The 124,289-nt window shown below is 37.5% G+C and overlaps 3 protein-coding genes across 8 annotated transcripts; 1 reads left to right on the top strand and 2 right to left on the bottom strand.

Annotated features, from left to right (window-relative positions):
• Positions 1-3,722: 3,722 nt before the first annotated feature.
• On the bottom strand, positions 3,723-39,887 carry POLK (DNA polymerase kappa). 2 transcript variants are annotated; one of them, XM_062512945.1, is made up of 16 exons: positions 39,564-39,887; positions 29,991-30,118; positions 27,692-27,870; positions 25,127-25,246; positions 20,594-20,746; positions 20,058-20,189; positions 18,242-18,395; positions 15,629-15,835; positions 13,855-13,979; positions 13,506-13,672; positions 11,510-11,542; positions 9,712-9,808; positions 8,304-8,475; positions 6,504-7,466; positions 5,467-5,518; positions 3,723-5,319 (listed from the first exon to the last, which is right to left on the bottom strand). In XM_062512945.1, exons 3-16 carry the CDS (start codon positions 27,818-27,820, stop codon positions 5,235-5,237), a joined length of 2,589 nt encoding a protein of 862 aa, XP_062368929.1. In that variant the 5' UTR covers positions 27,821-27,870; positions 29,991-30,118; positions 39,564-39,887; the 3' UTR covers positions 3,723-5,234. The 2 variants fall into 2 exon arrangements, with proteins under 2 accessions (XP_062368929.1, XP_062368930.1); XM_062512946.1 differs by lacking the exons at positions 27,692-27,870; positions 29,991-30,118 and having other exon boundaries at positions 39,626-39,887.
• Positions 39,888-40,031: 144 nt separating this feature from the next.
• Positions 40,032-119,208, top strand: CERT1 (ceramide transporter 1). 5 transcript variants are annotated; one of them, XM_062513001.1, is made up of 18 exons: positions 40,032-40,255; positions 43,613-43,747; positions 65,080-65,196; positions 88,448-88,555; positions 89,370-89,508; positions 90,450-90,533; positions 95,911-96,068; positions 101,865-101,957; positions 104,603-104,689; positions 105,620-105,712; positions 106,292-106,372; positions 110,526-110,621; positions 111,293-111,425; positions 111,568-111,638; positions 112,940-113,068; positions 113,812-113,941; positions 115,161-115,297; positions 116,434-119,208. In XM_062513001.1, the coding sequence occupies exons 1-17, from the start codon at positions 40,160-40,162 to the stop codon at positions 115,286-115,288; spliced, it is 1,878 nt and encodes a 625-aa protein (XP_062368985.1). In that variant the 5' UTR covers positions 40,032-40,159; the 3' UTR covers positions 115,289-115,297; positions 116,434-119,208. The 5 variants fall into 5 exon arrangements, with proteins under 5 accessions (XP_062368985.1, XP_062368987.1, XP_062368986.1 ...); XM_062513003.1 differs by lacking the exon at positions 90,450-90,533; XM_062513002.1 differs by lacking the exon at positions 106,292-106,372.
• Positions 119,209-122,091: 2,883 nt separating this feature from the next.
• MED18 (mediator complex subunit 18) lies at positions 122,092-122,924 on the bottom strand. Its single transcript, XM_062513634.1, has 2 exons — positions 122,835-122,924; positions 122,092-122,664 (listed from the first exon to the last, which is right to left on the bottom strand). The coding sequence occupies exons 1-2, from the start codon at positions 122,905-122,907 to the stop codon at positions 122,111-122,113; spliced, it is 627 nt and encodes a 208-aa protein (XP_062369618.1). The 5' UTR covers positions 122,908-122,924; the 3' UTR covers positions 122,092-122,110.
• Between the last annotated feature and the right edge of the window lie 1,365 nt (positions 122,925-124,289).

Below are 124,289 nucleotides of genomic sequence, written 5' to 3'. Positions count from 1 at the left end.
GCAGCTTGAGAGGTTTCTTCTAAGAAAAACCAAGCGCTTAATACACTGCATTTCTGGACAGTGGCTAGACACTAAACAAGATCACCCTTGCCCCATCCTTCTCCCTTCCTCCCTCCCTCCCCACCAGGTCTTGCCTAGTGGCTGGCCTTATGTGCCAGGAGCAATCAGCACCCTCAAGTGCATACTTGAGACAAAAGGCAGTCTCGTTGCACCAGAAAACCTTTGAAATGCCATGCCATAAGCACACGTGTACAGACACACAGAGGTATCGCAGCTTGCATGGGACGCCTGGAGCCAGGTGGATGTATGACTACCTACTCGGCAGTCATGGAGCTCTCTGTGCAGGCTGAAGGCCATTTTGGGGAGTTATTCTCATCATTGTCAACCAGTGCTCACTGGACAGGAGAGGGCTACCATCCCTGCACTCCTGCATGATTCTCAAAGCCTCAGAGTGTGAGAGATTGAGGTGCTTCTGACGTAAATTTGTGGTAACTGTGCACATGTGGTAGCAGTATTGATCCAATCAAAAGACTCTTCAATTTCAGGTAGAAAATGTTTACATTTGCTTTTGTCAAAAATCCCATCAAAATCAAAACACACATCCCCAAAAGTTCAGGTTTTGTGAACTAACATACTGAGTTCCATCTTCCCTACTTTCTCAACTTATCTTGAAATCCACTATGACTCTGGTCTACTTAAGCCAGAACTGGTAATTCCTTTCACACAGGCAACCATGTTTTCCACAACAGGGCATAACTTTTTTTAAAGTGACTACCTTGAATTTTACTTTAAAAACAGCCTTCGATATTGCTATTTCAAAATAAATATAGGAAAAGTAGTTCCAAGAAAGCAGAACCACCAGTATTCAGCTTCACACAATTGTAGACACCTTTGAGTTCCTTCACTGTAATTTTTTCTTAAATTAAATTACAAAGTCATATTAATTTCCAAGATGACTAACACCAACCTGTCCATAAGAAAATTAATCTAAAAGCCTCAAGAGTTTGTGAATTTAACACACTTGGCTATAAAAACTATTTCATCAGATTCTGCTTGCCATAGATAGAGATTTCACAGTTCTTATCTCCTTTAAACATTTTTGGTATAGACAGGCTGTGATGTACAAAAACCTTTACAATTGATACACTTCAGTCTGATAAGACAATTTCACCAACTGTACTTCTTGTAGGTGAATGTTACTCAGCTGAAATTAAAAACAACACTGTGAAAGTATGCTCAGTAAGAACAAGCAACTTATTTAGCCATAACTGAATCATGGAGGTTTCACTTTTACTTGCTTCCTGTGAGTCAAATGTTCCAGCAATTTCTTAAAAGGAAGGATGTTTTCAATGTTAATGCTTCTTGTCAAAATGAGTGATAACAGACAGCTATGGAATGATTAGGTTTCCCTACAAAGCTGGCACCAAAAGAGGGACAGATTTGCAGTCTCATCAGTTACAGTAAAATAATTTTCAGTCATGAAACACAAGCTGCTAACTTCCAGTTCTAATTACTAACACAAAATACTATTTCACAGTGTATCCTTTGCTTAAATGTTAATTGTAGTAATTTTAGCACATTCTCTAACCACTTCCTACAATCTTGACCTTTTCAAATGGCCCCCATAGACTGCAGACAAAAACCTAGACTGACACAAAAACTTAGAGAGGTGGAAGATCCAAACCAAAGGGCAGAGCAAGGAAGTACAATAACATAATAATTCCTTACTTGCCTTCACAGAGCTCTCACTCTGACAGGAAATCTGAGCACTTTCTTTAATATGTAAGATAACAGTATTAACACATACAAAAATGAGTAGAACCAATATAAAAATAAAAGGTAAGGTAAAACCCAACCATGTTGAATGTGTAGACTGCCTAAATTCCTTTCTTCAAAACTGGCAGAGGGAACGACATCAAGATCACAGAATTATAGCTGTATCTTAAACAAGGAGATACACCGTATAAGAAGTCACACGTGCTGCTAACCTAGATCATTCACATGCTTCAGAACTATGGATATAGTAAGTGTGGAATGCCACACATACAGGAAATAATTTACAATTAAGTTAAAGACAGCTACAAATAAACTGTCAGACATTAATAAAACCAGTTTTTAATTTCAGATCAATTGAATAACAGTCAGTGAGGAAAACACAATGCAAAACCATTGCTTGTACAGTCTTCTGCACAAGAAACAAGAAGAAAAATTTTATCACAGAAATTGTTGACAATGGTTAATCATGAACTGAAAACCTTCTTCAGATAATAAATATGGTAATAAAAAACTATAAGAAGTGGGGTCAGGGGTGGGGAAAGGACTTGTTAGCCAGTAAACACACAGTTTTGTATTGGGTTTGCATGGCCAAACTTTGGTAGCAGGGGAGCTACAGGTGTGGCTTCTGGAAAAAGCTGCCGAAAGCTTCCCCCATGTCTAGCAAAGCCAATTCTAGCCAGCTCTAGATGCACCCACTGCTGGCCAAGGCTGAGTCAAGCAGGAATGGTGGCAAGGTCTCTCTGATAAGAGATTTGAGAAGAAAAAGAAGTTTTGCACAGCTGTAACTGTGACCACAGAAGAATAGAGTGAGAATATGTACAAGGAACAGCTGTGTACACACCAAGGTCAGTAGAAAAGCAGGGGCAGGGGGTGCTCCAGGCACTGGAGCTGGGATTCCCCTGCAGCCCATAGTGCAGACCATGGTGAGACAGCTGGGCCCCTGCAGACCATGGAGTTCAGTGGGAGTGCAGGGATTCACCTGCTGCCCATGGAGGAGACCCACACTGGAGCAGGGAGATGTCTGAGAGGAGGCTGTGACCTCTTGGGGACCCCACAGTGGAGCAGGGACCTGAAGACCCATGGAGAGGGGAGCCCACACTGGAGCAGGGACCTGTAGACCCCTGGAGAGTGGAGCCCATAAAGGAGCAGGTTTCCTGGTAGGACTTGTGACACTGTGGGGGACCCACACTGGAGCAGCCTGTCCTTGGAGGACTGCACCCCATGCAAGAGTGACCCACACTGAGCAGGTCACAGAGAGCTGTTGCCCATGAGATGGACTCATGTTGAAGTTGATGAGCTGTCTTCCGTGAGAGGGACCCCGTATGTTGGGGCAGGGGAAAGACTCTCTGTGAGCAGGAAAAACATGTCAGGAACTGACCATAACTCCCATTCCTTGTCTCTGTGTGGCCCTGGGGGAAGAGGCAGAGGGGGGGAAAGGAGAGAAGGATGAGGAAGAATATTTTCTAAGATCTTATTTACTTCTCATCCTGCTCTCATTCTTTTACTGATAAATTCATTTAATATCTCTAATTAGAGCCTGCTTAGCCCATGATGGTATTTGATGAGTGATTTTTCCTGGTCCTTATCTCAACCCATGAACCCTTCATTATACTTTCTCTCCCCTATCCAGCTACAGAGGCGAGTGAGAGAGCAGCTTTGGCAGCTGTCTGGCATACAGCCCAGGTATAGAATTGTACTAAATAATGTACAATCACACTATGAGTTTTATTTTCACATTAATACTGGCATATCCACAACCTTTTCATGACACTAGGATAACTCTATGACACTTCCTCTTTAAATAGATGGCAAGGCAACTTTTGAGGTTACTCAGAAGTTAAGCTAGTTATAACTAACTTATTTAAGTGCTTAAGAGTAGTTTATTTCTTGCTATGTAATGCTTATGAAAAAATAGACATTTTAAAGATGTACACACAATGACAAGGTAACACTTAGATTCTGCATTTTATTGAATCAGAGATACAAACTACAAAAGGCATGGGTCTTCACTTTCTAAACAGCAGCAGCAGTCTTATGTTTCCTCAGTTGCTTTTATGTCTTTCCTACCAAAAAGTTCCCATATCTGTCAACAGACAGCTCATGCTGAGTGCTTACTGACCCAGTTTAGAAAAAGCTGACTGAATCAATTTACAGCCTGAACTAGTCCAGCTGATTTGGTCCAAAGCATGTAAGGGAGCACCAACATGAATTGAAATGTGAGAGCTGGGGGTACAGCAGCATCTGACAAACAAACAGATAAGCAGGCAGAAATGGTGAAATCATTCCAGCAACTCTGGAAACAGGAAAGCATATTCTGAACTGAGCTTGGGCATCTAAGACATACCATGTATACATTCGTTTGTTTAAAAAGCAAGCAAATCCCAATACAGTTCAACCACAAAATAGATGCTTCTACAACAGCCACTTCTTTAAAAGACTTTGCAGCTAAAAAGCAATTTATATTTCATACAGGGCTTGGCACTGTCTGCATAGTTTCTAAGAAATATGCTGTTGTTATAAATTATTTGTCTGATAAATATTTAATTATAACAAAATATCTTTAAACAATTTGGTGTGAACAGAAAAAAATCTAAACAGAGCATTTTAAATACTTGCACTTAACTGCCTCTTTCCATATATGCACTCACAGAATACACTTTATTCAGAAATACAGAATTTTTTTAAGGACAAAGATAGCTAAACAATAAGAAGGTTCATTATATTCTCTTTGCACATTATTATTGCACCATGAAACCTTTATTTAGAGTAATTTTAGTGCTACTCACTGGTAGCAACTTCAAAGTGTAAAGAACTTTTCAGTCTCTTTAGAAAGGATAAAGATCAAACAGCATTTGTCTGGAGAAATCCTTCTCTTAACAGATTTTTAAACATATTTTTAAATAAGTGAAGCTGTTGTGTATCTCGCTACAAGTCCTTCAGATCTGGCTGATCAACTCCTACTGAAGTAATTTTCAGTAAGTAACAATGAAAGCTTGATAGTGCTCTAAGTTCTTGTTATCCTGTGTAACTGCAAGAGTAATACATTTTTGTGCTCAGTACAAAGACAGACGTTTGTCAGCTGAAATCAAACATGTCAACTCTTCTTTGTTATCACACAGTTAATCTCATAATTTTACTTTTATAATAAAATCAACAGAGAAGACAAGTTCAGGTATGAGAAGAGGGCCTTCAGCAAGTACAGGGGGGCATCCTAGCTAATGATTCCTGTGTTCTAGGGAGCTAAATCAAAGTGCTAGCAAATTTTGGTTATTGGAAACAAGTGTTAAAATAACCTTCATTTTACCTCTTCTTCCATCTCAGACATCACGTTCTTGTTATACAGATATATACTGGTTCCAAAATGACAGGCACCTGAATCCAGCCTACTCCCAATGCTAAATTACCTTGCAGTCATAAAACTCCATTAAATGCTTCATAGAGAACATGTTGGTACAAAGTCATTTAAAAAACATTTTGATCGTGTGCTTGGAATTGCTTGACTTGGCCTTTTTTGATACTGACTGTGAAGCTGTTGGTCCAGACCTAAGGTTAAACAAAGGGCAAAAAACCAAAACAGTAAGAGGTTAAAATGCACAATGCATAACAACCAAGTTTTACAATACTAAATATTTTTCTAGACTTCATTATTTTAAAACAAGTTGTGTACTCAAATGTCCAGAAAATACTTACCTTTTTGCTCCTTGTGATGGATTTGTGCATTGCTGTCCTTTGCTTAAACCTCCTTAAAAGTAATTAAAAACAACCAAAATGAATTACTTCAATAATGAAAGAATGATTCAGAAATTATATACATGGAAGAACTTTTTAAAAAATTTAATCTGTGTCAAGAAGCAAATATTATCTACAGCTTGAATATTGTAATTTATATTACCATTTTTAAAAGAGAAAATAAAAAAGCCTTTAGGTTATAGAATTTTAAGGGATTACTTTGAACCTTGCAACAGTTTTCGGAAATATTTCAGCATAATGTAATTGATTTTCAAGGTGGTAGCTGAAAATTACATTTTTAATTTTTTTATCCTATGGGGCAAAAAAGAAACTTCACCTAAAGTAAGTCCTCAGTTTCAGTTAAAGCCTGTTTGCACATGTAATAGCAGTATCACTTCAAAAATTTTCTTGTAAAATATTCTTATTGTGAGTCTTAATTGTATTCTGAAAATTCTAACATACTAGCATTTTAATTTCTTTTTATAAGGTTCCCAGTATAGATCAGGGACTACTTTAGGCACATACTTTACTACCTGCACATGCACTCTAATCTGGCTGATGATGAACTCTGTCAAAAAGAGAACCTACTTCAAAAAACATGAATGATACTGCTGTGGCATGTTACAGGTGCAGTTATGAGATATATTTTATTAGCTATAAAACAGACTTGGAAGTTTCTTCCTTTAAGCTCTATTTCTCATCTCCCTATTTTTGCCAGCACATGATAAAAAGGAGTCCTTCTGTTAACTGAATCTGAAATGGCAAATGGGAGGGCACTGACAAATTAACATCACATTCATAAATTAAGTTTGCCTTGAAAATCAAGTTTATATTTTTTAAATAAAAAATTTCACTCTGATATAGGCCTTACTTAAATGAGCTTGTTGAGAAAAAAATCAAAGTCCCAAAAAGTTCAAAGTATATACCATTGCCAAAGTATCTTAATTGCAAATGCAGACAATTTGAATAATCAAATATATACTAATGCATATACTTACCAGAGAAAACTCTGTTTGAGTTTTCCATATTATGTGTCTTAGTAGGAAAATCCTCTTTTTCTGTCAGCTCCTGGATAAGGCCTTTATTCAAGCAGACATCCACATGTCTGTTAAATGACACAAGATTGGTGGTTTTCTGTTCTGAATTACAGACTGGACAAACAAGAACACTGTCTTCTTTGGCTTCAAAGAAACAGGATGAACTAGTTCCTTCTGTATGTTCCGTCTTGCCAAAATCATCTTCACTGTCTTGTGATATTCTTTGGGGGAATAGGCAGTGTTTCATACACACCTTTCTAGCAATGTCACTGAGATTGTTAGGCTGTCGTTCTCTGGGATATTTATCAGTTATTATCTGACCAAATTTTTCTGTGTTGTTGTTAGTAGAGCTGTCAGATACACTTACAGACTGCTCTGCTCCTGCTAATTGATCTGTTTTATTTTTTTGACATTTATCAACATACTCATTTTTAAATTGTGGAAGAAAGTTAGGTGCATTTTCTCTTGAATTGTCATTTTTTGATATTTCCACAGTATCTTTAGCACACATCCCATTGAGGCACTCATCAATGTGTCTATTGAGTTCTTCCAAATTACTGCTGCTTTGCTTCTCAAAGCAAACAGGACAAGTGAAGATTTTACAAACATTAGAATTCTGTAAATCCGTGACTTTCTTTGTTTCTCCCGCAGAATTTTCTGATGATTTATCATCATGAAAGAGCTGTTTACCTCTGCTTTCATTTGGAGAAATATTCTCTCTGTTTAATTGTCTTGCTGCTCGCTTTTGATCAAAAAAACTCCCTCTATGAGGTGCTTGTGAATTTTTTGTGAAATACTCTTGGTTGGACTTCTCTGTCTGAAGCCTAAGAGAACCGATTTCTTTTCCTGATTTTAAGAAACTTGTAATGCTTTTTTGCTGGTATTTCTTTTCTTCTTCAGTTAGAAATCCTGATACTCGTACACCTAATGATGGAAAACAAACTTATAATAACAATTTTACAAAAGCTTGACACTAACTCCTAATTAACACCTTTTGAGGTATACATTCACTCAATAAAGGCACAACTTATCTCTAAAAAGATGGTCGACTACCTCCAAATGCATCACAATATCAAAACAATTTTATCAGACCCAAGCACGAGCCCAACCATATTATTTAGTAACCTGAATTTTAGTAACCTGATGTTTTAACTGATAGCATTATAACATGAAGCTATAAGTACAGTTACATAGAATTCAGTCTGAAACTTTTACATGAACTTTACCCATCAAAATATATGGGTATTTCTTCAGCACTTTCTAATATCTTAGACAAGTAAATTTTATATATCACTAAATATTTCAAGCAGAATATGCACCTGAAAGACACATCTTAGTGCCAAAACACAGAGTTTACTGTTGCCAGAAATGTTTGCATCTCCTGCAGAACGCTGCCCTTTCAGATCTGTAAAAGCATTTCTGTTGTTGTGGTGCAAAGCAGATTTAAAGACTCTTTTAAAGCATCAGAATTAAGGCTGCTATGAGTCAAGACAATATTGTCATGATGATTTGATTGTTGTTGCATAAAAAAGTACTACTTCAATTAATAAAACTTCCTAAGTCACCATTCAGCACCCATTAGCAAAACTTCCTAAGTTACTCCTTGAGCACAGATCTGTTTCACTTTGCAAAAACTACCAGGGTAATAGAAAAAGGGTGAATGCATTTATACCAGTTTTACTTTAAAGTATGGTGTATTATTTCAAAACACTATAAGCTTTCCTAACTCTGAAAAGGAAAAATGAATTTGAAATATCTTACCCATAAGTCTTATCCGTAGAGGGTGAGGAGCAACACTATCAATTTCAGTTCCTAACAAATCTTTAGCAACAGTAAATATTTCCTCCTCAGTAGCAACAGAAGACAGCACAGTTGAAGCTCTTGTTTTAACTTCGAAGTTCACATTCTTAAGCTTCAATGTAACAGTTTTACCCTGGGGGGGGGGGGAAATACAATTTAACAAAAAAGGTTAAAAATGTATCTCACATATGACACAGAAACAATTGTTATGCAGCATCTATGTAAGGGCCCTTAAGCCATTGTCAAGACTGTGAGCTTATCTGCGCACAGCAAGGGGCACTCCCAAGAATTTGTCTGCAAGATTCTGTACTTGCCCCTAAATGTCTGTCAAAGTCGAATTCTCTGAATTGGGTCATTTTACTGCAGTTCTCAGCAGACCATCTGCCACCAGTGCATGTTCAATTGAATTAATGTTTTGGCTACAGGCACAACTTCTATTTCATCTAAAAAAAAAAATTTCCTAATCTGGAAATTCTCAGTGCCAGATATCCTAACTATTTAAGAACACAAAACCCTGTTACAGATTCACAGAAAACTTACTTCCTCGTGCGTAGTGCTATCACAGGCACACACAGTATTTGTTTGGCACAGCAACACCCTGGCAGCACCTCCCAAACCATTTGTGTGATTTGTCAAGTCCATCCAAATGTAAACATCTAGCATTCTCTTTGTTCTGGTTCTTTTGTAAGCTTATCCCTTTGTCCTCCTTACCTGATCATCTCCCTTTCAGCCTGTAATCTTTTGAGACAATCTTTTATGGCTGAAGAAGATTAACAACAATTCTTTTAGGTCTAAAATGTTATTCCTTGCTTTACCATAAAACCATCAAAGAAAATATGAACTGTTCTTTCCAAGTAAAAAACAGGTATCTGGGGAAAAGGAATAAAGGGACTGTTTCTACTATTGATACCACTGAATGGTGTGAATAACGTGTCAGCAAGTTTAGAACATGTCAAGTTCTTAAACTACAAAACTGGCTGTTGACTGGATCCTGTATGTATATGGGAGAGAAACAGTGTTTTAAATACATTAGTATTACAGGATTGGCCAAAGCATGGCATATAGATGATCAGCTCTATTATTCCTTTAAAAACATTGCTTTTAGAATAAATTGTTTATATGCCAAATAAATTAATTTTTCACATTTCAAAACTTGATTTAATTTTTATCCCACATGCACTGCTAGATAGCCAGCCACACAACAACAAAATACTGCCTAAGTCATTCTAAACATCTGCAAATTAAAGAATGCAGACTTCTGAAGACAGATGGCATGGTATGATGCTGCTGAAAGCATTTATACTAAAGCTGCATGGAATTGTTGGAGTGCAAAGCATTGTTCTGCAAGTAACCTGAATAATATAAATACCTTAAGTCCCTCTTTCTGTAACTCTTGAGCCAGGTCTCTGCAGAGCTCTCGACACAAACTGTATTGGTCTTCTGCTGTATTTATCTCACTGAATGTTCTAAGACAAAAATATGATGAAAATTTTTCAGTGTGAATCCTACAGTATGTTCAGTGTCTGCAATATAAAAGTATTTTTTATACAGTTAAACAATACTATGACCAGAAGAATGATGTATAGGTTCAAATTCTTACTTCAAGGAAAAATGATTACTAATAGGAGTATTTTGCTTGCAAAAATTTGAAAGGCCCTTCAAAAATGAAATAATTTTTAATTTTTCATGCAGTGCTTGAAAATTATTCAGATTTAATGTCATTAATGCTTAAGTATTTGCAAGACAGAATACTAACAGTGAATTCACAGAGCCAGACAAGTTATTTGTATTTAATCTCTTTTGTATACATTGCATAACATCAGAAGAAAGCCAGGAGCTGGAAGTCAACATTAGAGCCAAGAATCAGATATAAATAATGCAGATGCTAAGAAAAAGATGCCAACTAGGATAATTATGTCTAGCCTCAGAGGAGGAAAAGCTATCTTTCTGCCAAAAATGTTGCCAACTGCCTTTGCTAGAGTGTCTTAGGAGGAAAATTACAGTGTTATCTTTTTGTTGTACATTTGCTTTTCAGTAATAACATCATAGGAAAAGCAACCTTCAGTTAGTCAAGGTTTTAAGAGAAATGGAAAGCAAAACTTAGAGACAGCACATGCTTTGGAAAGGTCTCACATAGAGATTGTTTCATGTCAACCTTTCTGTTTACAAATGTAAGGTAAATAAAATTATAATTTATTTTGCGTCTCTAAGTTCTAATCAGGTTTACCTTATTGTACTGAAAAGATATCCTCTGTTATGATTCACATTCTTGTAAGAATGTTTGCATGGTGCCAAACTAACCTAATGAGGATTTCACTGTTGGTCCCACACTGCTATCCAAGGAGTTACCTCATGCTATTCAGACAATACTGCAGTGATTGAGAAGTTGTAAAAGTTCAAGGCTTGGAAAGGACAGGATAGAGAGAATGCTACTTCAGGGTTGTCTCTTTCCACATGTAAACTAGTTTCATGATCACAGAAGCCTGTAGACATTTCTGGTATAAAACTGTCCCATTAGAGGAAAAAAAGGAAGAGAAAAAGCAACACAGAAAGGTACTGTAAGGATGCCCAAAATATCTGATTGCAAGCACAAGACTAAAGTCACTAATTTTTCAGCTGTGATGGTTCCAAAACTGTATTTGGCTTAAGCTGCTCACAGCTATTAAGTTACAAAATGACAGAACTAGCAACTTTTCTTATCATCTTTTCTAAGAAAACACACAACAGGGATAATTATTACAGAGCTTTAGAGATACTCCTAGCAGAACTAATTTAAAAAAAATTAACTAACTTCTTAAGGAACTTTATACTGGTAAAAACTTTAGTTAGGACATACATGTGACTGCAGGCTAGTACACTGATATTAAGCTTAAACATATAAAAAAACTGAAGCCTTATCTTATAACTTAAAAATTACTTTGATGCATTAAAGGCACTAGCAGAATTGGATAATAAGAGAGCACACAAACTGACAAAAATACCACCATGGAGTTCTGGAACCAAGGACAAAAATAATGAAAGCTTGAATCTTGTTTAGTGAGCTTGTTGTATATGTGGGTTTTTAAATAAATATGTAATTAAATTATACTACTAATAAAAGTATACATTACTTGGTATTTAGCGATTCCAATGGTTAATGCAATTTTTTCAATATTAAAGAAGCATACCTTTCAGTGCTCATACTTTTTCTTTCTCCATCCCTTGAAAGAGAAAAAAAGTCAACTATACTTTCTTGATGCATAAATATTATCTTTTCAATAAACTCAGAGTCAACCAATCATGCTCAAATAACTAACAGCTGTCTTTTCTATAAAGTCTGGATGTTATATTTTTCTACAAATCTTGTACATCAAGTTTAACTAAGTGCAAAAAGGATAATTAAAAAAAATACTTTACATTAAGTAAAGACATAGATCAGTCAGAGATGTCTTAATAAAAAAAAAAGTTTAGAAAACAAACCAAACAAAAAATTCCCTCAAAACTCACTTCTTATATCGGAGGGAGTTTGATTTAAAAAGAAAACAGAGAAAGCTGTGCTGTCTCAGCTATAACAGTGAAGCATGGCTATTAGAATCCCATACATACATGTATGTTTGAATAATTCCTTTATCTGAGGATCTGAAGAAATAGTTTGCTTTCAGTCTAAATGATTGTTCAGCTTAAAGGTGATGTGTTAAAGCTTTTTTTGTTTTCTTTCTTTTCAGTGTTAATTGAGTATCCTTTAGTAAGTCTTCTGCATATAAGGAGATCCCTCAGAGCAATTTCATTTTAGGTCATTCTTTTGTTTTTAAGAACTGGAAATAACAAATTTGATACTGTCAGATTTTCTTAAAAGAAGGTGGTCAGACACAATAACTGTAAGATGAACGAATTAATGAAGATCCAGGTGTTAATATATTAAGTGCATGCTTTCTCTATGCTAAAATTACTGAAATCAAGATGGAGCTGACAACAAAAATAATTCTTAGACATCAAAACCATTAAAACCCTGACCTTTGAAATGCTCCTTTTTTTTTTTCAAAATGTACTGGGAGATATCCCTGGCTGTAAAACACCAAACTAGGGTGAATAAAAAGAAAGACCACACAATTATTAAAAAGTCTGTTTATCCTAGTTGTCCAAAGTCTGTTTATATATTAACAGCAAAAATATTTTGAAAACTGTGTTTTATCAAGTCACCTTCACCACATCAGTCTTGCTGCATATTTTTTAAAATATTTTTTATACTCTGAATCAAAAAAAAACCACAAAAAATTTATGCTAGCACATTACTGTGCTTCAAACTGCTAATTACATATATTATTTTGTAGTCAAATGGGAAGATGGGAAGATTATAATCAGAGAAGTTACAGATATAATACAGAATATGTCTTTCAGAAGTGCATAAGACTCTGGAAGTTAATTAAGTTAATTAATAAGCCACTCAATAGTTAATTAAGGCTCTTAGTTACACAAACAGTAAAATGCTATGTTTCAAGTTTATATAAAGAACATGTTTGTCTCCAGGACAGGCTTAGAAATGACAAATACTGTTGAAAAGGTATATGCACTACTAAGACTGACTTCTCCCATGCTAAAAAGGACGCAAAAAGCCATTAAATACAGGGAACCATAATAAAGCATAGAGAACACATACATTAAGAAGGATATAATAATCTTCAGTTCTATTCCTCCGACTTCACATGTTGATAGTACAAACACATAATCCTGGTAAGAGACATAGAAACTTCCCCGACAATTTACCAACAGAGATCAAATACCTTTGTGACTTTCATTTGAATGCAATAATCATAAACACCAATGAATGTGTGTTCTTTTGAAGAAAAGAGTGTACAGCTCTGCTTAGGACATCTCAGTTATGTTAAGATATTTTGATAATTATAAGGTTATCCTATCTTGCATACACTTACGTATAACTTCCCTGACAAGACTTTCTGTATTTCATATTTAGACATGGCTGTATAAACCTTTGTTTTTTCATGTTTGACTACTGCATTTTAGACATAAATATAATAATAACAGGCACCAAACATTTTAAAAAATATATTAAACAAGAGTATTTCCATAATACTTGCCAATTAAATAATATATACAGTATGTAACATACACAAGGAAACATTCAGAAAAACGTTAGCACAGAAGGAAAAAAACCCCATGGCTTACTTTTCCAAATGTGTTGAGCCCAAACCAAGGGAAATATCCAAGAAATTACGCCAAGATACTTCTGAAAAAAGAAGAGAAAGCAGCGCCCTCTGGTGGAAAAGTTCTGAGCAAGTCACAATTCCAAGGGCTTTTAACATCTTCTCTGTTACTTTTCCAATACCTGGCACCTAGAAAAGAGAATGTAACATTTCAGTGGAAAATTTCCATTTGTAGATCCATTAATAAGAACAATTTGAATCAAACACAACATGGAAGATTACCTAGAAAACCCCGTATTTTCAGCAGAAATCTTGCTTCTAAAACATAAACATTACAATGACAGAACAGTAAATGCCACTGTGTCTCTTACCTTTCTGATAGGCAAATCTTTTAGGAAGTCTAACACTGCTAGTCTCTCAGGAGGAATTCTGTATTGGCCATTAGGTTTATTACGATCACTGCACATTTTTGCTAACATTGTATTTGGTGCTATTCCTTAAAAACAAACAAAAAACCCATGGTAATTTAAAAAAAAAGTAAGACAAAGTTTAATTTCAACTATCCAGTATTTAAAAGCCAAAGAGTAGCCTATATACTTGGCAAAGACTAAAATAAGGAAAAGAATAATGATTATTAATAACCAGATTTGATACATTTCTGCAAAAAAATTTAGTGACTATCATGAAATAACATAAATACAGGTAGTAGATACAATGTAACTTAAATAAAGTGTACTTCCTATTTTAAGATAGTCAGGGTAACACAACAAGCACTAGAAAGTCATGAGGGGTTAAATACCAAGTCCTTAAAAATAACATCAGTTACATGAGTCACCATTTTTATGATGGTGATTATGGCAAGAAAGAAAATGCTTACAGTGGTAGTTACAATGAACTTCCTGTAAGAAGGAGACTTTTATTCCTTGTATTTCTGCAAAAAGACTTTTTTGACAAAATTTAACGAATTTTATTTCTTTGTGGGCTACCACTGGAATGTAGTAATTTATAAGTATTTCACAGACATCAGAGGAATTAGGAGGGATGGCTCTTTTCTATCAAAGTAACCGTTCTTACAAGCTAACTCTGCAATTTGCTTAGCAAAAGAAGAATAACTTTGTCCTACAGGTCTAAATTTTCATTTGCTCACTGATACAACATATGATTTAAGATGGTAGAAATAACTCTATTTGTTATTGATTATCAGTATTTTTTCAGTTACCTTCTAATTATTTTTAATTTTTAGCTTTAAGATCCCTGCTTGCACTTTTAAAAGCTATGCCTGTTTTCTAGATGCTAACTTAAGAAGACAAAACTTCAGTAAACAAAGCTGTTATTCTGCTATCACTCATGAGATAACATACATGGGAGGGGGTTTCATCCTGCTTCTTCTTACTAGGCTGTTTCTTCACCTCTCTTTACATCCCATACCTTCCTGACCTTCTGCAGCTGCTTCATAAAGCTCACCAGGGCCTGATACCTCGATGAGTTGGTTCATAAAGCATTTGGGATGGCATCCAGAAAGATACATACACTAGTTTCAGTCAATCAAAATAGCTGAGACGTAAAGGTGGGCTATCTGAAGTCAAGCCATAGAAATGGACTGGAAATATTAAAAAGCTATTAAAGAGTTTATTAACTTCAGCATAAATTTACTTCTCTAAGACTAACATTTTAACAAATTTTGATATTGTTTTAAGCAAGGAACTGTGTGAAGTTAGAAATACGTAACAGCACAGATCTACTATTCAAACTAAAAGCAGTTTAGAAATCAGTGACAGATTTCACTATGACCCACAGCTTGACAAAAACAATTTACATGATACACTAGAATAACCACTCATGCTAAGATTAGATCAAGTGCACTAGCCATTCTTCCTCACTGCTTACTCTTATTTCAAGTAGAAAGAAGCAAAAAGATGATGTAACTGTCTCAATGATTTAAAAAAGAGTAAAAAAGGAAACAGCCATGACATCTCTTGAAATATTGGAAGTCACATTCTTTGTAGACCTTCAAAGACAGTATATATTTTTGTAGCAGAAGAAGGCTGTGACAAGGCTAAATTCTTAATTAATGCCCTCTGAGATGAAAGTAGAAGACAATATGGAAATACAAAGATTAATTATTATTCATATATGTCCAAATACCTGCACTAGCAGTCAGTTGAGTTTTCTGCTCAATCCTAAAGCGAATTTCCTTCACAGCTTCCTCTGCTGAAGTTCCAAAGACAACTGAGTTTTCCACTGACAGACATTGTCCAAGGTCATCATGCATCAGAAATGTGTTGTCTTCAAACAGTTCTGGTGAAGAAGAGACTTCACCTTTGTTAAATTTGGCAGACATATTCATACCATCTTTAAGTTAGACAGAAACACAAACAATTAATATATGCATATAGACTAATTTCCTTCTTCAACATTCATAAGCAGTTTTATTTCTTTCTATTTTTGTTTAGAATAAGCAATTGCATTGTTTTTGTTTAAAGACTGGGGAGATGTAAATGCTTCATTTTTGCTATGATCTGAGCTTGGCTGAGATTGGAGCAATTGGCCAGTAGACTGGACATAATTTCCAGAAGAGCAAAAGGTTTAATGGCCTGTTGTTGTAGGAAAATCGTCAAGATTTTATCTTTATTTTTGTTTTATATCAGATTGAAGGCTGTATGCTCTCTTCCACAGATTTTTTTTCAATATTCTCCAAATATTGGACTATCCAACAGTCCAATATATGGACTATCTAGTTCTAGAATGACCAGCCTGGTGAGCTTCTCATTTTCAACTGCAGTCATAGTAGAACAAGTAATGTCAGCAGCCCTTTGTCTGATTCTACAAACATTACTATTACAGCTTCACATTCTGAGCACTTGTTTGTGTTCCAGAGGAACAAAGGTATCAGGCAAGTGTGAAGAAGCACATGACTACATATCAGTGATACGGATTTTTTAAAGACTATGCCAGTTTGTTGCTTTTATTTTATTAATGCTTTTCTACAGTAGTGTACACTTGATTATCCTCTTAATGAATGTTAGAAATTTTGAATGCAGAGAGTATAAATATTCCAGTTTTTGCATAATTCAACCATTTGTATGACTACTTCTTTTCTGTTATTCCCAAATGGATATACAGTTGTGGATGTGGTTCCAACTCCATCTTCCACAGCCAAGTGAAATCCAGTAATATCTTGAATATTACTAAAATCCTGCAGTGCTCCTGCTACTTATTTCCAAAATTATCAAGTTGAATTGTAATGCAGACCTAAACCACACCACTTGTTTTAGAAAACCTAGCAGCACTTTTCAAACATTTTATTCACGTTAAAAGAAAGTAAATCATCCAAGTCCAAATTATCTGCAGTGTACATTTTATTCACAAGGGAGCAGTAAAGAAAGTTAGCCTGTACACTAACTAAACTGGAGGAATATATAGGAGGACTTCAGTAAGTTCAGTGGGTGCAGCTTATCTGAAGCTTGTAATCATGACTGGCAACTCCTGCTCCCAACCCCATGTAATATGGTCAGCGTGTCTTACGCCATTTCACAAGGCAAGCAGCCATCCTCTGCAGCCATCTTCACCCTGCTCCTTGCCTGCCTGCATTTCCCAACACCCGGCTAGCCCAGTGCTGTGGATGACCCTGTTGTAACATTGGGAACTTGCGGCCCCAGAGCAGAAACCGCCTGCGGCCCCACAGCACTGACTGCCTGCGGCCCCACAGCACTGACTGCCTGCGGCCCCACAGCACTGACTGCCTGCGGCCCCACAGCACTGACTGCCTGCGGCCCCACAGCACTGACTGCCTGCGGCCCCACAGCACTGACTGCCTGCAGCCCCACAGCACTGACTGCCTGCGCCCCACAGCACTGACTGCCTGCAGCCCCACAGCACTGACTGCCTGCAGCCCCACAGCAGAGACTGCCTGCAGCCCCACAGCACTGACTGCCTGCGCCCCACAGCACTGACTGCCTGCGGCCCCACAGCACTGACTGCCTGCGGCCCCACAGCACTGACTGCCTGCAGCCCCACAGCACTGACTGCCTGCGCCCCACAGCACTGACTGCCTGCGGCCCCACAGCACTGACTGCCTGCGGCCCCACAGCACTGACTGCCTGCAGCCCCACAGCACTGACTGCCTGCAGCCCCACAGCAGAGACTGCCTGCAGCCCCACAGCACTGACTGCCTGCGCCCCACAGCACTGACTGCCTGCAGCCCCACAGCACTGACCGCCTGCGGCCCACAGCACTGACTGCCTGCGGCCCCACAGCACTGACTGCCTGCGGCCCCACAGCACTGACTGCCTGCGGCCCCACAGCAGTGTCACTAAATCTGCGATGGGTCCTGAGGAGGAATTTGGACCAGTGGTCCGTGAGACCTGGGACATCCCAATGGCCAGGGGCACCTCTGCCTTCATCTGCTTCCTCTGAGGACTGGGTCAGTGACTCATGTTCTGTGATTTTTGAGTCTAGATTATGATTGTTATGTTGATACAGCAAACTGTGTGCTATCCACCCAAATCCAGGCTGTACTGAATTAAAAATTCTTTATATTGCTACTTATAGATTGCACTGCACTGGATTCTGCATGTAGAAGTTCTGTACCACTCGAATTATAAATTCTGTATTATTATAATAATGAAATCCTACTAAGGGAAATAAAGTTTAAATTAAAGTGCTATAATTCATCTTAGGCAAGGTTCTGCCTAAAATTCCTAAAAGAAACACTGTATCAGTGACAGGTGACCGTAGGAAAGCAAGTAATTTGCTTACCTATTCCTGTAGTGCTTTCTGTATTAAAAAAGAACCTTCTCCTATCTTCAGGCCAGTTCGGCCTCTCCTCCAAGTGTTCTGTTATGTTCAGGTAGGCTTCGTCTAGGCCCATGGGCAAAAAATTGGGATCATATTCAGCCAGTATTTCTCTAACCTTGATAAACACAGAGTGAAAGTTTAAAACCATGTTACTGTAAGAGCAGATCTTGACACAAATTACAACATGAACAAATGTACTCTGAAACTTCCAGAAGATCAAGAAATATTAAAGATACTGATTATTACAAATTATTTCTTGATATTGTAAAATTATAGCAGTGCTTCTCCAAGTAGTGCAATATTAATAGTAGATGGGAACTAAATAGATTTTGAGCAGTGAATTTAACAAAGGCCACTAAGATAAATGTATAAGAACTTCACAGCCACAAGGTTCACTGACACTACAGTAACCATATGAATAAAAGTCTGGGGACCTGGAAACTCAGCAAATCGAATAAACTGATGTCGTTTTCTGTGCTCAGTGTGTCAGATATCACATATACAAAGGTTAAAAAAAACAACAGCAAACAAAATCTTAAGTTTTAAATTACATTAAACTGAAGTTATAGAAAATATTTTAGAGCAGTGGTTAATGCCACAGGCAAAATCTTGTTGGGAAATCTTTAGTGATAAGCCCATCTTTCTAGAAAAAAATCATAATAAAATAAATCGTCAAAATAAAAGCTCTACCTTCACTCCTCCCTCTTTTTTTTTTTTTTAAACCTGGAGGAAAGTCTGACTGTATCATGTTTTTTTCCTACCAGTTTGAGTCAAGTTCTTAGGTATTACATTTGTCCACATGCACTTCATCTTTCTGAAACTGAATAAAGATAGGATTCACTACTGAACTTTAAAAGACAAAATGAAATAAATTTAAATATTTTCAATCCAAATCCCAAGAGAAAAACCTAACTAAAAATCCAGACCAAGCCAAATCTCTAATACTTTAATACATTACCCTATCAAACAACAAATGAAATACACAGTGTCGAATATGCAAAATGAGAGTGAAGATCCTGAAGTTCAAACCCATGCTGAAATATGGCATATTTATATATGCCTTTTTTTTTCAGAAGTGAAAAAATCAACTAAGATCTTACTTTGTATTTGTGAAGGGACTGAGGCTTCATAAAAATAAAGGCTTAACATAATTTTATTGAAGTCCTGAGACTTGTGTTGTATCATGCATTAGTTTGATTTAAAATGTACAGAAGACCTCTTTTCCCTTTTTTTTGAACAGGCTTTTAGGTATTATAACTATTTCCTCCAGAACAAAGTAAAACTACTTCCATTAAAGCAAAATATGATTTTTCCCTATTTCTTTTGCTCTATCAAATCCCTTCTTTTTTAAAAAAATTAACATGCATTTCTAAGTCAGTAGTGCTCTGTTTTTCTCTCCCGTAATTAGTATTCAAAAGTACGATTATGCATTGCATGAAATTACCATCTCCATGTTTCCTATGTACTTGCAACTTCCTAGAAATTAGATTATGTTCCACGATTTTGAACTATTAAGAAAAATGAAGCTCAAGAGATTTTCAAAACTTCTATCAGCATCACCACTAACTTCAACAGAATTTCCCGACTGGGTAAGCGCAATGCTTTTTCATCTCCTTGCCCAAAAGCACCAATATTTGGTAGACTTATGTTTAAAGATGCATTTCTGAAGAACTTAATATTTAAATTATCACTTTTCATACTATCGAGAACTGATGTTATTGACACAGTCTAAAAATAAATACACTAATTTTTGGTTAGAGACCACTTTCAGACTTACCTCTTTACTCACTTTGCCGTATTTTTCAAAGTTTAGCGGTACTATTGTTAGATGGGGACATAGCCTTTTAGCAATAAATCCAGGCATGGCTGCACGCACACCGAATCTCCTAGCATGGTAATTTGAGGTGGACTTAAGAGAGATTAAGTAAGTTCAGTGTTCAGTAATCAAACTTTTCTTTAAGTTTAGTACTACATAATAAATTTCTAATATAGCTCCATACGGAAAAGACTGACAAAGCTAAGAGTTTATATGCATTTTCATTCTCCCTCCTCCTGCCTTTCAACCTACTTATATGCTTTAAGTTTTCATTAATACACTTTTTACTGAAAAATCCAGCTTACATGGTCAAGTCTAAGAACTGCTGTTTCCTTTATTGTTTTTGGGTATTCCATATTTCATATAAAACAGTGCAATTATATTTATGCTATTATTTATATTTATGCTATTATTTATATTTATGCTATTATTTTATGGCTTATTAGGTTTAAGATTAATGCAATTGATTTCTGTATTAGTTTAACAATCAGCCTTACCAACATACTCATTGATCCCACTGCTATAGGTTTTTCCTTTAGCTCTGGATTGTCTCTCATTTCCACAGCTGCATAGAAGGCATCCATGTCAATGTGGACAATTGTACTGCTAAGGTTACGGTTCTGTTCCAGTTCCATCACAAGTTTGTCCACCTGAACAGAATAAACCAGTAATTTAAATACTACTAACCTGGCATCAGTATAGATGACCCTAAAACTCAGATGCATTTTGCATATAGTAACCTCACAAATCCAATTCTCACCAAACCAGTACCAACAAAAAATCCCCAACAAAGCTTTGGAGGGAACTTGCTCTCAGAGAGAATGCTGTTGCAGCAATTGGTACAAAAAAACACCCCCCCAAAAAACAAAAAACACAACTGTTGTGTTTTAGCCCCAGATGGGAACTAAGCTACTGCAGCCACTTACTCACTCCCTCATGCATAGTGGAAGAATCAGAAGAATAAAAGTGAGAAAACTCATGGGTTGAAATAGAGACAATTTATCACAGAAAGCAAAAGCTGTGCATGCAAGCATATCAAAATAAGGAATTCATTCACTGCTTCCCATGGGCAGGTGGTGTTCAGCCATCTCCAGGAAAAACAGCTGAATCATACATAGGAGTTACACGGGCAGACAAATGCCATAGCTGCAGAAGTCTGTTCTTTATTCATCTACACCCCACTTTGTAGGCTGAGCATGATGCATGTGGTCTGGAATATCCCTCTGGTCAGTTGGGGTCAGCTGTCTTGGCTGTGTCCCCTCCCAGCCCTTGTACACTCCCAGCCTCCTCACTGGTGGGGTGGTGAGAGGAGTTGAAAAGACCTTGGCTCTTGGTGCAAGTGTTGCTTGGCAATAGCTAAGCATCTCTTCATTATCAACACTGCTTTCAGCAGAAAATCAAAACACTGCCCCATGCCAGCTGCTGTGAAGAAAATTAACTGTATCCCAGCCAAAACCAGCAGAAAATCCCACCCACCAAACAATAAAACTCCACATAACATGACAAAAAAAAAATGTATCTGATTCAGACAGAAACTTTATAAGACCTTTGAGTATGAAGTTTCACTTAAAGTACTCACCTTTAGAAATACAAGTTGTTAAAAAAAAACAACAAAAAAAGCCTGAAAACGTGCAATTAAAGAATTTCCAACATTCCTAAATAAAGACCAGCAGCTCACAGGACACGTGCATCTATTTTGTCTTGCCAGAAATCAGGTCTCAAACACCCATGTTCAATTACCACAAAGTAAGCTACTATTAGTCCCTCAACAAAAGTCCTCAACTTTTGTTACAGGAGCCCATACCATATAAGGCTAGATTGCTAGGAAAACTGCAAGTTATTTACAGAATAGCATATGTACAAAGTGTGTTTCATTCCAAATATTAAAGACCTATGTCTACTAGTAGACTGTGAGCAGTACTGTTTCATCAGCTCCATCATGTTTTGAGGCAGAAGCTGAGCAGGTACCTTGCTCTATTAAGTACTTTGTACTTAATTTGCTTGTGTTTTTACTAAAAGTCATGCAGATCATGTGCTTGTTCCTGAAATATGGTTGACCTATGAATGAGGTATAAGCTGTGCTGTCACAAAAAAAGTAAGTGAAATATTTGACATGGGATTTTTAGTGCCAGCTGATTTATGATGACTATGTTGGCACCAGCATCATTCCAGAAGTAAGAGAAAATACAGGAAAAAACCCGAAAGAATGTGCTATCAAAATAAGATTACCTAACCACACTGATGACTATGGCAACCTCAATCTACACAACAAAAGGCTGCTACTGATTGTAAGAAGTCCTGAGAAAAGAGCCAGAAATTGAATTACGAAAAAGGAACCAAAGTTTCACTTCATTTGCAGGCACAAGGATAGGCACACTTGTGACATCAGGTACAGAACTGTCTCTGGACTGACTATAATGCATTTATGGTGCTGGAGAGGAATGTTTACATGCAATTTGCATGTTTCTTCTCTTTTTTATTTCCCTCAACAGAACTGCTTAATAAAAAAACATATCCACAAGAACCGTCTTTGAGCTGAAAACACTTGAACCAAGGCAAGTGAGTTTGGAATGTTCCATTTAAACTGCAGATTAATGATTTACAAGGTCTTTGTTTTTTTCCAAGTTGCTTTGAGGGATGAAATGCTAGACCAGAGCCTTAAACTAGGCTACTCAACACCAAAGAACACAGTATGTTCTCTGAGGCTGAGAAAACTAGTTCAGTCAAATTAAAAGCACAAGGGGAAGCCACTCAAAGAAACAAACAAAAAAAAGTGGGGTATTTACATTATTTCCATTGTATTACTAATTCAAAAGGACCCATGTCACACTTCAATTACCAAAAGCATCCTTATTTTAAATTCTAATTTACTGATAATTTTCAGGTTGCCTTCAAATTCAAATTATTTAATTAATACTATCAATTGCTGCTCTAGTAGTACAACTTCTGTACTTCAATTTATCATATTTATAACAAACTTCTGTTTTACTTTTTCTCCTTAAATATATTGGTAACATCATACTTACTGATCAGCTAACGTACACATGTAAAGAATGAAGCAAAATTACAATAAACTAGTAAGAAATACAAAATTATTCTTCAGCAAAAGCAACTATACAGGTAATATGCCAAAACAAAGCACATCCAGATCTACTCAGAGAATTCATGGCACCTACAAAACCTCTCCCTAAAATTTGTGGAGTAATTCCTTACATGCAAGCCAGACTGACAAGTTTTTAAAAGCTGCTTTCAATTTACCTTTGTAAAACAGAGGTACTTATATATATATATTTCTAAGCTAGATTTAAAAAAAAAACCACCAAACAACTAAGAAGTACGAATTGTAACTAGAAGTTAAATTTTCCTGATAGCAGCTTTTAGACAATTTGAAGAGTAACTTCTCCTTTTTTCTTATCCCACAGTAGAATATGGAAGTTTTCAATCAAGACAGAAAAGTCAATAAAAGCAAGACAGTGCTAACTATTTACAGAATAAACATCCAGGATAAACCAAACATGGACAAAAGAGACCAGCAAATATCAATACAGCAGTTTCCAAATCTGGTAGCAGCTGCATGCTTTTTAATGTATTACTAATTACTGTTGAATCTCAAGGCGTTGCATACATTCTAATGGAAAAAAACAATAATATTATGTTGCAGACTCTACATTTTATTTATATTACTGTTTCCACCTTGTAACTGGGATTTTGTCCAAAAGTCCAGTAAGTGGAGACATTTTTGTTTGGTTTTACCTAACAGGACTTAAATCAACTGCCATCTTAGGAAACCATACCTGAGCCTCTAACCACCCTACAAACAAGGCTTCATCTGCAGATGAGAACACAAAGTGTTCATAGAGGTAGATATACAGGTATCTTTCTAATTCCAGAATACTTCCCACTTAAAATTTCAGAACAGGTTCTCTTATCAGAAGGTAGTACTAAAAAGAAGAGTTAAAAACTCAATAAATAAGAACAATAAAGATGATAACAAGAACTGACAATATCCATAACTGAATGGAGCTGATTAAACACTACACAGTAATTATTAAGAAAACCAAACAAGACAATGATTTGTGAAGTGAAAGGTGGAGGCCTAGGGAGATATAGCTGGCAGGTAAGAAACAGGAAAAGGTCAAGCTATTTAAAATACCAGACAGAGAGAGAGAAGACTGGCTTCAAGTCCACAGATTTCAGCATTGAGGACGACAATATTGAATAATTTCCCTCTCAGTGAACAGTCTGCTATGTATACTGAATAAAATAGTAGTCCTGTCAAGGAAAACTAGCAAGCAATTATTCAAAGACTGAATCACAGCACAAAATAGAAAGGAAAGGAATTCAGCTCCTACAAACAATTTTAATTCTGTTGTGCCTAGTAATGTTTGGTGTGCAGCTTTTCTTTTAACATTTCATACACTGTAATAGTTTGGAGACTATTATCTACCATTAGTATTTGAAAAGAAAAGTTGTCTTTTTATCTGTCTAGTTCAGGAAACTTGCATTTCTTGTGACTGCTAGCCATGATTATTTTTCATTAATTAGCTCTAAAAAGGCATCAATTATACCTAGAATTATCCTTCTCATTCCATTGGAGGCCACTGAACACAAACATACAATAATGATATGATACTCATTAGCAAATTTATTTAATAAACCTTAAACCTAATTAAATTCATTTAATAAACCTTGACATAAATCACAATGATATCCCTTTAAACTCATCAGACATTACATAAATCATAATGACATCCCTTTAAACTCATCAGACATGGAAAAACACAAATTTATTTAATTCATTTGTTTCATACTTCTCATTTAGAGAACATTTCAAAGTAATTTTAAAAACTATGCTTCTAGCAAGTTTATATTCAGATGACATCATCAAAATATTGTGCACTTTTCCTTGTATGTTTAACATCAAATGGCAGTTTAATATAGTGCCTATCAGCAGAAATACAATAAACTAGAACACACCAAAACATTAATGATCCAGCATTTACCCCAGTAAGTCTTTAGAAGATTAGTACCTGCAGCTGTGCTTTCAAGAGCTGTTGTGCTGTAATTTTCTCTTTTAGCTGCATCATTTTTTCAATTCGTTGGTTAACTTGTTGATCTTTCTTAAGTTCATTTTCGTAAAATTTAGAACCCTGAAAGAAAACAATCACAAAACCACTATGTTTTTCTTTTTGTCTTTACCTTGTCTTTAAGCAACTACATTTGATCTTTAAATACAGAAAACATAAAATACAGACAGTTTCAAATGCATGTTTTGGATTTTCATATAAAAATACACAAAAAAGACCACTGGTTCTTTACATCTCTCTCTTTAAATTACACACATATATTTCACCTGCACAAAGGAGTTTAAAGAGTTAAAGTTAAATCTGTATTTTTATTTAGTCTAACACTTGCCAACAAAAAATTTAAAAGAATAGATAAAAGTCAAGCTTTCTTTGCAACACTCCCAGGTATGAAGTACATAACTCTATTAAAAATTTATTTGACCATTTTCTCAGACTTTGACATAGCTTAATATATGTGGACATATATAATGACTTTGTATAAGTCAAATTTACTTCTAATGTTGAGTATTTTGTTGGCCATTTAATCTTGAAGGGCACTGCAGAATCTGAAGCTATTTGGAAGAGAATGATAAAATCAAACGTGTATAAAAAAAGCCTTGTTGCTCTCAAGTATGCAATTGCTCCTTCAAAAAAGGCCATGAATATAAGGAGATGTAATAAAAATACAATAATCCTGTACAGAATGTATCATGTGACTTTCCTTCCTGACTCATAACAAAGAAAAGAAGGCATACAATGAAGTAAAAGAGATAAAAATTCAAAACTAGGAAATAAAATATTTTTCTTGCAACATGTCTTAGCTTACAAGTGAAATAATATTTGCAAGAAAAGGTTCTTGCTTAACTACTTGGTAAAATCTGCAAAAAAACCTCACATCTTTAGGTCAAAGTGTCTGACTACTAAACTGCCACTCATACCAAGAATTCAACCATAGTTAAGTCAGATTCAGGCAGTTATATAAAAATAAAAAACATCCACTTTTATAATAATCACAAAAAAGATGATGGCAGAGCTGTAATATGTCATGTCTCATTATAATAAATATCTAATTTGAAAAAAATTGGGTGGATTTTCTTTGAATATCAGAGATGCCTTTTATCTTTCCTATATGATCAAATATAACTTGCTGAAACTCACTGAAAAAAATGAGTACGAAATATCAGTGTGGAAAGTGATTCAATATTTGAGATTATTAGTAAGTTTTTATTTTTTTTTCCATCTCTTGCAGTAGTTCACAGTTAAAATGCCATAAACCTTCTTTCAATACAGCTGCGGGTAGTGTATGTAGGTGTCATTTTAGAGATTATAGAAAAGCTTAAGGAAAAGAATCAGTGATTCTTTTTGGATTTCTTGATGTGTATCTGTCAATTATAAATTCATGAACTTTTCTGACAAAAATACATTCTACTAGTTAGATGCCTATATGTCAGTTTTGGAAGCTTATTTTACAGTTCATTCTTTTTCATACCAGGAAATGAAACAGTAATTGCTATAGTGAAATAATTTATGTAAATATCATTATCTAGGACATGTCTGACAAAGCACTGTTTTCAAGAATTAAAATATACCAATACCAATATGTAGAAGAAACATGTAGAAGAAAATACATACAGAAACAACTGATCAATAGTAGAAGAAACAACTTATCAATAATAAGCTTGATAGCATATAAAGAATCATCAGTGTGAAACTGCAAGCAAACAAGGAAAAAGCTTTCTTCATAAGAAGTCTTTGCAGCATGTCTCCTTTCTCTCTCTGCTCCACCCCTGCAGATCACTACAGAGCAATAGTAGTCAACACAGAATGCACGAGGAAAACATCAATGCACATAATCTCGGGCCATGGTGACACCAAATAAAATACATATTTGTGAAAAGTAAGAAAACTCTCAGTTTCTCACATAAAGTGTTATCCCTATATTGTTCTATTGAAACTTTCCAATAACTACTAGGATGACAAATATTTCAATGGTTTGTAGAGTTGTGAGGATGTTCGTGGATCTTTAAGTACAAAGCTGCACACCACTGGTCATCTCTCTTGAATACTTAAAGAAGACAGTCACAAAGACAGGAAGTAAAAACTTGATTCTAGAAAACCGTGATTACGTCAAAGTCATCAGTTACAGGAAGGTGATCAAAATAAGTAAATCTGCTTGGCTGATTAATGCTGGGGTGGACAAAAGGAATGGAAAGGGGGAGAAAAAGAGGAAACTGCAGCCTTCACAGTTATCTCTGGAAAATGCTGTAGCATTTATGTGCTGCTTTGGAGAAAAAGGGAGCAGTTGAGCATATACTCAGTTGTCCTTCTTCATGTCCTTGGGGATGAATCCAACAATACTCTAAAGTGTGCTAAACTATCGGCCCTCCCCCTCCTCCCCACATAAAAATTTCTTCTAAGAAGAAGCTATCCATATACACATGTGAGGGATAAAATCTGGGGAAGGGAGGAAGAGGGCTTTACAATACTGGACCACAAATAAAGCATCAGAAAAAAAATAATCAAAATGACCTTGGTAGCTTCCATGATTATTTTATTGATTTTCTCCTTATCCAGACCTTCCATTCCAGCTTTGTTATCATTAAGGCCCATTCTAAGTAGAACTCCATCATTGCAGGAGCTGCTAGCAACTTTTTTCATGTTGTCCACTGTACTTCTTGGAAACAAGTACTCGTTTTACAACTTAATACCTGGGGAAAAAAATAAGTAATTAAATAATGTTCCAACAGAACAATAACTATAATTAGATTTTGGAATTAATTTGCTTTATTTATTGAATAAATATTTTATACTTATTCAGAAAACAACATACTTATTGCAAATATGAAGACTTGTATTCCTGCGAAGTGGCTGACCTACTGCACACACCACATCAAACTACCTGTAACTCTATCAGTGTTTGGAGACAGTAAGACTATTTTCTTATTGAATTAAAACCATTTTCCTTTAAAACCTCCCTTACAGAAATAACTGAGCACAAACTAACCTCAGGTAAAGGCCAGTACCTTACATACGAACAGTACATTTGTGCTTGTACATTGTGCTCTCTATCCTGTCAGATGAAATATTACTGCTTTAAACACAAAATACTACTCATTATTACATTAAAATAAAAAAAAAGCAACATTTAAATTGAAGAAAACCACTGCTCATTTGGTCATCATCCCTGCTTGAGACAAGCTGAATCCTTTCCAGTAATTTCTAGCTCAAATTCAGAATATTTGCTTGTGTCAAAACTCATATCTTTTTTAAAAAAAGATGGCTGCGATTAAAATTTTTAATCAAAACCCTAATTCAGGGTAAAATTCACGCACCTTTTCTTTCCCCCATTAATGTGTTGAACCATGGTATCTAAGTAGTGGAACTTACCAAGCCCTTACTACTCATCTACAGCCATCGATAATTTCTTATACACACACATACTTCTGATATGTGAACTGCTCACAACTTCCCTTGTTCTCTATGAAAGTAAATTGCTGAATTCTCGATAGGCTCTAACTACACAGTAAACTGTTTAGTTATTAAACTGATCTTAAACCAATAAAGAAAGCAAATTTCACCTTCTGAAGCCATTGGTCTTGTTTTCGCCATATTCAAACAAGCAGACTCACAGAATAGTTTGAGGGGAAGGTTTGGAAGGGACCTTTTAAAGGCCACCAAGTCCAACCTCCTGCAATGAGCAGGGACATCTTCAACTACATCAGGTTGTTTAGAGCCCGGTCCAACTTGCCATCAGATGTTTCCAGCAATGGGGCATCCACTACTTCTCCAGGCAACCTGTCCTAGTGTTCCACCACCCTCACGGTAAAAAACATCTAATCTATACCAACCCCCTCAGTTTAAAACCATTACCCCTTGTCATATTGCAACAGGCCCTGCTAAAAAGTCCAAGTCTGATAATGACATAAATTATTTAACATGTATTTATTACTGAAAAATCATACAGAAACAACTTATTTTTACCCCAAGTCACTGACTCATAAACCACTCCAGTTCTATTGTCATGCAGAACGGACATGAACTCCTCAACCTTACACTGCTCCCTGTGACAGGAACCCTACCTATTTGGAGAAGCCCCACCCTTTTAGGTAAATACACCAGCTTTCTTATTCACAAAATACACAAATCTAGTAGTGTGTCATTTTTCCTTTAAATGCCACTTTTCTATGCCAGGACTTCAGTGGCCTCATTAGCAACCAAACACAAGAAGGTCTTTATGTTTTTTTGCATTTAGAGGTGAATTTTGTAACCAAAGAATCATGTGAGTAACTTTTAAGAATGAATGATGGCAATGTTCCTATTTTCCTGAAGTTCTTCTACTGAAACATACTAGCCAACTGAAGCAAAGAAATTAAAGAAAGACATGTTTACAAAAAAGTTCCATGAAAAATATCCACATTTTAATCACATGCTATTAATCTACATTATTATTTATGGTGTCTGCTGAAAAACGCAAGATTATTTACATAATGCTGTGTTTATATACAGTGAATTGTATTACAAAGAACATAACTTGATATAGAGATCAGAACTCTTCTCTTAAATTCTTTAGGAGCACTTGAACTTCTGGGAATAGGAGTGGCTTTATAGTTCTCATGTGTATTTATCAAATAAAAAACTACAGTGCTGAACATCTTCATAAATTTTTCAGCTACCGTAGGACAATCTCCTACAGTTAACATACATAATCATCAGAACAGGTTTGCTAGACCTCAGTTAAAGGAAAAAGCACTGAATCCCAAACAACATTCCAAATCTCATCTCATGCTCATATGCACCCCTATATGAATTAGCTCCCAGTAATTGTTACCTTCATTGTTACCTTCTCAGTAATTCCATGGCAATCTCTGGTACATAATGGGCAACATTTCCAAGGAATACTTTCATCAAAGTAAATATCCCTCCGCTATTCGCCCTGCTTCATTTATCACTCATCGCCTTCAAAAAACAGGAATGAACACAAGATTGCTTCCATTTCTTATTACAGTATTTTCAAAATGTTTTCAGCTTTTCCATATTCCTGAAAGTGTCTCTCTCCCTAGCATGCACTAATCTTTCCTCTTCCTCACTCAGAGCACTCTTAAAGGCTCAGCTTATAGCAGAGGCTTTAAAAACTAATTTATGTTAGTCAACAGGAAGTCTTCTCTATTTCATTGTTATGTATCTAATAATAAAAAAAATACCATGACAATCAAAGTGATGGAAAAAATAACTGTCTTTATAAAGTCTCATAAATGGTGATCTGTGGAGGCCCATGGGTCTGCCCCAGCTCCACCCATGGCCTTGCCCTGGAGGGATGTCCCTTGAGTGGGCTGTGATGAGCTTATCTCAACCCTTCTAGAAGGATGCTCCTTAGGTTGGCACACCTTTTCTTATCATGGTGAGTTATCCCTCCATGCCATAGTACCCATGTTAATCCTTTGTAACCCACTGGTCTTTCCCCTTTGGTACCATCCTTGCTCTCCCACATAAAAACCCCAGCATTTCCCCAGTTCAGAGGGAGCAGTCGTTCCTGGCTCCCTTCACAGAGCTGCTGGATAATAAAGGAATCTCTGTGGAATTTGCCATGCGACTGCACCTGTCTCTCTGTCCCTGGGTTGGCCTGGGATAGCCCAGCAAGCAGAGCTGGAATGGCTGAGCTGAAATCACTGATCAGAGCTCATCACTTGTGGCCAGGGCCATGGCTTGCTGAGGCTTATCCTGCAGCTTGGAGACCTGCCAGAGACCCCCTGGAAGGCAGTTCCTTGCGGGACTCTCTCTCTGGGAAGGTTGGTGGCTTCCTGGGTCTGGAGCTTTGGATCTCCATGGACCCCCTAGCAGCCAACAGTGATCACCTGGTGCAATTTATCTTTTGGGCTTATTGTGTGGAACAAAGTATATTGCCAGTCTCATATGAGAAGAGGTATAAATATTTTAGCAGAAATTAAGAAGAAACTAATTATCTGAGGACATGACATTAGCTCTACACCAGAGCTTACAGGTGTACAGAAGGAAAAACATGAATAACAGGTGATACAATTTCCAGCTGCTTAATATGAAGAGAACCTGAACACTATCTTGGTTTCAAATGAACCGGTCTGAAAAAAAAAATGCCATAAAATATTTAACATATTGAAATTAATCACAATAGCTACAATAAGACAACTGATACAGTACTGTCAGATAAAACCAGTGGTCATTTGCCATAAATGAATATTAAAATATTTAAATGTAATAGAGAAGCAGCAGAGTTTTAAACTGTGCAAAATGTGAACAAAATGTCAGTGTAGAAAAGTAGCAACTGTTTCAATCAGACTAGAGAAAACATTGAACTCCTGGTCACAATTGTTTTGCTAAAAATTTTGGAAAATGGGTAAGAAATTAGAACATAATAAAACAGTCTACACAGAGTAATATACTTTTGGCATGCTGTTACCTCAAGAAGTTGTTGCAAGACCAAGCTGCTTCCTCTAATATAAAACATGACATCTCAGTATCCTACTGAGCGAGTAGGGTGTGAAACTAGAGGAGTCTGTGAAGGCAGTATACAACAATATACTATCCTATTATTCCTGTGATTGGGGAATGAGGGGAAGCAGGAAAATCATATGTAAGTGGAAGGAGATAACTTTCCAATTGCTAAGGAAGGACTTCTAAAGGTAAAGACCTTGGCAGTTAATGTAAAGCAAACCAACAAAGAAACAAAAACGTTGAGAAGAACCACAAAATACCATTACTGTGTAGAACATTTTATGAGTAAGCTGGAATGCCTACAGGTGGGAAAAGATCACTAATTAAACCGTAATCAAGCTCTTCTAGAATCAGGCACAGAAACTAAACTGAACTAGTAATACAGCTATACAGTATTTGAAAGTGTCAAGAGATTGAAACAGCAATGAAATTATGTTGGGGGTTGGTTCTTTCCCTTTTCCCTCTGTGGAATTTTCCCCATTGTCATGCTAAGATACCTGTTGACTGGGCCCTGGTGGCAAGGGGGAGGGGAGAGAAGAGGGAAACCCCTCGATATCCAAACATCCAGAAGAGCAGACAGAAGGCTCTGGATCAGCCCCATTTCCCCCGTGGAGTTCGGACGAGAAGGACGATCGGTGCCTCAGCCCCATCCCTGCCATCCCAGCGCCAGGAGCCATCCTCACTGCTGTCAGACCCTGCCCTGCTCCCTTCTCGCTGTAACCTGCCACCATCCAGCACTCTGCTGAGCACCAGGACCCACACCATGAGTGGAGGGCTCTCTCTCCATCTCTCTCTCTCCCTGGGACAGCGCTGCCATCACCCCCAGCCCTCCTGCGGCTCTGCGGGACCCGCCCGCCCCCAGCACCGGGAACTGCAGCTCAGGGAAAAGGTGCCTGCAGCCAAAAAACACTGGGACTGAGTTAGTGTTCTGTTTGTGGGTAATTTCATAGCTGTTGTTGTTCTTGTTTGTCTTGTTAGATATACTAGTAAAGAACTGTTATTCCTACCCCCATATCTTTGCCTGAGAGCTCCCTTAATTTCAGAATCATAGTAATCTGTAGGAAGGAAGGATCACTTTTTTCAGTTCAGAGGGAGGCTTCTGCTTTCCTCAGCAAACACCTGTCTTTCAAACCAGGACAAATTAGAGCAACAGTTTAATTTCAAGTGCCTCTACCTTCATACAAATTTAGCATTTTTTAACAGTTTATTGAAACAACCTAAAGGAAATAGCTTGTATTTGATCCTGTACCACTCCTCCAACTTGTCTGCATTAAAAATCTTCCAATTCCAGCAACAGAAATTCTGTATACTGTGTGAAAAGTTAAATGCCTTTATATTACAGTTCCCATATAATAAAATAATGCAAAAGATACAACCTATTTCTGAGAATATTCAGTTCAGTGAGTGTAGTGTTATTATGTACATAATTGACATTTGTAAAGTGTGTTAACAGTTCATCTTTTGTTGACCATGTTAAGAACTTGGGAAGAACTATTAAGACTGGAAAATGACACCAATACAGAAAAGCTTGAAAAATAATTTATTTGCATACTGAGTTATTGTTTAATGCATGTAAGTTGTGTACCTGTCCTCATAAATAAAACAAATTCTGATATCTTAGCTATCACAGATGCTCATGGCAATGTGAGGTGCAAAGAAGTTAGTGAGAGACACAACTGTCTACTTAGCCCAGAGCTCAAAAACTAAACAAAGGAATCAAAACATAGTACAGACATAAAGGACTTACACCCTAATTGTCCCAAGTAAGTCTTCATGATATGCAAAAAAAAATGAAATAAATGTTGTAAATAGCAACACAAGTATTAGAGACCCTTTCCCAAGTAATCTTTTAATTACTATCTTCAGGATGGCTAAAACAAGAATCTAAATTAATATTTTTCATAATTTCTGTAAAATACATAAAGCCTCCAATAGCATTGCATCAAAATCCGATACATCATTTACTATTCTGAGAGCCCAAAAATAAACCTAACATTTTCTCTCAATTAAAATATTTCAGAATTCCTTTATTTAAACCCTGCCATTATAATTTAGCAAGAACAAAGCAGAATTGTAAAACCTAACTTGATTTACAAATGTAGAGAATGGATAAAGCGATAGCTTCTGGAATCCTGTCATTGCATAGGCTACATCAGAAGGAAACCAGCATCATCCATCATTTCAATAACAAGGTCAAGGCATTAGCAGTTCTGCAAAAGCACTGAAAGTACAACTATTACAAAGTTAGCATGTTGTCCAGTTTTGACCACAAAGAATCACTCCTCAGGGTTTTGGCTAAAATCAAGTGTGGTGTAGTACAGATCTCCATGCCCAAAACTACATGCCACTAAAGTTAGGACGATACCAAAAAATACCAGAGAGAAGAAAAAGACAGAAAAATAACTTCCTTTCAAATACCCCACGTCCTTTATCTTTCTTAGGGTAACGTAACCAATAAATGACCCATTATCAAAATCTACTGAAGTATGGAGCACTCACTGCAAGTGCAGGTAGAAAAATTTGTTTCTAAAAGCCATTAAGATAATCACATCCATATAGAAGATAGTGGTGAATAATGTGAAACTTCTAGAACATTTCACAAGCATTCAACAGATCCCCAAAAGCCAAATATTAAATAATCCAGCTCTGCTATATATCTTCAGTAAAAGGCAATTCTATAGTTTAAGACTCAAAAAACCCAATTTCAGTTACATGAAAAACTTTGCTGGGCCATCACCTCATCATAATAAAAAACCAAGCCAATCAAAAACCTCATCAGCCAAAACAAGCAACATTAATAAAATAAGAAAGCTGGATAAGTATGTTTTCCTAGGGAAAATGCTCCCAAGAAAAAAAGGTTACTAATAAGCATTCTTTGGCAGCAACTTCCTTCTGTATTGACATAGAACTCAGCCTAGCATTGTAAACAGGTTCTTATGCCAAAGTCCTTAAACTAATGGGCAGTTACTGTTCTACATCTCAAACAGGACAGATCATATTCACCTATTTGCAAAACATTTTGGTTTATGTAAATGTAAAATATAAAATATACACCAAAGACACTATGTAGAAAATTATACACACACTAAATAGAAGAAGAAATCAAGTCTTTAAAACAAACAGACAAAACAACTACAAAGTGCCAACACAAATCATAAATTAAAACCAACCAACCAACCTAAGGAAAATTGTTTTGACAAGAGATGTGGGAAGCTGTTACACTCCACTATAAGTGAATGGGGATACTCTGTAAGAGAAATTAAATTCATCTGTATCAAAGGTTATACCTCACAAGTAAGCATGAAATAATTTATCTACTTCATTACTTTTTGCCAAAGACTGACCAGAACAAAAAAGCCATACAGACTGATCCAGGAGTAACTCCCATTCCCAACCTTTTAAATGTCTCCTTTGCACTGGAAATAATGACAGCTGGAAGCCCCCTCAAAACAAAGCTTCTGGGTATTACTGAAACAATACCACATGTAATAAATAAGAGAGACTACAGGAGACCTTCCCAAAAAGGCCAGAAGTCATTGAAATAAGCATTTTTAATGGACATTTGGGTTTTATTTCAATTGCTAATTTAGATTGAACTCGTAGCCAGGTAGCTATGCTTGTACTACTCACAGCAGAGAAGTATCTTCACCCATGCTGGGCTCAGAACACGTGCACTGTTATGTAACTACAACTCATCTAAACCCACTTGGGTAAAGAAAATCACGTACCTGTATTTAGGCCCTTTAAACAATAGGTTTCCCACAAATGCATTACTTTATTTCTTGAATTTCTAAGATAATAAACATAAATTCAACAAACTAGGAAAATTCAACGCTGCTAGAGTGTTCTCAACATTTCTGCTACTACAAAGGTCAAACTGCAAACTCCAGAAGTAATTTTATTTCATATTACTTGATGTATCCATTACTTGGATAATGATGTTATCCCAAACCAGTAACATTATATTAATCCTAAAATACCCTGAGTTGGAAGGGACCCACAATGAGTATTGAAATCTAGCTCCTGGACTAGTATAGGACAACCCCAAGAATCACACCATGCTCCTGAGAGAATAAATATGTATATAAAGTATGCATATTGCATATTTCCAAAAAAGAAGTGCACCTGTCTTCTGTAAATGTGCATTTGGCAGGGAGACATTCTGGGTGACTGGATCAAATTTAGCAAACTCTTTAACTCTCATTTCCTGTGAAAACATGTTCCTCTGATAATGATTTAAGTAACACCTGCTCTGAAGGCTCTCTCAGGCAAATCTTCACCAAAGACATGTTCAAGGAAGCACATTAGACTGTCCTTCTAACAATCTGCTCAATTCCTCTTTAGCCACAGGGGGTTTGATTTTTACTAGAGGCTTAGTTTCTGAATAGCCCTGAGAAAACTACTGTTAATTCTAATCCTGTAGTGATTTACAGGAAAAGAACTGGCAGAAGGAACTGCACAAAACTGTTGTCAGCATTTAATACATATACATTTGACATACATGGTGTTAAACACATAGATTCCCAGTCAGAGTTCAAAACTACTGTTTCATTATTCTATTTCTCTCAAATGTAACACAAACAAGTTCCTTAGAAAAAGTATCTTCCAATAAAGATGTAGTATCTTTACAAATGTAGTAACCCAGAACACATGATAAATTAATACTGAACAGAAAACTGGGTTAGAATTCATGGAAGTGAAAACTCCAAGTGCTAAAGCTGACATACATGAAATGAGACTACTTTTAAAATAGCAGCTGACTCGGCATTTTACAAAAACATAGATCCCATACAAGCACCTGGAATTAGCCCTGAAAAAACAACATCCTAGAATTACATCTTCTGTATACTCACCGACTTTAAGATGTAACAAATTACAGACAAATCCATCCTTTTGAACATTAAATAATTCACACTGAAAGTAAACAGTTATTAGAGACTGCTTCTGACAATGTTCAAAAATAAATGTGAAAATATTTTATGCCATTTACCAAACTGTCTGAATAATTCTTTGCTTATGTGAAGAGTGACACAAGAAAAACAAGTGGAATACTCATTCCCTATCAATTTTCTGTAGGCAAAATGCAATGCAATTCTGTTCTAAACTCTTTCAATTTCTCTGTCAAAAAATCCTCATGTCTTTAGAACATCTAAGTTTATTCAAAGGGCAAAGAACCATGGTATCTTCTTCCGCTTTTGTTCAGTATTTTAAAGGACCTGAGTTTTCCTTGCACTTCTAGACTACTGAAAACAAAGGCTTCAGCAGTTTAATCCATAAAGAAAATAAAGAAGGAACTGAAGACTCATCAGTAAATACTGCACTACAGGTAGTGTAGCTCTACAGACACATTTAGTGCCAACAGATTCATATATGGTTTATTTTCATTTTTTTTTACTTCAGAATAAAAGACTAATACAGTGATCCAGAGAGAGCAAAATTGTTTTAGAATAAAGTGTCTGAATCATTAATATTTCTGAGCCTATGCTACTAGGTAATATGCTGTAGTGTAACAGAGCTCCTTTAAAGATCCTCCTAAGGAAAGGAGTCTTAAATTTCAGAACAAACATAATGGTACGGTTGAACACACTAGAAAATGACAGAGATCCTGTTTTAATAACATAAAATGAACCCTAAAATAGAAGTTATGGCAGTGGGAGAAGATATATAAAAGGGGAGAAGAAGAAATAAAGGGATTTATAGTTATCCACTTGGCAGTGCTTATTATGACAGACATCTCAGGAGGTAAAACTCAATGCTCCCCATTTTTGTACTACAAGTAGTATATCAGCAATACAGAAAACTATCTGTTCTGCTGTTCTAAAAAAGGTGATGACTATTTCCACTTAAAACAGTAATCTGCAAACTTCTTGCAATCCTTAAGACACTAGAAGGGATACAGTCCGAGTACAGGGGTGCTTGCTATGAAAGAACAAACACAGGAACAAAGCACGAAATAAAGGTTCCATAGAAAAGGTATAGAAGGAGCTGTAGAGAGGAGTGAGTGCACCTGGATACCATTATGATTTTCTATATTTCCTGCGCTTTGGTTTGCATCCTAAATTAGTCTTGGCACAGGCAAACCTGATTCTTTTCAAACTACACATAACTGGCAGGCTGCTCTTTCAGAGCACACCTACTAAACAATTGTTATGTCGGTGCCCTCAAAATGATCAAACTGCTGTATTCTGAAAAAAATACCTCTCAAAATATGTGTAAGAAGAACTTCAAGTCCTCAGCACTGTATCTTTCCTTTACAAATCTACTCCCACTGTTGCAGCCCATGTTTGCTGGTATTAAAGAGTAACTGACAGTATGTTATGTTTCTAAAAAAAGGTCAGAACATTGGAAAGAGGAGGTAATTTACACATGGTATTCGTAATTGCAATACAGCTTTTGGAAGACCATAAGCTGGTGACACTGTGTTGAAAAACAAGATATATTAGGAGCATGTGGCAGATGTAAACAAAAACCTATTACCTAGCACAGCCAATGCATTACATGAGAAGCTGAAAAGGCAATCCTTTTAGCATTCAATATTTTTTCATTTAAAGTTTGCAAAATGCTAGTCACAATTAGTAAACAAAACAAATATTGCCTCTAAAAAGGATGGATATGCTTATTGAACAACCTGAATAAAATATCTACCCAAGACATTTTTAGTTTGTAACACCTGATTGATTCAATATTCCAGAGGTGGAAAAGAAAAAGCAAGCTTCCTCTGTAACTAAGGGAATAGCTTCAGATGAAAAGCATGATAGAGAATGCACGCCAGTGCCACTGCTAAAAAGACTTGCTCAGACATGTCTCTTCAGCTCCTGCTCCTGAAAAAAAGTTTAGACAGAATTTGACTGGGAAAACACAACTGGCTTTACTGGTAATGCCAACTAATTTCAAAAACATATTGCAGAGAAGAACTATAAATTATTCCCATACATATCAATACTTACAAAGCTTGACAAATACAGTATATTGAAACTGACACTAAGAAGAAAAAAAAATCACTTGGTTTCTTCCCAAAAACGTAGTGAAACAAAGAACACTGCCTTTTGGCAACATTTTATAAATTAGTAAATTATCTAAAGTAGCACCCACAGTAGACTTATATAGACTATATATAGAGAATGCGTACAAGTAGATGTGTCAATGTTCTTTCAAAAAAAAATAAATCCTCACTGGAAACTTTCAAACAGCCTAGCATGGAAAAATTACACCATGAATTACACCATGATTCGTCATAAGGAAGAAGTCAGAGAAAACAGAATTGTGCAGCATTGCTCTTGCATCACTAACAGAAGGGTATCTTCCCAACCCGAAATTTCCTCAACCAACATCCTTTAACACACTTTTCCCCCGCCCAAGAAACCAGGAGAAAGGAGATGAGTTAGTACAAACCTTAAGTCTTTCCCAAACCACTACATCCGCTGTTCGCGAACCGTTAAGTGACAGGTACAACAGGGTGCATTTTTTTTTTCCCATTCTACAAATATATCTCCGCCCATAAACATCGACGAAAACAGGTATTTCAGACTTAAGTCTGAAGAAAAAGGTCACCGTTTCGTTCCCTGGACTACGAAAGCAGTTCAGTAAATGGAGGACAGGACCCCCGCAGTAGCTGGCAGCCGAAGCCGCTCACTCTGCCCGTTCTGTCCCGACCCCCCCGCGCCTTTAGGCTCCGCCGAGAAGCAGAACCCGGACGGGTCCGGACGGCCAGCCCTCCCCTCGCGTTTCACCCGGAGCCGGCAGCCTCTCCCGCCCCTTCCCGCCGCTCCACCATCTTTGAGTAGGGAAAAGTTTGGCGCTCACCCCCCTTAACCTTTCCCCCTTCCCTCGAGTCCCGCCGCTTTGAGGCGAGGAAGAGACGCTACATCTCCTCGTCCTTGAAAGCAAGCAGAACCAGAGAGATGTTTCGCCTCGGTAAAGATAAAGCAAATACCTCTGCACAAAAGACATTTCTTCGGGCAGCACAATCGCGCTTAGTAGCGGAGTTCCCCTCACCTGGGGGCACTGAGGCGAGACCCGCTGGGTCCTCCACTGGAATGACGAAACCAAGATGGCGGCCGCGCCACCGAAGTGAGACTACTTCTCCCAGCACGTCCTGCGGCACGAACGAGGGATAATGGCGCCCGGACTCACGGTGGCGCGGGGCAGGACTACAACTCCCGCGGGGCGCCGCGGCGAAGCGGGGTGCTCGTGGATGGTGGCATAGAGCGCCCGACTCACTTAACATGGCGGCAGCGGGAGCGCGCTGAGCGGGTGCCCGGCAGGCGGACGCGCGCTCGCCCCTCCTCCCCTCGCTGTCCCGGTGTTGTGGCTCTGGCCGCGGGCGGGGTCTGTGGGGCCGCGGCGAGGGCATCCCGGGGCTGCGAGCCTGGTTGCCGGCCGGTCGCTGGAAGGGGCAGGCGGCGCTGAGCGGCGGCCCCCGCTCGAGTAGAGCCCGGCGCTCCGGTCCCTTCGGCAGAAAAAGCCTGCTGTGGGCGGGGGCCGATCCGGCTCTTTCCCAGCTCGGCGGTGGCCGCGGCTCCGATCTCCATGTCGGACAATCAGAGCTGGAATTCCTCCGGCTCCGAGGAGGACCCCGAGACCGAGCTCGGACTGCCTGTTGAGCTCTGCGGGGTGCTCAGCAAGGTAAGCCGCCTCTGCCCCATTCCTGCGCCTCGCCGCTCCCCATCCTCCTGGCTGTCAGCCTCGACCGCCCCGGGGGCTCGGGCCGAGGGGCCCGGTGGCGGGGGGGGCCGGGCGGCTCCGCGGGCGGCGCTGGCACGGCCGGGGCACCGCCACCTGACGGCGGAGCCGCTGCCAGGCAGAGCCGCGGCGGCGCCGGGCGCCCCCTCCCTCAGCCCCGCCGCTCCCCGCGGCCGGGGGGAGCCTTTCCTCGAGCAGAACCGCGGTCCCCGCCGCCCCCCGAGCCGCCGGCCGCACGTCGCGGGGCTCCGGCGGTCGCGCCGGGAGGGCGTCTCCCCCGCGCCTCGGGCTCCGGCCGGAGCGGCGCCGGGCCTCGGTGTCGCGGCTACCCGGGAGCTCCCGCAGGCACCCGCAGCCGGTCGTGTCGCCTTGGGGGCAGGCACGGCTTTGAGTGCAAGTATCAAAACAGGGCAGTGAAATACTCCTGCGGCACGAGAAAACGGGAGGAGCGGAAAAGGCAATTAGCTTTTTTAAAAAATGGCCCTTTTAAAAATAAACATAGTTCTTTTCCCTTTTATCGCTGAAAATAAGGTGACTTGCGAGCAAGTGTCGGTTTATACTGGGAAATTTTATTTTCAGAAGTACTTTGGAGTAGATTATTGAATTAGTTAGTTTGTATACGGATATTTTATTTTTTAATTACAGAAAGTATATTCAGAATAGCGTGACATATCTGTAAGATTAAAGCACTCTGTTTTGAATTTTTTTCCTGTCCTACGCGATAAGGCTAGGCACAAGCCAACGTAGGAGGCACGAGATACAGAGATCTCACACTGCCCTGAATGCGCAGAAAACAGCCGTAACGGAGTTCACACTGTTGTGAGGGACTTCGTGAACTCCTTCCAGCCTGAAAATATTTCTAACCCCAGAGACAGGAGGAACGGTTAGGAGAAAGATATCTGCTTTCATTTTTAAGATCTTATCTAATAGTGGATGGGGAAGGAGGGGATGAGATAGTTGTGAGATGGTCTTAGACCAGTTACAATGAGGGATTTTTGTTTGGTGTGCTTTTGCTGTTTTTGTTTACATTTTTTCACAACAAGGTTTTCCTTGGTCTATCTTGGAAAGGAAGTAATTTGTGGGGTGTAATTAATTTTATGTTAGCAAATTAAGTACAAAGTCCAGGTGCTCTTTCTGAGTGGTGTAGCAGGTGAAGCCATAGCTTCAGACATTCTAGCTGAGATACGTGCGAACATTTTACTTTTCTGGATGATTATGCTGAGTGTAGCAGAGACTGTCTTTCCCATGAGAACCCGGAATTTAATCTGAATAGTCAAGTATGGCGAAACCTGTCACAATGAATATGTTTGAGGGGTAAGGTTACCTTTTGTTAGTTGATACCTCAGTAATTATTGAAGTAAATTAATCAAAATGGAGTGGTAGCATACTGAACTTTATGCTAAGGAAATACCTATTTTTAATAACTTACTGTGTGTAGTTAAGTTCTAAAATCATAGAAGTAGGCTGGAGTTCACTGTGTGCATATCAGTTTTATTAGTTCTGCCCTTCAGTAAAGGGAAAAGCTGTGAAAGAAAGGGAGTAATTTGGTGAGAGAAACTTGTTAGAAGTATGTCCTGCTGGTGTTATGAAAAGTTTTGAAACTCTAGATTTTTTTTCCATTGTATTTCCTGCTAATGATTTAAGATGGATACAAAGAAAGAACTTCCATGGGAGAGGCTTCAGGAAGCACTAGAATCTAGATGTTTGGAAAAACATCGGTCTTTTCTCTGGCAAAACCTCGTGCCTACTCAAGTTTACACTGAGGAGCCTCTTAATTCACGGGACATTTGAATTGCAATGGCAAGCGTTGATTGCAACAGCAGATGCAAGATTCACTGCTATGTATGTTTCTGTTAACTTTTTCAGAGACAGAAAGGTGCTTTTCCATGCTTTATTTTCCCTCAAGAATAACTTTGGGCTCTGCCTTTCACTTCCTGGGAGGAGTTGGGAACATGACAGATGGGAAGAGAGGAAGGCAGGAAATAATACACCTCTATGATTGCTTGTGCTACCACTTCATGTACTAAGCACACTTGAGCTTTCTTTAAGTAATGCTGTATTTCGCAATTAGATGTATTAAGAGATGAAAAAGGGCTTTATATTTTAAGAGCAAATCAAGGTCTTCCCTACATTTGAAAATTGTTAACAATTTCTCTGTTACTATTTTTTTTCTTAGACATCATCATCTTAGTACAAAAGTTAACGTGGTAATTATGGAATATGTGTTAACTAATGTATGTAGTATGAAGTGGGAATGAGACTGTTAGTTGACTTTTCCCCCTCATTTTTTAGATTGCAAAGTGATGAATGATGGATAGACTTAAATGTTAACCAGATTTTTTCATAAAAGAAATTTTTTTCATTTGTCAAAATCAAATAAAAGCTTTCATGATAAGATTAGTTTTAATGCTCTTGTTTCTATTTTCATCAAATCTATAACATTTCCACCATGACTGGTTAATAAGTATTAGTGTATTGTCAGAATTACAGGATATTCCTGATTTTCTGTCAGTGTCAGATGGTTCTGTGAAGTTCATATGATTCTAGCAAGTGCAGGCAAAAAGGTGTTGCAAATGGTAATCAGAGCTTATGGTGACTTCTTACTAGATCTCTCTAGAATTAATCCAGAATTTGTGCCCGGAATATTGGTTTATTCAGTGTGTGAATGTGGAGTCCCTAGAAAAATCTGAATAGCAAAAAATGATTGGATGTGTGCTGTAACCAGGTATCTTCCTTGTGAAAGTAATTAAAATTAAAACCTAAAGCAGTTTCTGTGGGTTAAATGAATAAAGCATGGGCTCATCTAGGCACTAAAATAGTTATTTACTGTGCTGTGGGATAATGGCATTTTTGTATTTATATTAAGAGAACTTTAGAATAATTTATTTTATATAAAATATTATATATGTTCCACCTAAGCCTTTTGGCCTAGCTTCAGATTTTAAATCAGGTGCTTAAATTCACCTTAGTCATTAATGCTTGATTTTTTTTCCCCTTCCCTGTTTTCCTCAATTTATGTTATCGGTATATTTATTGCCTTTTCTGTAACTGGCCTTGGCAGTGCAGTTGGAGTCCAGACATCTGTTGTCTTATTGACCCTTCAAAACAACTTCTTTTTGTTGCTTTAGGAGTTTGTAAAATTCTTCCAGGAGCTATGAGCAGAAAGAAGTTCTCATTTGGGAAGAACTTGTAAAAATAAGTTGTCTTTTTTTTTGGGTGCTCAAAAGCCTAGAAAATATACATCATTCTTATTTTATTGTTATCTTTCTATTGGCTGATCTCTGGAATTTTTTTTTACAGTGGACCAACTACATTCATGGGTGGCAGGATCGATGGGTAGTTCTGAAAAGTAGCACACTCAGTTATTACAAGTCTGAAGACGAAACAGAGTATGGCTGTAGAGGCTCTATCTGTCTGAGCAAGGCTGAGATTACAGTAAGTACTATTTTATTATTGCCATCATTCATGTTTTAAGGTGCTATATATTTGTGTGTGGTGAAAGCAAGCATGCTAAGTATGGCAAATTCTTTTAGGTCATCTACTTATGACAGTGGCATCAGTGGAACACTGTGGAGCAGGGCAAGGAATTTCTAATGAGAAAAAACCCTCTTCTAATTTGTGGCTTTGGCAAACAACTTTTAATTTCTTACATTAGAGGTCTTTGTAAGTGGATAGACAGTCTTCCTCTAAAGGCTGCAGAGATTTTCCTGTGAGTCACTTTAAGACCCCAGACCAGCTTCCCAGAGGAGGTTCCCATCCTTCATAATCTTTGCTTTAAAAAGAAGTTGATGGTTCTTTGGCTGTGTTTCTTGACTTTCTGAACACAGCTCTGTTGGCTTCCAAGAGAAGATGTTCTTCTCTGCACTTCTTTCTCTGGACAAATTAGTATGTTACTGTTTTTTGTCAAATGCTAAAAGAAAGTCTAGAATGGACTGGTAGGAATAAAGAGCCTATGTATAAATGAGTTTAAGTGTTATGAGGAGCGACTGAGGGGGCTGGGTTTGCTTAGCCTGGAGAAGAGGAGGCTGAAGAGGGACCTTATTGCCCTCTACAACTACCTGAAAGGAGGTTGTAGCAAGTTGTATTTCAGTCTTTTCTTCCAGGTTGGAAGTGGAAGGATGAGAGTAAATACCATCAGGTTGTCTCAAGGGAGGTCTAGATTACACAGTAAAAATGCTTCATAGTAGAGGCTGTAAAACATTGAAACAGGATGCCCAGGGTAGTGGCAGAGTTACCATCCCTGCAAATGTCAAACAAAGTGTGGATATGGCACATGATGGCATGGTTTAATGGTGAATAAGGTGGTCCTGGGTTGATGGTTAGACTTGAAAACATTAGAATTTTTTCCCAACCTTTATGACTCTGAAAGCTTAAAAAGAAGAATTGGCCTTAGAAGGTAAAGAAAAAAAAATCTGCTATTTTGGCTTTCAGGATTACAATACACATTAGGACTAATGGTTGTAAAAAAACATGCTGTAGTCTTTCTTCAATACCATTAAATAGTCTGTCCAGTTATGTGATTTAGAGTAAAAATAGCTGTACTTTCACATAGCACACAAATTACTAAAGTAGTAGTATTAAATCTTATCATGTATGTTCTTATTCCACCTAATATGTGGAGATTTTTCAGTCTGAATTAAGGATGATGAACAAGACTTACTAATAATCAGCTTACAAATAGAATTTTATTAAACACCTCTTGGTTTAGGGAAAAATAAAAAAAAAAGACTGGATTGATTATATCAACTACATGAATTATAGAGAAAAGCTTGTGAAGAAAAGGAGATTTTTACACTTAGATGTCTGGCAAGTATTGCAGCCATCTAAAAATTTAAGCAGATCATGTATTGTATTTAAACTATTTTTTTTTAAATTGTTTCCATTTCTAAAACTTCCTCAAGATGCAGGTTAATCAGGAATTTATTGTACACAGCGATCTCTAGGGAGTTCTCACTGAGGTGTATCTATGGCAGTCTGTTGAGCCTATGATCAGAACTTCCAAAAATCTCTCAAGAGGCAAGAGCTTAGCATGACAACCAGACAGAGACAGGAGGGTGCTGGCAAGGACATAGCCAAAGGGCATCTGCAGCCATGCTGTACAGCACATCTCAGCAGCCTGAATTCCAGTTGTGGTGGTGGAGTGAGAAGTTATAGTGATGCTGCCATTGCTGCTGGAATATTTTGGTACAAGGCAGTTTACAAAGGGAAACTGGGGAGCATGTCTTCAGACTAGGATGTATGTTACACTGGAACTTCTTACAGGTAGCATTTTTCTTTCTGACACTTGTTAGATTTGGTAACTTGGAGTTGAATTTTTAAGTTCTTGAATACATACTTCTTGAATACATAGAGAAAGAATTAAAAGCTCCTGCAGTTCTGAAGGTTAATTGGATATTTTAATTCAGTTTCTGTTCAGGCTTGTGCTTTGTGAAGGGATTTGACAGTTCAGTTGACAGATGGTATCCCTAAAAACTGATAATTTCCAATTAGTTATATCTAGCTGCAATTAAAATTATTGTTGTGGAAATTTTAGAAGTTGAGGAATACTATTGGTTCATTTCATGTGTCTAGGATATAGAAATATACTTTTGAAACTGTCTTCTAATTATTCTTTGTTTTTCAGTGGTTATACTTTTAAGCTAGAGTTTTAGCATGGATGCTTCTGGCTTGATAGTTATTTAGTAGCAAATTGAATATTTTATTTTTTAACTGACGTTTTCAATTGAAAATAGATTATGCTCAAATATAAATATTTAAGATATTCTTCCTGAGGCAGGAGTTTACTTCCTAAGTTGATACTTCTCTATCTTTGTAATGTCTTCAGTATCTATAAACTTTCCAGCATGTATTTAAATGCATAGAAAAACACCAATAGCTGATAAGTATTGAAATGATAATGTATGAGAACTGTCAGTGTCACTTTGCTGTCAGTGGAAGTTATTATTTGCTGAATGACTTGTAATTAATTTGGTAAGGAGGGGATGTCAGGTTTCTTATTGGCATAATGTTCAAATGCACTGGTTTGATGTAGTTGATATCTTAATCTCAACTCTTTGAGACTCTTAATCTCTATTTTTCAGCAAACTTAAAGTACGTTCAGTTTCCCTTGATCTTGCTGATCCAGAGTCAGATGTATTAACTACTTCTGTCTTAATCTGTTGTACTTCAGTAAACTTTTCTGTACTATAAGATGGTGTTGATGACTGTAATGTTCCTTTATAGAAAAGGGTGCTGGGTTTTCATAAAGCTTTCTTTTGGATTAGGTATGCTTTTTTGAATCCAATGGGGAATGTAATTATTTTCTGTGCATAATTAATTCTACTGTTATTATAGAATAACCACATTTTGTTAAAATGTAAGCATAAATTTGGAAAGTTGCTGTTGCTGAGTAGTCTTACTCAGATGAGTCTAATTATAAGTCATAGTATTAATTGAGACATGAGTGTACATGCAGAAACCCACAGTTGCTTCTGCTCTTGTTTTATCATTTATTTTGCACTGGGTATGGATTGATAGATAATTTTACAGGGATATTTTGTGAGACACTCATCTCTTCCCTATATTTGATGAAAGAATCCTAGTTAAAGTCATGCTTATTAGCATAGCTTTTTTAGTGTTCGAAGTGCAGAATCGTATTGTTATATGTCCAGAACAGATGTGTGACAGTAGCCTTTCATTGAATGAAAAATATGGGATCTGGTTGGACTATTGGGACTGAAAAGAGCTGATTTCTCTGGAACAGAGGAACAAAGGATGAATATTGTATACTCACTGGATTACATCAAATAATGAACTGGCCATATGAATTAAGTTTGGGGGAGGATGATGAAAGTCAGTATATGATGCTGACTGACTTGCTTTTGTCCACATAAGACAAAATACCTCAAAGGTGTTTAATTGGTTTATAACAGGTTGGAAGCTGAAACTGAAGATAAAAGTTGTGCTATGTGGTCAGTGGATGAGATAAAATTATGCATATTATAAAAACTTCATATATGGACAAACTTCAGCTTTGTTGTCTTAATCTAGCCTGGGCATACTAAATTACTGCTATTGATAGTAGTCAGTGCCAGTTGGCCTTTATTAAGGATACCCTTCTTTATTTTAAAGCTTTGTAGTTCTTTCATTCTTGAAGTTAAACTTCCAGTGTGGAATTCTGTGTGAGGTTAAGAATGGATATTCATGGCAGTCCTGTGTGGATCCCTGGGGCATGGTTTTGGAGTTGGAAGTTCCAGGGTGTGTTATTAAAAGAGCAAAAAGAGGATGCCTTGTAGATCTGGAAGTCCAGCTTTCAGGCAACCATATCCATAAGCTTTGATTGCTGTGCCTGTTCCTTATAGTCCCATCACCACTGTTGTACAGAGTGATACAGAGTGACTTGCACTAATTCATGTAGTCACAGCATGATAAATAAAGAATAACACGGTACGCTGTGCCCCCACTTCAGGCAAACAAAGAAGAAGGCCAACACTAATTTAATCATGGTAGCAGTGTGTTTTAATAGATTTTCAAATCTCTTTATAGAGTTCTTAATAGCCAAGTGTTTATCTGATGAATTCTAGGGGGTTTTGCCTGGTCAGTCTCTCTTAAGAGACTGACATGTTTGTATCCAGTAATCAACCAATAAAAGTAAAAGAACTTCACTTTTTAAAATTATGGATAGCTGAACAGCCACCTTTCACCACTCTAGTAGTATTCTTGATTATTTATGGGGTGATACTGACCACCATTGGGCATTTGTGAGAGGAAGTACAGATTGACATTTTTAAAGACATTGGTGAGTTAACAGAAAATGCTTCATGCATTCATCAATTAAAACACACGCAGAACCTTCCTATGAGTTTTTTTCATGGAAATGTCAAACCCTACAAATCTCTAAGTTTTATAATAAAGATTGTATTTTTGGTTAGAAGAGATGTCAGTGCTAGAGAAATGTTATTGGTAGCATGAAGAACCATGTCTTGCAAAACAGACTTTAAAAATTCCTCTTGACATTAGCAGTATATTGATGTGTTTCTTTTACTCTTTATACAGTGTGAAATCTAACACTGATTTGGACTCAGTTGATGTGGTATTGTATGGAAGTGGTATAGAAGAAACAAAGTTTGGAATTACTTTTTTTTCCTAGCTACTGCATTAAAATCAATCTAATGTATCTGTTCATGATAAAAGAATGCTGTAATTGCACTTTGTATCAACTGTTAGGTTTGCTTCAGTTGATTGCTAGTTAAATTGAATGGGAACTAAAAAAAACCCCTAAGGTTCTAGTTTCTGGAAGTTTTTATTTAAAAAGCTAAGCCATAAGTCCATGTCCTGGGCAGAAACACTAGCAGTAAATTTGTAGTAATTGCTGATTGCTTGGGAAAGTATCGTTTCCGACTGTCTGAGACTGGAAAACAATCTGGTGTGGCATGACATGATGGGCATTTAATCGAATAATTAATTTTCTGTAATTTGATAAAGTGCCTTCTCAACCTTAGTTGCTACTAAAAAAATTACATGAGTAAACTAAGACTTATACTACAAGCCCTAACTAGGTCAGGGTTTATTTAGGACATGTGTCAATTAGTACTGTTTGCCTTTGGTATGTGTCTCAATCAAGTAGTTAAATCTAGACTAGTGGGAGAATTTTTTTGCTCAATGGGAAATGGATATTCTAAATAGAGGTGAATGTGGTTAGGAATATTTACTCATATGTGAAAGGCCTGAGGTGATTTTTTTTCTGGAGAGGAAAATGCCAAAAAGCAACAGGATAGGCAAGAAGAAAAACGGAGTAAATGCCTAGGACATAATGACACTGGCTGCTGCTGGTGTGGCATGTGGAAGTTGCTTGAAATAACAGCATTCTCTTGGACAATTAGTTTTGGCATTCACATCCTCTGTACAAATTTGTGTATGCCTCTGAGTTATCTGAACCAGACATTAATGGGTTGATCTGAAGTGAAAGTGTATGTAAATACCAAAGTTCTGTAAAGTGCTAATATCCTTCAACCAAAAGAATCTGTCAAGCAAAAAATAATTATTTGGCATGGTAGAGAAATGAATGACTTCTTCTGTAGTATGTATTAGAGACATTAAGTCAGAAATGGAAGAATACACATCCAGATCAGCTCAGTGAGGCTGTTTTTTGTACTGTGATGCAGATTCTAAAATGATTAAAATGTAAAAAAAATCTACGATGTACATTAACCAAATATTTTACCATTACTTAATATTGCTGAAGAATTAGTCTTTAGGACTGGAATATAATAATGTGTTCCTAAAATCTTGAAATTAGGTCTGTAATCCAGCAGTATTTGTCATTTTATTATCAGTGAGAATATAATTCCCCAACATGACTTATTAATCAAGATAATTAAATTCTAACACTGTCATTACTTGACATACACTTCAGGGTCCTAATTCATGGCTGTGGAGCAGTATATTGGAGCAGTTTCATGCTGCAGAGTATTACTCACAGATGTATACCAAGTTTTAAATAATTTCAGTGTTTTAGGTATTAAAGCTATGATTTTATAGCTCAGCAAATTTTTCTGTGCTACTTGCAATCCTTATTCTTACTCAATCTGAATTTCTATGCATTTTCCTAAGATTGATTTATAGTTGATTTCTTGCTCATGAGTATGGTTGGTTCATATGTCACCCCCTCCAGGGTGTGGTGTTGCTCAACAGTCGTCCTGGGCAACTTGCTGTTGATTATCTGGTGTGTCTTGTGACAGCTATTAATGACATTTTCAACAGCTCTATTGAAGATTTGTACAATGTTAGGCCTCACTTTTGGATAAGCGTTCATAGAATAATAACTCAGAAGTCAGAATACTTTTCATCTACTAATAGCAGCTGCCATCTCTTTTTTTTTTTTATACTTCCTGAAGTTACTTCCTTAACCACCCTTTCTGTTCATACATTCAGAATAGTTTGTCATAGATGACTGCTTGCATTTTCTATTCCCAATTCATGTTCTTGTCTCCTCCTTTAGGCATATAATTTAATTGCTATTTTCTCATGTTCTTGTTGAATTCTAGTTAGGGTGAATTCAGTCAAATAGTGTGACAAACTTCACTACTTTTTGAATCTGTTTGAGGTGCCTTTCCTCTTGCCTGAAGTCCATCATTCCTTAGTTAACAGGATTAATTGGAACAGAATCTATTATCCCAGATCTCCAGGAACTTAACTGAGGTTGTATTGTGAGTGGTGTCTAATATGAGCTTAATAAAGCTTTTTAAGTTGCTGTCTCTTAAGGACAACTGTTGCTCTTTCTTAAGTTCTATTTTTAATCTCTTTCAAAAAAATTATATGTGCATATATAGATCTATATATATATATTTTATACATATGTGAGAAGGTTAGAGGTAGCTGTGATGGTAGAGTTTAGACTGACAATTCAGGTCAATGTTAAACTTGTAGAATGAAAGCTTTTAGACCGACATTCATTAGGAACGTGCCTTGTCCGTTTAATTTGTTCTTACACATTGTTAATTATTGCTATATGTTAATTATTACACAGTAACCATTATAACTTTGTGTTCAAAACAGTCACTTATATCTGACTTGCATCCTATATTATATGTAACTATACAGTACTGTGGAGCCAGTACCATATTTCTAGCCTGACATCTTTGTTCTTGATGGTCCTAGTTGCTGAGATGAAGGTAGCCTAGTTGAAGAACCCTTCAGTCAGGGATGGGGAAGGTTGGATGACAGGACAGGTATAGAACTGAAGTATGCATCTTTTGCCAAAACATACACACAGGCCCAGATTAGGATCTTTTGTAAGCATCCTTTAATATATGATTGGAGCACCTGATGCTGGACTGCATGTGGTATGTTGCTGGAGAGGTGTTCCTTTCCCAGGCTGCAGCCTTGTTGCTTCCTTGCCCTCTTGCTCAGCTGTTGGCGCTTTTTCTTTTAAGCAGCTGCTGCTACCAAGAGCAAAAACAGCCTTCCCAGTTGTGGAGGCTGCATGTTTTCACTGACCAATATTTGACCATTAAGGAATTGTTTATGGCTGTGGGACCATGGCTTTTCATCTGTCCATAGTTTCAAGGTATCTCATGCTTATATTTTGTGTCATAACATGAGACACCTGGTTCCAAGATCCAGTTCATAGAGCCAGTTTTCATAACAAGTTAATGAGATCAGCTTAGGACTGGGAATTACATAGTTAGCATAAGTCCTGTTTATAGAAATGCTTATACAGTTGTACTGTGTTAAGTTGCTTATGTTTGGATTCAAACCAAGCTAATCTTAAGTCTTAGTGTGGTACTTTTGCAGGTACATTAGACCTCTGTTATAGCTGGAATGACACTGATTTCTTTGAACCAGAATTTCCATTTCCATCACCATGTATCTAAGTCCAGAATGTTCTCTGTATGTCAGCTCAATATAGTGCTATGAAGCATGAATTTACTCTTAGGGTAGAGTACCTTCTCTGTATATTTACTCATTATTTTCTTGTGAAATCTATATTGTTCTGTTGCCGCTGGTGTATGTAAGAGTGTTGTGCCACCCTGCAGTCCATTGTATGAGGTACAACTAAATAATTAATATATTAATCAATATACAAATAGTTATTTTAGGAGTGCAGCAGTGCAAGTGTGATTCCTGCTCCTACATTTGACTGTCCAATAAAAATAAGCTTTAAAAATGTGGCTCAGACAGTGCTTCTGCATTCTCGAAACTTGATAAAAAATTTCTTGGCTTCCTTCCTGATTAATAGCTGTAGCTTCTTGCTGTATATTATGTGATTCCTATGAAGTTTAGCATGGTGATTTGTAATCAATTCTAGCTTGATGTTTTTCTATAGTATAGTTCTCTTGTTGCTTTTTTCCCCCTCTGTCTGATACATGTTGTTTGGTGAATAATTGAAACATTTTATTCCAGCTGGAAACCTGAGAAGTATCATATGAATTTGTCTGCAGGGGATTCACTTTGACTTAGTTCTCAACAAAGCAATAGTGTGTATGTGCTCATTTCCATAACTGATAGCTCTAAAGGTAAGTTTTATGAGTTAGACCAAGTTTCAAGTTCTTCAGACTGTGTTTAAACAGGACAGGCCCATTAGTTATATCCTGATTTCTTTTTATGTATCTAAATCTGTTAATACCAATTTACTAATCTATGGAGCTTTTACATGTATCTGTACTCCCTAGTAGATCACTTAAGGTGACTGCTGCAAGCACATGCTGGTTTACAACTATTTCAGCCTTGCCCTCTTTCTTCTAGTAACACAGTGCCATTCCATTTCTTTGGCTAACGTTTAGCTGACATTTCAACTGCACATTTGTTTTAGCTGACATTTCAACTGCACATTTGTTATACTTTTAAGCCTTGCTATTACAGGTGATTGTTTCTTCAATAGGCACTTGAGAATAGCAGTGTCAGGGGTATGTTTACATATAAACAAATACAGCATGACTTGATACTATCTACTAATTCCACTTCATTAACACAGAAATATTTTGATGAAATGCTAATCCGAAAAAACATATACTTTAAGATACTGTCCTGTAAGATAGATTAATTCCTCACAAATAAATACAAAAATTGTTTTTAAATGATCATTTTTGCATCTGAATGTATTTGGCAGGTGTGCAGAAAACTAGATTGACCAGGTTTATGTCTGTACTTTCAGATTTTAAATGTGGTTTCAGTGCTAAAGTATCATTCAATGTATACTTGATCCAGACTTAAAAAGACAGTTCTCCCATGAGAGAGCTTTCTTTGCAATAGATTAAAGCAAGCTAATTTTAAATTTGCAGTCTATGCTAAAAAAGTAATTTTAAATTCTGCTTACATGCTTCTGCTTTCACTGGCCTCTACTTTAGCTAGGTTTTGAAAAAATAAGATCCTTATTTAAAAGAAAAATGAGTGTTTAAAGGAATTTTGAGAAGAAAATATCCTGACTAAAGACCTGAAGTGAAATATTTGGTAGTAGCAAAGAATGTAAAAACATTTAAAAGACTTTTATATTTTTATGCCTGTTTTTCAATAAGTTTTTTCCTATATGTGCAAATATACCATTATGAGAATTTTCTTTTTAATGTGCAAATGAGCAAGAAGTTAGATACCCCATATTTTGTCCCTAAAGGTTTGTCACTTTCAATAGGCAATAGAGCTGTCTTATTTACTTGCTTGTTTGTAATAAGGTTTTCTTACACCATCAAAAAAACCCCAAAACAGTACAAGAAATGTAAGAAGAATACAGCCAGTTAATGTAACTAGAAAAGTGGTTCTTATTGCTTAATAACAAAGAGGAAAGGCAAGACATCATAGTCCAGTGTTTTGATAAGGTTTTGACTGGATTTTTGAACTAAGAATGGGAAACCAGAATATCATGTTGTGATTCTTGATAGATCTAATTGGCCAGGTTTGTGGATCTACTTGGCTTTTCTTGGGGCAGCAGGGGGAAAATATTACAATTATAGGAAATTAGAACTTGTAATGTCTTTTGGGACTTCAGTACATTATTAATAAAATGTATTATAAAATGTATTATAAGCTATGAAGTGTAGTGCTTTTTTAAAATTGTTCCATCCTTAGACTTAGATCCAGGATAGATATTAATACTGATATTTTAAAAAATCTTTGCAAAATTAATTACTTCTTGTTTATCATTATGAAGCCAGTTGTCTTCAAGAATAAGTCATAGGGACAGAAGGATGTCGATGACCTTTTATGATTGCACTGAGTGTACCTCATGGGGCTGTGGTCTGCCAAGCAGCCTCTGTCAGAGGACTGTCCCCATCTGCTAAAAGATGAGTTGACGAGGCAAGCGTCCAGCCTGGGTGGGCAACAAGGTTTTGAAGGAACTTAGGAATAAAAAGAAGATGTATCATCTTTGGAAAGAGTGTCAGGTCTCTCAGGAAGTATTTAAAGGAGTTGCTAGAGCATGTAAGAAAAAAATCAGGGCCAAAGCTCAGTTGAAACTTAATTTGGCAACTTTTGCAAAGGATAATTAAAAAAATGTTTCTACAAATATATTAATGGTAAAAGGAAGGGTAAGACCAGCCTTTGCTCTCTTGGATGAGGTAACTTGGTAACTGCAGATGAGGAGAAGGTGGAAGTGCTTAACACCTTCTTTGCCTTAGTTTTTAGTGGGGAGATGGCTTGTCCTCAGGACAGCTGTCCTCCTGGGTTGGCAGAAGGTGTCAGGGAGCAGAATGGTCTCCCTGTTACCCAGGAGGAGGCAGTCAGAGAACTGCTGAGATGCTTGGATGTTCATAAATCTATGAGACCAGATGGGATCCATCCCAGGGTGATGAGGGAGCTGGCAGATGAGCTTGCAAAGCCACTCTCCATTGTTCACCAACAGTCCTGGCCCACTGGGGAAGTTCCAGGTGACTGGAAGCTGGCCACTGTGACACCCAGTCACAAAAAGGGTAGGAAGGAGGATCCTGACAATTACAGACCAGTTAGCCTGACCTCAGTACTGGGTGAGGTAATGGAACAGTTTATACTGAGTGCCATCACACAGCCCTTACAGGATGGCCAGGGGATCAGACCCAGCCAGCGTGGGTTTAGGAGGGGTAGGTTGTGTTTGACCAACCTGGTCTCCTTTCATGAGCAGGTGACCCGCCTGGTGGATGCAGGAAGGGCTGTGGGTGTTGTCTATTTGGACTCCAGCAAGGCCTTTGACACTGTCTGCCACAGCACACTCCTGGAAAAGCTCCAGTCCATGGCTTGGACAGGAGCACTCTGTGCTGGGTTAAGAACTGGCTGGGTGGCCAGGCCCAGAGAGTGGTGGTGAACAGTGCTGCATGCAGCTGGGGATCAGTCACCAGTGGTGTTCCTCAGGGGTCTGTGTTCTGTTCAGTATTTTTATTGTTCTATGGATGAGGCTATTGAGTCTTTAATTAGTAAATTTGAGGACAACACTAAGCTGGGAGTTTGTGTCAATCTGCTGGAAGGTAGGAGGGCTCTGCAGAGAGACCTGAAATGGTTGGATGGATGGGCAGAGTTCAATGGGATGAAGTTTATTAAATCCAAGTGCTGAGTCCTGCTGAGTTCTATTTTGGCTACCATAACCCCTTGCACCATTACAGGCTGGGGATGATGTGGCTGGACAGTGCCCAGGCAGGAAGGGACCTGGGGGTGCTGCTCGACAGCTGACTGAACATGAGCCAGCAGTGTGCCCTGGTGGCCACGAAGGCCAATGGCATCCTGGCCTGTGTCAGGAACAGTGTGGCCAGCAGGAGCAGGGAGGTCATTCTTCCCCTGTACTGGGCACTGGTGAGACTGCACCTTGAGTGCTGTGTCCAGTTCTGTGCCCCTCAGTTTAGGAAGGATGTTGAGATGCTTGAGCACATCCAGAGGAGCAACAAGGCTGGTGAGGGGCTTGGAACACAGATCCTATGAGGAATAACTGAGGGAGCTGTGAGTGTTCAGCCTGGAGAAAAGGAGACTCAGGGTGACCTTGTCACTATCTCAAAAGTGGTTGTAGTCAGGTGGGGGTTGGTCTCTTTCTCCAGGCAGCAACTGACAGAAAGACAGTGTTAACCTGTGCCAAGGCAAATTCTGGTTGGATGTTAGGAAAAAGTTCTTTATGGAAAGAGTTATAAAGCACTAGAATGGTCTGCCTGGGGAGGTGGTGGAGTCACCATTCCTGGATGTGTTTAAAATAGGATTGGATGTGGCACTCAGTACCATTGTTTAGTTGAGGTTTTAGGACATGGGTTGGACTCAGTGATCTTGGAGGTCTCTTCCAACCTAGTGATTCTGTGATTCTGTCTGAGGAGATTGCAGGTTGTCCTGCAGAAAGCATGGTTAGCTTCAGCGGATGCGGTGCAGGGTGCAGCTAAGCCCCACAGCCACTGTGTGACATCTCAAGGTAAAGAGTTAAATGGCAGAAATGCTTTTCAGCAGTGTGTGAGAGAGAGGAGTGAAGAAAAGGTGTGAGAAACAGCTGTCTGGGCTGGAAGAGGTGCTACAGCCACAGAACAAGATGCTCTGCAGCCTATAGAGGAGAGCATTGTTCAGGCATTTTTGGTGTAACCTGTGCAGAGAAATACACCAGACCAGACAAACACACTGCAACCTGTTTAGAACTCAACTGTGGCAGCTGTATATCTGTTGACAGAGGCTGCAGCTTCAAAAGAGCCCATGCTGTAACAGGTTTATCTTAAAGAATTGCAGTGATGGATGTGCTTCTTGCTGGAGCATGTGAAGGCATGAGGAAGGAGTGGCAGAATTAAAGTGGTAGACCACAGCCCTCATTCCTAATCCCCCTGTGCCTCTCTTGTTTCTCACCATCCAACTCTACTTTGCAATAAATTAAGTCAGTTTTCTCCAAGTCAAATCTGTTTGACTATGTTGCCAGTAGGTAAGTGATGTCTGTCTTTATCTTGACCCATGAGCTTTTCAGTGACTCTGGAGAGAAATACGTTAACTTGAAAAATACTACTATTTAAGGCACAAATGACAATGTTTTGACTGATCTTGTCTGGTAAAATCCTAACCATGCATAATATTATTTGGTAAAACACATATTGTGATTCAGCTGATAGGATTTTTCTGTTGATTATTTTAAGTATTATTAACCATGTAGAGTGCAACTTCAAAATCATGTTGGTGGTACTTCACTACTTTTCTGTTCAAAGTTTATTCAAAAGTTAGCATGTTTTTCAGCCATTTTACATATTGGAAACGGGACAATTTCTTTACAGTTTGGATCTCTCATGAATTAAATGCTTTTGAAAAATTGTTTTTGTGCACTTTTCAAACTTAGCTGACATTTTTCATTTGCATTTTTCTAGTTAACTAGTTGCAGCCTTTTCCAGTTCCCAGCTGGTTTTACATGGGAGCTGAAATGCAGTTTTCCTGTGTGATTTTAGAAACTAATTTTTTCAGTCTCACAGCACAAATCTTAAAGTAAACTTTTTATTTTTGGGGTTTTGTTAGCACTATTTTTTTTCTGGTATCAAATAGTTTCTTTCTTTTCCTTTATCCTCAAAGTACGTACTTTGGTGTTAGCCTCAATTCCCAGTAACTGCAATGTTTTTCTTGGTTTGATACACAGTGCTTACTGAGAATCATGGAGTGACTGTTTAGTATTCTTTATTTGATGTTGTAACCTGCTGCACTGCATTGATTTCCTTTTTTCTATTCTATCAGATTAACTAATTTTTAAGGTGCTCATTATCATATTTCTATACCTCATCATATATTGTGCTTTCTCTTTTGTTGATATAGGATACTGGTTTTCCATTGCATCCTAAATTATTACATGCTCATCTCTCCCTTTTTTACTGCCTTCTGTTGTGAGTTTTCCTTACTTATGAGTGAATAAAGTGCTCTTTTGAACTTCTGTCTGTTTCAAAAGTAATACCCTGTTACAGATAGAATTAATTTTATTCTGATTATTGCTTGTACCCCTCTGACCTTTGTAGTCCTTTCCATATTATCCTGGACTGATCTTGTGCATTTACTGTTGAAAAATTGAGAGGATAGAAGTTTTGGCATTTGAGTGAATAAATCCAGGTCCAAAACCTCTTTGAATGATCTGTGAAAACAAATGGGCAAGTCTGTAGTTGGTGGTAACTGCTCTAAAATGTGGTTTTTGTGGAGGAAGTGGTAGTTTGTTCAGGTACTTTGTAACTGGAGGATTTCAGGAAGTTGAAGAAGAGTGCAAAAAGGATGCTTTTTCCTGAATACCATGGGAATGGTAAAAAAAAAACCAAAAAACCAACAAAACAGTGAATAAAATGTACCTTGCATGGTAGGACAGTGACAGTTCACATGGGAAAAGATCTGTGTTCAGCTCTCTGGAGCTGGAGACGTTGTTTATGAATAGTTATAGTCTGGCTTGTATCTCCTTTTCCTGGGTATAACTTTTCATGTCTACTTCTTTATAAAAGGTATTTAAGTTGAAACTGGTGTAGTTTGCTATCTTAGAAAGATTTACAGGCTTATTAATATAAAGATGCTTGCAGATAGCCATCAAAGTTGCAGAGTGCTGTTTCAGTATTTCCTCAGCAGATGAAGCAAAGGGCAGAATGTGCCCAGTTGTATTCCAAGTGAAAAAGAAGTGTTTGCAGCATAGTTTGTCCCTATAAACATGCTACATGCAGGAACAAAAAACAAAAAACTGCATGCATGAGTTACAGCATTTGCATCAGCGAAATATATGCAAAATACTTAAGTCAGTTTTACTTGATAAGGCTTTTTTTGTTTCTTAAAAGCTGAGTATTAGCATTTTAATAGCTTTAGGTACTCTGATCTAAGGCATATATGTGTAGGCCATCTTTTAAAGAAAAAAACTGAAATTTCATTACCAAAACTTTTTCTTAAATTTCAGTTAAATAACTTCTGATTGACACTGTACCCAAAACTACTCAGAAAAAAAGAGTGTGAAACTCTTAACTTGCTCTGTGTTGCACTATGAGAAGCAAAGGGGGAACATCAGGTTTCATGTTTTAGTTTAGGCTAGATGACAGCCTGTTGAATTTATGCTAGTGGCATTCGTGTCTGAGGTCTAAGGAACTGTGGTTTTCATTTTCTATAGGCCTCTGTTGTTTCTCTTGTCCTGGTTCCCAGCTCAGGATTTTCTTAATAAGAAAAACATTTTAAAAATTTAAAATAATTTCAGCTTAGATAAGTTCTGGTTCTGCAATGAGAAGAGTGACAGAAGCACCGTTTAATAATTGTAATATGCAGACTTGAATTGTATCTGCTATGAACCACCCTGGCTTTCCTCTGTAAGGAAAGGACAAAATGCCATTAATACCATTTGGAGTAGTGAGAGAGATCAAGCAAAAGTTTCTTCATTCAAGGTTTTGGTTTGGGTTGTTGTTTTTTTTTTTTTTCACAAGGAGTACTTAATCCTGAAGGTTATAAAGTATATAAAACCACTTAATCTTTCCTGTGTGATTTGCCTTAAGCATCCCAAACCAGTATTTTTCAAGCAGATACTGCTCTGAAGCTACTTTTATGAATACTTCAGGCTTGACAGCTGTATAGCAGGAAGGGTTTTGTGGCAGTGCAATCAGCTATGACTCATGAGACCTGAGCTGGCTACCGACTTCCTCAGTAACTGTAGCCAAGTAAGTGTTTATTCATATAAACCATTCTTGCTTAGAAATGTTTAGAATTTAAGAGCTAGTATCCACTGGTTTTGGAAACTTGAATGGATGGTTGAGTATTTGGAATTGCCTTTGTTTCTGCAGGATTCTCTGTGGGTGCCTTGGAAAAAGAAGCTTAGGAGTCATACAGAAAAGGTGTTTGTGAATGCTGGAGGCCTGTTTCTTCCAGCATGTTCTTGAATGGAATTATGATTTAGCTATGGGGGTTTTTGTTAGTTTTGTTTTTGTTTTTTTAATGTGGGCTCTCAAAGGATCCTTTGGTGTACACAGAGGTTAAGTCTGACACAGACACTTAAGTCTGTGCAACTCAGCTTTGAAAATGCTGTAAATGTTTTCAGGTTCCCCCAGTTCACAGTATCTTGATCTGGGTTTTATTCCCCAATGGCCTTTCAGTTTATGTATGTTGCTTAAGACTGCTGTGGGTTGGGAAAAAGGAGCTGAAGTTCTCCAAGGTGCTTTAAATCCCGAAGATAGATAGTGAACTCCTACTTGCTTCCTGCTTCCCTGCATAACTAAATCATTCCTCTTTCTTATCTTGGTTGTGGAAGGTCATTAGGACATATCCTGGCCTTAGCACATGTCCTTAGCTTGTTACAGATGAAAATCCCTATTTATCCTCCAAGGTCATGTCATGTGACTGGCTAAGAACAGTACCATTTTATAGCAGCTTCTGAGTGTAAAGCGGAAAGGCAACACTAGGCTAGAAACAGTGAACCTCAAAAAGGAATGAGGTCCAGATGAAATGAGTTGCAGTCTACCGGAAAATAGTGAAGAGAAATGGAAAAACTTCCAGGAAGCGTAAAGGAGTCAAACTAGTCTGATGAGAATGTTAGAAGAATAAGGGACAGATCTGAGAAGTTTTGAATAATACTTTGTGTTCCTTGCTAGATGCAGCTGCAGAGAACAATGAAAACACTTAGACCGAGAGGTAAATCAAGCAAGTTTGTCTGTAGCATGGGGGGAGAAGAATGTAACAGTGGCTTCCAAAAAGTTACACGCAGAAGTCTGCCTAGTTATCAGTGCAAATGAACTGTAAACTCCTTACTGGTGGAGAAGGGGGTTAACTGACAATGACATGATTTGTTCTGTGTTAAGAAAAAAAAAAAATCACATGATTAAAGTGATTTATTTGTCTTTTGTGTTGAGTTAATTCAGGGTTCTTCCAGTGAAGCATGTTTGAAAAAAAAAATCAGAAGGATGATTAATAATTTCTTCAGTTGCCAAGAATATGGAAAATAGGCAATTAATAGATACTGTAGGATAACAGGTAAACAGTAAATCATGTATCTCCTGACCAACTTCTTCTGAAGCATGTTTAACCTCATTAGTGGTTATTTCTTTTCTTCAAGCAATTTCATCTAACAGGATTACCTGGTCAGCTGTATTTTTTTTAATAACATGGAACTGCATGGTGAGCTAACTCTAAACCTGATTTATAGAATCACAGAATGTGCTGAGTTGGAAGGGATGTATCAGAATTACAGAGTCCAACTCCTGGCCCTGTGCAGGGGAACCTCAGGAGTCCTACAATGTACCCCAGAGATTTGTCCAAACACTTCTTGAACTCTGTCAGGCTTGTTGTGATCACTTCCCTGGGGAGCCCGTTCCAGTGCTCAGTGACTCTCTGGGTGAAAAACTTACTCTCCATGTCCAGCCTAAGCCTCCCCTGACTCAGCTTCATGCTGCCTCCTCAGGACCTATCACTGGTCATGAGAGTGAAGAGATCAGTGCCTGCCCCGCTGCTTCTTGAAAGGATGTTGAAGATCACCGTGAGGTTTCCCCTCAGTCTCCTCTACGCTGAACAGACCAAGTGTCCTCAGCATCTCCTCATAAGGCTTCACTTCCAGATCCTTCACGGTCTTCATGGCCCTCCTTTGGGTGCTCTCTAATAACTTTATTGTCACGGTTGGGGTGGACATGATGTACAAATAGACACGCTACTTTTCAGAAGGTTGATATGCCTTTTATTACAGCAGCCAGCTGTCTTTTATACCCTCAACAAAGTTTACACTTTGTTTGTCAGTTACAGTAGATCAACATAATATTGATTAGTGTAAAAACCATCTACACATCTGTCTTACACAAAATTTTTCTAAAAATGTTTTTCCCAGATGCAGGTTTTCTTTACTGCTTATCTCCTTCTTCTTCTTCTTCTCTTCTTGGTCTCCAGGCCAACAGCCTCTTGATGAATACCTTTCAGAAATAAAGCCTTGTCCATTAACCCTCGCTGACTCACAGACCAGCTGTAAGCCTCTCCACACTTTGTCTTTCTTATATTTCTGTGCCTCAAACTGTACACAGTGGTCAAGGTGAGGCTGTCCCAGTGCAGAGCAGAGCAGGACAATACCCTTGTTTGACTGGGTTGGGCTGATCAATTATATATATATGTATATATGCACACATGTATATATGTATGTATGCATGTGTATGTGTGAATAGATATATTGATGGCTTAGTCTCTTAACTACATATAATACAGGAGTATATATGCAGTAAATGGTGGAGAAAATGGTTTAAAGTTTTCTCTAGACCTCAGAGAAAACATATTTCTGTCTCTTAGCAACAAGGCATGAATTTTCAAATATGTTAAAAGCTGTTTTTGAAAGAAGGGGAGTGCAAAAACCTGTCTTTGAAACAAGCAGAGGTGATAGTCTTAAGCTGCATTAGAAGATGTTTGGGTTAGAATGAGATTCAGGGGAAATCAAGGATGATGGTGAACTGAAGTAAGTGCATTGTATGGAAGTGTGGGATCAGTAGTGCTGCAGGCTTTTAAGATTAATTTTGGCAAGTCTTTCTATTCACATACAATGTAATTGCTTGTAACTCTTCTCAAAAGACTTCAAGAATGAGAGCTCAAGCTGAGGAGTGCAATCTTGTCAGGAAAAACCTTGATAGATAATCTTTCTAGACTTTGAGTGATTTTTGGGAATATCTGTGGTTGTTGCAGATGTATGTGCCCCATCACATGACTAAATGAGGGCCTGTCAGAGGAGTGGCTGGAAGCAGACATATAAGTATGATGCATTGCCTTAGCAAGTTTGCTGTTCTGAAGCAGATGAACCTCTTTTACACATTGACTAATAACAATAATAACAGAAAATGCAGCTTGAAGAAGAGGGTCATGAACTAGAAGACTCATATTGTCCTGTATGGGGTCTCTATGGCAAGTTTTGGTAGTGGGGACCTACAGATGTGGCTTCTGTGTGCAGATGCAGAAGTTGCCTCCATATCTCACAGACCCCACTCTATCTGGATCCAAGGTGTACCTGCTGATGGCCAAAATTGAGTTAGTCAGAGATGTTGGTATATTGCCTCTGTGATAACATACCTAAGAAAGTGTAAGAACTGCTGTGTAGCATGGACTGGGAGAGAGGGCTGAGGATGTTGGAGAGCAACAGCTCTGCAGACACAGAGGTCAGTGAGGAAGGAAGGGGAACACATGGTCAAGTGCTGGAGTATAGATTCCCCTGCAGCCTCTGGGGGAGACCATGGTAAAGCAGATTGTCTCCCTGCACCCCCGAGCATCTGTGAGTTGTGGAAAACCCATGCTGGAGCAGCCTCCTAGCAGGACCTATGAGAGCAGCTCCATGGAGAGCGGAGCCCAGGTTGTAGGAGGTGTGGTGGCAGGATTTGTGGCCCCCTGGGAGACCCATGCTGGAGCAGGCTGTGTCTGAAGGACTGTGCCTGGTAGAAAGGACCCACACTGGAGCAGTTAAGGAACAGCTGCAGCCCTTGAGAAGGACCCATGATGAAGATCAGAGATCTCTGTCCCATGAGAAAGTTCTTACGCTGAACAGGGAAAGAGCATGAGGAAGTAGTGACAAAGTGTTTGAATTGACTGCAACTCGTAATGCCTGTTGCCTGCAATGCTTGGAGGGATGAAGTAGAGGAAATAGGTAGTGGAGCCTGGTAAGGAGGAGTGGGATGCTTTTAACTTTTTTTTATTATCCTATTCTGATTTGACTGGTAATAAATTAAAACTATTTTCCTTGACTCAAGTCTGTTTAACCTGTAGCAGTAACTGGTGAGTGATCTCCCAGATAAGTGTCCTTATGTCAATTCATGAGTCTTTCATCATATTTTCTGTCCCCTGTCCAGCTGAGGAGGGTAGTTACTAAGGCATTGGTGGGTACCTGGCATCCAGCCAGAGCCAGACAACTTCATGTCTCTTTTTACACCCCTTTGTCTGGTTCACTGAAGGCAAAGGAGTGTATAGAACCAGTTTTGAAAGCTGGTTGAATTTAATTAACTTGAGATGGTCAGATATTAGGTAATTAGTAGCTTGTTTGACTTGGTTTTCAATCCTTACAGTTGCTGGAGATTTTTCCTATGGGAAGTTTAAATTCTTTAAAATTGTACTCTCATATGCCTGACCAAGTAAATGAAGCTTTAAGCTTACACTTTTGAATGTACTTTTGTTAAACTCTTTTCTAGCTAATTTTTTTTAATTTGGTGACTTGAATTCTGTTACACTGTTCTTCTTCCTTAGTATGTTAAAAACAGAAAGAGAAGTGGGGTCTTCGCTTTTTTTTTTTTTTTTAATGTGCAATTAGCTTTTGGTTTCCAAATTCTTTGAAAAAAAGTCTAACACTGGAATGGTGGCATGAGACTTAATTCTAGGCTTTCTTGGAGTGTTTCATGAGTGAGTCTCAGTGTTTTAGTTTGCAAGATGATGTACAGGCAGAGTGGTCCTTGTGTTGTAAAGGATATTCCTAACATGTATAGACTTGTCTTTAGCATCTGGTACCAATGTTTGTGGTCCTTCAGACTATGTAAAAAGTCTTTATTCTGGAGCTTGTTAGCCTTCTGCAATTATTTATATATGTATTTTTTCTTTGTATTAAATTTCAAAAAGATGTTCTGCTTTTCATGTATGTATTTTCATGCGATACATCTGTATTACATGTCTTTTAAAATGACTTTCAAAGATGAAGAGTGTGTGGACTAATTGGGCTTAGTTGAATGTTTGCTAATGAGTAACTTTGAACTGACAGTGTCAGGGTACAAGGCAGATTAGATCATTGTTTTTCCCTATACTTTCCTTAACAGCTGCATTGTTACATTAGTAAAAGCTTACTAATATTTAGGGCATGTGACAGTTGAGTGGAGATGTGTGAAAGGATTGCATGTGGCTTCCAATTATCTGTGAAATATTCATGGTGAAAATAGTTGAAGCAGAGCATGTTGCTGCTTGTGTAAGTTCCTGCTCTGAATTGTCATTTAGATATAGTCTGCTTTTATGGTTCTATCCTGGTATTTTTTTGCCATGATATGTGTATTTCATCTAAAATTAATACTGGTAGCAGTAATGTTATGGAGTTCTTGTCCTGTTTTGAAATTAAAATTTGTGTATGTAGGAATATTTTCCGGCATGGTAGATATTTTGCTAAAGGAATTTTTTCAAAATATTTAAATATATGGAACTTGTGTGGAATATATTTATGAACATTTTATTTAATAAGAATGCATTGCACAGGCTTTTCTATTTCAGAAGACCAGCATATTTCATTATGCAAGTATATATTAATTATTTGAGACAGCTACACAACATAGAATTTAGAATTTAGGATGAATTTGAGACAATATTGACCAGATTTTCTAATTAGTGTTGGAGTGTCAAAATAATCTGTGAGGTAACATTGATCATGTTGCTAATTTTAGCTACTCTTACACTCTTTTCTGTCACAGCCCCATGACTTTGATGAATGCAGATTTGATATCAGCGTGAATGATAGTGTTTGGTACCTCCGGGCTCAAGACCCAGACCACAGACAACAATGGGTAGATGCAATAGAACAACACAAGGTATGCAATTTTCTGTTTTCTAATTTCTTTTCTCATTCTCTCATTAGATCAAGCACAGTGTTTGCAGAGAGTTTAAGCTTCACTGTACAGTCATTAAAATACAGTATTTATAACAGGTGAAAGCTCAAAACTTGAAGCTCTGTATTAAACATGTTTCAAAGGAATTGATTTGTTCTTCATAGGTAAGACTTTACTGGGGGCTAACAACTGTGAGTCTTTCTTGAGGTCTCTAGCTAGCAACAAAAAAAGAAGTTTTTATTATGTTTGAGTGATGTTTTCAAGGTTTTGTCCATCCTCTTCTGACTATTGAATTGCTTCTTATCTATCCTAGATGTTAACTTGTTAGTCCTAGAGTCAATTCTCTAGGTTATCATTCTGGTTTTAGGCTCCTCTTTTATATAATTTGATTGCTTTTACTCTATCTGATTAGGCTTTTGTCTCTTTGTCTTTGAAGGAACTCTTAATCTGCATTTTGGTTTAGCTTTATTGATCTGTTCCATATATCTTCCAATGAACTCAATTTAATTTTAAAAATACCTGACCTTCCAGCCCTTTAGGTCAGGTAGAAAGTGCACAAAACATCCCTTATGTTTTCAGGTTCAAGATAGGCGCTGTCCCAAGGTATACCATTAAACTATGGTACCTAGCACAATGCAACCTCTCAGTCTGGGTTATTATAGGAATACACTTGAAATAGCTATCCAAGTAGGTGTGAATTTTTACCTTGAGCTTCTTGAAGTGTTGTCTGTATAGGCATTGTGAATAATAGAGGTTTCACCTTTTATTGGCCATGCCTTGCCAATAAACAGTGTATGTTCTTAAATTTAAAGTACTGCCTTTTGATAATAGTTCTCTGAAAAATAATCATCTCAATTGGACTATTCATCCCTTTGTAGCTTGGCATTTTGCCTTCATTTTGATACAGAGGTAATATTAAAACATAAGAAATGAAGTTGCAGAGCCAGGATTCTTTCCTGTAGTCCAATGAAAATATTTAAAGTTAACAGTGGAGTGTTCTTGAGACAGCAGTAGTTCAATTTATTCCTAGTGCAATACCTGTGACAAATTTCTCATGAGGATACAGTGAAGAAGTTACTGTATTGTTCATCCATAGAACTGGCATTTCAAAAACTGGTTTATAGGCTTGGGGGTCTTCAAGTATGGTTTAGTGTAGCCATGGAACATGATAACCCTAGGCTAAAATTTAGGTTCCATGAATGATTTAGCTGGGGAAATACAGAACTTTAACCTGAAGCTGGATAAGCAGAAATGCAGTCCATGTCATTGCATGCTGCCCTGTAGGAATGACTGATGAGAAAACCAAGATCCTGTCTTAAACTCTGCTCATCACAACCTCAAACCTTTTTCATGCTGTTTTTCTATTCCCCTTTGTAAGGCTCACCTTAACTGTTGCTGAGTTCTGAGCCGTAAGTTTATAGACTTGTCAGCTCATAATACAAGATTATTGACTGGTGGCAGTTTAGAGTTTGCCATTGGAAGTGTTAATTTGGAATTGTTTCTCTCTACTACTTTTAAAAAAACTCTTGTGTTTTTCAACACTGATTTTCTTTTTACCTGGATTAGTGCTTAGCCCCTGTAATGAGATACCTGATTATTTTCTTTTGTCTGTCTGGTATTATTGATAAGATTTTATTGGTGAGATTATATGGTCTTATTGAACCTCCTTTTCAGGTGATGAATGAATATTGTGGAGTACAAATTCTAGCATTCAAAAAGTGATCTCCCTGTATAAAGAAGCCTGATTAATTATACAGTTTTTCCACTTTAAAAAATAATCTGTTAATATTGATTTAGGCTTGGACAGTTTAAACTTTCATACTTTGCAAGAATTTGGTAATTATTTAAATAAATAAATTATACCAGATTTCTGCCTTTATGCTTAAAGAAGAATAATGAAGGGTTGATTATTTATATATTCAATTTTTTTCTTAGTATTTAGAGTTAATATAGGGAAAGGGATAATGAGAGCATTTTTCATTATTTTAATAAAGTTATTTTTCAGCTTATTTTTTAAAGATGTTCTGGAATGTTGTAAAAACAGAAGAAACGTATGTCTACAAGTAGGAAGTGGTAATAAGTCCTTCTGTATATGCTGAACTGACAAGAAAGTTCAGTTTGCATCTTGCTATCGTAAAGTAATAACACTGGACTTGACTGTTCTGAATCTTACAGCTTTTCCAGTTTGTGCAGTTTGAGGTCTCATGGATATTTGACATTTTTCAGTTTCTTTCATACTCTTTTTTTTTTTTTCTCTCTAGTGTTAACAGGATTTAAGGCAAATAGCAATTGTTTTCATTCTTAAATAGAGTAGAAAATACTAGGGCACATGACTTCTAAATAAGCTATCAAAACATTTAATATGCTAAAGTAATACATTATTGAAAAACATCCTTTTTGTATTATGCAACTAAATATCAAGAATGTAATGATCATGACAAAGCAAGAAAATCAGCAGAAGTTACTTATATAATGATATCTTAGAGTTGCTAACATCTTCTTTCCAGTGCAATATTCTGTTGTCTTCATAATACAGGAGGAGCTTTGTGTGATATATGTTGTAGGTGTAGAGGGGCATCTGTTGCTTCTAACGATTTTACAAAAGTACACAATAACCTTATGACCAGAAACTTTGGAAAAGTGCTGTATTTGGATAAATAGGTGTTCGGTAGAAGTAAACACAAAACAGGAGACTCCAAATCCAGTCTTCAGTCTGAAAATAATTAGTGGTTCTTAAAGAATGTCTTGTTTGTGTACTTTCATTAAGAGGTTACCACTATAACTTGTAATTTTAAGATAGCATTGTATGGAAAATATTTAAGAAACAGTAAATTTTTCTAATCTAACTTTAAAAGGATCTGAAAGAAAATAGAATCTGGAAGACAATCCCATTTTTCATTCAAATTTGTATGAGCAACACTTAAGTGAACCTTAAAGTAACTCTTAATTCATCCTTTAATTAATTCACTTTAGCTCATGCAAGTTTTATATCCTAAAAACTTGATTGAGTGTAGGGGAAGAGGGGCAAGATATTTCATTGCACTGAAAAGTTCAGATTTTTGTCATCTTCCACTGACATTTTCCAAAGGAGCTTTCTGGTTAAGTTACCCAAGCTCATGTAAAAGTTCCTTCTGGGTAAAAATAGTTTTTATTTGAGAAACAGTTTCTTTGAATGGCATATAATAATTTTAATAATCAAGAGAAAAAAGAAATAATTTCCTGTACTAAACAGCCATTTTTCTTAACATTAGGCTACTGCTGCATGAAGTACTTTTTTTGTTTGTTTTTTAAGTTCTTTGTTGCTTACTGAGTGGGTTGGTAGTTCTGGTAGGCTGCTTAAGCTATTTGCTAACAAAAGTGTGTTTGTGAAACTTAGTGTAGCATGTCACAAGGTTGTTGATCTTTAGAGTAAGAAAAATAGACAGAAACTTTGACTGTGTTCCATTGTGCTTCAAACAAAAGGAACACAGATTTAAAATGAATTTTATATTAAATATGACTATAAGCAGACATAGAAAAACTTCATGCTTAGCAGAACCAATGAGTAGCTGATGGTTAAGAAATGTAAAATAGCCTGTGTTCAGGCATAAAAAGCATTAGAATTTGCAAGGTGTTTATAATTGTACTTTTTTTTTTGTATTGAGGTTTCTGAATCCTTACCACATTAAGTGTTTCAAGTATAGCTCAAAATATTTATTCATTGCCCTGGACAGGAGGAGGGATATGTCTAAAACTGCTGTAAAGCCATCAGGGAGGCATATGAAGAAGTAGTTTCTATGTAACCAGGAGTCCATTCTTCTACTTAAATGTTTCATTAGGTGTATTGATCAGGCCTTTCTCTGGTGTCAAAACATTGATGGTACTTTAGTACTGCAGTGCTGATGTATTTGGAAAGTTACCCTGTTCTTGATAATAATTTGAAAGACTGCTTCCTCGAGGTCTCTCCCATAGTTTCAAAATTGAATTTGGAATTTCTAACCTAATATTAGATAAACTGGCTTGAAAGTTGTTAGTGCTGTGAGAAAATGAGGAGAGTGAATTCCTGTTTGTTGTGAGAAACATCTGTATAAGTAACCTTATTTGAGCAAATGAACTTGGAACTCCTGAGATCAAGATAATGATTTCTTGTAATGTTAATCTACCACCGAGTTGAGAACTTGATGAGAATTTATTTAGACATGAATACTTCATGAGAAATTGTGCATTGGTTTAGATTTGTCCCATTTTATTCCATCATAGTTTTTATTTTCTGCACACAGACTGTTGATGTCTTCATTATTGACTTTGTGGCTCTTCAGCAATATAGATTGATAGTTTGGTCTTCTATTTGCAAAATCTTTTGTTTGTCAAGCCAAAATAAGTCTTCCTGAACTTCTTACAATACCTGATTTTGCTGTTTCAAACTGGACAAGGTAATTTTTCATAGGAGTACCTAGATATATCCAACAAGCTGGCATGTAGGGAGTAGGTAAGTTTTCTTTTTCATTTTGAAGCAATGATATACAAGGTGTTTATATCTAGAGCAGGAGGCATGAATCTCAAAATTTGACTGTGAAAGGGATCAGGTGGCTATTTTCTGAACCTGATTGATATATGTCCCTTTTATGGGGATGAGGGGACCTGTCTCCCTAAGTAAAAATTTTCCTTGAAGGAAGTGGCTACTGCTTTGTTGTTTTTACTCTTGGTTTAGACACTGTGGAAGGAATTAGCTAGTTAGAATGGCATTATACAGAAATATCAAGAAGACTAAAACTTTTATCTCCCTTTTTAGCATTTCTTCCTCAAATGGGGAGAGGATACATGGCAGCCTTGGGGTCAAAGATCGTTTAGCTTTTAAGTAATTCTAATTTTGTTCAATTCTTTGTATACTACGACTTGTTTCTTAAAATACCAGTTTGTCAGACCAAGTAAGATTCTTTAGATAGCATTTCTGCACTGTTTAAATGCAGCTCTAGTTCACATGGTGATAAAACCACAAAACACTGGATTGGACATGCTACCAAATCCAAATTTAAGAAAAAATTAAATAATTATTAAAGCAGTTGAATAATTTTGTTTATTTATCACTGATACATTTTCAAACAAGTAACCTAGAATTGAGATATTTAGCTGTGAGGTGGTTATTTTTTGACTGTTGATCTTGGTTCATGAGTCAGTTCAGAAAACTACAGAGTAAACTTTAAGTAGCATAATTTTGATTGCAGTCAGTAAGGGCACTTCAGAATATTGTTGTGAGAGAATTCAAAACCCAAAAACATCAGCAGCCTGGAATTTTCAGAAAATTCTCATTAACCATATAAAATGGAGTTCCTTTTTTCCAGGTAACCTAAAAATAGCTAGCAATTACCTTATCTATAAAGTCTTAAGACTCATTAATTTCACTGTTAGGGTATTCTGCCTGTTTTGTTTTCCCTTGTCAATGTACTTCTCTAAAAGAATTACTAAATGTGCTGTTACACATTGAAAAATATTGCTAATAACAGTAACTGTGATGCTGAAGCAGGAAAGGCAGCCAAGTGGAGAGGACAAGGGGTAAAGGTGGGCTTTTGCTAGTCTAAAGTGACTGCAAAATTAAACAAAAGCGAAAGTCCCAATGGATGAAACCAGAGCACCACAAGGTTGTGCACTTGAGAAGCATCTTAATAACAAAGTAATCCTCAGAGTACCAACTCAGAGCTAACAGATTCCCCTTCCACCTGCTGTTCCTGTTCTGAATGGTTGAATTAATGTCAGATTGCTTAAATCTGTTAATAATACAAATCAGCTTCTGGATAAAAAGGTTGAAGGATTTCAGGTAAAATATTGCAGTAAATATTGAAGTATTTATAAATTAAAATTGCTTTCTATCTTTGTGTTATTTCTCTTACGAACTTAAGAGGTTATGCATGAGTATAATGCATATATTAAACTCAGAGGAAGCCTTAAATTTCACTTCTTACTTGATTGTAGGCACCCAGAGTTTCTCAGTTCCTAGTTTTTGTTCTGTAAAAACACATGGGAATGTGTCACCTTCAGACTGAGATCCAAGTGCATCTGCCTGTTCCTTCAACTTATAAATGCCTTAAGAAATTTCATATTAACCATGCTTAAAATCAAGCTTTTGTTTGAATACTGTATGTAAATATTGATCTATGAGATTACTTTTATTTAGCCATTCTAAGAAAACACTGAAAAATACAAATAGAGGTAACTTTCTCATAGTAATGTTTTACTAGCAGTGGATGCCAGAGCAAAAAATTTTGACCCATTAATCAGGTCAGAAACCAGTATCAGAGATTCAATTAGTGAAATAATGAGCTTGCTTATTAACAAGAAGGGGAGAGTACAGGAAGGTAGTACATGTTTAACTTGTCCACAGGCTTTCAGCAATTGTAAATAGAGCTGTAACATTCTCTGAAGTCAGGATAGTTTTCTTTTTTATACATCTCTAATCCTGCCCTAGAATGGATTTAATATACTGATAATTGCAATAAAGACATGCAAATAAATCATTCCAAATCTGTTGCCAGTCTGGACTAAAATTAATAAGATAACTTTAAATTAATAGTATATATAGAGAAATTGTACAGAAACATTTTGACTCTGCATACTAATGTAACAAACTTTTAAAATAGATTCTAAGTGAGAAGTATAAATTTCTACCATCAGAAAATAATTTTGTACATTAAATGTAGTGTTCCTATTTTCTGGCACACCACTGAGGAGCTGCTGGACCAGGTAGTTGAGATGTTTGTGTAGGTTGTACTTAAGTGCATACTGAAATGCTGCAAATAGTGTTTAGAAGTCTGTTTTGATGTTGCAATCTTTATACATTTTTAATCAGCGTACTGTATTATGGACAACTAGTCACTGTCAATTTTTAGCAATGTTTCACCCAGATATTCTAGTATGGATGAGTGGATGTTAATTATAAATACAGTTAATTATAAATACAGTTAATTATTTTAAAATAAAAACTTTCCAGTCGTGTAACTTCAGATACATCATATAGGAGGTAGCAACAGGAAGAGTGTTTTTTGCCATTTCTCCCTCTACTTCCTCTCCTGGAGTGGCTGTTTCAATCAAGTGTGGTTTTTAAAGTATTAGCTTCCTCAGCAGTTATTGCTGAGGACTAAAAAGAACTGTGACTCCCTAATGTTCTAATTTTTTGGTGTTTCCTACTATTACAAATTTTTCTGGCCGTACTTTCCCCTGTAACCATTCACAAGTAAGACTGACGTAAGTGGAAGCAGCAAGAAGATGAAGCATGGGATATATGGGAGTAGAACAATATGGAAGATACTGTTCAACTTTGGTTTTATTTATCAATAAACCCAAGTAAGAATCTGATGATGAAAGCTCCTTTTGCCTATGTTGATATCCGTGTCCTAAGTGTTGGAACAAATTTCTTAAGTAATCTTGATGTCAACTACTGTTTCCTATTAACCTGATTTGGATTTCCTTGTTCTTTTGTCTGGTGATCTGCAGGATGCAACAAACTCTAAATATTTCTGTGTGTGGCTGATACGGATTCTGTAGCATACACTCTTAGTGTTTCTGTGGTTATGCATTTTGTTTCAGTAGCTAGTGACCCACTCTCACTGTGGCATTGTGAGGCTCTGGCTTGCAGCACTAGTGCAGCTGGCCTGAGGAGGCTGGAGGACAGCATTCAGATACCTATCTTAACCTGTAAAAAGCTATTTTAAAAGCCTGTTTACCTGTTTAAAAGACTGAAATGCATAGGTAAGTCACTGAGTGGCAGAGTCACGCTTAAAGGTGTTACAAAAACACCCTGTTACTAGTTAGAAACTAAAAACTCATGATTGTTGCTCAAGCTTATGCAGGAACTTAGATGTGTTTTTCTTTCTGTCTCCGTCACTGTTGTGTGTTGATGTTCAGTGTGTAACTCAAGTTCTTGTGTATTCACATTTGACATCTCCCAGCAAAGTTGAAATTTAAGTGTTTGCAAAACTGTTCCTTGTTAACTAAATAGCAAAATATGTTCAAGCACAGGCTTCTGAACTGGGCAGTAATAAGCTTACTTTTTTTGGATTTTGACCAGAACCTTAAGTAGAGTGGGAAATACATAGAAAAATGATGTATCTGTCTCAAGTCTGAGCACCACGTCTAACTTTTCAAATTCATTTGTCCTTCAATTGTGAATGCTGTCTTTTTCTTTTTGTTCTTCAGTGACATCTGAGTGGTATATAGATCAGCCAAGAAATAAACTGAAGTACCATCCTGAAGGAAGAGTCATAAAGTTAACTGCAATTCTTCCCCTAATATGAACAAACTAAAGTCATCCTTACTAGGTGCTGTGTTTCACTGTAAGCTAGAATGGAAAGTGTTGTAACAGTAAGGGCTTGTTGAATCATTTTAGCCTGTTTCTGCTGTCAAAGGGATTTCTTGCCGTCCTCATAAAATATGAGTTCTCCTTTATTAAGTAGTCTTAGAGTAAATCTAGAGAGATTATTTCACTCATTTTTGAAACACTTAACATTTTTTGTGTTTTACTGTTAGAACAGTTCCCCATTCTGCAATTGTTCATGTGGATGTCTTTTACAGGTTTTTGAAAACTTGCATGGCTGTATTCCAAATTTAGTCCTTATCATTCTGTGAAGAATAGCACCAAAACAGAACTCAGTATTCCCACTAGGATCCTATGTGTGTTGTATAAAGCATAGGATTATTTTGTGGATCTTGTATGCTACCATTTTACACCACCATGAGTTGTTTTGCTTATTCAGCTTGCAAACCACTAAATCTGATTCACCTCTAGAACTATCTGCAGATTTTTACCTGTCCTGCACGTGTACAGTACAGTACGGTTCTTATAACCATGTAAACTTTGGACTCCATTTTTCTCGTTTAAGTATTAAGTTTGTGCTGCTCTTCTGTCAGCTTCAGTCTTTCCAGCTTAGCTGCTTTGGGGAATAATTATTGTGCTGTGTGAGTTTGGTTCAGTTTCTTAAGTGATTGTGCATCTGCTAGTACTTTGTAAAGTATGGGGACCGTCTACATGAAAAAAATGCTGAGTAATCTAACCTATCTCGGTTCACAACTGAGCTTACCTTTTTCTCTGTTGGGAGCGGCTTGTCTGACTCTGAAGCTATATATACATGTGCACTTAAGATAATTTTAAATCTTTGTATCCATGAAAGCTGTTATCACCTCTTATGTTCCTAATGTTCCTCTAATGTTCCTAATGTTCCTAATTAAAAAGTGCTCTCTCCTATCTCTACTCAGAGCATTAATAGTAGTCTTCACAGTCTTAGTAGGGGTCTTGAACTCTCCTCTTGTGCCCGTGCCCCCAAAAGTTACTGAACTTACTTGAGATGGCTTACTCCTGTTTTTCCCTGAAATTAGCTAAATATGCTCATTGATTCAAGATTTAAATGCACAGAAAGATTAAAGTAAATTTTTTATCACTGCATAGCTGGTGAACCAGGGTGTTCTGAAATAGCTAATGGATGCCTGAAAATTACAGTTCAAATTGCAGATTATCAGAGTGTTGCCTTTTGCGTGCAATACTGTGTGAAGGAAAACACTTGCAAAAGTGCTAACTCATTATCAAATAATGTGAAAGGCTTGTGACACTGTCGCTCCACTAAGCTGTTGAGTACATCAGTCAACATTTTTGCAGTGCTGTTTAATGAAGAGTGATGTACATGGCTAAAATAAACTCAGTCTCAAGAGTAATGTTCGGTCCTGAGGTGACCAGAGCTCTGGAAGAGTCAGCTTGTGGCTGGCTGTGCAGTGAATAGCCAGTCTCATTGCTATAAACAAGTAGGATTCCAGTAGTAAACTCAGAAATGTTATTAATTCACTTTGTAAAAATGTGGTAGATCACTTTTATACTGTATACTTTCATTCAATAGAAGTAAGGGGAACATCAAGACTTGTCACCGGCAGAATGACATGCAGTTACCTCTAGGTGTCTGAGTTTTCAACGGCAGAGTGGTAGCATGTTCTACAAGGTCTCCCTGGAAATAGTATTGTGCATCGAGAGAGACCAATGTCAAATTTGATTTCTGTGATAAATACCCCTTCAAGTTAGGGTAAGCTCTTGGTATCAAGAGCAGAAGTAGAGAGCTGCAATGTAAAAGCAGTGAGTGGTTAAACAGTTGAAAGTTGGCACTTGCCAAATACTATATGCTGCTTACTGAGTATTATTACTCATCACCTAAAAAAAAAATACTGTGCATTAATAGAAACAGCTTAATAGAAAAGTCTTTTCATACATGTTACCTCTTTATGCCTCAGTCTACCAAAGGTGTTCTTTTTTTGCTGTCTAAAAGAATATTTTAGGAGGTGGCTTCTTCAGTGAGCTTTCATTACAGTGAAGCTCAATGAGGTGATATTAATAGATCATAGTTAATCCCCTTGCTGTAGGGAGGAGTGTTCAACCACATGGGTGGAGTGCACAAGTACCAATGAGACATAGTAACATTGAACAGAGAATAAAACATTGAACAGAACTTTTTGGCTCTTTCAAGAGGCAGGCACACCACCACTATCCAGTGATACCCCTGAAAAAGAGAGTAAGTCCAGAACCTAATGTGACTCTGAAGAGCTGGTGGAATTCTTTTGGAAACACATCATTGCCTGGGGCACCTCCTATTTTAATTTAACGTCCTTGCTATTTATCAGAGCCTCTTAAGGTAATTCTTTCACTATAATTTTCACTGTAGGCCAGCAAAAAGATCCTTTGTTTTTTTTTCTCTGAAAACATATCAAGCATGAAAATATGCATTTCCTTTTATTTTAATGTTGTCTATGTATAGACCGAAGAGGAAAAGAAAATTGTGCTCTCGAGCATACCTATTTTAAATAGCAGGTGAGAAAGAAGGGGTTTAATATTTAACTGCTACTATTTAAATATCCCATATTGCTTGTTATGAATATAGGCATCAGAAAACTGGGAGAATGGAGGGTCAAATAGAGGAAGGTGTCCGTCTTTCTACCCCCTTGGTAATCTGGAATAATTTGTGAGGATTTGTGTATTACTGTAAAATTGCTTATTTAAGCTAACAAATCAACTTGAAGATGCTCAACTGATTACTCAGAGCAACAATTACTTGCTCTGGTGTACAGTCAATGTACACTGACTGAAACTTGACAATTTTGGAAGAAGCTGTGCTTTTAGGGAAAGATTAAATGGATTACTCAGGTTATTATTCTTTTGCTGTTAATAGCAAAGGGTTCTTTCTTTAAAATTGAATTAAATATTGATTAAATTTCAACGAGGGGAACTTAAGCTTGGGTATGTCTTGTACATTCCATTATTTTAGCACTGGTATCATCAGGAGCTCTAATACATATGATAGTGCATGTTATTTGATGTTTCTAAATTTGCTCAGTGCACTTATTGCTGAAAACTGTATGTTTCCTGAAAGAAGACTAGGGGAATGCCAGTGAATCAGCAGTTTCAGCTGACTACACAAGCATATTTGCTGCAGCAAACCTGAATGTTGTCACTTCCAAATTGTTGAAACTTTCCTTTCAGGACCAAAAACAATAGTTCTTTGTCTGTCTTGGCACCCTTTACCGTTCTTGGGCCCATGATCGAACAGTAGCTGTTAAATTGCAACTTTATTAATAAGTAGTTACAGTTAGTACCGCTTAAAGCTGGACTAAAGCATTGTCCATTCCACCCCAACACACTTGATTAATTATAAACAAAGCAGATTGTTTCACTTTGACTAACCCAGTCTTTCTTTGCCTGTATGTTCCAGTTATGTTTCGTAACAACTGCTTTGGCATTGAAAATAGAAATTATAATTCTCTGAAGAATGCATCCTTGTTGGGTGTAGGCCTAAGTATGCAATTGGACATGCTCTGGAGCAGGAGGTGGTACTAGAGGTCTTTCATCTTATTAATTCTGATTCTACAGTAAAAAGCACATTTCTTACATAGCAGTTAACTCTTCCTTGTTTGTGTTATATTTTCTGCTTCCCAGCAAAAGAATTCTGCTATCTTGAAACAGTTCTTTTTTAACAAGATGAAGTGGGTTTTTTGCCTCAGTTTGCTGGTTCTCAGACTTTCTGAAGTAAATAAAAGGTCTGGTTAAATTGTGTCCTTCAAGTTTTGCTTTATTCTTGTGCAGTTCTGAAAGTGCAGCATCTACTTATTTTCATTCTTGTTTCTACCTGTCTCCAAATATGCTAGGCTAAGCATATTTGGAGACAGGTAAGGTTAAGCAGAAAATATATAATTCACATGCTTAGTGATACTTAGTGGATTTGAGGAAATCTGTTAGGTAAGCCTGCCAGTTTTGCAAAGTACGAAGAAAGGGCTAAGATTACAGCTATTTAGACTATTGCTCCCATAATCTAATCACAATACATAGGACTTAAGGTTTGTACAAGTATATCTAATTGATCTTCAGAGAGTTACTGGACCAGTTTGTGTTTTAATTCTTTAAAAGAGGCTATCATGCTGGCTAGACACAGCAACAAAATGGAGAGTGTTCAGCTGACAGTACTAGTCATATGTAGCCTTTCTTTGAGTATCCACCTGAATAGACAGAACCTGGAGTAAAAAACATGCTCCATTATGGGTTTTTAACTTGGTCCTATGGGAAGAAAGTCTGAAATATGTGAATCTGAGGCTGCGTTTAGGAGAAAAACTTGTTACACTTGACTGGAAAAGTCCTCTGCCCTCCTTGTTGATTTATACTGTCTTGATATAAGGGCCCTGTGTTACACAGCAGATGTGACGCTTTTCTTTGGTGTTCTCAATGGTGAGGCAGATTTGAGTCTGGAGTTCTTTTGGATGTAGATACAATAGCTTCACTTTCATCATTCTTATGTATACTGGTTTCTCAGTACCTGAACTGGACTACAAGCAGATCTCTCAGAATATGAAAATCTGGTAACAGAATATGCATTTTGTCAGTGCCATGCAGAATAGTCAGGAAACCACACCTTACCTACCATCAGGTGGGAGTTTCCCTCCCCTTACTTCACAAGGGAGTCAAGTCAGCTTTTAATGTGTTGCAGTACAAAGCAGTCAACAGCAAGAATATGGCCATTCTCCTGAAATCTTAATGTCATAACCCAATATGCAGACTGTGATCTCTGCAGGGAATGGCATCAATTTGTTTATCAGCTCTTAACACATGTGTAGCTTTCTCACAATGAATTATTCAGGGAGGGGTACAGTTCTGTGAGAGGACCAATGGAATTGGACTTCTGCAGTATGTAGAAAATGAGTCTGCAAAATAATTGATTACGTACACACTGAATGTGTTTCTGCAGTTGCCTGGGTTTTTCGTAGTACAATGTGCAATTAAGGCACAAGTACTTACAGAAAGGGCTCCACAGCTTGTACAAAACAGACATGCTGTCATGAAATAAGATAATTTACTTACTGTAGAAGACTTGAGTTAAAATAGGCACTAAGGTGCTTGTATATTATAGTATTCTCTAGCTAATGCTTATCGTAGGGAGATTTTTGTGTTGGTACCAGCTCCGTACTGGCACCCTTTATCTTGTTTATACTTTTTACCCCTCTGGAAAGCAAAGTAAGACTGAAATGGTGTATGAAAACCTAGTGCGCAGCCTAATAAAGACTAACAGTGTTACAATTCTGTGTAGAACTCATGATAACATTTATCTTCAAAGTCCTGAACACTTCAGGGCCTAGATCCTTTGATATGCTTTCTTCTCATGTACTAGAAGCAGCCTTTTGTGAGCTGTTTTCCAAACAGTTTCCAGATTTTCCTTCAAGGGCATGGTAGGTCAGCTTATTGTAGAGACCTGTGCTGTGCTTGAAGTTGTTTTTCCTATTTCACTGAGGGTGTTGGCTTTCAGCAAATAAAAGCAGTCTGTTTCTTTTTGCATCAATGAACAGTGATATTGTGGAGGCTGTTTCTGTATTGGCAGGTGAGTTTAATGTGTTTACTGACACGTTTGTTAATATTGTATGCAATACCAGTTAATATTTTAATTTTAAAAGATGAGTTTTCTGAAAGTTGCATTTAATAAAACAGTTCTACTAACTTCTAAATAAGCCTGTATAAGCTTAAGTGTTGTGAATAGAGTAAATAACTAACTTCAGATGAAAAATGTATCATTACTTCATTGTTAAATGAGTTTGGTAGGCTTTAACTAAAACTTTGTTTCTTCTGATGCTTCTCAAAATGAGTGTACATACAGGGCAAACTAGTTTGGTGAGGGCCTAGTTCAACTTGTGTGTGAAGAAATCCTGTGCCTATTCATCTGGGCTGGTTTATAAAAGAATTTCTAATTATGAGCTGTGTGATTACAGGGTAATGACAGAGCAGCTGAATGTAAAGAAAAGTCTATTTAGACATGGTGCTTGAGACACACATGCCAAAATTTCTGTCTCAAGTATTAAACTTTTTATAAATCTAAATTATATTGACCCTAAATACTTCTTGTCAGGTGAAGTTCTAAAAAATCTGAGCCAGAACATTTGTCAGATTGATTTGGTACTGTGTCTTTGAACAATCTTAACTGAAAATGAATGTGTTCTTAGTTGATTCACTGTTTTGAACTGGCTGAGAAGTCAGATTTCAGAATTTCTTTAATCTCTATTACAGTTTCTAATTCACTGTCATCCATTCAGCGCTAAATGTCACTGTTGCTGCTTGCATGCTGTGTGGAAAACTTTATCCTCACTAAGAAATGTGTCTCAAATGTAATTATAAAGGCTAAAGGTAAGACAGGTCTGGTTTTAATTGTCTACCAAGAAAAGGAGGTTTCTATGCCCAGGGACTGGAGCAGAAACGGTAAGGGTTACTATTGGTCTTTGACCATTAGTAACCTCCAGCCGTGTCTGTTTCCTTTTTGCTATTTCCCTCTAGTGGTCACACACGATACTGGTTTGGGGAGATTAAACAGATGATCTTGTACTGGCACGGAAGAATTGAGTGTATGACGACTTAATTTTCCCAGTCCTGACCTGTTAGACCACAGAGTACTGTAAACCTTGTGACAGAAGAGCATGCTCTCGTGTTTTGAATTGGTGATTCACCAAGTTTTTGGAAATTAACTGAATTTTTATCCTTTGATATCCCCAAATTTGTCTTTTACTTGAAATATAGAAAGCTTTGAAATTAGATAAACTCATAATCTGAGTTTGCTTTTATAATCTGAGTTTTCTGATGTGAGATCTGCTTTATATACATATCTTTTCCCTTCTGTATCTGTGGCTAGATCTTTCATCTAAACGTTGGAAGTATTCAGGTAATTTAGCCCTTTAACATTTTTGTTTTATGTCATGTTAGACTTGTTCTTAACTCATGAACTAAAATAGTAGTTAAAGAATCATGTGTTGTTATTCTTTGTAAAACAATTAATGTTTTCATGTAACTTTTTTTAGATCTTGGTAAGCCATCATGTATCAAATATTTAATAGAATTGCTAAGCTTGAAAAATACCTTTAATATTTCCACATTCAGCTATCAACCCAGCACCACCACCATGTTCACCACTAAACTATATTATCAAATGTCATATCCACACATTTTTTTAACACTTTCAGATGTGGTGACTCCACCACTACCCTGAGCACTATATTAAAGTGCTTTATAACCCTTTCCATGAAAAAAAAAATCATAATGTCTAAACTGAACCTCCCTTTTTGCAACTTGAGGCCATTTCCGCTTGTCCTGACATCTGCTACTTGGAATAATGAGACTGACACTCACTACAGATTCCTTTCAGGTAACTGTAGAGAGTGAAAATGTCTCTCTGAGACTGCTTTTTTCCGGGCTTAGCTACTCTAACTCCCTTAGCCATTCCTCATCAGACTTGTGTTCCAGATCCTTCAGCAGCTTCATTTGACTTTAGACCTTTCTAATGTTGCTTCCTATGTAGGCTGGGGCAGGCACCTCAGGAAGAGTACAAGGATGCTGGTAAGTCATGTAGAGAAAAGATTAGGAAGGGGAAACCTTAGCTAGAACCCAGTCTGGTCACTACTGTATAAGATAAGATGTTTTTACAAATGCATTGTAATGACAAAGGGAGAGCCAAGGAAAATCTCTGTTTTTTAATGGGCATGTAGATGGGGAACACTGTCACCAAGGATGAGGAAAAGGGTGAGGTACTTAATGCTTTCTTTGCCTCAGTCTTTAAAAGGGAGAACAAATATCCTCAGGGCAAGCAGCCCCCTGAGCTGCTAAACAGGAATGGGGATCAGAACAGATTTCCTGTTACTCAGGAGGGAAGTAATCTCCCATGCCACTCAGCCACTCACAAGTCTGTGGGGCCAAATGAGATTCACCCAAGAGGACTGAGGGAGCTGATGAAATACCTTTCCAAGCCTCTCTGCATCACTTAGGATCAATCCTAGTTTAACCAGGGACACCCCAGATAACTGGAGATTTACAAGAGTGGTGCCCACCTGCAAGAAGGGTTAGAAGGAGGATCTGGGGAACTATGGCCTGTCAGCCTGACCTTGGTGACCTCAGTGCTTGAGTGTGATGATTGGCACATACAGGGCAACCAGGGCATGCGGCCCAGTCAGCATGGATTTGTTAAAGGCAGATCCTGCCTGACTAACCTGATCTCCTTTTATGATAGGGTGACCTGTTTAGTGGATGAGGGGAAAGGCTGCAGTTGTTTTCTATCTAGACTTCTGTGAAGCCTTTGAAACCATTTCTCATAGCATTATCCTGGAGAAGCTGACAGCTGTTGGCTTGGACAGGTGCACTGTTCACTGTGTAAAAAAAACAGCTGGATAGTTGAGACCAGAGAGTGGTGGTGGATGGAGTTACATCCAGCTGGTGCCTGGTCACCAGTGCTGTTCCCCAGGGCTCAGCACTGGGTCCAGTTTTGTGTCATATCCTTACAGACAATCTGGATGAGGGGATCAAGGGCACCCTCACTTGGTTTGCAGGTGACAAGCTGGATGGGAGTGTTGATCTGCTGGAGGGTGGAAAGGCTTTTTTAAACTGGGAAGAATTTTTTCACTGAAAGGCCAGTATTGGAATGGGCTGCCCAGGAAAGTAATGGAACTGCTGGAGGCCTGCAGTAAATGCCTGTATGTGGCACTTAATGTTATGGTCTGGTTGGCATGGTGGTGTTGGGTTGGACTCAGTGGTCTGAGAATTCTTTTCCAACACTACTGATTCTGATTATTTTCTGCTTGTCATGCAGAATGGTTGAGTTTCTCCTTAGATAATTATGCCTTCAGAACTCTGATACTTTATAGCAAATTTGTTCATCTCTTGTTTGAAACTAAAATTACCTTTGGACAGAATTATTGCCAAGGTAGTTTGAGCTTAATATATGGAATCTTTACACTGTCAAATTGATATATGATTAGAAATGCTTGTAAAGCTTCTACTGATGGCAGAATCCTGTTGCAAAAAGATCTTTTAAACAAGACTGGGCTTTGTTTTTCAGCAAACATGGTTTTGACTCAATAGAAGGACTATGGTTTTTATGAGTCCTCAACTCTGAACAACTTGAGGAATCTGAAGCTGCATCAGGAACATGGCAAAAAGTTGAATGTATTGGAGTCCCTTATTTCGTGTAACTTCTTTTGTTCAAATGGGTAGGTCAGTGAGCCTTCATTGTTTTTGAAGGAAGTAGGTGTTGAGAGCTGACAGTGGTCACCTCAAGAAGGAAATAAGAGTAGGCAATAGGTTTTGAAAATGAAAAATAAGTGTTAGTTTTAATAGTGTGAGATGCAAAGCAAGAAATGTGTTAAAAGTAAACCCTTCTTTTTCACTGTTTTTCCCAAGTTACTGTAAGGAAACTCCAATTTAAACAGCATGTGTTCTCATGTATTTCCTTAGGGTGTAAAATACTTTTTCTTAGATTATTTGTTAAATATATTACAGAATTTGACAATTCCACCTTTATTTTTCTGTGCTTCCTATATATTACGTACTCAGGGGTTTGCCAGCCATTTGATGGAGATATTTTCCGATTGCTGAATGTCTAAAGATTGACCGGAGGGGAAAAAGCAATCTGTTTCTGAATTTAGCAGTGACAAGTACTATTTGCAGTAGGTGAACAAGGGACTTCGTGGGTTTTGCAGGAGCATTTGCTTTGGCAGATTTTCTTACAGATAAGCAGCATAGATAGCAAAGCATATTTATCTGCTGATAGATGTCTTCTGTGTTGTTGTAAAGTTTTTTGTAGTCCATTTCTTTTAGTGCAAGTAAGAACCTTGCCTGCACCTGTACTTTGAATCTTAGCATTTCTTGTTAGGAAAATGTTTATTCTGATTAAGCAAAATGTAGGCCTCTCAAGTCCATATCCAGACAGTTCTCAGGCTTGCAACAAGTACTTTTTCACAAAGGCGAAGGAACCCTCATTGCTCTTTAACTATGGTCTTTTGAAATCACATTATGGTCTTTAGCCCAATATTCTTCAACGTAATACTGATGGTTCCACATAATACTTTTTGGTTCTACAAAGGTGATATTAATGTAATACTTGACTATCTTTGGTTAAAAAATTAAGCCAACAGTTGGATAAGAGACAATCACTCCTTCCCTGCTGTTTTGAAGTATAAATAAGATTGTCTAAATGTTTATTAACTGTGAACACGGTAACTGTGTGCCTTAGCCTCCTTGCTTCATCCTGCTGTTGAGACTGGGTTATCCCTACGTGCTCAGTCCCTGCAAGGCATGGGTTTCCCCTTCACCTAGTGGATGCTCCATGGGAGAGCCAGTTCTCAGACTCCTGCAGCAGCTTTTCCTACTGTCAGCTGGCTCACCTGCCTTAGTTAGCACTTACACATTAACCCTGGCAACACCCCCTTTTGAATTCTGTGCATTGGGACGATGCAATAGTATTTAATGTAGCTATTATGCAATTTTTTATAACTGCTAAAAAGACCGATGTGACTAATGCTTTCCTTTGGGATCAGAACTGTTCTTATTTTTAAAGGCACAGTTGTGAAAGTGCTAGCCTTAAACCAAGATCAGGCAATATGTAATGGAATTAATTAATTCTTTAAAATCTGTAGCTATTTCCACTAGCTTTCAGCCAAAGCCTGAAAAACAAATAATAACACTTTAGTGCATTGAGAACTGACAGCAAAACATCAGTGCCTTATCTGCTGGTGTCTAATATAATGGAGTTTATTAGTTCTTTTTATTACAATACAGACCTTACCTGTCTCTTTCCTGACAGGCCAGATTCATGAAAAGGATAAATATAGTCTCTCCCAGTCTTGCTTGTAGCCCTATGACCCAGGAGTACAAGCTGCTTTAGTTTTATTGTGAAGTAAACTAAGTGTTGCAGTTATTGTCAGCTTAGGTTTTGGTACTTTTGCTTAGTGAAGAGTTTTATCTTTATATGTGTTTTTCAACTTGGAATTCCTGGGGATTCCTTCTGTCACATAATGTGGTATTTACTGTGGAATTGTAACGTATATAACTGCAGGAGGTAAGTTAGGTCTGCATGTATTTCCTTGTTTTTGCAGTTGCAAAAAACGTCAGATTAGAAGCTCTTCCTTTTTAAATAATAATCTGCACTATGTCTGGGAGGGCTGTGGGTGGGGAATCATCATCCAGCTGTTCTGACCTGGATTGGGGAATTTCTATCTCTGCCTTCCTGCTAACTACCACCTTGGTTTTGGATTTCCATTAAATTCCTTAAATTTCCATTGTCAGTAGCTTCAGAACAATTGAAAAATCAGACCTACAGTCACATGATAATAATACCTTTAGTTTCAGTCCTCAGAAATGAATCCTGTATTGTCCAACATGAAGTGTCTGTGTTTTCACTGTGTGCAATAATTTCCTAGGGTAGTCCTGCCTTGGCTCATCCTAGCACTAACCCATCTTTCTGAAACATTTGTAGCAAATCTGAAAATTGCCTTTGGAACATAGTTGTTTTACGGAGCTTATATGCTTATTTTCCACCAAGCCTTTCATAGGACCTTCCAGCTCTTTTATGTTACTTCTTTTTTCTATATTCTGGGATTTTTTTTCCATAAGATATTGTGGCTTGATCTCTTGGATGCTTGAGTGGGATTTTTCGCAAATACTGTAAAGAATGAGATTAGAGTCACTGTGTCCTAGTATCTATTCCATCACCTTCTTAGTGAGCTGTATGCCTTAGAGGGTGGAGCTGTCTGCTGGTTGTGTTATGTAAAATAATAAATATTTTATAATGCTTAACTGAATATATCTGGTTTGGTGAACAAACGTACACTGAAGTGCTTCACGGGATCCTAAACTGGGACATAATCAAAATAATTCCTTGAAGACATGTGAGAAAAATTTGCTTTATTTGATTTTTTAAGTGGGAGAACTTCGCTGTGATTCTGTGCTTTATTCAAGAGTGTATTTTCCACTTAATGATCCATGTGAGCAGTAGCTGAGATCTGCAATATGATTCTGCAAATACTTTAGCTTTTTTTATTGAAAGCAGCTTTTCTGACAAACTGCCTTGTTGCTGATACTAGTATCTGCTCCAGTTAAAGGATCACATGAAGCTTTGGATCATCTGGGTCTTTCCTCTTGTCTGTTGTAACAAAAGGATTAATGGAATTCATGCATTGCCTTAGAAAGCTGAAGGTGTTGCAATTACTATCAAATGCCAAATGTTTTGATGTAGCTTTGAAGCTGTGATGTATGCATGGAATTTCGAAGAACTGCATCTTTTTACTGAGCATGGCAGTTTGGCATTAGTGCTTGATGGTATGAATTGATACGACTTCTACAAATAATTTTGTTTTCAAGCAGAGACTGTTGATTTCCATCTTATGAACTTCACCAGCTTTTCCAGTTTTTATCTTGGGAAATTAAAATTTGTATAAACAGAAGAAACTTTGTCTACATTCCTCTTCTCTATGTAAATTATTATTTCTGCAGTGATTAGTTAACAATGATCTGCTTTGCAAGACATAAATGCGGCAGTGACCTGCTCTCATTTAGATGTTGCGGTAGTAGAATGGTGGGGCTTTGCATGATTCATGCTTTCTTTGTTTGTGTTCATCTGCTTGCATGTGTCTGCTGTGAGCAGGATGGCTTGTTCTGTGCATCAGTTAGAAATGCATATTTATTTTCTGGTTCTTGTGAAAAATGAGTATTCTCAGTGTAATCTTATCTTTTTTTCCTCTTGGCTGTTTGAACATAATTATCTGACACAGTTTTGTGAACATGGTCTGAAAACATACATGCTTTTGATTCATGTTGTGTGCTGTTCAGTCTGCTCTTAATGCCTGCTGAATTTGCTTCTTGATAACAGATAGTTAATTATATTGCTCCTTTTTATTGTTGGACTTTGCAAGCTGTTAGCTGTATCCATATAACTGTGTGTGCTGTTACATGTGCGATTCTGTATTGTGGGTAAATTTAGTGGAATTAATTAATTATTACAAGCATAAATGACAGAGAAATAAATATTCTGCTGCAAAGGTACCTTAAAAATACTTAATACATATTGATGTCGAAAGAGGTGTTGGGTTTTTTCTTTCACCTTTAGTTTTAATTTTATGAACTAAATTAGCTTAGCATTGACTGTATGCATAATATTGGAAGAATAGGATTTAATTCAGATGTAGAATACAAGGCATCAGATTTTCTACTTACTAGTTTACAACTATTCTTGGAAGTTCTAAAGTAAGACTATAAAGGTGTGGCTTTGACTAAATCTCAAGTAAAGAAATCCAGAAATTTCACTTCTTAGGCTTAAAGCAAGGTCTTACATAGGTGTGTCTTTCACTTTAAGACAAAATCAGAAAATGCTTGCTATCCTTAGTAAAAATACTCTTACCTCTGTGTATTTTGGCTACATTTTAAAATTTATTTGTTCTTTAAGTCATATCCTATTAAAATGAAGTTTTATCATCTTTCCTAGTGTGTATGACTTAGAGACAGAATGAAATTAATTTTCACTGTCAAACTGACTATAATAAAAACTTACTGGGCCATCTTAATATTTGTGGCATATGCTTAAATAAATATTGAAGGTACTGATTAAACAGTGGAGTCTTTTTATATATGTGTGTTAAATTTTAAAAGAAATGTTTCAAAGTATTGAGTGACTCTTCAGATTTATTGTTACTTAATGCTTTTGAAACAAAGCGGCCATATTCCCAAATTCTTACTTATAACTCAGACATATATAACTTTGCCCAAATTCTTAACTGACATTTCAAAGAACTCTTTACCTTTCTCTGCTTTTTAACTTATTCATACTCTCCTGCCTTCTCAAAGCCTATACAGCTTCCAGAGTTTCCGTAAAATGTACAATAACTGGATTTTCATCATTGCTTCTTGTTTGTTCTATACCATTTGTTTTGTCTCTCTTCTCCCTGCCCCTCTGAGTTTTGGTGCTACTGCAGAATTTATTTCTGTCAGAAGTCTTTCACTGTTGTCTCTGTCCATTTGATCAAACTCATCTACTCACAGTATTTCATATATTATTCTGAACCATCTGTTTATTGCTTACATTGTCTGTCAGGATTTTTCATCTCCTTTGCCATGCACATCATTTACATTAACATTTAGTGAAATGTATTTTCCTTCAGTTTCTCAACATCTGTTTGTTTGACTTGAGGAAATTTGTTAAACTCTATTATTTTATATTTTAAATGTTACTCTAACCAAGAGATGTTTTTCTTTTCTCATTGTTTAGGTAGTTGCTGTTACTGTATCCTCTCTCTTACTTTTAGTGTCTTACCTTGGTTTATGTAGACTTTTGTTCACATGGAAAGTTAATTTCAGTCTACTATAAATAATTTTGCCAAAGAAGCCTGAAACAGGAAGTAAAACTTAATGGAAGTAATTTTCTGATTTTCTTTAATTTCTGTTTTGTTGCTTTTAAAAACAAAATTATACTATTTGTATGATTGGATGAAATGACTGAAGCTGATTGTTTTCAGACTGAACCATGTTTAATACTCCAATTAATTGTATAGCAATGTAAGTTTTTTGATAGGTTGTGTGAAAGTTACTACTTAGGAATTACATAAACCAAAATAACAAAACACTGTCCTTTTTTGAACCATTAGATATATATTGCTGTATCCTTTTGGGGACACATAATTCATTGTAGGTAACAAATTATTTTACAAATAATTATTATTATTTAACAAATTATTATTTATTTAACAAATTATTTGATAATAAACATCAAGTTTATAATAACTTCACAGGTATCAATATCTTAGATGCAGGCACAAGTCTGAGTTACTCAAACCTCTACTACAAAAACCAGATGGGTGGGTTTCAGAGCATTACATTAATCTTGTTTTCATGACACCTATTTTATCAAAAGCCTCAGCACTGTAGTTTTTTGTGTGATTTGCTTTTTAGACTGAATCTGGCTATGGATCAGAATCAAGTTTGCGACGCCATGGCTCCATGGTGTCTCTTGTCTCTGGAGCAAGTGGATACTCTGCAACATCCACCTCTTCATTCAAGGTTGGTGCAAGAAGTTTTCCTAGTATTTGCACATAAATAATGTACAACCAGAAAAGAAGTAATGTATGAAGACTCATTCACATAATTATAGAAAAAAATGCAAAATATTTAGTTTCAATGTCGGTAGTCCATCATATAATGGTGAACAGATGGAAACGTCTCTCATGCAATTGTCCCTTTTAAACTGTGATGTCATCTTCTGTGGCAAGAAAATCAAACTTGTGAGTGTGTTCATTAACTTCGTCTAGTTTATTCACCAGAATATCCTGGGCTCCAGATGAAAACAGCACTGATTCTGTAGCTTAAGTGTGATATAGCACTGGCTGACAAACTATGGCTTTCCTTGTGTCATGCATATGAGTAATTAATATATGAACTGAGTGTGCTTTACTTCTGGGAGAGCAGAAGAGGAACACGTCAAGAAAAGGGAATAGGGATTGGAACAAAGATCTTAAACTGGAGCTTTCAGACAAAAAAACCCCTATTTGCTTGCAGGCAAATAGGTATAAAGCTAGTAGTATGCAAGTTCACATTTTTAATAAGTTTTTTTTGTGGAGTGCTCTGAAGTAGCAGGAGCAGCCAAGGGAAAATATTGAGACCAGTGACACAATGAGTAATGAATACTCAGATATTATTTCTTCTGACATTTACAGTATTTCATAATTGCTGATAGCTAAAATGCCCTTAGTGTACTTCAATTTATTCTTCATAGTTGCAGAAATATATTTTTTAAAATTGAATTGTAATTGTACTGCATCAAGCTGTTGTTCGGTATATAGAAACGTTTCAGGCTTTTTTTCCTTTGTGTTTTCAGAAGGGCCATAGCTTGCGTGAGAAGCTTGCAGAAATGGAAACCTTTAGAGACATCTTGTGTAGACAAGTTGATACTTTACAAAAATACTTTGATGCTTGTGCTGATGCAGTTTCCAAAGACGAACTCCAGAGGGATAAAGGTAACACTGTAACTGAAAACTCTTCCCTCCATAGAATGTAGCTTTTTAACCAAGGAAACATCTTGATACTGTTACAATACAATTTAATATATAAGTACAATATGTATTTTAAATGTAGTTTAGTAAAGGATCAGTCTTTGCGTGAATGCATAAACATGTTAATTATTTTTACTTTAGAATTCAGATTTCCTTTAAAATCTGCTTGATGTTAACCTGTAGGTGTCAACCGTGCAAAAGCAATGCTCTTTTCAAGTGTTTTGTTACAGAATACCAATTGCTAACCCTCATGAATTCAGTTTAGCTCTGTCTCTTACCTGTTATTTTGAAAAACAAATGGGATATTAATTTTAATAGAAACAATGCACTGGTTTGAAAAAGTCAAAAGTGCTGCTTTAGTGATGTGCTGGCTAGAAATAGAGCATTGAATGCACACTTGAGACCATACTAGACTATGACGTGGATGTCTGCATGTCTCTGAATTGCTTATGTCAGAGCACAGCTTGTCGCTGTATCTGCACACTCTACTGAGGAATTTATATTCATCCCTGTGTTTGTTCTGGCAGTGTGAAACCTTCCATAGCAATAAAACACCAGAGAAGTGCAATTCCTTTTTATTCTTGTTTTAACTTTTCAGTGTAGAAGATGAGAAAGGTACTGAATCATGGCTCCTACTTACCCACTTGTAACACCAAAGTATGTTGCTCTTGCCAGAGAATTGAATGCTAAACTTCAGTGCAGAGCAGTGTTAGATCTTCTGCTGACATTTACAATGGTAGTAGTCTTGGGTCAAAAAAAACTAACAAACTAAAAACAAAAGGGAGGGAGAGGTCATTATAGAGAAAAGTGCTGGCTAACCATGAAGATGGTCTTAATTTTCTCTTGCAAACCAAAGAACTAGAAAAGCTTTCTCACTCCCATAATGCACTCTCTCTCAAATCTAGTGGTAGAAGATGATGAAGATGATTTCCCTACAGTACGTCCTGATGGAGATTTTGTGCATAACAGTAACAGCAGTAAAGAAAAATGTAAGTGTGTCCCAGTTTTTTCAGTGATGAAAATTAGAATGAATGGTATGGTGGTAAGCCTGGTTCAAGACAGGTATTTTATTTCTAAGCAGAAAATGGCAAGAATAGTTATTCAAGTGTATGTGAATGGAAGTTCTTGGTCACATTCTTTAGCAGCTTTTTGTGTTTCTCTGAGTTATTCTTAATCCACTCAAATACTAATGCAACCTTGTCAAGTGGAGATTTCCTGTTTTGTAGTTAAAGTCATTATCTCTCCAAAATTCTGTTGAAAGGCCTGCATTGTTCAAGTATTGGGGATGGAGATTTTGTAACAAGTTATTGCAAGTGTTACCTGCTTTAGGAGTTTGGTGAGTTCAATGCTTTTTTGCTTGGGGTTGTCCTTTTATGGTTTTCCCAAGTACTATGGCTGTGGAATGGTTAAGCCAACACTGTTACTGATTCTCACTTACCATAATTTTAGTGCTTTTTTGCTGTCCTTCTCATTGCTATAATGAGCAAAATCCTGATTTTTATTCTTACTGTAAATGAACTAGTTATTGTACTCAATATACCCATGCAGCAGATGTGAAGAACTCATGCAGGTATTGCTGTTTGAGAAATCTGATAGCTCTGGCCTGGAGAAATTTGTCTATGCATTTAAATTGTATTTGCATTCTTCTTGGACCTTCTCATGTTTTCTGACTGAAATATTCTAGTGTTTACACTATCTACTTGTTGGCAATTCAGTTAGTTGTAATATATTTCTTAGGCTTGATTCACAAAGCTTGGAAGTTGAACCTCCAGTTTCAAGTGTGATAGAATCTCCCAAACTACTCACCAGAAATATTTTTTAAAATGTAAATATTTCCATGAAGAATCTAGAAAATATAGGGCAAAACAAGCCTTTTCTGTGTCTTTTGTTTCATTTTAATTGGCTGTTGTTCGCATATATTACATATTTTCTTCTTGTATTTAAGTGCTTTTTCTGGAGCATATACAAAACTGTTGTGATGGAGGAGGAAAGGAAAGGGAATGGAAGGAGCTTTTCAGGTTACTTCTGGAATTCATCACATAAGTAGATTTTTCTACTGAGGATTAATTGTAATGCTGATTTCAGAGATTAAGTAGCATAAAATTGAAGTTTTAAAGCAAATGTAAGCAAATGTATGGTACCAATAACACTACAGTCTCTATGAAACTGTACTTTTTCCTTTTTTTTGGTGCTGTTAAGTTGGATTTCAGAAAACTGAAAAAGCCTTCTTTAACAAATGTTAAGTAAGAGTTTAATTTTACAGCGTGATTCATTTTGGAAGGGATGTCTTTGTCAAACTCAATTTTTGTACGATCATGTAGGAGTTTCAGCTTAATTTAACTGTAGAAATTTTTTTCATATCTATGTTGTTCTGGCACATCTGCAATATATATGCATATACTATGGTGAATGTCATTAGAGAATTCTGTACTTTTAATGCAGCTGGTTATCAAGCTTTTGGGAATTTGCATACTAAGAAGTTGGTATTTGGTATTATGGATACCTGTATAAACTCACTCATTATAGCTTCTACAGGAAATAATTCCGCAACCCCTTGTCTTTTGCAGAACTTCTAATTCCAGTTGTTATGAGTTCCATATTCCATTAAATCTGCTTTAAATCAATTATTTCTGTGAAAATATTTATCCCCATTTCAGTTTTTCTGTGCCTCAGTTTGATTTATGATGGCTAAATTCATTAAATGTTTAGTAGCTGAGTGCTGCAAAGCTTGATTAGAAATGAAAAATTAGACTCTCTGTCTTAAAATGGATCATAAGTGATACAGTGGGAAAAGTAGATGTCTCAGGTTGAGACAGGCATGCTCATATATTGGGTAGGAAAAAAACAGTCAGATTAACTGGCAATGAAAGATTTATCTTCAACTTCACCCTTTTTAAAACTTAGCCTCAGAGCAACTGTTCAAATTTGTTTTTTCAATTTTCAGGTTCTCTTCCTGAAATTTCTATCCCATCCTGGATGGACTCGTAACAATCTTCTCAACTGTAGCTTGTGGTTGCCTGTTTATTCTCAGACTGTTCTCCACTCAGTGCGTCAGGAAGTGAGGCATAGGTTCAACCTCTAAATTTAGCTTACTATGATACGGAGGCATGTTTAAGCCTACTGTTCAAACTACTAGTGTGCCAATCCAAAGCTCAAATCATGAGATTTAAGACTGACCTAATGGACCATATTCACACTGACTTTTACAGTTTGGGTAGGAGGAGAAAGTTAATATAATTATGGACATTAGTACACTGTTCTGAAAGTAATTTGGTTAAGGGAGGCTTTTTCTTTTCTGTGTTCTATGTATCTTTAAGTGAAGAAGTAGGTAGAGTACTATGAAGTTGTTTAAATATATTGGTCACTTTCCAATTAGAAGATCTGGTAACTGGAACCATGATCATTTATATAAAACACCAAGGTATGGTGTGTGTCTGGCCGATGGATATTTGCCCACTGGGATCTTATATTCAGGAATTTAGAATATTGATCTCTAAGTGTTCCTGTCCATCAGAGAGAACATATTTGGATTTAAATTTTCTAAGAATGGGAAGAGAAGGTGTAACCTACTTAAGGAACCACCTGAAAGATGTTTTTTGTACTGGAACTATAAAGATAAAAATGGTAAAAAGGCTGAAGGAGAGAAATTTGATGTAAATTACAGCAGAGATTCATGTTGGATTTTTGTGCTTTGAATGGAGGAAGAATATTTGCCAAAATATTGCTGAAAAATTTGGGTTGTTCTTAAAGTAAAACTAATCATATGGATCCTATTGCAATTCACAGAAGATAACAACAGTAGGCATCAAGAATTGGATATGGACACAAATGTTAGTTTTTCGCTTAGAATTAGTTTAGTGAAGTATTATGTTAAAGGGGCATAAAATGGAAAGGATGGAAGAGTATCTTCCTACTTACTGTCTTTAGAATACTTTCCTGTTTGTCTGGATAACAGATTTGATCAAACAGTTGGAAGGTGTTAACAGCAGAATCTTGGGAACAAGAAGGGAAAACACCTATCCTAACAGGCACAGAGGTCTAGGAGAGAAAAGCTAAGGAGATATTGAAAGTTAAAGAATGGTATGATGAATTCCTTGTATGTGCACAAGAGAAAATAATCAGAAATAGATCATAGATGGGATAATGAAAGATGAACTGCTTGGAAGACTTTGAAATTGAAGTTACGGTGGGAGACAAATTATCCTGCTTTTTTCAGTTGATGACATGTAATTTGATAACCAAAGAGCAGTTGCAACAGTAAGAACCCTTTCCTATTATTCTTCACCTTCAAACATAGATCTCTAGATGCCTGATTTAATTTTGAAATAATCAATATGTAGTTGACATGAAAAAAAGTGTAAAAAAAAAAAGAATTGCCAAGATGTTTGGTCTCTCTAAACAGAAAATCTCACAAGTACTTGTAAAGTTCTGAAGGTCAGTTGTTCCCGAGGTGAGGGTTGAGGTCATCCCCCAACACATTTCAGAAAGACAGATGTTTCCTGTGATGAGGAATGAATCAAAATACTTGTATCCATCATAAGGAACCTGTTGAATAACATCTCTTCAAAGAAATAGGTTTTACATCCTTCTGCGACATGTTCGTTTTTGCCCGTAATTGTAATGGCGGAAAAATGTCAGGCACTGACTTAAAGTCCGCTGCTCTGCATCAATCACATTTACTCTGATACTAGCCATTAAAGAATGGCTTAGAACTATATGGAAGTGTTAGTGAGATGTGGCTGAGACCTAGAAAGGGACAAAAGTTCTCTCTTCCAGAAAATTAAGCTGTATTGCCGTATTTCCCTTAAATTCTACTGAAATTATTTATATAGTAGGCAGTGTAGCTAGTGGCAGTTTCTTCAGCATGTCTATGTATTTCCTAGTTGAGAGAGAAAAATCACATATTGTAAGCATTATAGCTGTGCTGTTAAGCCTTCATGTGAATAGAGCCTACACCAACAGGAGAAATTATTAGCGTGAAACCATTTTTTTCAGTTATGAAGTACTATGGGAAAAGCTCTTGTATAACTTTAATTATTTTCAGTGGAGTTGCTGTATCACCTACTTGCCAGCTTATGCCACTTTCACCCTCTCCCCTCTGTGTTCCCTCTGCAGCTATTGTGGAGGAAGAGCTACTCTGCTCATTATAATTTCTGAAACAGTTTTTTCATTGTCTTGCTTTCCGTTTTTTTTGTTGTTGTTGTTTTTTTCTCTTTAGCCCTCATCACCTTTACCTTTTAGGGAATGTTCTTGATCAACATGAAAAAAAAAAGTTGTGTTCTACCATAGTATGTGTGCTTCTTGAAGCATTTGAAGTCGTTTATAGTCCGTAATTATTTATTTGAACAAGAGTTTGATTCCTTCTGAAGGGGAGCATATAAAACCTCTAGAGACTTAAGCCACTGCTGAAGACCATGTGACGACTGCTTTCTGTTCCCAAAGTGCAGACACTGTGCTCTGTTATTACAGAACAAAGTTCTGCTTTGCACTCGCAGACAAATAAACTTACTCTAATATTAATTTGTACTTTTTAAACTGTAAAAGTGGTATGTTGACAAACTGAGATTGGAGAAAAAATATCAAGCCAGGTGATAAGTCATGAGCTTGCTCTTTGACAATAGCAGGAGTTACTTTAACTTGCTGGGTTCAGTCAGCTTTAACTTGAGTGTTGATTCTACTTTGTAGTATTTTCTGACATTCATGTGCAGTATTTGGTGTGTTATTATGTCAACCTACGTACCAGTGTGACATATAATAGTACTTTTTTTGTCACACATTTTTAAACAACTTGTTTAAATAGCCTTAGCAACAGATGGCCTGGTTGACAGCATGAAGCAGTTCTTGGAACTGTAAAACTCACAGTACTTGGAAAATTCAGCACATTTGATGCTTTTATCTTATACCTTTTTACTTTGAGGTTTTAAAATCTGTAATTACGTGCTTAAAACAACCTTGAATTATACATTTTGGGTTTGATGACATTTTGAAATTGTTCCTTTCTTAGTGCTGAGTCTGATATGTTTTAAGGTTGCTCTGTGTTAATTAGGCCCCATTTCAAGCTGTCAAACTGCTATTGTTATAAACTATTACCACTCCCTCCACCCACATGATTTGCAGAGTGCAGAGTAATACAGCATTACAAGCAGGCTTGAAATACAGTACAGCAAGATGCAGCTGCAAGGATCTGTTTCTCCTTTTGAATCTTTTTCTTTATTCTGTGGATAGCTGTGGACATTATTACCACTTTAGATTTTTATTTTAAAATTAATTTTCTAGCCAGTCTGTTGTCTTCAAATATTACACATACATGTGAAGTTCTAGTTTGATTTAGGGCAGCTGTCAGTGATCTCATATATGTGTTTTTAGTGTTTCCACTTGTGACACCCAAAGGAATTAATGGCATAGACTTTAAAGGAGAAGCTATAACTTTCAAGGCAACTACTGCTGGAATCCTTGCTACACTCTCCCATTGTATTGAACTCATGGTAAAACGTGAAGAAAGCTGGCAAAAAAGGCTAGATAAGGTAAGATATTTTTCCCTTTACTTTTGTCAAAAAAAAAAGTTTCTGTAGCTTGAAACTGAAATTCCAAATAAGCTGTTACTTTCGTACTCAAACAACTGCTTTTGTTTTTATGTACAGCAATTACTGATTTCAGGTGCTTTAATTATTAACCCTTTAAAATGTTAAGGAGCCTTGTTCTGACTGGTAGTAGTCCTGTACTCTTTATATCTATATAGAACCTGAAATTATCTCATAGTAATAAGTGTATTGCTTACAGCCTCCTGACATAGACCTAATTTGTGCTTGCAAAATGATGAGTTAGTCTCTGAAATGTAGTATGATAGGTGGTGGTGACAACACTGTGGAGACCAACCAGTTCTAACTTTGTGTCTCCTCAAGAAAAAATTGCTTCACTTTCCTTTAGGGAATTGGGGAGAATAAGTTTTTACTAAGGAGTTAAATCTTCTGTGTGTTGTTAGAATATCTGTTATTCTAGACAGTGATAATTCATTCTGAACCTACTCAACTACTGTAACAGCTTTAAAGGAGCAGTGTCTTCTTGTCTGAGATTGGTTGTTGGAGACATGGCAGGTTGGACTTCAGGCTTTAATTTCTAGAATCTTGCCATTTCTGGCTGGTGTGCAGTGCAGTTGTTGTTCTGCTCTCATTCCACTTTTCCATGTGGTATATGTCATGTATCAAATCTTGCTCTGTTTAGTGGTACACTGTTCTAAGAATGAACATATTCAGACAAAATACATCCATGTTTGAATACTTGACCCTGTCTTTTGTATTGTTTGTGCATATGTCAGAGGCCCTGTGTCATTGTATTGTGATTTCTGTCAACTATTCTTTACTGGTCTGGCTGAGCAGTTGGAGGAATTGCAGTAGGTCCAAGACTTGAAGCCTGTTTGTATGGGAGTTGGATGGAGACCTCAAGAGGTCTGTCTTGTTCTAACCTTCATCTTAAAGTAAGGACACTTTGAGTCAGACCAGGTACTCAGGGCTTTTTCAAGGCTGTAGACAGCACAGCTCTTCTGAGCAGGTCTGCTGCTCACCCCTTGTTAGAGTGAAAGTTTTGCCTCATATCCTGCTGGAGGAACTTCTGTTCCAGTACCTGATGCTTATTTTTCAGCCTTCTCCTGTAAACTGTGAAGAGTCTGGCTCAGTTTCTTTACTTGAATGTATTGGAAGGCTATTTTAGGTCCCACAGCAAAAGCCTTTTCTGTGCTGGACAAACACTCTTGGTTCACGTTGAGGAGACTTTCCTTAGAGCATGTTTTCCTTGCCTGTAATTCAGTATATTTTAAAAAAGAATAATATGTTAAAATATAATTTCAATTTATTTAGATTTGGGGTTTTGTCACTTTTTTGCTATCTTGTGGACTAACTTTAAGGCACTTGTGTAAGATGCAACTGGTTAGCAAAATCAAACCTAAATTTCACTTGAGGTCACATGGTGCTAGTATCTCATACAGCATGAGTGCATTTTAAAGGGGCTCACAAACTTCTTCCAACTTCTTTTCCCGTGAATTAAAAGGGGCAAAAAGGAGCAAAAGCTCCTGGAACCTCAGAGTTTTCAATTAGCTCTGCTTTGGCAGACTTGCAACTTTCAAAAAGGCCCATTTGTCAATGACGTTTTCTGGGGTTTAGAGGGCTGTCATGGTATTAAGTAACCTGAATTAGGATGTAAAGCCATTACTTTTTTTTTTTTTTTTACTGTTATATCCTCTCTTTGCTCACCTTTTGGAAGAGGAGATTTGTTATTGAATGAAATAACTAGACTTGTGGTGGGATAGCCTTGGTAAAGAGTGAAATGCTCACCACCTATTAGCAGGATTAGAGAGAAAAGTGGAATGAGAAAGCTCATGCATCAGAAGAAAGGCAGGAAGATTGCTCCCTCTGGTTTTTGTCACAGCAGAACATTCTTGACATGTGGAAAATCAATTTGTTGCTGATTTAAAATAATATGAACTTAATGGGAGACAGAAGGGCAAACACTAGGACAGCTTTCTTGCTCCTTGGCATGAGCTCAGTTTTGTTCCTTTCCTGTAGGCTCCTCAACCTAGAATCATAAAATCATTAAGGTTGGAAAACACCTCAGACCTCATCGAGTCCAGTGGTTAACCTGACCTTTCCAAGTCCACCAGTAAACCATGTCCCTGGGTGCTACATCTATACACCTTTTTTAACCTTGCCAGGATCAGTGATACCACCACTTTCCAGTGCAGAGCAGCCTGTTCCAATGCTTGTCTGCCCTTCCAGTGAAGAACTTTTGCCTAATATCCAATGTAGCTCTCCCCTGCTGCAATCTGAGACCATTTCTTCTTCTCCTTGTGCTTGTTACCTAGGAGAAAAGACCAACCCCACCTGGCTACAGCCTCCTTCCAGGCAGTTGTAGAGAGCAATGATATTCTCCCTGAGCCTCATTTTTTCAAGACTATACACCCCCAGCTCCCTCCCATGAGCCACTCCTCATAGAACTTGTGCTCCAGTCCTTTCATCAGCTCCATTGCTCTTCTCTGGACATCATCTTCATGTCCTTCCTGAATTGAAGGTCCCAGAACTGAACACAGGATTTGAGGTGTGGCCTCACCCATTCTGAGTACAAGGGGACAATCCCTGCCCTGCTCCTGCTGCCCACACTATTGCTGATCCAGCCCAGGATGCCATTGGCCTTCTTGGTCACCTGGGCACAGCCTGGCTCATCTTTAATTGCTGTCACCAGCACCCCCAGGTCCTTTCCAGCCACTCTGTCCCAGCCTGTGGCACTGCCTGGGGTTGTTGTGACCCAGGGGCAGGACCCAGCACTGGGCCTTGTTGAACCTCACACCACTGACCTCAGCCATGGTCCAGCCTGTCCAGATCCCTCTGCAGAGCCTTCCTGCCCTCCAGCACATCAATAACCCACACAGCTTGGTGTCACCTGTGAACTGACTGAGGCTGCACTCAATCTCTCTGTCTAGGTCATCTGTAAAGGTATGAACCAGGCCTTGCCCAAATACTGAGACATGCCAACAGCACTGGTGACTAGCCACCAGCTGGATGTAACTCTCCACCACTGTCTGGGCTGAGCCATCCAGACAGACGTTTCTTAACCAGTGAAGAGTATACACATCTAACCCCTGGGCTGCCAGTTTCTCCAGGATGATGCTGTGGGAAATGGTGTAAAAGGCTTTAGTGAAGTCTAGAGAGGTGACATCCATAGCCTATCCCTCATCCACTAAGCAGGTCACCCTGTTGTAGAAGCTCAGGTTGGTCAGGCAGGACCTGCCTTTCACAAACCCCTGCTGGCTGGGCTCAGTGCCCTGATTGTTCAATACATGCTGTGTGCTCTCACTTGTGGTAGTATGTTCCATAATCTTACTGTCGGCTAGCAGCCAGACAGTGCAGGGTGAGGAATGGAGGGTTTGCAGTATACTTCATCATTGCCATTCCTTCCTCCTCATACTTTTTCCAGCTCTGGTGCAGGTAGCCTCCCATCAGTGACAGCCTTCTGGGAAAAATCTGTTGCAGGGTTGTTTCCTTCATGGGACGTGGTTCCTTCAGGAAATACCCCTGCAGTGTGGACATACATGTTCTCTGCCCTGGTGCTGTACCTCCTCATCTTCTTGCTCTTGTCATCTCCCTTGTGATTTCTCACTTTCTTCAAAGTCTTCTCTCCACAGTGTTTTTCCCCCTGTTTTTTTAATCCCCTCAGGGAAATGTCACATGCATGGTGGATGGGCTCAGCTGTGTGTTGCAGTGAGTCTGTTTTGGAGCTGGCAAGAGCCACCTTTGTCTGCCACAAGGCAGCCCCAATCTCTTCCCACAAATGCTACCTATGTGAGCAGTACCTTGATGCCTACACCCTTAAGGACAACAATTTACTGTATTCAGACCTCTGGTAGCAGTATTCCACAGTGGTAGAGCTGCTTTTGTTTAGTTTTAATCTTTTTGTTTTAGTGCTTTAAACATCGCTTTATAAGAGCAGCTTTTATAACTATGGGCCTGATCAAAAGGCATTGCTTTCCATCTGATAGATAGATGTGGGATGAGAATGGTGTAGATCTTTGAACTTTAGGTTTTCTTGAATCTGTGTATAAACTTCTCTGAATAGGAAATAAGTATTGTGAGATGATGAAAGTATAGATTCTATGGTTAGTTTTCTTTCATTACCAAAATAGTCAAATGTCCAGAATGAAATTGATATGAAGCATGTAGTATTATCTAAAGTAATTGTAATTACAGCACTTTTTCCACTTTTTACACTTGGCTCTTAAGATCTTGAGCTTGACTTTTTGTTTCCAGCGCAGTAAATTAAAATGAAAATGCATTAAAATATTTTAAAATAGTTTTCTTAATATGTATACACATTGTACACATAAAGGATTTTGTTATTAGTATTTCATCCACTGTTTTACTTGCAATAAAGTCTTTGTGATAATGCTTTTCATGTTGTCTTGACTGCAGCAGCATTCTTCCTGTTTCTGCCTCCTTCAATCTTATTGCCAAGAGAAGCTGGCAAATTTGGAGAGTCATATTTTGACACATGTGAATTGTAACTAATTTGCAGATTGAATTACAGAAAGTGTGAGGATTTGGGGTGAGTGGGAGAAGAAGTTGTGTTTTAGGTGGGGTCTATTTTGTTTTTCCTTCCAGGTCTGCTAGAATTCCTATGCTTTTCTTGGTGACTTACACTCAAGTCATGCTTTATGTATTTTCAGGACTCTCCAGTTCCTTTTAAAAAATATAAACATGCGAAATTTTGTGAAATCTGTGAATGGGTACTGCCTCTTTGTTAGTTTCAGAAGGGAAAAGCCTACAGTCACAGTTAAATACAATATTGTCTCCATCAAAGCGCTTTTTTTGTGTGTGAGTGTGTTTGTAAAACTGTGCTACCTTGTTCTACATAAAAAGTACTGCCTAACTGGAAACTGGAAAATGTGCTTGAGGGAATGTTACCACCAAATTCCCAGTTAGTAAACTCAGCCTTTATTGCTTCAGGGTTTCCACGGAATCTTTGTTTCAGTTTGGGATGCTGAATAATTGTATCCATATCTGCAACAAGTAGTGTGTGATGTCCACCTTAAGACTTAACTTGTTTTCACCTGGAGTGATTTTGAAAGGGGACCGAGAAACATCTTGTGGAAAAACTGAGTTTTGCAAAAATGTCAGAAGTGTTTATAGCTTTTTTCATTGAAAGTATCTGGCATTATGCAGAATTGGTAGAGGCAGTATTAGGCTGATTTTGGCCTTATTACTATTTTATTCAAAATACATAGTATATAATCACCATCAGGTGTCTACATAGAGTGATTCCTAGTACCGTCACAACCTGTTCTGGGAGAAGGATGTCAAGTGGCACTCTGCATGGAGTCCACAAAATGATTATCATTGCTCTAATTTTAGGTACAAACTTACAGGGTATGACTTGTCAGTGTATGAATACATTCAGCAAGTTAGCTTTTTGCCAGTTTTAGTTTTTACCATTTGTTATCCCCACCCAAGCATCTGTGTCAAGGAGGTTTATATGAAGTGTCAGAGAGTATGACCCCCAGTGAAGCATGAACAGCTGTGCTTAACCAGAAACCAGTTTTTGCTTACTGATCTGGTTTCTTCCACCTGACTTAGGAGGTATCTTCAAGGTAGCTAATTCCCCAAGTTTTCTCTTATATGTAGAGGTATATTGGCACATGTATCACATACATGCAAATAAATTCAGAAATTCATCAACTTTGCAGTTGCTGCTTGGAACAAATACTACCCTGGTCATTCCATTTATTGGCATGTTGATAATTCATTTTTGCTGCATCAAATGGTCATGTAATTTTACAGGAGACAGAGAAAAGGAGAAGAACTGAAGAGGCTTACAAAAATGCTGTGACAGAACTGAAGAAAAAGTCCCATTTTGGAGGGCCAGACTATGAGGTATGAGTTCTACTTTTTGAATTTTTTAAAACACTGACTTTTTCTGATGGGTTGACCCTAGCTGGATAGCATGTGCCCACTAAGACATTCTACTACTCCCCTCAGGTGGACAGGGGAGAGAGAATATAATTAAAGTCTTCTGGGTTGAGATAAGGACAGGGAAAAGTCACTCACCAATTGCTGGCAGAGGCAAAACAGATTCAGCTTGGGGAAATACAGCTTAATTACTAATCAAATCTCAAAACCACCCTTCCCTTATCCCTTTCTTCTTCCTGGGCTTAATTTTGCTTCCAAGTTTTCTGCCTTCTACCCCTCAGCTGTGCAGAGAGAAAAGGATCAGGGGTTGTGGGCAGTTCATCTCACATTGTCTCTGCCGCTCTTTCCTCATAGGGAGCACTCCTTACACTCTTACCCTCCTCTAGTGTGGGATTCCTCCCACAGGAGACAGATCTGTATTAACTCCTTCAACATGAGTCCTTATGGACTGCAGTTCTTCATTAACTGCTCCACATGACTCCTTCCCACAGGATGCAGTCCTTCAGGAACAGGCTGTTCCAGCATGGGATCACAGTTCTGCCAGTAAACTTGCTCCAGCATGAGCTTCTCTCCATGGGGCCACAGGTCCTGCCAGAAGCTCCTGTGTGGGCTTCCCACAGGATCACATCATTCTTTGGGATGAATGAAGCTTCTCAGTGGTTTGCAGGTGGATCTCTGCTCCTCCGTGGACCCTCCATGGGATGCAGGGGCCCAGCTACTTTACTGTCTTCTCTAACAGGAGCTGCAGGGAAATCTCAGCTCCAGCATGTGGAGTACCTCCTGTCCCTCCTCCTTAACCAGCCCAGTACCTACTGATCTTTTTCTCTCACAGACTCTCACTCCACTCTTCTTCAGCTGGACTTGTATGGGGTTTTTATCCCCCTTGTTAAATACATTATCCCAGAGATGCTGCCATAGTTGCTGATGGGCATGACCTCGGGCTATGGCAACAGCAGGTCCATCGTAGAACCAGGTGGCACTCTCTCAGTTGGACATGGGGAAAGCTTCTTTCAGCTTCTCACAGAAGTCACCCCTGTAGCCACTTCAGCTACCAAAACCTTGCCACACTACCCAATACACTTTTAAGATTGGGTAGTTTCTTAAAGGAGGAAAGTGAAGTTTCACAAACCAGTGCAAGCATAATTTGCAAGTGTGTTCATGCCACACTTATTTTTTCACCTTAGAAACTGAAACTGTATGAAGAATCTCAGTCCTTAATTTCTTGGTGGAAGTTTATCTTTACCTTCAATGTTTTGGTTTTGTCTGAAGTATGTTTCTTGCAGATATTCCTGTTGATTTTTTGTTACTTTCTTGTACATTTGATACTGCTTATATGTAATTGTACTTTCCCTTTCTATTTGTTCAGCTGTAGAGACAAAGCAAAAATATGAAAATTCTCACAGCAGAGGCAGTCCTAGAAGATGAAGTTTAACTTGAACTGATTTTTAATTTGTCACTGCCACTTGAAATATTATGTTTTGAAATTCAGATTTTAGGTTCATTTCTTGTGTTTAATTGCATTTCATCAGCATTCTCCCCAGTGAAGTATTCTATCCTAAGATGCCTGAATGAACTTTTGAAGAGTAATCATAGAATGGTTTAGGTTGGAAGGGGACATTAAAGATTATCTAGTTCCAATCTCCCTGCCATGGGCATGGACTCCTCCCACTAGACCAGGTTGCTCAATGCCCCATCTAGCCTGGCCTTGAACACTTCCACAGATGAGCCATCCATACCAATGTCAGCTAATGCACCTGTAATAAAGTAATAAAGCTTGACTCTTTTGTGTACATTAATCAAACACATTTCTACTCTCAAGTCAGCCTGAGAAATAGTACTCTACAAATATATAAGGTACTTGGTGTTAGATTAATTGTTGTCACCGAGACATGCACTGTAAAAGAATAAAATGAATAGGAAGTTGGACTTTGTCTACATGGTTAGGAACCCAGCTCCTTTTTTCAGGTGTCACTGCTGGTACACACTTTTGGGTTTAAGTTTGCAGGACTAGGTTGTTTTACAATACAGTAAAAGCATTAAACCTAATTTTATTAAATTACTGCTTTAATTGATAGACTAGAGTTTTCAATCATTGACTTAATTCTACCTGCTGTTTAGTGTTAAACTGTTGTTTCCAAGACGTTTCAATAGAGATCCCCAAAATTTTGTCTTCCCTTGTATTTTTGAACACATACCTGAATGAGTGCCTTAAGGCTCTGAAATACTTGTAAGGAGTTTAACTACATAGTTATGTTAATAGGTGTACTTTACTGACACTGTAAACATTTTCAAAAGAAGACATTTATTAATTAAACCTTAAATTTGGTGTCAAAGCATACTGAAGCTATTACTCAAGTTTCCAGAGTTTTTTTTCTTCTTTATGCAACTATCATTAAATTGTTGTTAGAGGGAGACACTTCCTTTACAAGTAAAGATTTTTAGAGAGCTTGTAATCTAAGAATATTGGTGAAAATACTTGAAATCCATAGAAGAAATTTGCTTCCATCAGTTACATATAAAATATATATTTGAAGTGGAAATAAAAAATTGAAGTGGAACTTTTGTGTCTCGAACTTTTAACTAGTTTTTTTTTTTTCCTTATGCTCTAGGAGGGTCCTAATAGTCTGATTAATGAAGAAGAATTCTTTGATGCTGTTGAAGCTGCTCTCGATAGACAGGATAAAATGGAAGAACAGGTAGTAAAACTTGAGAAATGTTTAATGATGGGCACTTCGTGAGAGACTTCTGTGACTTAGTCTGTCCTGGGATGTATCTCCTGAAGCTCTAGTTATGTTATTCTGACACTGATCAGGGACCTTCATTTAGTATTTTTACAATAAAATATTGTTGCTCAATGCTAATTTTGAGAAAATAACTTCATAGCTTGTCTAGAAAAGAACAGTATAAGTACTAACTTTATTGAATGTCTCTAATTTCTAATTCCTAAATAAATGACCTGTATGAAAATTTTAAGTGACTTCTGCCCTGTTAAAAAAAAAAAAATCAAATACTATTCCTGTCTCTCAAAATAGAATAATTGGTCTGAAGTTTTTTTACTTTACTAATATATGGAATAGGAAAGACATACTTCTGCCTGACTACTTCATTAGCTAATTTCTTGAATATACTTCAGTGACAAGTATCAAAAAGAGATAAGATTATTCTAGAAAATATATAGAGTATGAGAAAGTATGTCAGCATATAAAATGAGAGGGAAAAACAAAGTCATGCATCCTTTGTCATAAAGGAGATTTTGCCTAGGAATATAGTGAATGACAATGACTTGAGAATTAAAATGCATTCTAGTGGACCTTTAGTACCCAACAGAGTTTACCCTATGCTGGGATCTCTTAGCAAAGAGTGAAGGTTTTGAGTGTCTGTGATAGTACTACATGGATCTTTAGTGCTGCCAATGTGTTTTCCTTAACTCAGAAATACACCTTGAAGTTTAGATTAATTCAGTCTTCAGGCCCACTCACTGACAATTCTAGTGGGATGACAGCTTCATGCCTGTCATGGACTGCATTAGTTGTTGTAGTCACTATGTAGATTGAGCATGACTCACTTTGTTTCACAGTCCACCCCGTAGCAGCTGACTAATGATAATTAAACCTATGTTGTTGCAGTCCCAAAGCGAAAAGGTTAGATTACACTGGCCAACATCCTTACCTTCTGGAGATGCATACTCTGCTGTGGGGACTCATCGGTTTGTGCAAACGGTAAGATTTTTATCCTGATCTCAGAATCATGGGTTGGTCTGTGCTATTCCTATGTAATATTTTGTATGGGTAGGTGAGATTTTTTTTTCAGTGTTTCTAGTGACTTCCAGTGGCCTACTCATTTTTGAAAAATGTAGCTGGAACTGAAGAAGGACTGCTTTTTGTCTTGGCTCAAAAATAGTGATTTGAGAACCTGTTTAGAATACTCTTTACTTGTCAAGCAGGAAAAAAAAGGAAAAATCCCAATTGGCTACCTCCAGTGTTTCCAAGATACCTTCACCCAGATTCATTTAATTGATTTTATGAAAGAAAGAAAAAAGAAGATAAAAATCCAATTCGTTGTATCAGAATCGGTTGACTTGTTTTTTAATGTTACTGGAAACACTATGTTCCTGTCAGGGCTACACTGGGAGCATAATATATAATAGGTGCATGAAATCAGCATTTGCTGCTGTGCTTGCTGCTTATGGTTCTTTTGTTTTCCTTTCCTTCATTATCTTGTGCTTGCGAGTTGGTACTGAATGCTCTGTTGTGCCTTTGTTCTGATTACTTGGTTTTTTCTTTGTCTGTCTCTGGTAGCCCTATAGTCGCTCTTCCTCCATGTCTTCTTCCATTGATCTAGTCAGTGCCTCTGATGATGTTCACAGATTCAGCGCCCAGGTACTGTATTAATGTGTCAAGTGGGGGTTGCATATCTTTGCTCTATTTCATCCTCTTTTCTAGAACCTGGGTTTGTTGGGTTTTTTTTGTTACGTCAACCACTGCTTGCTTTAAACTAGTACATTGAGACAAAGGAGTTCTCTATTCCTGTACTAAATGGTTGTCTTTCTTTACATCCAGCTTGCATGCATACCACTTATGCAGAGGCCCAAATCCTGTGAAACTATTTGGTTTACATCAGTAGCTTTAATAAAAATGCCTATTGTTTAAAAATTTTGTATCTCTAGTTATAATGAAAGTAGAATAACATGTTTTACAGAGGCTGGAGATGGTCTTTGCTTCAGATTGAATAGTTTTCCTTTTAAATTAAAGGTTTGATTTTTGTCTGAAGTGTTTATTTGTAATGATATTAATACGTTGAATCTTCTGGTTCACTATTACCATGTTTTTTACCTCTGGCTAGTTTGATTACCAAAAGGCCATTAAACATGTTGACCAACAAGACTAGGTATGACAAATCATGTTGAAGAGTTCATGTATATTCACTTGTCTTTCAGAAATTAAGTCTGACAACCTGAATATGTCAATATCATCATAATGGCATATTCCAGTAATGTACAAAATTACCTTTGGTGCTTGCTAGGAGATTGATAGTTTAGAGTAGAATTAGGTGTTTACTTTTCATTCTCCAAAACAGAGGTTTAGTTGTTCATGCTATTTCTGTGAAATCATATGTGATTGCGAATATGGAGCTTCCTTCTGGGATTTGCTCTTTTGGAGAGTTTTTAAAGTACTAGCAAAAGCTCCAACCATTTTTTTTTTTCCAAACAGGAATGGGTTGCTTGTTTTGGTGTTTTTTTTTTTTTTTTTTTTTTTTTTTTTTTTTTTTTTTTTTGCTAACAGAGCCTGGAATTTTATTACCTCAAGACCTTGCTAGTGGACTAAAATTCCAAGACCTTTTGCAGTCAGTTTATTTCTGAAATCTCAATTTACTGCAAGGGAAAAAGTATCCAAGTCCGACTGCACAACAGTGATAGGCTCATCTACCGGTACTCAAGTAGCTAAGTTAGTTTTCTAAGTTGCTTTTTCTTTTGTAAGGAGAGGTATTAAAGTGAGGGGATGATAAAGTAAGGGAATAATAAGTAATAGAAATCAGGTTTGATTGCCAAGATGGGAACTAGTACTCTGTCAGGTTGTGGGTGCAGAGATCATTCAGCATAAGGAAAACTCATATTTGCCAAGATATGCAGGTGTCCTCATTTTCACCTCTTTTATGCCTGTGATAATATTTCTGCATTCATATGATAAACCCGAGTTGTACAGCCCCACTGTGACTGCAGAACTGATCACTTAAAAACAAACCTGAGGTGGACTAGGTCCTTATCACAATAATGCCAACTGTGGTTAAGTATCAGGATCAAATGGACTGGAGTAAAGTTGCTCTTTTTACCTGCTGCATGGATTATACTTCATGAAAGTTTCTGTGGAGTGCCTCCTAATCCAGTTTCAAGTTAATGGACTCACTACAAAAAGCATTAATATCCCCACATGCAGTCCCATGCTCCAAGTATTTTCCCTAAAACAAATTTTTGCCAGACTAACAAGTCAATCCACCTGCTCTAGATTTCAGTTCTACTGAACAAGACAACAGAGAGCCTGATGAGAATAGCAGACCTTTTAATTCTACCTGCTATGGACTTTATTAAAGAATTTATAAAAAGTTGGCCTCTGTCTCCAGGCTGACAATTTGGCTTTAGAAGGCAAGCTAATATCTTGATTCTTAATAAATGTGACTTTCTTAGACTTCATGTGAGTGAAGGGAATTTGGTATCAGTAAAAGTCAAATAGCAGCTGGCAACCTGGTTTTTAAGAAGAGTATAAACATACATTCGGATGCAAGTTGTTTCTTCAGTGTGCCTCTAGAAAGGCATTCTTGTCTCTACCAGTTGTGCAGGAGTTCAAATCACTTTATTTTAAAGATCTATCAGCTTTATAATAGGTTCTGAGTAGTTCTTAGGCCTTTAAAGGGAAGAACTTGCCGCTCAAAAGTTCAGGTCAGGGCTTCATGGCATACAGGTTGCAAGTAATTTTGCAGATCTTTCTTGTAGGCAGCTAGGAGCCCAGAGGTAATAGTGAGCCTTTCAGGTGGGAGAGAATCTTTGGATCTTGACTGTGCCTCTGAAATAAGTGCAGGTTGACAGATGGTGACCAGTGCATAGACTAAATACAGTTTGTACAGACAGTGTGCACAAGTAGGTTGTGTAAAGATTGCATTTCCTAGTGAAGCAGGAGAATTAGATTGCATTCCTGTGTAGGCCTCCTTCTCTTCTTTCTGTGATATTTTCCTCATCCCTTTGCATTTAGCACATAAAGCAAAAGTATCAAAAGACAAAAGTAAGTGTATAAAGCATAGCTTTGTCCTTAATAAATTAAGAGGTGGGATAGAATATATGTAAAGGCCTGAAGGTATGGGAAGTAAGTGTTAAGAGCATGGCAAAGTTTCCTTTCTTAATGCAGTGTGACCTAGAGCTAATAAATTGAATATTTAAATAGCCCACATTCTTACCTGGTTGCTATTGTACTGTCATTGTTTCACTGGGAAAAAAAAGGAAGAAACTTGTAGGAAACCTGCTAGTAACTGGCAGCAAAAGTTGGATTGTCTAGAAACAGAAATACAAACCGTGGTGGTGCTTTTTGTTCACTGAAACTTAAAAGCACAACACCCAAAACTTGGACTGATAAATTTTCCTTGTCTAGACAAGTCTATGTGTAGTTAAACTAAGACAAACTAGGATTTCCATCCAGTGGATTTTGTTTTTTCCATGTTATGCTTCTAGAGTTTTATTTATTCAATTACCTTTTTTCTTTCTGGTCTTAAGTGTATTGCCTATTGAGTACATAGTACAAGCAAAATTACTGCCTTAAATTAAAAGTAAGTAACATCTTTCAATTCTGCATCATATAAAAATATTAATTATTATTTAATTTTCTTTCTACTTGTTTTCATTCTTGCTTAAATATGTTTTACATATTTTACTGCACACTAGGCTTCATATTTTTGTGCAGAAGCACCCTAGGGTTCAGACTATTAATTTTGTGATTGTGCACTTCTTCAACTAATCTTTGTGTTGGTCAATCAGCTAATTTTGTTTGTAGTGCTTTTCCATTTGAAAAACAAAAAGTATTTCCACTAGTTCAGGAAAATGCTGTGAATTTTCTGGACTTGCTTGATGTGACAAATTTTAGTAGTCATCTACCTTTTGGGTGGAAAAAAGTTATCAAAGTGTTTCAAATACTTGAAGCATTACACAGAAATGGATACCCTATGATTTTGCTTCTGTTTTTATTTGGGGCATTTGGAAAAGGGTGGGAAACAAAAAAAAAAAAAGAAAAACAGAATAATATATTAGATCTAAAACAAGTATCATCTTCCTGTCCCAGTACCCATTTTCATGCATATTCTATGGAATAAAAAATTAGATATTCACATAGCTTGATAAAAATATAGCAAATATTTGGCTATAAAAAAAAAGGTACAGCTGCTAGCAAAGTAAGTTTTAAATGAGCATTTTATAATTATAGAATCTCTGTGCTGTCATAATCCTTTGAGTGTAGGCATTTCTGGTTTTTTCCTAGCTGTCAACTGTGCAAAGATGCCACTGAAACAGAGCAGGCATGTTTTGCTTGTGACTTTTTTCTTCACTGCTCTTCCAATATGACTTTTAATATGCATTTGCTTTTTAGAGATTGTCAGTCTTCCTCCCTAACCCTCTGCCTTTGCTGAGCTTTTTAAATGTTCTTCATTGAATATCTTACAGTGCATTGCAATTCCATTTAGACATACTTGCAATCCTATCTGCTGAAATGAAGAACTGTTTTAGGTAGAAGTGATGAGGTTTCACAGTTTAAGGGCACAAAGGCAGGATAGGAAATAGCCACAAAGAACAATGTTGAAATTTGAATCAAGATTTTGGTGTTTTTTTTGAAGGCCATCATTTTTTGTTTGTTCCTAACCTAACAGGGAGCTGTCTCATTCAAATTCAACTTCTGCACAGGAATTGAAGTATTAACTTGTGACTTCCAATGCTGTACAGTGTCTCCCCAAAAACATGTAAGGAATGAGTTTAAAATGCCTATTCTTTTTCCTTTACAGGTGGAAGAGATGGTACAAAACCACATGACTTATTCCTTGCAAGATGTAGGAGGAGATGCCAATTGGCAGCTAGTTGTAGAAGAAGGAGAAATGAAGGTAAATATTTCAGATTTGGTTAATTCATAAAAGATGATACAGTGTGAAGACAGATACTACCAGTATACATTTGGCTGTGTTATCTTTACTGCTGAACTCCATCATCTTAAGGGTCTTTTCCAACCTAAGTCATTCTATGATTTCTGGAAATATTACAGAATTGTGGAATTCTGGTAAGTTATGCTGTTCAAACTTCTCTCTGGGAATAGCATTATTTAGGTTGGGACTGGGGTCCATGAGAGCTGTGGCTTCCTGTATGTTTATTCATACAAAATTCTGTGTAGCTTTTGCAATAGATTCATCTTTGCAGATTCCTTTCTCATTCCCTCCTACTTAAAGCTTGTAAATGCTATGTACAAAAGTAACAAGAGTAAAAGCTACAGTGTTGGCTGCTCCACTGTGCTTAGGAATACATGTGGATAGTGATAAATAAGCTAGCTTAATCATTTCTGGAGTAGAAACTTTAAAGTACTGGTATTTTAATGTGAATTGCCACATAAGAATGTCATCCATGGGTGTTGCCAGAGAGCACTTTCACAGCAGATTATTCATGTGATAATCTTCTAGGTAAATAGCTTGTTTAGTTTTTTTTAAACTGATTAAATTTAAACAAAACATGAACAGTTTTGACAGTTTCTGTTCTGTGGTTTTTTCTTTGTGTTTGGCTGTAGGTATACAGACGAGAAGTGGAAGAGAATGGAATAGTTCTAGATCCTTTGAAAGCAACCCATGCTGTTAAAGGGGTTACAGGTCATGAAGTTTGCCACTACTTCTGGAACGTTGATGTTCGTAATGACTGGGAAAGTAAGGCGTTGGTTCTTCAGCTTTGCAGGTTTATCAGCAAGAACAATGTTTATGGCATTGTCCTATTGTCTGTGACTGTTCACTGATGGTGTTTTTTTTTTTTTCTTTCTTCCCCTCCCGCCTACTCCTCTCCTTCTTTTAGCCACAATTGAAAATTTCCATGTTGTGGAAAATTTAGCTGATAATGCAATCATCGTTTACCAGACACATAAGGTAATAACACTTAATTTGTATACCTTACTGAGACTTCTGAAGCATGTGTGTTCCAATATTATTCTGAATACTTTACTGGCTTAACAATTTAAAATACTGTTCTGGTCAGTGTTCCAGAACAAGTTCTCTATTAAATAGCAGCTTCCATCAATTTTTCAGACTTTTCTTGAGAGCATGATTGGTTGTGCATGTGTCTGATAGAGCATGTAGTAGTGAGGCCTGCTTTTAATCTCGTGATTATATCACTGCCAGCAAGGCCAGAGTCATCCAAAGTAAACAAAAGCAATAAATCACTGACTACAAGAGGAAACCAGATTTTTTTTTGTATCAGATTTTTTTTGCAAAAACATAGGTCACCATTCACCACAATTAGTTGACATACCACCTCATAATGCAAGTGTTTTTAATTGTTGGTGCAACATTTGTTCTTGTGCCTTAATTTTTTTTCCCCTAACATGGTTCTGGTGTCATTTTATAAAAATGTTTGAATTATAACCCAACAACTAAGATGTAAAGATCTAAAAAATTTACAGGAATGAAATATACATACTCATCTTTAGTCTTGCATGTTTCTAAGTATTAGTATATTCAAACATTAAATATTTTTCTTTGACAATTTTACCAGTAATGTAGTTATGTTAAAACTTCTTTTGTAGAGGACTCATAATTTTGAGTAAGACAGTCGTGTTGTCTGTATTGGTTGTTGTAAAAGCCAGAACTTTTTTCTCCTACTGGTTGTCGGGAAAATAACTTTTGTATATTTTGTTGTTTTGTCACACATTTCACTTCTGAAACTTTCTCTTGGATAATGTCAGTTTGCTGTATCTGTCTCACTGAAGTAGTGGCTTTTTGAAGTAATAATGGTTTTAAATACGTCTTTCCTCTCTCCTCTTCTCTGGAGATATATATAACTGTAGATGCATCTCTGTACACCTAACCATTCGTTCATTTTGTTGCTTACAAGTACTAACTAAATTGCAAACCTGAGGTTGAGGGTACAGGAGGGTAACTGCCTTTTTCTGGTTTTTTAACTGAAAAACTCATTGCAGTTTTACACTCTGCATTTCAAAGGCTGTAAAGTTTTGCCTGAATTCTTTTTCATATGAAGTGTAGCCAACTTGAAATTCTTCTATCTTTTTACAACAGCTATGTTCTCTTTCAGTTTTCAGAATGAAATTGCTAACTCGAAGCTAGTTGAGCTTAACAATATAACTGACCTGGTTTGCCTTGCTTGGTTTTTAGTTTTAACTAATTATAGTAGTTAAACCTGGAAAAGCTTATATTCAGGTGTTTCTCTGCAGAGAGTGTGGCCAGCCTCTCAAAGGGATGTGCTGTATTTGTCAGCCATCAGAAAGATACCAGCATTCAGCGAAAATGATCCGGAAACATGGATTGTGTGCAATTTCTCTGTAGAACATGACAGTGCTCCTGTAAGTATTGTTTTGCTTCTGTGAAGTTCTGGTTTTAAGGTAGTTTTTCTGTTCTGTGGTAATGCATTTGCAGTGCTAGTGTGAGGGAGATGGAGGGTTTTTACAAAAATACAGTTGATTTAAACCAAGTGATAAAATGACTTGATGAATGCATTCGTAGCCAAAAGCTTTCTTGCCTTATCTTTCAGTTGTCAGATCTAAGGTGTTGCAGCAGAATGGAAGCAAAATTTCTGGAAATGGGAAAGCATTTTAAAGAGTTGAGGTTATTTTGTATGTAATCAAATCAATGTCTTCAGTATTGTCAAATATAAGAGCAGGTTTGTATAATAATAGAGTTAAGTCTCCATTTTACAGATTTGCCTTGGTTCTACTAGATAATAGCAATGATTGTTTCCCTTGGATTGCTATTCTGTAGCCTGCTTTCAAGGGAAAAGTTAACTGATATTTGCAAATGCAAGTATTATTCTTTAATTCTTTACTGATTTGTCACAACAGTTGAAGTAATTCACTTTTAATGTGTTAAGCAAGAAACTTCAGATTCAGACATTTTAGGTCCTATCCCTATCCACCATTTGTCTTTCATTTTGCTCGCTTTCACGTTACATCAGTCTAAGTGCTAGAATGTAGACTCTCAGAAACACAGCTTCTAGAGTGTCTTAGACTTTGTGATGAAAAAGTGTTCATGCTCAAGTATGCTGAAACAAATTTAGTTTAAAGCTTACAGTGTTTCATATTTTTGGCAGCTGAACAATCGCTGTGTCCGTGCCAAAATAAATATTGCTATGATTTGTCAGACGTTAGTAAGCCCACCGGAGGGCAACAAGGAAATAAGCAGGGACAACATTCTGTGTAAGATTACATACGTAGCTAATGGTAAGTATAACATTTTTAAGTATGACATTCATGATAGATGTTAATTTTGGGGAGTTGAAAAACAAAAAAAAAAAAAGGGCTTGATGTCTTTTCAATTTTCTCTTAAATCTGTATATATAGCGTCACCTTTGTGTTCATCACATTCAAAAGGTCTCAAATTAAGGTGCTGCATGAACTGGTGAATGAGATCGTTCATTATGTGGTACTCTGAGAGGAATAAATGGAAGAGCTGTGTAGCTCATTCCGAAGTACATAACCTTAGGGTGGAGGAAGGTGGGCAGAAATGTCTGCAACTGGGATGAACTAGCGTAGCTTTTAGTTTCAGTAATGGTGTGCTGGGTTTTTTCCATGTACTGCTGTAACTTTTATTTCTGCCAGTTCATCTCATTAGGCTGAAAAGCTGCTGATAGTAAGGATACAGTTCTTACCCCTGATGCCAAGAAAGAGTAAATACGTTTTGTATGAAGATGCTTGCAAGCTGTATAATCTAGTCTACATTTCTTAAATTTTTTTTAGCTGATAGAATCCTTGCTATTGACTGAAAAAATGTCAAAGCCAAATTGTATTGTTGCTGTACACAGTATTTAACAGTATATTATAGTATTGGAGATGCACACTTACTATCTTCTCTCCTAGAGCTACAAAACACTTCAAGGGTAGCTCACTCTGCTTTTTACCTATATTAAGTTTCTGAATTACTTTAAAAGTATATTTTCACTGCTAAATTCTGAACTGAATATATGCCAAGTGATAGCTTTTTCACCAACATACCTCCCCTGTGAATGAAAATGTAATTAAAGATCAGTTCAAATTTTGTTTAAATGCTTTATAATCATTTGCGGGATGTTGCCTATGTGGCAGTTCTGCAGGCAAATGCAGTAATTATTGAAAAGACTGACTCAGCTTTCTTTGAAATAGGAAGTTGCTCAAGTCTCTTTTGTTTCCTGGAAGCTCACAGAGAATGTAATCTTCTATTTCGGCATTTTCCCAAGACTCACCATATAACATAATATTTTCTAACTAACAGCATCTGGACTAAGCTTCAGTATTACAAATAGAAAGTGCTACAACACAAACCTAGGGGCTTAAAAAAGTCTGCTGATGGTTATTCTTTCCTGTTACTTCAGGAAGAGTTGCAGGAGTAGTGAACTAAAATTTACTTTTTCAGCATTTAGTGGAGTTGCTCTATTTCAATGTCTTTCTTCCTGTTTACTTCTAGTGAACCCGGGAGGATGGGCACCAGCATCAGTGTTACGGGCAGTGGCTAAACGAGAATATCCAAAGTTCTTAAAGCGTTTTACATCATATGTGCAAGAGAAAACAGCAGGAAAGCCTATTTTATTCTAGTACTGGCAGGTATACATAGTTTTTAATTCTTGATTCACCATTTTAAATGCCAAATGGAAGTATGCAATCTAGAAATGTCTTACGTGACTAGCATGGCTTCAGTGCTTGCTTTAGTATGTGTTATACTTTTTTAAAACCATCATGTAATTTATGAGTTCAGACTGCACAACTCAGCAAGTATGAGTTTTCATAGACTTTTATGGGTTCATCTTGCAAGTTCTCACATGCATGTCCAATTTACATAGAAGTAAACCAGGATGAAGTACTGTTTTTTTCCAGCTGTCTCAGGCATTTTGCACTTGTTCTAAAAAAATACATACTGAAGTTTCTCTAGAGACTCATGAGGTTTTTATAACTTAAATTCTACTTAAAATTGCCTATTTCATAGATTATTAGTACATTTCAGTTTTATTTTATATTGACAGAATAGTTTTAACTTAGGATTTTTATAAATAGAACTTCAGTGACAGACCAATATGAATTACTAGAGTATTTAGAAGACAGTGACATAAGTTTTTAGCCTTTATGATGAACCTAGGAAAGAAAAGGGATTTCCAGATGCTTTCTGAAGTCAATGGATATATTTTTTATGGTGTATATTATTGGCTAATCTGAAGTAATTTGAACAGTTACATGATGATATGAATAAGAGGAAGAGGACTTAGAAGAGGATTTCTTGATCACTTTGAGGCTGAGCCCCTTAGTGGTAACTAAGGTTTAACTATTTTTTGTTAGTTTAGACTCCTGCTATATATTTTATTTACTATAACTGTCATGTCAAACCACAGAATTCTGTTTAGTTGTACTGGTGTTACAGCATCATTCAGTCACATCTGAAGATGAGTCTCTTGACACTTCTAGGTGTGACATAGGTTGCTTCTTTTTGTGGGTTCTATTTACTGTGTCAGACTCCAAAAGTCTTAGTTGTTTCATTCTGTGACAGATATCCCTGTAATGATTCACAATTTTAAATGTAAATTGTTAGAGACGTAGTGTAGGTAAAGTGTTAAAAACATGGCATCACAAGCCAACAGTTAACACATGATCATAGCAGTCCTGATGATACTTTAGGTGTTTAACAAGTTCATTTTAGTAGTACTATACGGACTTTTCAGTGCTGTATTCTTTTCTTTGCTTACCTGCAGCAATCAGAACAAGACTGAGTGAGCATTCCACATTGGAGAAGTGATCATGCATAGAGCACTCCATGCTGGAACGAAGGATCTGCAGTCTTTTTATGGCCAGGTTCTAGGCTTTGTATACTGAAGTGAAGAAGTGTTGCAACACCATGGGGCTGAATATTTAACAATAGCTCTCTCCTGCTACCTTTCTTGCTGAAACAGTGTGTAATTATAAATACATGTATTGATAACATGTATATGGCTTTATTTTTATTTGCTTGCTTTAGAAAAAGAGTATACAACTTCGAATCACCAACATGGGCTACTGTTAATTTTAAACAAGATGTAGAATTTAATTGTCAACCTTCCTAAGATACTTGTGCAGTTTTTGTGCATGTGTAAAGAGCACAAGAGACAAATGCACATATGGCATACTGTATGTGCTTTATATGCACAAAAATCTGTGTGGTATTTTGGGGGTGTTGAGAGGAGTGGCTTCAGTAAAACCTAGGTAACTTGTTGGTAGGTTTTGTTTTGCTTTGTATAATCACAGTTCATTGCTGCTGGTTTCTATAATGAATCATCTTGTTACATAAAATGCCAGTTAATATCTGAGGGCTGTCAATATCCTTATGACTTTGCCTTTTCTATTGTCTTACTCTTATGACGATCTTTAGTTCTGAAGGAGTAAGAGTGTGAAAAGCTTTATTTTTTCCAGATATCTTTATATTTCTATTGTATTTTTTAGTTATGTGCTGCAGAATTTTTGTTATTAAACATGATCCAGAAATATCTAGAAAGATTCTGTATGAGAGGGCAAAAGACTGCCTAAAACCTAGGAGACATCTGTCCATGCTATCTGTGGACTGCTTTCTTGGATGATACCTGGGATGTTCCCAAAGCTGCAGGAAGGTACACTATCATATTTATTGAAGTAATTTGGATTATATAAAACAACATTCCCAGTCTAGATTGAGGGCGAGTACATTATTTTCAGATCCAGCATGTGTTTTCCTCATCTCAATGAAGCTGTGCTGTGAGGTTCATGTAGAAAATTATTTTCCTCTTGATCAAAAACCCATCAGAGCTGTAAGAATGCACAGTTCTTACTGGAAAGTTCCCTTTAGCTGCTGTGAAAGTATAAATGTCAGATGTTTGCCTGCCTTTGATTCTGGAGATACTTGTTAGGAGAGATCTGTGTTGGGCTAGTACTGACTGTGAGGTCTTTTATCCATGTTCTATAGTTGGAAACTCTTCAGAGACTTCTCAGTGTTTTACTAAACTGTGTATCTTGAGGGAAAAAAAGTTTCAGATGTATTTTCTTCAAAAGAAAGCTGAAAGTGAAATTTATTTGGTATAGTGTGCTAACTGCCTGAAAAGAGATATAATACAGTAACTTAGTGAAGATTTGGTAAATGATTCAATGTGATCTGCACAGTGTTGAAGAACTTCTTTGTTCATCTTCTCTGTAGAGATGAAACCGTACCTAACACATGATTACACACGCATGCAGATTTCATGCTCCATAACTCTTCCCTTTTTATTTGCCTTTCTTTAATGGTGTGCATGGAATATGCCTTATTACAGAGTTATTCTGTTCATTTGAATATGTAGAAAAGTGCCTATATGGTAATGTTAGTAAGGCAAATAAGATGAAAATTTGTACATCTTTACTATATCACCAGTGAGCATTTTATATACCAACGTTAAAAAACAAAAACTTATACCTCAAATGTACTTCATCTTTTTACAATCAACCAAGAAGTGGTACATTCCACCGTAGCCACTGATGGGAACTTTAAAAAAATGTCCAAAATATAAAGGGTTTAACTCCTTATTTGCCATTTCTGGTAATTGTTGGAACACAGGCAAGTTTATTAATTAACTAGAATAGCTTTATTTTACAAAGGTATGGAAAGTTTACAAAGCAGTATATAAACTTATATCATTAGTTGCATTTGCACTAAATGTGATGTACTTTTGCGATTTATTCTGTAAATAAAATGACACTACAGATACTATTTGTAAAGAGTATGTTTTACTTTTAGATAAAGGCACTGGTACTTCACTTTAGCTAGCCCTGCCCAATCAGATTTGTAAGAGGTTTTTTAAAGACTATGGAAGGAGTTACATGACTGAGAAATCATTATTAATGGACCTCTGAAAAAATTTCGAAAGGCAGTAGGCCTCTCAGATTGTCCTTGTGTGAGTAGCCATTAGATCCATTCTTCTGGAAGGCATGTTGCTTTCATGGTTTTATACAATTTCTTGAGCCCATCCCTCTTGTCAGTCACTGCCAGGTCTGTGCACTCTTGAGTTTATTTCTTCCTGTTAACAGATCAAGAGTGTTAATGCAGCTGTGGTGGTCTTTTCAGAAGCAGTTTCTGACTCTAGAATGGTTGTTTTATAAGCAGAACCAGTTCAAAAAGCTAAAAATGCAGCAGTCATCAGATATTGTTCTCTGGATATATGCATGTGTTTGGAGAATCTGGATGTTACCAAACTAGATCTGAAGGACATGACTTGATAGAACTTATACTGGGATTGAAGATGAGATGATCATTGTTATTCTGTCTGAGAACCTGAAAATCTTTGACAAATTTATCTGTGAAAAATGTGATGCACTTTGAAAAAATCTTGCCTTTTACTTAATTGGGCTGAGCTGGCTTATCTGAAGTTGTGCAGATTCTCTTTAATCAGATTGTCCACCTGTATTTTTGTCAAGTTGTACAGATAATGCTGTATTTGAATTGCCACTGTTCATTTACAGACTTAAAACATGAATCATATTTTTGAGTACCTTGAGTGTGTAGAGTTGTAACTGTTCTATAATAGCTTTATGATCCTAATGATAAGTTTTAAAAATTAAAAGAAGTTGGCTCTTACATGTTACAATCACAAATTTAAAACCAGTATTTAAAGGTTAAAAGTATTAAAAATTATGAAGAAAAATCTTGGCTTCTTGTTATTTTCAACTTTCTAATGTTTGGAGAAAACTTAAAATATTTTACCTTTAACCAACTCTTATATAATTAATAAAGTTACATACAATATTCTACTGCATGGAAAACATTTAACAGGAAAGCAATTTACTTGTGTTACTGAGGTTACTGAGATCAAAACCTGAATGCCATGTTAGTTTATACACTGAGAAGTTCATTTCATGCGAGCAATCAGAGGGGTGTTAAAAGGTGCCCCTGGTACAGTGTAGTCATAATATAGAGCACTTCCATGGGAAGAACAGCAGTCCAGGACTAAGATGTGCCAAAGGGTAAAATTATGGCTTTTCCAAAGTAAGAATAATTTTTAGTAACCAAGATGAGCTTCCATGAGCAAGCTTTATTAATAATAGAAATAGGGGGTGCTTAATGGATCAATAACAATCCTACCTTTATTTGTTACACAGTGACTTCTGCTTTATATAGTAATCAGTAAAATTGTAGAAACTTGACAGCTTTGCAGGACTGGAGGAACAGTTTGAAATAACAGGGAAGGCATTACTTGAATAGAAACAAAACTTACCTTTAGTTCAGCTGTATCAGGCCTCTTGTAATATATTGCAAAAAGCAGAGAGTCCTGAGGTAACCTCTGACTTTAGAGAATGCAGCTATTTTACCTAGCAAAAAGAAATCCCCCAAACTAAAAAAAAAAAAGAAAAAAAGTCACATTTCATAGTCATGGTCCTGTAACTTATGTGCATAATTTAAAAATTATATATTTTCCAGTAAGGAGAGATTGAATATTTCTGTGTAACTACAATATAATTTGACCCTGGATGATGAATAATAGTTTAGGCTATGCCATGCAATTAACTGGTGTGTATTACTAATCCAAATCACCTTCAGTCTCCACCTTTTATAAGCCAAGTTTTATAGGTGAAAAATATATTTTGTTAAAAGAAAGGGACACACTTTGAGCATTAGCAACCTGAAAGTGTCCTCAGCTGTAGCCACTGATGCAGCAAGCTCTTCTCTCTGCACACCTTCCTCTTCTATGCATGGACTACAGCCACCAGGAAGCCTGGTACTGTGGATTGCTGCAGTTTTCAGGGTTCAAACAAATTCTCCTTAAAAAAAAAACTTTTTTATTATTTATTAATTTGGATCAGTCAATAGTTTGACCTGTTGTCATCCACAAGACTTCCCAAACTTTTTGTGTGCTAAGAAACAAGCAACACATTGTACAAGTCTGTAGCAAGTGATTCTTAACCAGTGCTAAGAGTAGCAATATATGACAACAGCCTTGAGGATTCCCATTTGCTGGGATAGGAGTGCAACTCAACTGTGGCACATGCAGCTCCTAGAAAGTTATGCCCTGTATGTGAAGGAATTCCGGCTCAGAGGCCCAGGATAGTGTGCTGTCTTGGTAGGGACGAGTCATGCCCAAGTATGAACAGAACTGTCGGTGTGTTTGTACCCTCCAGAAAATACTTGCAGTCTAGGTAAGGAGCAGTCAGGCTGGTGACTGCTCACTGTTGCCCTGCAGGAAATGACTGCTCTGACTCTCAGCCTGAGGGTGCCCAAGCGCCACCAAACGACTCGAGACTTCCCCATGCCCCACCCTAGAGCCTGCGGCAGTAGGATGTTAGCGCTGATCCAGTTCAAAATGTAGCTGTTTAAAATGTTTTGCAGCTTCTTCTGAGAGTGAAGTGCTGAAAGGTGGCTTTGTTTCTGACCGAGGTTGGTGGGTTTTGGCAGTGGGTAAAATAGCTGTCCTCTGTAAAGAACCTGAGAAATTTAAATGAGGTATCTTTTCCGACCTTTTTGGACAGAACTGTATTTGAAAAGTCTCTAATTCAAGTAACACTGAATTATCACTGCAATACTAGAGTAACTAAGCATCCTACTATCAAAAGAGGTGCTAAGCAAAATTATCAGTAGTTCAACTAGCCGCTTCTAATTTTTTGTAATACATTTTTAATGAAAAATTGTGAATATTTTTTTAATAAGCACCTAAGACTTCAATATTTAATATAGTTGTCAGCTGTGAGAAATCCAGTAATAAAAAGTACCTTGTAATTTACTTTCTTATTAACTAAGACTGTCCTAACCAATTCCAGTGATGATAATGGAAAACTGTTAAAAGATGTGAAAACCACTTGAAAATGTTAATACTACTAGATTTTCTTCCACTTCTAACTTAGGTTACATGAGAAGAAACAGTTTCCCTAACAAGTAGCTGTTCCTGTCAGGTAAGCTTTGGTGAAGAGGTGTTAGTTGCTCTTTTATACAGTAGTTTCTGCGTATATGCTTGTGTGAAACAGTACCTCCTGCATTAAAAATTTTAAATTAAAAAATTAACTTCATCTGTTACTGAAAAGAAAAATTTTGGATGACAAGGTAGGGTACACAAATGCTGCTCTAAAAATGCTGCTCTTAAAGACAGCAGTGGGATCTGGGTACATGAAGGGATGAATTACAGTAAGTTGACATTTTTAGAGGGCTTTTCAAGGTATCTCCCATGAAAGAGAAGGAAAACTGTCAGTATTAACGTTTACTGATTTTTTGAAAAGTGCTAATTTGAAGTGACCACTTTTGTTCATATTCACCAGTGAAGGAAACACTCAGTAATTGCAACTGACAAAACTTATAGATAGTACTTTATTTCCTTCTCCCCGTTTTGATTTGCCTGCAAAAAGTCTTTTAGAAAAACATCATTTTCTGAAGCACAAAACCACTGCCTTAACCGCCGAGAGTTTCAATCACATTAGTCTCTTGGGGTCAATTTTTTCCAGGTGTACTAGAGGCTTCAGCTGCTCAGCAAAGTTCCTCATGTCATCAGAAACTATGTCCTGCCCTGCCGGCGCAACCACGTTGAGCTCCACCAAGTAGGAGAGGGAGAGCGGCTCAATGCTCTCCGTGTTTCCTGGCATCAGTATGCGGAAGATCTTGTACACCACGATCTTCATGATGCCCTTGCGGAACACGTGCCCCTTGGCCACGAACTCGTGGTCCATGCGGAAGCCCATCTCCACCAGGAAGTCGGTCAGGTTGTCGGACGTGGCGATGTCCACGCAGTTGCGCACCAGCGCGTGGCGGTTCTTGTCGCCTATTTCGGGCTGTCCCAGATAGCGCAGGTGCCAGGGCATCCCGCTCTTGTCCATGGAGCGCCGGGCGCGCAGCACGAAGGGGCTGGCCTGCTGCCCCTTCAGCAGGAACACCATCTCGTGGTCCAGGAAGGTCTCGGGCTCCATGTTGTCGCACAGCCCGCGCAGGCGGTGCAGGAGGCTCTCCAGGCTCTGGTCCAGCACGCTCCCTGCGGAGACAGCGCCACGATCATCGCTTCCCCCCCCCCTCTCCGAAGGCCGAGCTGGGCTCCCTCCGCAGAGCGCCCGCCCCAGCGCCCTCGGGCCCGACCCCGCGCCGCGCCACCACCCCCCGCCGCCGCTCGCGGCTGCCCGCGAACTCGGTCCCGCTGCCGCCTACCTTGGAGCAGGTACTCCATCATGTTGATGGTGCCGCCCGAGACGGGCATCATGGTCACCGGCGGCGCCTCCATCGTGCGCTCCCGCGGCGGCCCCGCGGCCCGGGCGGCGACAGCGGCGGGCAGAGCGGCGGCAGCGCCCCCTGGCGGCTCGGCGGGACCGGGGCTGGGTCTGGGGGCGGGGTCCGGGGCTGGGGGCGGGGCCTGTGGACTCTCCTCACAGCCCCCGCCCCTCACACGCCCTGGGCCGGGGCCGGACCGGAGCGCGGCCTCGTCCTTGTTCTTCTCCGCTCGGGCCTGCGCGGGATTTGTGGGTGCTGCGGGGGGTAGAGCGCTGGAAGAGGCTGTCCCGGGAAGCTGTGGAGTGCCCCTCTCTGGAGCCATTCAAAACCCAACTGAATACGTTTCTGTGTCACCTGCTCTGGGTGACTCTGCCTCGGCAGGGATGTTGGATGTTGCCCCCTCCAGCCCTGACGATTCTGTGATCCTGTATTCCTGTCTGTTATTCTAGTATCCTCAAAGGAGGGACTCAGGAGGTAACCCATGAAAGGCTGGCTGTGTGATCATCAAACCTCTACAGTCTTTATACCTTTTAACAAAGGTATCGGCATTTGTTGGCTGTAAGTTGTACGACTTTTCACCTAATTAGTACTCAAACCCCTATTTGCTAGTTGTATCTCTTACTTCTCCAAGAGCAGTATTAGTCTGCAGGCGTGTTTTTTCCGTCCCTTTGAGCTGGGGTTTGGTGGTCAGTGAGACGGTGGTCACGGCTATCCACTGCTGGAATTACCTTCCCTCAGTTCCTGCCCAGTCCTGCTGACCTCACTGCTGGCGGCTCTCATCCAGACACTCCGTTCATCTTGGGATTGTCTTCTCTTTTCCTCAAAACAAAAGATGAACCAAGCATGCAACATTCACAGTGCAATTGCTTAATCGGAACTGTTCAGCTACAGCTGATTAACAACAGCTGTAGCTGTTGATTAACGACAGCAACAAAAAAAAAAAAAAACCAACATTGCAAAGTTCGGTTCAAATCTTGAGGACCTCAAATTGCAAGGGGCCCAAATCTCAAAAGTGCTCGCTGCCAGCCTCATCCCAGTGCAGGGGGCACAGCAGAGGAGAGTGGGAGGCCAGCAGGCAGGACCAGTCATCAGGGGTCATCCTGGCTGCACTCGCACCCCTCCCCAGCAAGAGGTGGCACACGCAAATAATTCTGTTCATAATCTCCACCAGAAATGGTCCAATCTGTCTCTCACAGCAACTGCAAACTGGCCGAAGCTCTGGAGTGTTGGGGGCCAGGCTTCAGCTCTGGCAGTAGTTGGGGTTAAAAATCACCACCAGAGGTGCAATATGTATGCTTCATTGGGTTGGAGAGGCAGAAATCTCATCTGGGTATGGTAGGGTGGGCACCCTTTCTAGGCAGAAAAGCCTCTGTTTGCATGAAGTGGTGGAAATGC

The sequence above is a fragment of the Cinclus cinclus genome, chromosome Z, assembly GCF_963662255.1.
Source record: "Cinclus cinclus chromosome Z, bCinCin1.1, whole genome shotgun sequence".
In the NCBI taxonomy this organism is placed as follows: domain Eukaryota; kingdom Metazoa; phylum Chordata; class Aves; order Passeriformes; family Cinclidae; genus Cinclus; species Cinclus cinclus.
This window is presented reverse-complemented; position numbering and strand designations above follow the sequence as displayed.

Coding starts and splice junctions, on each gene's coding strand:
- POLK (XM_062512945.1), bottom strand. CDS start 27,820: ATGAAAAAAGTTGCTAGCAGCTCCTGCAATGATGGAGTTCTACTTAGA. Junction 15,836..18,241: donor AGAAAGCACTACAGGAATAG/GTAAGCAAATTA, acceptor TCTAACTTAAAG/ATGGTATGAATATGTCTGCC. Junction 7,467..8,303: donor TCTACGGATAAGACTTATGG/GTAAGATATTTC, acceptor TTCCATCATTAG/GTGTACGAGTATCAGGATTT.
- CERT1 (XM_062513001.1), top strand. CDS start 40,160: ATGTCGGACAATCAGAGCTGGAATTCCTCCGGCTCCGAGGAGGACCCC. Junction 88,556..89,369: donor CATCCACCTCTTCATTCAAG/GTTGGTGCAAGA, acceptor TTGTGTTTTCAG/AAGGGCCATAGCTTGCGTGA. Junction 113,069..113,811: donor TAGAACATGACAGTGCTCCT/GTAAGTATTGTT, acceptor TATTTTTGGCAG/CTGAACAATCGCTGTGTCCG.
- MED18 (XM_062513634.1), bottom strand. CDS start 122,907: ATGGAGGCGCCGCCGGTGACCATGATGCCCGTCTCGGGCGGCACCATC. Junction 122,665..122,834: donor GATGGAGTACCTGCTCCAAG/GTAGGCGGCAGC, acceptor CTGTCTCCGCAG/GGAGCGTGCTGGACCAGAGC.